Source organism: Lepus europaeus, chromosome 14 (genome assembly GCF_033115175.1).
Source record: "Lepus europaeus isolate LE1 chromosome 14, mLepTim1.pri, whole genome shotgun sequence".
Taxonomy (NCBI): Eukaryota; Metazoa; Chordata; class Mammalia; order Lagomorpha; family Leporidae; genus Lepus; species Lepus europaeus.
The window spans coordinates 48,637,363-48,781,205 of record NC_084840.1 but is presented as its reverse complement, the minus strand read 5'-3'; the positions used below and the strand labels follow the sequence as shown (position 1 = coordinate 48,781,205).

Sequence of the window (143,843 nt, the reverse complement as noted above, 5' to 3'; positions counted from 1 at the left end):
TTAAAAATATTAACTCAAAAATAATAAATAAAATATTAAGTTATAAAAAAAAGAATATAAAACTAAAAACAAACCTATCATGTGACTCAGCTATCTTAGTTCTGGGTATATATCCAAAGAAAATGAAATTGACTTATTAAAGAGAAACTTGCAGTTCTATGCTCATTGCAGAACTATTCACAATATCCAAGAAATAAAATCATCTAGATGTCCATCAGTGGGTGAATGGGTAAAGAAATGTGGTATTTATACACAATGGAATACTATTCAGCCATAAAAATAATGAAATTCTGATATTTGCAGCAAAATGGGTGGAACTAGAGATCATTATATGGAACCTACCAAACATCATAGCTTAGCAACACAGAACACTATAAAATGTCAATCATTTACCCTCATGATTATAGGGCTGGCTGGGAGCTGTGTCTCACTGCTCTGCTTAGTATCACAAGAGCATCGTGCTGTTTATTGCTGGCCTGGGAAAAACTCAAAATTCCAAGTACCGTTTCTACTGAATGTCTACATTGCTATTGCACCATTGAAAATTGAAAAGTTGAGCCACCATAAATCAGGGACTGTCTGTGTAAGACTTGTATGCTGAAAACTACAAAATGCTGATGAAAGAAATCTAAATAAGTGGAGAGATATGTTGTGTTCATCAACACAGTAAAGACTTCAGTTCCCCCCAAATTGATATATAGACTTATAATTCCTATTAATATCTCTACAATATTTTTATAAGCATAGTCAAGGTTATTGTAAACTTTATAAGAAAAGGAAACAAACAGTGAGCACAACTTTGAAAAAGAATAATAAAGGTGAAAGAATCTACCCAATTTAAAGACTCATATTATAAAATATGGCTACACCAATCAAGATTATATAGCTAGCACTGACTTAAAGGTTGATTTATAGATCATCAGAATGGAACACAGAATCCAGAAACAGACCCTGTATACACAGAGCAATGATTTTTGATAAAGTTTTTTCAATAAATAGTGCTAGAGCATGCGGACAGCTATAAGAGAAAAAATGAGCCTATGTCTAAATTTCAATTTTATATAAATTAACTTAAAATGCATCACAGGCTTAAATATATAAAATGATTTTTTTAAAAAATTGGGATTGAGGCCTATGCATAGGATTTTAAACTTGACTCCAAAAATATAATCCATAAAAGAAAAAAATTGATAAATTAGACGTCATCAAAATTAAAAAATGTTTGCTCTGTGAAAAACCCTGTTAAAGGGTCAAAAAGATAAACCACAGGTTGGGAAAAAATATTGGCACACCACTCATCTGACAAATGGCTAGTATCTGGAATGTGTTTTTTAAAAACTCTCAAATTCAGTAGTAAAAAAAATAAACTAGTCAATTAGAAAATGGCCCCCAAAAAACCTCAAAAGATGTGTTTTTAATGATTTATTTACTTACTGAAAAGGCAGAGTGACAGAGAGAGAGAGATTCTTCCCAAATGCCTGTAAACAGCCAGGGCTGCACCAGGCCAAAACCAGGATCCAGGAACTCCATCTGGGTCTCCCACATGGGTGCTAGGGGCCCAAGAACTTGGGCTGTCTTCTACTGCCTTCCCAGACACATTAGCAGGGAACCGGATCAGAAGTGCCGCAGCTGGGACTCAAACCAGCACTCTCATATGGGATGTCAGCATCTAAGCAGTGGCTTAACCCACTGTGCCACAATGAGGTTATATGGAGGGCAAATATAGGAAATGGTGTCAAAACATTGGAGCAACGAGAGAAGTGTAAATTAAAACCACAATGTGAGATTACTCTACATGTATCTGAATGGCTTAAAAAACCAGTGGTAAGTGGCTGGTGCGGTGGCACAGCGGGTTAATGCCCTGGCCTGAAGTGCCAGCATCCCATATGGGTGCTGGTTCGAGATCTGGCTGCTCCACTTCTGATCCAGCTCTCTGCTATGGCCTGGGAGGACAGTAGAAGATGGCCCAAGTCCTTGGGCCCCTGCACCTGCGTGGGAGACCTGGAGGAGGCTCCTGGCTCCTGGCTTCGGATCGGCACAGCTCCGGCCATTGCAGTCAATTGGGGAGTGAACCAGTGGATGGAAGACCTCTCTCTCTCTCTCTCTCTCTCTCTCTCTCTCTCTCTGCCTCTCCTCTCTCTGTGTAACTCTGACTTTCAAATAAATAAATAAATCTTTAAAAAAAAAAAAACAGTGTTAAAACCAACTATCTGTGAGGATGTGCAGAAACTGGATGGATCATGAACTGCTGATGGAAATATAAAAGAGTAAGGCCACTCTGGAAAACAGCCTTAGCGCTTCTCAGTGTCTCCTCAAGAAAGGCTAAGTTGTAATTGGATATTGTTTCAGTCGAGATGAGCTGGGTTATGCCGCAGTAACAAATCGCACCAAAATGCCGGTTGTTTTGTTATGGAGTTTGCTGACAGACGTTCTGTGTCAACGCATGCCTTCCAGTCACCGGGGTGGACCACTGAGAATGTGGCAGGCTACAGTGAAAGGGTCTGCGTCAAAGCAGCCTCTGTCACTTCTGCTCGCATTTCCCTGTGGCTCTCTCCTGCAGGGAGTCACGGAACGTTTGGGATCAGAAAGCCAGTCTACCACAGTGTCATTGTGCGTGATCGACTCAGCTATGTAGAAGAAAGCGGTCTTGAGGCAGACAGCCTAGCACACATGCAGAGCTACGCCTGTGGTTGAGAGCCCGTCCCCATCAGGAAAGTCTCCAGCATTCAGCGTGCTGAGACAAAGAAGAGTGCCTATTCAACCTGGCCCAGCCCCAGCAGTTGTGGCCATTTGAGAGTGAATCAGCAGACAGATCTTTCTCTGTCTCTTCCTCTCCCTCTCTGCAACTCTGCTTTTCAAACAAATATATAGATCTATAGAAAATTGAAAGAATTCCTACTTAGAAAAGGCTGAAGAACTCATTTAGCTAGTACCTGATTATTACTCAAACTTACGCAGAAAATACAAGGCACCTTGGGAACATTATTTTGCCTAATGCCTGTCGTGTACTTCTGAATTTGGTGGGGACCTTGCTTTATGACATGATCAGCAAATTAATTAGGGTTTGGCAAAGGAAAGGGAGTCTCTTCTGGTTACCATTCTTTAGGGCCTCTGCACCCAAACAAATAAAAATACAAAGCTTGATTCTTTGTGTAAAACAACTATCCATCCCAGCACCACATTCGGTCAGATGCTCAGAGAGCCCTTTCCAATGAAGCAGTGATCAGAAAAAAAGGAAAAAGAATGTAGAGGGTGTTACTATTTGGCTCCTAAGAAAACTGGCAGCTTCTTAAGCATTTGAATACGATATAATAGACATGGTTTCAGCGTGGTTGTACACTGAATAATAGTCATAGGGTAGTCCATCCCCTTGAAAGGTATTTTCCCTGCCTGAAACCATGTTATCCAAGGTGTCGCTTCTCAAAGGGCCATTGCTAAGAGGACGAAGTGGGCACCCACCCAGTGACAGCAATTCTTTAGGCTGGCCATTCACCCATGACCTGATGAACAAGCTGATTCCATCCCATCAACATTTCAGGAAACAATTAGCAAAGGAAGTAGATACCAAAAGGTCACAATGGCAGCCATGGAAGACCATAGACAAGCCAAATCTACCAGAGAATAAAACTCAGACTAAGCAGAGGAAGTAGCAGGGCAGAGAGAGGAGTGGAACAGATAGGTACTCAGGGATAGATGCACCAAGGGAAGAGCTTGGATGCCAAAAGAAGAAAGGCCACTTGGGCAGGCCATGAAGCAGCCCAGGGCAGTCCAACTGCCTACTCAGCCTCAGGCAGTCCTTCCAGCCTAGTGGCTTATCCTCACCCTCTTCTGACCAAACAGTTCTCTCCCTAAGAGTTACAGCCCAGCCTAATTTATGCCTCTGTGACTCTCAAAGGAGTGAGAAATCTGCTCCTACAACACCAAATTATATATATATATAAGGTAAATAATCAAGTCAATAGTCAGGGTCAATTCTACTTGATCTCAGCTCCCACAGCCCCCCTGAGATACAGAATGATGGACTTCTGAGATCACAACAAGGTCTCTGTCATGAGTGGCTGTGTGCTGACAACCGGTGTCAGTAGATCATGACAGCATTGCTCCTCTTGGCTCTGTGAGCCCTGTGAGCCCCATCAACTTCAACACCACACAGGCACCACAAGGATAAAACAGGCCTACCAGCAGCCTCTGCTAGGTCATGCCTCCCTGGGCCTCAGTATTCCCATCAGCAACACAAGGGACTTGGACTAGAATAGCTGACTCAAATGAGGCACTGAGAGCCTAAGGAGTACTGTGGAGGTAGCTTGGAAGCCAGCACAGAAGAGACTGAGTAGCTCTGAGCTTGGGCGCACCCCAACCCCCATCTTCAATAGAAGGAGCTTCACTTTGGCCCTTCTTCATACTGAATTCCATGTTCCGACTGCAGTTAAGAAAATCTTCCCACTGTTACAAATGCTAAAGATCCGTGTGCCTAGCTATTCTCTATACTCTCCATCAGCAGCTTCTTTTTATCTACAGCAAAGCATTGGTTCTTTTCAGAGCAACTGTTTCAAACAGTGAGTAGACCTGTAGGATTTCAAGTCTACACTGATTTCCAAGGGGATTCTATGAAGGAGAAAAAGTAGTGTAAAGGGTTTCCAGGCTGTAGGAATATTCCAGGTTCATAGCAGCCTGTGCCCCAGATGGTCTTTCTGCTGAGAGTAGTGTCTAGCCTGTCTTGGGGGAAGTGATGTTGAGTAAGACTGGCCCCTCCACACTGAGAACTATTTGTTCTCCAATGTATATTCTCTTCTTTCTCAGTGACAGAATCCCATATGCAGCTAACACAGAGTAAGACATATCCCAGTCCCCTTGCAGCCCAGTGTGTGTGTGTGTGGGGGGGGGTGGTTAATGGTGGAATCCATGGTATCTTGGAACTCATTCCAGGTCTCCCACATAGTAGGCATGGTGTGAACCTTAACAGGGAACCAGATCAGAAGCAGAGCTGCTGCTTGAGCGAAGGCACTCCAATATGAAATGCAGGTGTCCCAAGTAGGTACCCAACTGCTGTGCCACATGCTCACCCCCAGGGATATCTCCTTCAACAAGGAGTGAATGCTTCTGCCCAGCAGCCATCCGAGACCACAGGGAAGAGCCCAGAACAACAGAACACGACAGGGGCCTGGGTCCCTGCTCAACTTGGAGCCCCCATATCAGCCTTGGACTGCACACTTCCTGATTCTCTGTGAGAGAAAGCTTCACCAATCTTTTTAAAACAACTGTTAGAGTTCCAGGTTTAACCCAATCTAGTAAATAAAGACTGCAGACTCAGAAGTGGCATTCTGTAAGACAGAGATCCGACCATGTGACTGGAGAAGGCGGATGCTACGTGATATGGTGATGACTGCCTTGTTATGCAGTGGTAGCACCGTCGTCACCTATTGCTCCTTGGAAGAGGGACCATGAACTGAGATCTGGGCATAGAAGGCTTGGTGGGGAGACTTAGGTTGGCAGCTGGTGACTGCAGTGGCTTCATAATGTGCCATTTCACCCAGGCTGAGCTACATTTCCCAGAATGCCCTTTTACGGTGAGCTTCACTTAGCATGGACCACAAGAGAGGTTCTTGGGTGGCTTGGAGGTTGGCAGGCGCACACATACACACACATACACACACACCCATGGTCTCTGATCTGCTGACTCACCTCCAGATATGAAGCAGCAGTTTCACCTTCCCCTGGATTCTCCTGCAGATATAATTCTCTGCCTGTACAGAGGCACACGAAACACAGAATAGGGGACCCTGCATCTTCATTTTACACTGGGTCCAAATTAACGCAGGCAGTCCTGCCTACTGGTTCTATGTCTCTGGTTAAACCCTGACACAATCTTCTCTCCCTTTTAACAAAGTTCTGAAAGACAGAAAGAGCGAGATTGATTGAGCTCAGCCCATAGCAATCCAGCCTGGAGCAAAGAGGGAAAGACAGCAAAGCTGGAGGAGGGACTGTCACTGCACGCCCTGCTTCTGTGCCCCTAATAGAAGCATGACAAGCAGTAGATGGCACTGCCCCTCAGAGGGATGAGATAGTGAAGCTGGTGAGCTGTTTCAGATGACCTCAACACAGACACGTCCAGCTGGAGGGCAGCGCACAAAGTGAAAGGCGAGAGACTTCGGGCTTAAACACAATGTACAGAAAAGATCTTTGGTTGCTTATTCACATGCAGAACAGACTGGGAGAAGATACATTAAAAGGCTACCAGGTTTTTCAGGGAAATGTCATTCTAAAGAAATCCCAACTTGATTGGCAGCAGCCTGTGCAAGTTCAAATCCAAAAGCAGAGATTTGAGCCACATAAGATAAGGAAGAACCTCCAGAGGGCACACTGGGATGGCAGGGAGCAGAATGCAGGCTGTCTGAGAAGCTAACAAAGTAAGGCCTGGATCCTCCCCAGTAGGGTGACAATGACCATGAACTTCAGCTGCAAAATAGCTCCTGGCACTGCTGTGTTTCCCATTCTCACCTTTTCTGAATGTTCTTCCTGTTCTTTCTCCACTGTCCATGGGCTGACACAGGCAGATACTCATCTTTTAGTCTATAGGCAATATATCAAGTGCTCAGACTCCCAGAGTGAAGCACTGGGTGTGTCTGTGGGGCTGTGCTCCTCCTGGAAGACCCGTGCACTTGGCATAGAGGAAGAAGCTCAGGGGCATTCCATGACCCAATGATACTAGATGCTTTCAATAGCCAATATCTCTTTCCTTCTTCATAACAAATCCCAGTGTTGGCATAGCATACTGGCTAGCACTATTCTGGGGCCAGTGAAGTATAAGCAGAATGATTATGGGAGGTTTCAGGGAAATCTGAAAAGATACAGGAGATGCACCCTACTTATTCCTCTTTTCTTCTTTCTTGCTACTGGAAGGCAAGTGTGGTATCTTATGCCCAAGCAGCCATTTTGGATCATAAGAATAAGCTAGTGGAACAGACAGTAGCAGACAGGAATGCTAGGAGTCTGGCTCTCTGGGGGCTGTGGAGCCATTTACTAGATCTGGATAGCTAAGCTCCAGATCTCTTTTATATGAGTGAAAAGTATGAAAAGAGCTTCTACCCATTCAGATTCCTCAGAGTCTTCTTTCACATGGAGCTTTGTATAATCCTAGCTAATACAGCCCCAGTGGCCTACAGTTCTAGCTGTTCGGTTGTTCTTGTCTGTCTGAGCACTGAGGCAGATCACACTTCCCACCTTCACAGTTAGAGACAGTGCTGGGTGACAAAACTCTAACCATGGAAATGAGTGGATTTTAGGATGTGGCAGTGACTCCTCCAGTCTGTCATCTTCCTTCGACTGGATAAAGATAATGATAATGCCCTACACGATGGTGGACCCACAAAGTAAAAGGAGCCAGAATCTCGGGATCACTGTAGGGAGCAGAACTCCCTACCAACCAGAAACAACCACTAGGTTACAATTCTGAGGAACAAATACATGCCAAATGTACTTGAACACTTACACATTTGAGTCAATTAATTTAGTGCAACTCAGGTGCAACTAGGCCCAAAGAGAAAAGCCTAGAAGCACAAGATAGGGCATATTGGACTCCAGATGTGATGTCTTCAGTTTTGAGTTCCAGTTGCAGCAGGTGAATCTGAAGAGAAGCACTGATCAGGATATTTGACCCAAAATTCTGTCATGCAAACACAACTCACCTGGTTTTGGGGGGGATGACTATGATTCACTCCATGTTCACTGAGCTGCAGAAGTAACTCCAGACCACACTTACTGATGGGTCTGAGCCCCTGATCAGGGGGCTGCTTGGTCATCAGTGGCCAAGGGACTTAAATAATCTCCTTTTGGAACCCAACATTTCATAGATAGTGTCTAAATCTCATTTGTGCATATATAAGTATATGCAATAATATTTCAGATAAACATGCATGCTGTTACAATTGCTAAAATTCAATTCTACGGTGGACATTGGGCCTAGTGGTTAAGCAGCTGGTATGAATGCCTGAATCTCATATCAGAGTACCCAGGTTCCAGTCTCATCTCCACTCCTAATTCCAGCTTCCTGCTATGCACACCCAAGGAGGCTACAGATAATGGCTCAAGCTGTTTGGTCCCTGGCTCCTACATGGAAGACTTAGACTAAGTATTCAGCTCCTGGCTTTGGCCTGGCTTAGTCCTGACTGTTGTGAGCATTTAGGGAGTTAATCGTCAAATGGGAGCACTCTCTCTGTCTCTCAATAAATAAATTTTTTAAAAATTCAAACTTGATCATTTACAAAGTTTAACTGAGTTTAAAGTCAGTCACTTGGCATATTTATTTTCTCAATCAATATGCATTCACCTTTTCAACAGATATTTGTTCAAGACCTAGTATGTGCTAGTGTTATGGACTGCATTTTGTGTTCCCCCAAAATTCATATGTTGGATCTAATCCCCAATATCATGGTATTAGAAGGTGGTGCCTTTGGCCGATACCTACGTCATAAAAATGAAGCCCTTGTGAATGGCATCAGTGCACTTAAGACTGGCTGTTTTTGCTGTGTTTGGCTACTATAAGAAGTTGGCAGTCTATACCTACAAGGGAGCCCTCCTCAGAACCTGACCATATTGGCACCTTGATCTTGAACTTCGATCATCAAACAAAACTGTGAGACATAAATTTCTATTGTTTACAAGCCACTCAGCCCACAGTACTTTGTTTTGGCAGCCCAGGCTGACCAAGACAGGCAGCAGGTCCTGCTCTGGGGATACAGTGGGCAGAGTCTGAACTGCAGTGGGGGCCCTCAAAGGGTAACTGCTTCTGCTGTGGGAGGTCAGCAACATTTCTCTACAATCTTTTGCAGCTCTCATGGCCTCAAGTGTCAGAATCCCCAGGGTTATGGAACTCCTAAACTTTTTCCCAACTCTGTGGCTCTATTTTACCCCCTAGACACTAAGCAGTAATGGCCACTGGGTTCATTCTTTTTGCTTGGATCTAAACGTGGTTGTCTCCTCCAAGTCCTCGTGAATCCTGTTATGAGGGAAGCTTGCCTCTCAAGCCCCTGTAGGTTCACTTTCACCTGGGAAATACCAGGAAAAGTGGGAAGTAGCTCTTCTTCTGAAAAAGGAGGAAATGGGCTTATCTGGAGGCCTCTCCACGTCTTGTTGGATCCATAGCTGTTGATTTTCCCACATTCTCCTCCTTTCAGACACCCTGACTTTGGGACGCGCCTGAGGTTGTATCAATCACAGGAGCAAATCTTCAGTGGGATAAATAAAACCCCAAGGAAGCAATCAAGCAACATGCGAAAGGACTTCCACCTGTCAGAGCCAGGCAAACTGCAGCAGCTGACCACAGCTGGCGACCACAAAAGCCTTGTTGTGCCCTAAGTGATCAGAACCAGGTCAACAACCTCACCAAAATAGGATGACAATATGCTGGTGGCAGAAGCATGTGAACAGAACTATCCTTTAGCCCCGAGATTCTGGCCTTAGGACTGATAGCTAGCAGGTGCGGAGCAGGTCCCCCAGAAGCCAACCTGAAGAATTCAATTGAGAGAAGTCAAAGGGTTGTGAAGGCTTTGCCGTGGGAAAGTGCAAAGTGCTGACTCCCCAACGGTGAGTGTCCATCTTCAAGTAGAACTCTGCCGTTGGCCTATGACAGAGCCCTCAAGGAAGAGCTCAGCCCCCGGCAGTCTTGCTTTTGCATCTGCTCTTTGCAACCTCTAGGATCAATGTTACCTTCTACTGTGAGGAGTCACAGGTTCTGTGTGTGTGCATGCATGTGTGTCTGAGTGTGCAGAGCAGGTGACAGTGAGAATGCTGTGTGACAGGGTTGGAACGCATGTGAGGGTGTGGCATGTGTGAATAGGAGTGTGTATATGTGTGAGTATGGGAGTGTGTGACGTGTGAGAGAGAATGTGTATGTGAGAGAATGTGTGTATGTGAGAGCATGCACCATGTGCAAATGTGTGTATATGTGTGTGAGTGTGAGAATGTAGTGTGTATGAGAGTCTGGCATGTGTGAATGAGAGTGTGTGAGCATGGTGATGCAAGTATATGAGTATACAGGTGTGTATGAACATGAGTGTGTGTGGTGTGTGTTTGGGAGTGGGTGTGAAGGCATGAGTGTGTGACATAGACTAACCTTTCTCACACACACACACTCATTCTAACCCTGTATCACACATGGTTGCTCTCACATGCACTGTGCGTGGCCCCGAGTCCCTGGGTGACTTGGTGTCTTCACCCACTAGCACGATCCTTTCTGGATCTGCACACAGAGCGCAGTGCTGAGCACTCCGCCGCTGCTGAGGGAGTACAGGGCCTCAGGTGGCCTTACTCTCTGGGTGCATCTCTCCTCTTCCTCCTCTGGCCACCGAGGGAGTCATGAGCATCTTGGTCTGGATAAACACAAACTCCTGAGTGGAGAAAGGGCAGCTGCGAGTGGTTACTTTGCTCTTGGTGAGAGTGGCCCTGGAGCAGAGAACATGCACCCACTGCAAGTAAAGCAAACGCCATGTCCTCTACTGCCACCTTCCACATGATGCAAAGAAAGCAGCTGCTGCTACTAGCCAGGAGAGCTGACAGGTTATGGCTTGGCTGCCCCGGCCAGGGTACTGGGCTTGCAGGCAAGGCATTGAGAGGGTCTGGCAGCTTGCAGGGTCTCCTGACTTGACAGGAGAGGGTCAGCATTTCCAACGGCAGCTGTTGTCTGCAGGTATCGGGGCAGGGGGGCTGAGGCTCCCTCTTCTCCCAGTGAACTGGGTAAGCCAGGGTTCTTGTCAGTGGCAGTCAGGCACCCTCCTGGAACCTGCAGCACCGTAAAACCATCCCAGTTTTTGTGATTCAAACATTACTGTTGTGCCTACATTTAAATTACTGTGCTACAACCCACTCCTCTCATCTTGCAATGACTTACAGCTTACAAACGTCAACTAATTAAAAAGACAATCTGGTGAGCCAAGGGAGAAAGTCTCACCACACGATTAACATCTGTGTGCTGGGCCCACAGTTATGCTTTCTCAGCGATGCCTGCAGACACTCCAAGTCTGTGTTCCCCCGGGGTCCATGGTAGTAGTGACCAGATCTGTTATGTCAACTGTAAGTAGTCACATGTGAAGGAAACAAAGGGCCTGTCCTTATCCCCAAGCATGTCCTCACCTACTCCTGCACAGTGCAGAACAGGGAGGCCCAAGCTCCACGTGGGCCTTTCTTTCTGTGGACTTCCAGTCTAGGTCAAGAGACAAAGCAAATGCACCTGCAGTGACATCAGATCTGAGTTGCAAGGTAATGACAGCAAACGTAGTCAAAGATGAAAAGGGTGGAGACTATTGCTTAATGGAAAGCATGGGAAGTAAGGCCACATCACACCCTTCATAGTGGCAAAGACATAATTTCAACTGACATCTGTTTGGTCAATGGGAAGACTGACATTCAATCCTGAATAAAAGACCACACAGCCACGACTCAAATTCAGGTCTTAGGGCTCTTATAGCTTTGTACCATATTTCACAGACCCCTTACAAAGTTAAATGAAAAACTCTTTACTTTTGTCTAGGAAAAAAAAGTTTCAGCCTCCTTTGGATGGTTGGATTTTTGGAATCCCTGCTTACTGAATTTGCTGTTTGGTGGGCCAGTGTTTTTGTTCACATGCAAATTGTATAGTCCCTGAAACGTTGTCTTCATTTTTCAGCCCTGGGGTCTGTCCTGAGGAGGAAGCCACCATGGAACCTCTCTACGAGTCTCTTCTCCCCAGTGGAAATATTCCATGAACTGAGCAGCTTGGGCTCCGTCTTTTGGGTCCTACTGAGCCGGCAACCATTTTTTGGTCTCTTCCTCAGTTCTGTCCCTGCTCTACCAAGTGATGTTGAGACTGCAAATGTAGGGTCCTAAACCCTCAGCAGGAGAAGGGGAATAGGGGAAAGCTGACTTCTTCATTGAGGTCTGGCTGAAATGGTGCAAAATTATTTTCCGAATCTGGGGTTGCCAGTGTCTTGTTTTTCCCTGACATCTTTCACCTTGTGACAGCTAAAACCTTTCCTTGCACTTGGGGTTTAAATTAAGCCTCTAATCCAAACTGTTCCTTCTGTACAGTCAGCCTTCCAACTGATTAACTTTTGTGAAAGCTTCTATCCAGGGGCAGTTCAAGATGTTATGTTGGCATCAGCTCAGTGTCTGAGGCGCTCTCCTTTTCCCTTATGTGTGCAATAAAAACTTTTACCCTGCACGTTTAGAAGGGGAAAAAATAAATCACCCATCATAGGAAATTAAGAGGAATTGCCATGGAATTGCCATCATAAATAAGATAAGCCATCAGGAAAATATGACGGAATGGGCTGCTATGGAAAAGCTTATTTCTCTGAGCACATTGATTTTTCATGAGGTTTTTTTTATTATTCAGTAGACTTAGATTCAATCAACGTACCTCCATCTGTCATAGGTGGCCAGGATCTTTTCAGGGAAGAAGAGGAGAAGGGGCCCCACACCAACTCTGCCTGATACTATGAAAGGAGCTGTAGAGGAATGTTTAAGGACGCCAAGAGCACCTGTGCCTCCAAGGAGCTGGCACAGACATTTTAACGGACTTTCCAATAGGTCAAGATGAAATTTTGAAACTTTCAGAATTAAACATGCAGCCACCTTGTCAATGCCATAATCTCCTGTTGGACCTTTCACCCTAGATAGTAGAGGTACTTTATATCTCTAGACTAACCACTGCTTTCCCATAGGTTTTTCTGGATTATTTCTCTAGAATATTCCATGTGCTTTTAGAATGTAAACCTCACCACCAAAATGCTATTATACTAGTATTTGAAAAACTCCTGCCACATCAAATGGATGTTCCTGAGTGGACCCTGCTCCCTAGGGCAACCACAGCCTGTTCTCAGAGCCTAGAGGAGGGAGGGGGAAGGACAGTATCTCAGCCTCGGTTAGGTCCATCTTATGCCTTCCTGTCTCTGTGCTGTCCTGGGAGACAGAGCCACTATTGCTGTTCTAAGATCTTACTTCACCTGGAGTGAGGGCCTAAGATAGGATGGCTTCTGCATCCTGTCTTATACAGATCTATCACTGATCCTAGCTCAGGGGGACCAGAAGCAAGAGTTAAAGAAGCAACATGGGCTACAGCATGTCAGCATTGCCTCATGTCTGAATTACTGAGTACAAGGAGGAAGGCTCTTCTCAGCTGACCTAAGACCTTGCTTTTTATAGAATTGGAGAGGTCAGCAGAGCATTGGACTTGGGTTTTTTTAAATTTAAAATCAACAATGTTGACACTGCTTTTTAAGGCCTACCATTTAGAAGGAAGTTTTAGACAAAACTGCAGTGCTTGGTAAGCTAGGCTCTAAACACAAAATACTTCCATTCGCAGTTCACTCCATCTTTCCTCCTTTCTCACTCTTCTCCAACTAGTTCTTGGCCCTGAGGTTAAAGCCTAGAGGAATTATTTGATGACACAAACAGAGCAAAAGAGTGGGAAGAAAGTGGTCCTGGGGAGTGAGGGCCTGGGAACCTAGCTCTAAGTGCAGCCCCCCAGGCTTCCAAGTCCTGAGTGCACTATCCCACAGCCCTGAGCCTGGTGTCGGATGAGCCATCAGGCCTTTGTGTTCCCCACACATAAATGTCAAACCTGTCCTTGTGATGGGCCTGAGTCACAGATTTAACCCTTCATTTGTTCAAGTGTTCCTTAAACATCATTTTCAAAAGAAGAAGGAGAAGAAGAAGGAAGAGGAGGAGAAACAGCGGCAGCTATTATAAGCTTATGAATATAACTTGCCCAGGTTATCAGTCAGGATTCATAGCTGCAACACGTCCCAAATCTTATTCAAAATGAAAGGGATTGCCACTGTGCTTGCAATGCTGACATCCCCTATCAGCGTGTTGGTTCAAGTCCTGCCTGCTCTGATTCCTGTCCAGCTCCCTGTGATGCACCTGAGAAAGCAGCAGAGGATCGCCTGAGTGCATGGGCCCCTGCCAGCCATGTGGGAGACCAGGATGGAGTTCCTGGCTCCTGGCTTCTACCTGGCTGAACCAGGGCTGTTGCAGCTGTTTAGGGAGTGAATCAGCAGATTTAATATCTCTTTCTCCCTCACATTCCCTCTTTGTTGCTCTGCTTTCAAACAAATAAATTAATCTTAAAAAAAAAAAAGAAAAAGAAAGAAAAAGGAGAAGGGGCTGTATTAGCATATGTAAGGGTCTTACAGACCCTCTGCAGGTAGGAATGGGTTCAGCCACCTGGAAGGGCTGCTCCAGAAAAATCCCCCCACTTTCCCCTGGCAGCATCCATTTCACAATCAGCACCAACTCTGCAGCCCAGGCTGCTAGGACAGGGGCTGGGTGCAAGGAGCTGCCTGGAAGAGGCAGACCGTCCACTGACATGCCTCCCACAGTCTCCCACCTGCTCCAGATTCCCTGTCACAGGCTTCGGGCCTGCATACTCACTGCAAAGTAGGCCAGCATGCTGAGTCCTGACATGGAATTTGGAGAGGTAGGATAGTGGGAGATTTGCCCTGAAATAAAATAAAACATAATTAGCAGAATAAGCAAAATAAGCAAACATGACATTTTTATAGAAATGTCTTTAGAGAAACTTCATTTTTACATAAAATTTTTATTAAAAAAATGTAAAACCATATAAAAATTGTACAAATTTGGGCCGGCGCTGTGGCTTAACAGGCTAATCCTCCGCCTTGCAGCGCCGGCACACCGGGTTCTAGTCCTGGTTGGGGCGTCGGATTCTATCCTGGTTGCCCCTCTTCCAGGCCAGCTCTCTGCTATGGCCCAGGAAGGCAGTGGAGGATGGCCCAAGTGCTTGGGCCCTGCACCCGCATGGGAGACCAGGAGGAAGCACCTGGCTCCTGGCTTCGGATCAGTGAGATGCGCCAGCCGCAGCGGCCAATGGCAAAAAGGAAGACCTTTCTCTCTGTCTCTCTCTCTCACTATCCACTCTGCCTGTCAAAAAAAAAAAAAAAATTGTACAAATTTGTAGGGTTCTATGTGATGTTCCATTCCATTTATATATAGTGTTATGTCCAATCAGCATAGATATATTTATCCTTTCAAGCACTGAACATTAATTTACAGTGAAAACATCATTTTTTTAAAAAAATTTTTGCAAGACTATTTCAAGAGATACATGATATCTGAAGCACTCTGCCTCTCTTTCTCTGTAGCTCTCTCTCTGTCTCTCTCTCTCACACACATACACATACTCACACACACATCAGTCACTAACAGCCATTGCCTGATGCCATCTTGAAGTTTTTAAAATTTTTATTTATTTATTTTCTTTTTTTGTTGGAAAGGCAGAGAGAATAACTGAGAGACAGATGTAGAGAGATCTTCCATCTGCTGATTCACTTCCCAGTTGCCCAACAACAGCCAGGGCTGGGCCAGGCTGAAGCCAGGATCCCAGAGTTCTATCTGTGTCTCCCACGTGGGTGGCAGGGACCCAAGTACTTGAGTCATCACTTGCTGCCTTCAAGGGTGCACATCAGCAGAGTAGCTGAGACTTGAATTAGGGACTCAGATATGGGATGCGGGTGTCCCAAGCAGCTAGCTACATAGATGCTGTGCCATATGCCTGACCCCGAGCTCGTTATTTCTTTTTCATTTATCAGTTAAATTTCTTTAAGTGGAAGTTCTTCTTCATTTGCTATCTGGTTACTCTGAGGTACAGATAATGCAAGAAAGCTAAAATAGATTTCTCATTCTTTAGTTTATCTGTTTTTTAAAATAATGAGATGGTTCCTTGAAACCATCCAAAGATGTTCAATCAAGGATTTTTTTCTTTTTAGTATCATTATGAACCTACAGATTTAAACATTGCTGTTGTCATTATGGATGCTGAGATTGTTCCCTTTTTTGTCAATGAGAATTTATTTAGGGTAGCTCTTCAGTCCTTCTTACATCATTCTAGTAGTATTTATAATAGCTTCTTTGCTTTCTGGCATAACAAAATTTCAAGGCTCATCCATGCCCCAAACCTGGAAGCAACCATTTCTCTAAAGAGCTCTGGGTCCTTGTAGTGGCAAGTGACATTTAGAGATCAAAGTCTAGATGGTAGGAGTGACTCACTGTGACTGGGTTTGTCATTGTTGCTGGTCATTTTGGGTGTACAGAGCTAAGATATATGTTTTATTTTGTTGGGAGAAAAAGCATCATGAATTCATACTGATGTTTTCTATATAAATTCAGGGCTAATAGGTTTTGCTAAAACTTCATTGATTTCACATATTTTTGCCCATGCAATAATACCCAAAATCTCAATTCTCAACAACAGCACATAATTACTTTGCTTACTACGATACACAAAATCACTACCATCAACAATATGGTTACAGAAAACAGTTTTATATTTTAGAGTTGTGGGCTTTCTTTTTAGTATTTGCTTTTGGTTTTGTTTACATTTTTTAGAGTGTATCCCCAAAAGGAATATATAGTAATATTATTTTTCTTTTTTTTTTTAAGATTTATTTATTTATTTGAAAGTCAGAGTCACAGAAAGGTAGAGGCGGGGGGTGGGGGTGGTAAAGAGGTCTTCCATCCTTTGTTTACTTCCCAAATGGCCACAACAGCCAGAGCTGGACCGATCCAAAGCCAGGAGCCAGGAGCTTCTTCTGGGTCTCCCACATGGGTGCAAGGGCCCAAGCACTTGGGCCATCTTCCACTGCCTTCCCAGGCCATAGCAGAGAACTGGATCGGAAGTGGAGCAGCCAGGACTTGAACTGGCACCCATATAGGATGCTAGCACTGCAGGAGGCAACTTTACCTGCTATGCCACAGTGCCAGACCCCATATTATTATGTTTTAAAGTTATCTGGAATAGTTCCTTTTTGGAACTGTAATTCACTGAAAAACAGGCTCATTTGTTTCAGTTGATTTTCAATTTGCTGTGATTTCATTTATTTAACTTTGTTTTATAATTATCTATAATATTTACATGATACCAAAGTTAAGCATCCAAAATAATATATATTCAAGATAGTCTAATTTCTATCTGTTCCCTCTACCCTAGGGCCTCCTTCTACAGATAACCATCTTTAATGCCTTATCCTTCTATTTTCTTTTAATATAAGCAGATATGTAATTTTTTGTATTCTCCCTTTTCTTGGTTGGATAGCCTTCTGTGTATGTCACTTTATATTTTCATCCATGTATATTTGGAAAAGATTTCCAAAATAAGGACTGAGGGATTAAGAGAAAATGCAAATGTATTTTTGCTAGGTGTTGCCAATTTCTTCTCTATAAGGGTTGAACTCTTTTGCATTCCCACTGGCAATATATGAGATTCCCTATTTCTGACATACCATGTTCTCAGACTTTTAGGTTTTTCCCAATCTAATAAGTGAGAAACAATTTTTAGTGAAGTTTTTATCCATTTCTATCTTACAGAGACTTATAGACTTCTTTGGACTTAGAGAAGTAGTAACTTAGATACATCCATAGACTTAGGCTTTTATGGACATAGAAATTTCTATTTTGTTGAGACTATTTCTCATTTTTTAAAAGTGTTTTTTAACTTTTAATTTGAGCTATTTTCAGATTTACAAAACATTTAGGAAAATAACACATAAAATTCACATATGCCATTTTCAAAATTCTCTGAATTTTAATATCTTACAGAAGTACACTCACGTACACTGCAATGGTCAAAACATCAAAGCCTTGGCCGTAGCCGTGGCTCAACAGGCTAATCCTCCGCCTTGTGGCGCCGGCACACCAGGTTCTAGTCCTGGTTGGGGCGCCGGATTCTATCCCGGTTGCCCCTCTTCCAGGCCAGCTCTCTGCTATGGCCCAGGAAGGCAGTGGAGGATGGCCCAAGTGCTTGGGCCCTGCACCCGCATGGGAGACCAGGAGAAACACCTGGCTCCTGGCTTCGGATCAGCGAGATGCGCCGACTGCAGCGGCCATTGGAGGGTGAACCAATGGCAAAAAGGAAGACCTTTCTCTCTGTCTCTCTCTCTCACTATCCACTCTGCCTGTCCAAAAGAAAACAACAACAACAACAACATCAAAGCCTTGATATTACACAATACTATTTTCTAATAAATAGGCCTTATTTAAAATTTTCTAATTGCCCCCCTCTTGTTCTGTATCTTGTCCATATCCAATCAGAATCCCATATTGTACTCAGTTATTATGTTTCCTTAGTCTCCTTTAATCTGGAATACTTCCTTAGTCATTTACCCTTGGATCAAAGTACTGAATATCCTGTTATTTTTAATAGTTGTTTTTACTTATAAGAATATTCAATGGATTATTAGAACGATTCATGTTGATGAACATTTGGATAATTTTCTTCTCTCATGCTCTCTCTGCCTTTCTATTAAAGCAATGCTAAAATGAATAAATATGTAAATAAATTCTTTTTTAAAAAGATTAATTTATTTACTTGAGAGTTAGAGAGAGGGAGAGAGAGAGAAACGGATATTCCATCCACTGGTTCATTCCCCTGATGGCCATAATGGTCCATGCTGGGCCAGGCCAAAGTTAGGAGCCAGGAGCTTCTTTCAGGTCTCCCATGTTGGTGGCAGGGGCTCTAACACTGGCCATTCTCCGCTGCTTTTCCCAGGCCATTAGCAGGGAGCAGGATCCGATGTTGAGCACAAACTGGTGCCTATATGGGGTGTTGGTGCCACAGACAGCTGCTTTACCCACTATGCCACAATACCAGCCAGAGGGAAAATTCCTAGAAGGGGAAATCTGTGTAAAAATGCTCTTATTTAAATAAATATTGCCAACAAAATCATCTCCTTAATGCTTTAAATTTACATAGAGTAAAATGTACCTTTTTGGTATAAAATTTTATGAATCTGACTTATACATAGATTTTTATAATTACCACCACTGGCAGGATACAGACGAATTTCAACATCTCCAAAGAAATCCCTTATTCTTTCCTGTGTATTTAGACCCTCTGCCCCGGCAGCTAACTGACCTGTTGTCTGTTCCTATATTTTTGTCTATTCCAGAATTTCATGTAAGTGGAATCATACTACATAAAACTCTGGGGCGTGGATTCTTTCACTTACCATAATTCATTTGAAATAATTCAAATGTTATTTAGTGAATGTGTAGATTACTTTAAGTTTTTGGCAAGTGTAAGTAAACTTGGTACAATCCCTCATGTGCAAGCTTTGTGTCAACATAAGTTTTCATTTTTCATAAATAGTTGAAATACCTTGAAGTAAGTTCACTGGGTGATATAGTATGTTATATGCAATGTTTCAAGAAACCACTAAACTATTTTCCAGAGTGGCAAAAACATTCTGCACTCCCACCATCAGTTACTGAGAATACTTATCATTCTGCATGCCTTCCAACATTTGGCATTATTAGCATTTTTTTATTTTAGCCATCTTTTTTTTATTTGACAGAGTCTAGACAGTGAGTGAGAGACAGAGAGAAAGGTCTTCCTTCTGTTGGTTCACTCCCCAAATGGCTGCTACAGCTGAAGCTAAGCCAATCCCAAGCTAGGAGCCAAGTGCCTCCTCCTGGTCTCCCATGTGGGTGCAGGGGTCCAAGCACTTGGGCCATCCTCCACTGCTTTCCTGGGTCACAGCAGAGAGCTGGACTGGAAGAGGAGCAGCCAGGACTAGAACCCGGCGCCCATGTGGGATGCTGGCATCGCAGGCAGAGGATTAACCAAGTGAGCCACGGTGCCAGCCCCTATTTTAGCCATCTTAATAGATGTGTAAAGGTATCTCATTGTGACAGTCAATCCTCAATATTTCAACCAAGGATCAGTGAACCTAACCATTCTTCTGTTTCTGGTATTTTTCACAAGTGCTCCCAAGCACACTAGTTCTTCAGGATTCCATTTGTAATTACTTTAAAAGGGATTCCATAACCAATTAAGTTTAGGACACAAGAAGTTTTTTTTTTTTAATAAAGTTTAGTAAGTTTCTATACTATGAGATTTCTTGGTATCTTGAAAATACCCTTGGGCACAGAAACTGTCCAGAAGGAAGATAAAGTAGACAGTTTTCCTTAAAATTCGATAACAAATTCTTTATCTTTGGAACATCAAACAGGGTGAACATTGGGCAAAACTCATTTGGGAACTACCACTACAATTCATAGAGAGAGGAAAAATAATCTGTAGATGTACAATATGTATGTAGTAATTGAAAACAGCTTATCTTCTTCATCAAGGGAATGGGTCTGTGTTTTTCAGTTAATAAAGTCTCTTCTCTAGTTTACCAATCTTCTTCAAGAATCAGATTGCTGTGACTTGGGGAGAATATCTCACCAGATTGAATTTTTTTAAAATCCTGCAACATTGAGATTTCCTTTTTAAAAATGAGAGGCAGACAGACACACAGAGAGATGCAGAGACAAAGAAAGAGCCCTCATCCAATGGTTCACTACCAAATGCCCCCGATGACTGGGGCTGGTGCCAGGGCCATAGTCAGGAGCCGGGAATACAACCCAGGTATGAATGGCATGAACCCACTTGAGCCATCACTGTTGCCTCACAGTATCTGCATTCACAGGAAGCTGGAATGAGGAAACAAAGCTGGGAATCAAACTCAGGCTCTCTGGGGTGGGATGGGGAATCTTAACCACTAAGCTAAACACCTGCTTCCAACTTTGAGCTTTCTTGCCTCGCCTCTCAGCAAGTCGGTTCTCCATGGAAACAATATTTTTCTGCAGAGGCTGTTCCCTCTGAACAGGTTCCTTTCAGGCACTGTGAGCTGTCCTCGGTCCCTAAAAGCCACAACATGAGCCAGGAAGACATTTCCCTGTTGTTCTGCCTCTGTTCTCTTCCATGTCATTAATGAACATGGAAGCCCCATGTTCTCTCCTTTCTCAAAGGTCCAAGGGCACTTCCTACTCCAAAGAGGCACGCGGTCAGCCTACTTGTCCATGCAAGTGTCTTCTGTCTCCAGGGGCTCCTCTGGCGTCTGGAGCTCCTTTGAGTGTGGCTGAAAGGATTCTCCTGGTCTCTTCATACTCACAGTGGTTAGTGTACTTCCATAGCACCAGGAAGATTTCACTACTTGCTGGTGACACACCAAGATAGAAATTAATAAAGGATTCTGTGCAGTACGCAGCCGACCTGAACTCCTGAATTCTTGTTGAATTAGGGCTTTTAGAAGCCCTGATGAAGAGATAAACCCTTCTTGCTCCTGTGCTCTCTCTCTCTTTTTCCTCAGGGCCCATCAACACAGCATGCAGGCAGCTTGGCCAATGCAGTAACCCACTACAAATCACTACACAGCTGAAATCGTGTCCATAGAGGGTTCCCTGAGCTACAGATGAAACTTTCATGAAAAAGGCCAAATCTCTGCAGAGGCAAAGGGTTGCTCTAAATCGGTGTTTGTAGTTGCTGGTGTCAGCAGCCAGGGAGGTTTGCATTCTGCTATGACTGCTGCTGTTTTCCTTCAGGCCTGTTTCTGTTCTCATGTCTGAAGCTTTGCCTAACGGAGGGCTCGGCCACCTAGTTCTGAGGTGAACTTTCTGTCTGGACAGTCTATGCAGCTGGCCAAAGGAATGCAATTCTTGGTGCCCAACACCCTATCACCTCCTGCTCACACACTCATTATTCCCCAAACCAGTAGCTGCCCCTAAAGGTCAACTGCTTGCTCTCTGACACCTACCTTGTCACCCCATTCCTGCTCCACTCTCAGTCTTCTACCCATTTAGAGGACTCTATCCATGTGCCTGAGGCAGAACTGTATGGGTTCACACTAGGATTCCCTCATGAGGATCCTTGGCAGGTGTTTCCCCAAGAATAGTCTACGAACCAACTGCATTAGAATCACCTCCAGGTGCCTGTTAAATCACCTCCAGGTGCCTGTTAAAACTACAAGTTATGAGGGCTCCTCCTTGATCTCCTGTAGGAGGTCTACAATCCCTTTTAACAAATACCCAAATGTTTCTCTTTGCATCAGAGTTTAAGAACCACTGGCCCAGGCCTTCCACCCTATAGATCTGCCTGCTGGGTACCAACTCAGCTAATTTCTGCTTCTCTTTATAAGAAAGCCTTGTGTATATTTGCAGCTTAGCTTTGCCCACCTCAAGCTTGTGGACTCATACTATTAAACACATTGGAGGGAGGACAATGCTGTGGTGCAGTGGGGTTAGGCCACCACCTGCACAGCCAACATCTAGTATGAGTGTTGGTTTGAGTGCTGGCTGCTCCATTTCCCATCCAGCTCCCTGCTAATGCACCTAGGAAGGCAGAGGAAGACAGCCCAAGCACTTGGGCCCCTGCCATGCACATGGGAGACCCAAATGGAGTTCCATGTTCCTGGTTTGGGGCCTAGCCTTTTAAGTCATTTGGGGAATCAACCAGCAGATAGATCTTTCTCTCTGCAACTCTGCCTTTCAGATAAATTATATAAATCCTTAAAGAAAAAATAAACACATTGGTAGAACCTTCTTTACTACCACCCCTAAACAAAGTTCTATGGACTTAACATATTATTTATATGTCTACATACCTTTTTAGTTCTCATCAAAAGGAACTTCTACTAAGGGCATGAGAAAAATAGTGCAAACTTGCTTAGAAAACTGCACAACACATGTGGAATCACTGTTTTCCTACAATAGACAACACAGGACCATGATCCCTGAGAGAAGGAGACAAGCAAAGGGTATCTTACAGTCCTCAAGGCAGACAGCGATTTCTGAACTGTAGTTCAGGGAAGCAGAACTCCAAGAGATCCTAGGAGTCTCCAAAGTGAGGTGACAGAGATCACAGTGCGAGGAGATCAAGAGTCTTGGAAATTAGGGCAGGGTATAGATAGGAGGAAGCTACACAGAGAAAGAGCTCCAAAACTTGGAAGGAATCCTTGGGTCTTTAAAAACAAATATGCATGGGCTCAGGATAAAATTCAACAAGGGAGGACAAAAAGCAGCTTCCAAGGAAGAGAACAATTCCCAGAAAGTTTTAAGCCAAAATATTCCTAAAGCTTATACAAAGGTGGGAATTACTAGAGTGTCCATCAGCCAGCGTGGAGTCTTCCCTGAAATACCCAGGGCACTCAGTGTCAGCCCCAGGAGCATCCCACCTTAGAAATGGGACCAAATTAGCCCTAAGGAAAAAGCTATGTTAGACCTACTCTGTAAGAGCTTACACACAAGCTTTAATGGGGTCATACTGACCCCAAGTAACTCAATTGCCTGTCAGAACAAACTCCAACACACACACACACACACACACATATATATATATGGCACTCAGCAATGGACTGTGCTATATATAATAAAAAAAATTACTAGACTTCTGAGAAACGGAAAAATCTGACACATAACCAGTAGAAAAACAAGTCAATAGCAAAGACTGCAAAATAATAAAGATAGGGTCATCAGACAAAAAAAATCAAAATATGAGTATATCATAATTCTGCTTGATATGTACAAAGATGTAAAGGAAAACATGAATAAAGAGAGAAATAGAAGATACATAAAGGAAGCAAAAAAATATACATCTGAAAATAAAATTTCATGCAGTAGAATTTACAGAGTAGACCCTTCAGAAGAAAAGAAAAATGGATTTAAATTCAAAAAGAAGAGGAGGGGTGAGCATTGTGGCACAGCAGATTAAGCCACTGCTTGGGACATCTGCTTCCCACAGTGGAGTGCCAGGAATTGAGTCTCATCTCCACTTCTTTATTTTATTTTATTTTATTTATTTGCTTGAAAGGCAGAGTTACAGAGAGGCAGAGGCAAAGGAAGAGATAGAAAGGTCTTCTATCCACTGGTTCACTCCCCAAATGGCCATAACCACTGGAGTTGGGCCCATCTGAAGCCAGAAGCCAGGAGCTTCTTCCAGGTCTCCCATGTAGCGTACAGGGGCCTAAGGACTTGGGCTATCTTCTACTGCTTACCCAGGCCATAGCTGAGAGCTGGATTGGAAGTGGAACAAGCGAGTTTCGAACCAGTGCCCATATGGGATGCCGGTACTGCAGGTGGTGGCTTTACCCCCTATACCACAGCGCTGGCCCCTCACCTCTACTTCTGATCCAGCTTCTTGCTGATGTGCTTGGGAGGAAGCAAATGATAGCTCAAGTACTTGGGTTCCTGCCGCTCACATGGGAAACCTGAATAAAGTCCCTGGCTCCTTGCTTTGACGTGGCCTGGACTCAGCATTTGGGAAGAGAACCAGTGGATGGAATATCTCTGTCTTTCTCTTCCTCTCTCTGATACTCTTTCAAATAAATATATGAATAAATTATTTTAAAATATCAGATGCATTGTTATACACCAATAATGGATCATCTAAAAAATAAACCAAGAGAGCAATCCCCCTTCCAGTAGCTACAATCAATCAACAAATAAATCGATAAAATTCCTGGTAATAAATTCAACCAAATAAGTGAAAGATCTCTACAAAGAAAGCAGTAAGTCATTAGTGGGAGAAATTGAAGGAGACAGAAAAAAATGGAAAGACACCCTGTGTTCATGGATTGGAAGAATCAATATCATTAAAATGTATGTACTACTCAAAGCAATTTACAGACTCAAATCCCTGTGATAGTTTGTACAGAACTATAAAAAAAATTACTAAAATTTGTATGGAACCACAAAAGATCCAAAAAATCCAAAAAGATCTTGAGCAAAAAAAACAAAGCAGGAGGCATTATATCATCTGACTTTAAAATATATTACAAAGGTACAGTAATGGAAATAGTATTGTACTGGCATAAAAACAGTTCTGTAGACCAACAGAACAGAATAGAGACCCTGAAAGTAAACACACATTTCTAGCTAGCTGATCTTTTGACAAGGGTGCTAAGAACATGCATTAAGGAAAGGATAATCTTTTTTAATAAATGATGCTGGGAAAATTGGATACTCACATGTAGAAGAATGAAATTTGACCCCTATCTTCCACCACGTATAAAAAGAAACTCTAGGGGCCCGTGCAATGGCATTGTAGGTTAAGCCTCGACCTACTACACTGGCATACCATATGGGTGCTGGTTCATGTCCCAGCTGCTCCTCTTCCAATCCAGCTATTTGCTTCTGGCCTAGGAAAGCAGTGGAAGATGGCCCAAGTGCTTGGGGCCCTGCACCTGTGTGGGAGACCTGGAAGAAGCTCCTGGCTCCTGGTTTCAGATTGGATCGTCTCAGCTTCAGCTGTTATGGCCATTTGGGGAGTGAACCAGTAGATGGAAGATCTCTCTCTCTATCTCCCTCTCTGTCTGTAACCCTGCCTCTAAATAATAAATTTTAAAAAGGCTCTTTTTAGGCCAGCGCCATGGCTCAACAGGCTAATCCTCCACCTTGCGGCACCGGCACACCGGGATCTAGTCCCGGTTGGAGCGCTGGATTCTATCCTGGTTGCCCCTCTTCCAGGCCAGCTCTCTGCTATGGCCCGGGAAGGCAGTAGAGGATGGCCCAAGTGCTTGGGCCCTGCACCCGCATGGGAGACCAGGAGAAGCACCTGGCTCCTGCCTTCGGATCAGCGTGATGCGCCGGCCACAGCGGCCATTGGAGGGTGAACCAATGGCAAAAAGGAAGACCTTTCTCTCTGTCTCTCTCTCTCTCTCACTATCCACTCTGCCTGTCCAAAAAAAAAAAAAAAGGCTCTTTTTAAAAAAAATAAAATGAAAATAAACTCGAAATGTATTAAAGACCTGTCAGACCCAAAACTTCGAAACTATTAGGAAAAAAATTAGGGAAAACACTTCAGTACATTGGAATGAGCAAGGATTTCTATATCAGACCCCAAAAGCACAATAAATAAAAGCAAAACTAGACAAAGGAGATTTAATCAAAGAGATTTCAAACAACAAAGGAAACACTCAACAGGATAAAGAAACAGTCTACAGAATGGGAGAAAATGTATACAAGCTCTACATCTGACAAATGGTTAATTCCCTAATATATAATGAATTCAAATTACTCAATAGTAAAAAACAAATAATACAATTTAAGATGGCCAATAGATGTAAATAGACATTTCTCAAGAAAAGAAATGCAAATGGCCAACAAGTACATGAAAAATATTCAATATCATTAATCATCAGAGAAATGCAAGTAAAAACCACAGTGAGCTATCACCCCATTCTAGCAAGCTTGACTGTTATCAAAAGACAAAAGATAACAAGTGTTGGTGAAGATTGTAGAGAAAAAAAAACCCTTACACACTGTTGGTGGGAATGTAAATTAGTACAGCCAATGTGGAAAACAGTATGAAGGTTCCTTAAAAAGCTAAAAATAGAACTCCTATATGATGCAGTATGCAGTATTCCCAGTCCTGGGAATACATTCAAGGGAAATGAAATACACTGTCGAAGAGACATCTGCACTCCCATGTTTATTGCAGCATTACTCACAATAGCCAGAAAATGGAAACAACCTAAGTCTCCATCCACTGATAAATGGATAAAGAAAACATGGTACATACACAGCCTTAAGAAGGATGAAACTGGGGCCAGTGCTGTGATGCAGTAGGTTACGCCTCCACTGTGCCAGCATCCCAGATGAGCCCTGGTTCGTGTTCCAGCTGCTCCTCTTCCAATCCAGCTCCTTGCTAATGCACCTGAGAAAGCAATAGAAGATGCTTGGGTCCATGCATCCACGTGGGAGACCCAGAAGTTCCTGGCTCCCAGCTTTGGATAGGCTCAGCTCTGGCCATTGCAGCCACTGTGGCCATCTGGGGAATAAACCAGCAGATGGAAGACTTTCCTCTCTGTCTCTTCCTCCTTCTGTCTGTAACTCTACTTCTCAAATAAATAAATAAATAAAATTTTTTTTAAAAAAAAAAAGGACAAAATTTTGTCCCTTGCAACATCATAGATGGAATTGGAGGTCATTACTTTAAGTGAAACAAGCCAAGCACAGAAATACCACATGACCTCACTCACATGTGGAGTCTCAAAAATAGGAGATCTCAAAGAAGTTAAAAATATAATGGTGGTTAGCAGAGGCTGGCAGGGATGGGATGGGAAAGGCTGATTGTCAGGTAGTAGGTATAGCTGGATTAGAGTAAGAAATTCTGGGGTTCTACTGCACGGTAGGGTTCTGTAGATCATGTTAATGTACTATATATTTCTCTTTTCAAAAAAAATCCTAGAAGATAGGATTCTGGGTGTTTTTAACTATAAAGAAATGTTAACTGCTTCAAAATACAAATATGTTTTATCTTGATTGGATGTTACACAATGTATATAATGTAACAAAACATCACATGGTACCCTGAAAATATGCACAATTTGTATATGTCTGTTAACATTTTAAAATAAAATACCTGAGGAAAAAAATCATCATACTCACATGCACACATGCACACATGCACACACACACATCACACCCCTTCCTTCTAAGATGCTGCAGTGAGCAGTCAATGAAAGAGCAGCTGCATCTTCCCTCCTGAGTGAGCCTCCTGAGCTCTGCCAGGCTCGGGGGCAGGACGAGCTCGGACTGAAGTCCAATCTGAGCCTGGAGTTTGAATAGGGAAAGTGACTGGAAACCTATGGATCTGCCAAAAATGTCACAAAGGTAAAGAAGGGGGGATTTGACAGAGCCCAGGGATTGGGAAAGCATTAAACTATTTCATACGAATCCCCCACTGTGTGGAGCATGCTTCACAAAACCAGATGGAGTAATGTATCCCAACAGTGCACATATTCCTCATGGCTTTCCACTCTGTGGCATGCATTCCATTATATTCTTAAGCAATAGTGTGCTTAATAATGTACCTATTGTTGAACATTTGGGTTATTTCCAATTATGTTTCTCCTAGGAACAAGGTTGCTATAAATATCTTGATATAAATTGCTCTATTCTTCTCAGCTATTTCCTTAAGTATATGTCTCGGGTCTCAGCTAAACTGGCATTTCCTAATGGAAAACTGTCACTCTCCCCATAAAAGCTGGGTTAGATGCCCTTCCTGTGTGACCCCTTGGCTCCCCTATTCAAGCCCTGTAACCTATGGTGACAGTCTGTCAGTACACCAAAACATGCATGAGTTGGTTTTCCTTCTGTTGTAGGTGACAGTGTGCATTCAGACTGGCTATACACAGAAGGGGGCCACATGGCTCACAGTACTGAATGTCCAAAGGCAGGCTGGCTGCAGGCCTCTCGGTCCTGAGGCTCGGAAGACACTGTCCAGTCATTTCGCTAATCGCTTTGCTCTGCCTTTCTCCAGGGCTGGACTGCATCCTCTGGCTGACACAGCTCAGGGGATCAAGGAGGCTGAGCAGTCGCCAGACTCATAGCTTCACAAGACACAGCAGGAGATGTATCTTTGCCACAGCCCCAGCAAACATCTTTATTCATCTCATTAATTGCAAATGAGTTACGGGCCACCTCTGAAACAATCATAGTGGCCAGGGAGATGAAACACAATGATAGACTTAAAGTAGATGTGGCTGGGTGGGTGGTCAGTCCATTCACGTGGTGGAAAATGAGGAACGGATGTTTCCTACAATTTGGACTATTAACAGAAAGAGGGAACATGGACTGCAGGCACCAAAACCTTGCCCACCATATCCGTGACCGTGTCTCTATCTCCCTTTAGGGTTGTAAACTGTCAGGGCAGGTACACTTCACCACTGTATTCACTCTGAACAGTACCCTGTGCATAGAAAGTAAATGTTTACCACCTGTTAGTTGAATGAATAAACTCCCCAAAGTGGAATAATCAGGTTGGAGGAGATAAGCATTTTCTAAGACCGTATCTCATGCTGCCAGATCCTTCTCCAGAATAAAAAAAGTACAAGTTTATATTAGAATTGTAAAAAAGGATAGTATAATGGTAACACATAATGGGATAGCTATTTCCTCAAAATATTGCCAACACTGAGCTTTATCATTTTGATTCATTTTTGGTAACATAATAGGTTTCTGGCAGATATTTAATCTGCTTCTTAAAATATGCATTTAGTCACTAACAAAGTTGATAATTTGCCAGTGTTGAGAGATTATTTATAAACTTACCCATATATGTTTAAAAGACATTCAGTAAGATTATATGCATCCCCTTCTCAAAGTTAAAACTTCCAATACATGTCCTGTTTTAAAACTGTGATAAAAACATATAATAGGGCCTGCACTGTGGTGTAGTGAGTTAAGCCACTGCCTGCACCACCAGCATCCTATATGGGTATTGGTTTCAGTCTTGGCTGCTCCTCTTCCAATCAGTTCCCTGCTAATGCGCCTGGGAAAGCAGTGGAAGATGGGTTGCTGCACCTACACCTACGTGGAAGACCCAGATGAAGCTCCTGGCTCCTGGCTTCTGCCTAGCTCAGCCCTGGCTGTTGCAGCCATTTGGTGAGTAATCCGGCAGCTGGAAGAATCTCTCTACCTCTGCCTCTCCCTCTTTGTATCTCTGCCTTCCAAATACATAAGTAAATCTTTTAAAAAATACATATAACATGAAGTTGGGCGCCTTAGCCATCGTTATGTGTACATTTCAGCAGGGTTAGGAACATTTACATTGTTGTGCAAAACAATCTTGAGAACTCCTTTCATCTTCCCAAAGTGAAAGTGCATACCCATTAAATAATAACTCTTTGCTGCCCCCATCCCCAACCACCAGTCTTTGAGTGTGACTACTCTAGGTCCCTCAAGTGAGTGACATCACACAGGATCTGTCTTTCTGTGACTGGCTTATTTCACCTGAGCACAATGTATGAGCTCTAGATTCACCCAGCCCCTGATATACAGCAGATTCTCAGCATTTTTCAAGTGAACAAATGAATCCCATAGAGCAGTGGTTCCCCAAACTGTCCAATAATGCATGGTATCAGCGTCTCTGGAGTGCCATGTCAAAGCACAGAGTGCCAGGCCCACAGCTCTGGATGCAGTCAGCCAGGGATGGGCCTGAGAATGGGTATTTCTGACAAGTTTCCAAGGCATGCTGATGTTGCTAATCCAGGGGCCACCCACTGAGAACCACTGCTTTAGACAAAAGAGCAATCTGCAGAGCTGAAGGATCAGGTCCTACTCATGTTTCCAACTAAATATGTAAGACTTGGATGGTTTCAAACAACCTAGGCTACAGTGCCCCAGACCTTTATTGAGATTGAATTGTCTTTCTTTTCTAAGATTTATTTATTTGTCTTAAAGGCAGAGATACAAAGAGAGACAGAGAGAGATCTTCCATCCACGGTTCACTCTCCAAATGCCCAGAAGAGCCAGGGTTGGGCTTGGCTGAAGTCAGGAGCTGGGAACTCCATAAGTCTCTCACACGGGTAGCAGAGGCCCAAGCATTTGGGCCATCTTCTGTTGCCTTCTCCAGCACATTAGCAGGGAGCTGGATCAGAAGTGGAGCAGCTAGGACTTACACAGTACTCATATAAGATACTGATATTGCAAGCTTAACCCTCTGTTCCACAACCCCAGCCCCAAGACTGAATTCCTTATCTTTCTAAGAAGGGGTTGCCCAAAACTGGATTTAATTTAAGAAAAAAACAAAAAATAAAACAAAAAAATCATGGCTTTCCTTCTATGCGTTGTTACAATTTTACACAACAGAACAGGTAAAGAAACCAGTCCCTAAAAGAAAGGTCTCACTGAGCCTGCATATAGTCAGAGCAGAACCAGGTGGAAATTCCAAGTCGGCCATTCCCTTGTTATGTGACTTTGGGTAGGATCCCTACCAGCTCTGGACTGCAAATACCGTATCAGTAAAACAGAGATGACAGTAGCACACCCAGAGTGATACTGAGACAGAGCAGTCAGCCTTTCCATCCACTTGTTCCACAACTACGAATTCAACCAATTGCAGATTGAAAATACTTGGGGGAAAAAAATCATGTCTGCACCAACCCTGTACAGAATTTTTTCTTGTCATTATTTCCTAAACAACATAGCATAACAACTATTTACGTAACATATTGAATTAGATACCTAGAGATGATTTAAAATATGTGTGTGGGGGGATTTGTACAGGTTAGATGCAAATTTTATACCATTTTATAAAAGGGACTTAATCAACCTCAGATTTTGATATTTACAAGGGGATTCTAGGGCCAGTACCCTTAGGACACTGAGGGACAACCATAGGCAAGACATAGGGGAAAGCCTCTTACCCAGTCTCTACTTAGCCAACTTGCCAGGTTGACTATGTCTCTCTTTTCCTGCCTGAGGCCAGCTGTAGACTCATAGCCTGCATGCCTTTGCTGTATCCCTGCCCTCCCCGGCTGAGGTAGAATATTCTATCTGTTACCCAACTTGTTTTCCATACTGTAATTACAATGGGCCATGTGTAACTACATAGTATAATAATGTAGTTTAATTAAACATGACTTAAATCCATGAAATATGAACGCAAAAAGAAGAGCATGGTTGTTTCTATGAAAAATAACTTGAAGGCTTTGGCAAGTCTCTGGAAAGCCAAGCTGTTAAAATAAATTCCTATCAGATTATAGACATGTGCAGCAAGTGTAGAACAGTGGAGAGAAATAGTCAAAATAGAGGCAGACTCTCCTTTCATGCTGCTCACATCGACCTTGAAGTTCTCGCCCATTTTAAAGAATCCTGAATTGGAAATCTTAGGTGATAGATTATAGACATGTTAGAACACCAGCCAGGCAGCCAAGAAGGGGAGCAGAGAAATGTGCAGATTCCTGTTTTACATTAAACTGAAATGGGAAGGTTTGAGTATGTCACTTTGTATGATTCCCTTCTGCAACTGGATTGCTGACTGACCAAGATGCCTCTTTTTTTTTCCAGCAAGGTAAGGTTTATTTAGAAAATGAGAAGAATATACATGCACATGAGGGCTTCATTTAGGGAGAGTGGGCCAGGAAAGGTAAAAAGGGGAATTTCATACCCTGCTCTGCTTGAGTCCACAAGGTGAGGAGAGGGGTGGTGGTGGGGGAACAAAACAAAACAAAAACAAAAACAAAATAGAGCACCCCTCCCCTTCACTGGACTTTTATTAGCTTCAAAAAGGGGAGTGGTTACATAGTACTACCCCCAGGTCCCAGGTAAGGGGAGGTGCACAAGATGCCACTTCTACTCCCTTCGGACAAGAAGTTGTCACACTTCCTAATGTTCAGGTTAGGGCTGGCACTCCCTAAATGTTAGCTCCTCCTCCCACACACACCCATCCCCTGGAAAGTTCAATTCAGTCTTACACCCAAATGCCACTACTGTTCTCTAACATTTCATCAGCAAATACGTGCTGCTGGAGGGTTTTCACGGTGCACCGAACCAGGGCTATTTGCAGAGAACATTTACTTAACCTTAGAGTGTTGAGGCACAGGACATTTTCATTTTCACACATTCCAGAAGCAGCTTCACCTTCAGCAGAACCCAGAGAGGCCTGGGCAAGGTGACGGTGCAGAGAGAGCTCAGGAACAGTCACCCAGCTTGGAATAAAAGAAACAAACGTGCAGGCTTTCCACAGCTCTCTACCCGTGATGTGCCCTCTGACGATGTAGGTTAATCAGCTGGCACCCCACTGAGCCCACTGCTGTTGTTCTTTCCCACTTAGAAGGTTAGGGAATGGAAGGGAGAAAGGTTAATTGACTTGCTTAAATCAGCACAAGTTAATAGGAAAGGCAGAGAGACCCTGGGGTTGCCGCTGTGTGCTCTGGTCTCCAGGCTTGAAGTTTGGCTCCTTTACTAAGAAGATATGTGTGTTTTCCAACCACAACAATACCTTTATGTAAAATGTTTGTGTGTGTGTTTGCACATTTGAATACATGTATTACATATGCATATGCGTGTATGGATCTTTGCTGCTTTATGAGAAAGCTTGGAAAAGACATAGTGTGGGGAGTGTTTCATCACGCTTCATTTTCTCCACTCCCTCTACTTAGACTGAAAAAAGTGCAGCCTTCCCCACCCTTGCTGCATGGACTGATAACTCATTTCTCAAACAAAGAAGGGCCACCTGCACACAACTTTCCTGTCCAGGCTCAGCCATGGGAAAAGCCTCAAGAAACAGCCCTATCTGGCTGAAGGCCCAAGATGTGGAGTCAACTTCTGGCCAGTGCTGGCTGCTCTGGCTCTCAACAAGTCCTCAATGTGACACAGGCAGCCAACCTGCACTTACCACATGCTATCAGGTAAAGAGCAGTCCTTACTCCCAACAAAGGAGCCCCTATGTTTGCTTCCTTCCCACCCACTTTTCCCCATGTTCCTGGCTCTGCCATACTTGGGACACTCAGGGAAGCCAGCCACAAATTGTGACTGTGGTATAGAGTCATTTGCATGGTTTGAGGATTGTCTTGTTTTGTTTTTGAAGGAACAGGTGTGCAAATGTCAGCACAATCTGAGAAGCAAATACAGGTTGACCGCAGTAGAGGAATTTAAACAGGGAAGTTGTATAAGATCCCCTTCTCTCTCCCCGGGCTGGCCAGAGAGCCTCTGGGACTGATATGCCTCCATATACCAAAGCCTACCAGGCAGCTACTATGCACTGAGCACAATCAAAGGCTCAGAGTGATGGCACAAAGGTAGAAACCCCAGCTGACCACAGTAGTAGAGGAAGGGGGCCGAGAGCAAAGGTGTTCCCAGGATAGATACTGAAAACAAATGAGAAGGAGATCAAAGGTGACGCACACTTATTCTTTCTTAAAGGAAGAGCAGATTTATTTCTCTCTCTCTCTCTATTTATTCTAGAAGCAGAGAGACAGAGAGTGAACTCTCATCTGTTTGTTCACTTCCCAAATGCCTGCAACAGCCTGAGCTAGGCCAAGCTGAAATCAGGAGCTGGGAACTCAATCCAGGTCTCCCATGGGGAGACAAGGACCCAACCACCTGAGCCATCATCTACTACCTCCCAGGATACACATCAGTGGAGCCAGGACTCGAACCCAGGCACTCCAATACGGGATGCAGGCATCCCAAACAAGGGTTTAACTGCTTTCACCCGACAGTCATTCTGACACAAAGACTTCATTCATAAAGTTTCTGCTGCTGCCTCCTCTAACTGTAGTCACCATGGAGTGAGAAGGGATTGCGTGCTGCCCCAGGAACTCCACCCAGGCCCAGGGGCACTTCTTCCTGTTCCTGCACCCTGGTTCCCTCTCCACAGAGGCCCCCCAGGGGCAGTTTTTCCTGCCTTACAAGGACCGCAGGGATCTGTGCCATAGCAAACCAGCAGGAACATCAGTAAAGTCCTCATTCTCCAACTGCAGAGCAGGAGATGGAGAATGAGCTTCAATTGTTCGGTGTCTCGTTACCTTTCTGACTTGCCAGCAGTCAGGTGGTCATCTGTATTGGGGGTCATTCTCTACCGGCAGCCTGAGATGGATTCCATGTGAAGCATTGCACAGGAAGGCTAATATTCGCAAATGCATTCTCCTTCTCACTCCCTCTTCAAGAAAAGAACCAGAGCAGGCAAAAAATAACCATGCTGCTTGAGACAACTGCATTCCATGGGGGAGAGCCTGGGTTCAGCACCCAGCTCCGCTTCCAGCTTCCTGCTAATGCACACTTTGGAAGGTGGCAGGGGATGGCTAAAGTAGTTGGGTCCCCTGCTACCCATGTGGGAGAACCAGACTGAATTTAGGCTCTTGACTCTGGCTTGGCCTCGCCTGGGCTGTTGTGGCATTGAGGAATGAATCAGTGGAGGGAAGACATCTCTCCCTCTCTCTTTATGAGTGTCTGTCTCTATCCACATTCTGTCTTTCTGTGTTTCACATAATAAATAAATAAACCAACAATGACAGATAGTAAAGGCAGCACTGGGAAGCTGAAGGAACACTGGCTGTTCTGAAGTTGAAGGTGGCCTGCTGTGGGATCACAGCTCCATCATAACCAGGTCTGGGTAGTTGCTTCACAGCACTCGAACACTCTGGGCATTTGTTTACCTGCCTCCTGAAGTGCGCATTTGGCTTCAGGGCTCCTGACTCCCAGGACTTGCAGGTGGTTCCCTTAGCAGCAACTCCACAGAAAGAGGCTGTTGAGAATGCCCACTCACTGCAGTGAGCTGCCAGAATGCTTTCGACACTGCCCTGGACCGGAAGCTGGCTGTTGGTAAGGGGCTAAGGTAATGGCCCACATTTGCTTCTGTCCTGTTTGTCTAAAAGGTCAGTGGTCCTGTGGTGGAGGCCAGGATGTCCCATGTGTCCCCTTCAAGCAAAGGCCGTCAGGAGATCAATGGCTGAGAGTCCAACTCAAGCCTCTCTCTCAGAAATGCCCTTGGTGGAAGGAAGCACCAAGGTAAATGCCCTTCCCCAGCCATAGCCTCATTCAGAGCTAGCCCATGTCAGATACAAAGGCCCAGCCCCTGGTCGCATTCCTGGACAATTGTTGGGCTGTCCCAGTTGTAGAACAGCATTAAGATCGATGGAGGCATTTGTGGCAACTGCTTCATAATTCAAGGTCCCCTTCTGTTCCCTGCTTCCCTTACAGGTGCTGCCCCTGGAGCAACCTCGGGTACATAAGCTCCATCTCACAGCTGTATCCCAGCAAAAACTCCAAGGCAACTACCCACCCACACCCCACTCAGGCCTGTCTCTAGCCAAGGCTCGATTCAGAGGCTTAGGGTGGCAACACGAGCACTTCCTCCCACATCCTTCAGTGAGAGAATGACTAACCACTTCCTGTGCTCACTGTGCATGCGTGTGTGTGTTTTAATCCACTCCAGAAGAACTGAGAACACACTGGGTGATGCCCTATATGTAGCTGCTTGCGAGATTAGGTCAGGTTGGCTAATTAAGACTGGTTTAGTGCCATCTCCTGAGATGAAAGCTACTGTGCTGGCATATAAAACAATTAACCCTACCTGAGTTCAAAAGCTGATGTGAACTGAGAGAGCTCATTTCCCCTTCTGGAGCCATTAATTAATGATTCCCTTCCTTTTCCCCATCCCTCACTCCCATCTTCCTTCAACGGTAGCGTCAATTGTCATTCCATGCAATCCCCCCACTGACAGCGCAAATGCAAATGCAGGGAGCATATCACAGGGCGAGGGCACACTGTGCCTGAGGATGTTAACATCTGTTTCTGCAGAGAGGCTCCTTGTGCTTGGAAGCATATCACAGCCTGGCTAATGTGAGTAGCGGTCTTGAGAGACACCAGCAAGAAACCCAGAGGCAATGAAAATCCTCCTGATATAAATGAGTGTGGCTTACATCTGACAGAGCGAGCGAATGCGTCTTCTAATGAGAAAACCTGAAGCACTGTAGGTAAAATGAGGGGCCTCTCCTTACAGGTGTGCTTGTGTACCTCACATCTTGGTAATGGATGCTAGAGGCTTGTAATTACCCACGTCAACAGCCCTTTGGAATTGACCTGGCTATTTGCAAACAAACTTACTGGCTGTCATTTTTATTTGCACTGTTTCCAAAGGAGCTGCACTGCCTTCTCTTAGTGCCTTTTATTTTCTTTGTGGTTGTGGCTGTGATGTTGGATTTCCACAATGTTGTAAATGAGAGCAAAAAGAGGGAGGTTGGCAGGCTAGTTTTGCACAGACCATCCCAGAGACAATGTACTTCCCAGATCAGCCTCCAGGGGGAGGAATTCACACCAACCCAGGCCATAGGAAACGGGATCAGAACCAAGATCACTGATGCAGGGCTACAGAGTGAGAGGGAGAGGTGAGAGAAGGCAGGTAGGTACTTATATAGATGAAAACCCCTCGATGCACTGTGCGGGACATCTCCTAACCAGCAAGTTATCTCAGAGTCATTGGGAGACTAAGCAGAGAATCAAAGTCAGGAGTTTCATGAGTTGTTTCCTCCAGTCTAGGGAAGACCATGAAAAATGATCTCAGGGCTACTAAATGAGTAACTGCTGAAGTGATGATAATTTTTGTCGTTTCCAATTCAGTCTTTCTCCTCATTGGACAGTGCTGGATAAACATGCTCAAACCCTTTGCTTCTGAACTCTCCTTTTTCTACTGTCCATGCAAACTCCACCCACAGCTGACTATTAACTACAAAAATGTTGTAATTAAGGCCGGCGCCGCGGCTCAATAGGCTAATCCTCCGCCTTGCAGCGCCGGCACACCAGGTTCTAGTCCCGGTCGGGGCACCGGATCCTGTCCCGGTTGCCCCTCTTCCAGGCCAGCTCTCTGCTATGGCCAGGGAGTGCAGTGGAGGATGGCCCAAGTGCTTGGGCCCTGCACCCCATGGGAGACCAGGAGAAGCACCTGGCTCCTGCCATCGGATCAGCGCGGTGCACCGGTCGCCGCGCGCTGGCCGCGGCGGCCATTGGAGGGTGAACCAATAGCAAAGGAAGACCTTTCTCTCTGTCTCTCTCTCTCTCACTGTCCACTCTGCCTGTCAAAAAAAAAAATGTTGTAATTACAAAGATTACTGTTCATGTCATAATAATTCATAAACTGACTTAGAATGATGGCATTATTTTTCCTTGTTCTCCCATTGTAAGGGTTCATCTGTGCAGTGTTTCTCCATGTACCTACTATACCTAGATTCTATTTCTCCACTGTGGCCTTTAGAATTAGAAAGGACAATTAGAACTCAAGCTGAGAAGCTGCAACACATAAAGAGACAGAATAGTAAACAGTAAGAGGGTGGAGGAGAGGCAAATGAAAAAAATCAGTGGGTACATTGCTGGAAAAAGTCAGCCAGGATTCACACTCACATGGACAGGATATTCCAAGAAATCTTCGTGTAGGGCAGAGAAAGGCAACTTGGTAGTTGTGATTAGTAGGCCCTTGGTCCCAAACCCCAGAATCCACCTCCCTCTCTTGTTTGCTGTCCTTAAGAACTGGGCCGTGAAATCCCCTTTAGCCCCTCTAGATTATGAACTAAATTTCTGGTTTCAGGTCTCTTTTCTCTGACTACACATGGCTTTCCCAAGTGACGAGAAGAAAGGAAGCCCTTCTGAAATGGCAGAATAAGGACCTCTAAAATTCTGCTTTTCATAAAAGTAACTAGAACACTGGCAAAATCTGCTAAAGTCAATGTTTTGGAGCTCAGGAAGGTAAAAGATTACAAAAATCCAAGGAATATTTACTAAAGAAAAACAACTCCATATCCATAAGAACAATGGGATATGTGGCATTTTACCTTGTAATTCTACCCCCCTCCATCCAGCTCTACAAAAGCCTAGAAAAACAACAGCCTCAGCTCAATTCACAGTAACTAAGATACGGAATCAACCCAGATGTCCATCAACTGATGACTGGATAAAGAAAATGTGGTATATATACCCTATGGAGTACTTCTCATCCATAAAAAAAAAATGAGATATTGTCTTTTGCAAGAAAATGGGTGCAACTGGAAACGACTATGCTAGCATCAAATAAGCCAGTACCAAAAAGTTAAATATCATGTTTTCTCTGATATGTACTGGTTAATATAGAATACAAAAAATGCATAGGAATGAAACAGACATCTTGGGATTTGATTGTTGTTTTTAACCCTGTTACTGTGGAACTGTGGTCTTTATTTTTTTTACTTGTCGAATATTGTAGCTAGTGGTGCACTAAGCTTGTGATTATGCAGTGGACTGCAATTTTGTTTTTGCAAAAAATTAGAGAAAAAAGAAAGGCGGGAAGGAGAGGGATTGAGAGAGGGGGAGGTGGGAGGGGACATTACGGTTATTGTACCTATGAACAACATTTTTTTCTTCTTACTATTTGTTAAATTCTTTACTTTAGTTTAGGGTTAATCTTATGAGTATAAAATAAACCGAAAGTAGATCACTGTAAAAATTAAGAGAGGGAATAAGAAAGGAAGGAGGATGAAGGCTGGGTGCATGCGCAGGAGGGAAGCATCACCATGTTCTTAAACCTATATATATATATAAAATACATGAATTTATTTACCTAAAATTTTTTTTAAAAAATTAATTAGGGGCCAGTGCTGTGGTGTAGCAGGCTAAGCCTCCACATGCAGTGCCGGCATCCCATATGGGCACTGGATCATGTCCTGGCTACTCCTCTTCAGATCCAACTTGCTGCTTATGGCCTGGAAAAGCAGTGGAAGATGGCCCAAGTGCTTGGGCCCCTGTACCTATGTAGGAGACCAGGAAGAAGCTCCTGGCTCCTGACTTCCGATCGGCTCAGCTCTGGCTGTTACAGCCATCTGGGGAGTGAGCCAGCAGATGGAAGACCTTTCTTTCTGTTTTTTATGAAGTACATGAAAATGAAATATATTCTCTTTATATTAATAAAAACTTTTTTTAAAGAATTTTAGCCTTTCAAAAAATAAAAAAGTAAAATGCAGGTCTTTGTTGTGACCAAAAAAAAAAAAATAAAGAAGAAAAGAAAAGAAAAGCAACAGTAACAGCCTGGAAAGAGTGGAATGGGTTTGGCACTCCCCCTAAGTCTCACCCCCAGAGAACTGTCACTGTCTAAACAGTCTGCACATTGAAAAGCTCCCTTCAGGAGCCAGAGTTGTGACGCAATTAAGCCACTGCTTGCGACACTGACACCAGCATTCAACAGTCCAGGCTGTTCCACTCCTGATCCAGCTCCCTGCTAATGCACCTGGGAAAGCAGTGGAAGATGGCCCAAGTGCTTGGGCCCTTGCACCCATGTGGGAGAACCTGATGGAACTCCAGGCTCCTGCCTTTGGCCTGGCCCAGCCTGGCTGTTGCAGCCACTTAAATTTATTTAAAAGGCAGAGTTACAGAGAGAGAGTGAGAAAGAGGGAAAGAGGGAGGGAGAGAGAGACAGAAATCTTCCATCTACTGGTTTACTCCTCAAATGGCTATGCCACAACGCTGGCCCATGTTGTAGCCATTTAGAGAGTGAAGTAGCAGATGGAAAATTTCCCCCCACCCCTCTCTCCCTCTCTGTCACTCTGCCATTCAAATAAATAAAATAAATCTTTAAAAATATTTTTTCAAAAAAACACAAATGGCCAATAAACACATGAAAAATACTATCACCAGCCATAAGGGAAATGCAAACTGAAACCACAGTGAGGTATCATCTCACTCCAGTTAGAATGACTGTTATCAAAAAGACTAAAAAAGTAACAAATGCTTGCAAGACAGTGGTGAAAGGGAACTCTTATCCACTATTGGTGGGAATGCTAACTAGTACAGCCATTATGGACAACAGTATGGAGATTCCTCAAAAAGTCAAAAATAGATCGAACATGTGACCCAGCTATCCTGTTTCTGGGAATATATTCAAAAGAAATGAAATTGGCATATTAAAGAGATACCTGCACTCCGATGTTCACTGCAGAACTATTTATAATATGCAAGGTGTGCGATCAGTCTAGATGCCCACTGAAGAGTGAATAAAGCATAGTATATATACACAATGGAATATTATTCAGCCATAGAAAAGAATAAAATTCTGATATCTGCAGCAAAATGGGTAGAACTGGAGATCATGATATTATATGAAATAAGCCAGGCACAGAAAGACAAAAACATAGGTTCCCTCTTACCTGTGAAAGTTTTTTTTTTTAATTGTCTGATCTGAACTTATAAAAATGCTTGCTAGAAGTTTAGAAGGGTGAGGAGAAGGGAGAATTGAGTGAAGTTGGATAATTGGTACCCAAACATAGTCAGACAAGTTTTAGTGTTCCTTAGCACAGTGGGGTGATTATGGTGCACAATAATGCATTTGACAATTTTTTAAAAGCCGAAAGACAGAAGCTTTTTTGTGGTGGGCTCCAAACACAAAGAAAAGAGAGTGGAAAGTCCAGTTGCTTAGTTTAATTAATTTACACTGTGTATTTGTGTTGAAATACTGAGCCATACACCATAAAAATGTATACACATTGTACGTTATAGAAAAAATTTAAGCAAGGTGATTTAAGAAAAAAGAAATTAGAATGTGTACATGCCCTAATATTTCTTAGCAAGGTCGACTGCCTGCCTGTTCTTTGGGAGAGATGGGTCATAGAGTGACATCACTCTCCCAGGATTCCTGAAAATGTCACGGCAGGATCAGTCATTAGCCTGGGAGGTAGGGAATACCACAAGGGGTCATCAGGCCGCCTTTAGTTCAGAACTCTTGTATGGTCTATTTGGTGGAAAAGACATGAAAATTTATTCAAACACCAGTAGAAAAACATTAAAAAAAATTTGTTGCACTTGAAGACATCTATATTTTTGTCCACACATAATTACCTAAGAAAGTCTGTTGCTTTTTCTTCCCTCAAAGATTGTCTGCCTTTTGCTGTCACTGGGCAAGCAATGATAGATTGATCCAAATTCAGCACCTCATTGGGAAATGCATTGTTGCATACATTAAAGTTGAGTTTCTACTACCTTGTAATTTATGAATATTGACTAATTTCTTTAAACAAGTCCATTTAAGAGCTTTAAAAGGATTCTAGTGTAGTTTGGTGACATTTTGCTGGCATCCCTCTAAACAAGAACTTGTTGGAGTTCTTTAAACAACTTCATAATCTTGTTAATTTTCACAATAATACAATGAATTTAGATGGAAATTATTCTGCATTTACAGAAGCCTTAATAGAGTGATTCTCATATGTTGAATGTGCATCAAAATCTTCAAGGTAATTGTTAAAAGTGAAGGTTATTGTGATTCAGTCCCCAGAAAACTTTGACCCAATAGGTCTCACTGAGCCTTAGAACTCTGTACTTTAAACAAGGAGCCCTGCAAATACTGATGCAGACAGTACAGAACCACTATTTTGATCCACACATCTGTAAACAGTCTTTGGCTTTTAAAATATGGCAGACTGTCTACCTTGACTCCAACCCTCTGTAAGATTATTTTCATGTAACATGCCTAAATAGCTTCTATACTAGATAAAAATTTGCCTGTGAAATGCACAATCTGGGGGAAAGAATCTTAATTAAAAAAAAAAAATACAACTATAGAGGTAGATGGGTTGCTAAAACCAGCTTCCATCTTGAAAGCATTTGCTAGATGGGTGAATCTGACTCTCAGTTTTTGCAGCTTTCTGGGTTGTAAGAGAGAGGAGTCAAAGATCGAGACCTGCCTACAGTGAGAAATTGATCAGGATCCTAAAGAGCAGAACTCTCGACACAAGGGTAAAGCAAGGCCGGCGCCGTGGCTCAACAGGCTAATCCTCCGCCTTGCGGCACTGGCACACCAGGTTCTAGTCCCGGTTGGGGCGCCAGAAGTCCTTGGGCCCTGCACCCACATGGGAGACCAGGAGAAGCACCTGGCTCCTGGCTTCGGATCAGCGAGATGCGCCAGCCGCGGCGGCTATTGGAGGGTGAACCAACGGCAAAAAGGAGGACCTTTCTCTCTGTCTCTCTCTCACTGTCCACTCTGCCTGTCAAAAAAAAAAAAAAAAAAAGGGTAAAGCAAAAGCCCATTGGCTCTTACCCAACTATGAGGAAAATTCTGTCTCAAACCTGAACAGGGTGGGATTTATAATCTCATGGTAATTCTCACACAGGTGTGTAACCCAAATTCATATGTTAATGATTAGAAAAACCTTGAACTGAGTCTTTAAAAAAAAAGTAGTGAGTTAACAGTGCTCCAGGAAACTGTAGTATAAAAATTCCTCCTGGAGAAAGCCTCTTTTTTATTTGTAAACTTTTTTTTAAAGATTTTATTTATTTATTTGAGAGGCAGAGTTACAGACGGTGAGAGAGAGAGAGAAAGGTCCTCCTTTCATTGGCTCACTCCCCAAATGGCCGGAACTGCGCCGATCCAAAGCCGGGGGCCAGGAGCCTCCTCCAGCTCTTCCACGCGGGTGCAGGGGCCCAAGCACTTGGGCCATCTTCCACTGAGAAAGCCACTTTTAACAGGATTCTTAAAGAATTCTCACAGATAAAATTCCAAAAAGAATGAAGTCACAAATAAAAATCTCATTTAATACCAAGGAAATGTGTGTCTCCATGAGATAGATAAAAAAAAAAAAATCACAATTAGACCCAAAAAGACTTCTGAAATTTGAATTAAATACAGAATATAAAAATATATAGGGGCTGGTGCTGTGGCACAGCAAGTTAAAGCTCTGGCCTTGCAGTGCTGGCATCCCATATGGATGCAGGTTTGAGTCCTGGCTGCTCCATTTCTGATCCAGCTCCCTGCTAATGCGCCTGGGAAAATAGTGGAAGATGGCCCAAGTCCTTGGGCTCCTGCACTCATGTGGAAAATCCGGCTCCTGGCTTTGGATTGGCCCAGCTCCAGCTGTAGCAGCCATTTGGGAAGTGAACCAACAGATGGAAGACCCCTCTCTGTCATTACCTCGGTCTGTAATTCTTTCAAATAAATAAAAAATAAATCTTTTTTTAAAAAGAATATATAAAATATGTTTACAAAATAAAAATATGCCATCAAAATTTGGAAAATGGAAAGTGTAACAGTTTTTAAAACAGTGTTGAGGGGGGCTGGCATTGCGGCACAGTAGGTTAAGCCACCTTCCCGTGATGCCTACATCTCAGATAAGCACCCATTCAAGTCCTGGCTTCTCACTTCTGATCTGGCTCCCTGTGCATGTGCCTGGGAAAAGCAGCAGAAGATGGCCCAAGAACCTGGGTTCCTGCTAGCCTAAGAGAGACCAAGAAGGATTTCCAGGCTCCTGGATTCAGCCTGACCCAGCCTTGCCTATTGCAGCCATTTGGGGAGTGAGACAGCAGATAGGAGAACTCTATCTCTCTCTCTCTCTCTCTTTCTCTCTGCAATTCTGCCTTTCAACTAAATAAATCTTAAAAAAAAAAAAAGCAAAAATAAACAAACAAAACTTAATGTAGGGTTTAAGAGCAAATGAGGAACCAGTGCTGTGGCTTAGTGGGTAAAGCCACCACCTGCAGTGCTGGCATCCCATATCGGTGCTGGTTCCAGTCCCAGCTGCTCCACTTCCAATTCAGTTCTCTGGGATTGCCTGGGAAAACAGGGGAAGATGACTCAAGTCCTTGGGCCCCTGCATCCATGTAGGAGACCTGGAAGAAGCTCCTGACTCCAGATCAGCTTAGCTCTGGCTGTTGCAGCCATTTGTGGAGTGAACCAACAGATGGAAGACCTCTCTCTCTCTCTCTCTCTCTCTCTGCCTCTGCCTCTCTGTAACTCTGCCTTTCAAATAAAATAAATAGTAAATGAGACATAGATAAAGAGAGAACTGATGAAATGGAAATCTCAAGAAATTATATAGAATAAAGACATAAAGAACAGAGAGAAATTCTGAATTTCAAATATTACTAAAGGATATTACACAGAAGTATAAATATCAGAACGTGGGTACACTGAGGAGCGTCTAGAAGGCCAGCTCACACAATTGTGTTGTTTCAGTGTTAGATATCCTTAACGATTCTTTTTCTCTACTTGTTTTGTCAATTACTGAGAGACAAATATTAACATTTACAGCTCTAATTATAGCTATTTCTCCTTTTAGTTCTTGCTTGCTCTATGTATTTCTATTTTGGAGCCATGTCTTTAGATACCTACACAGTTAATTCTGTAATACCTGCTTAAGGAATTGATTCCTTTGTCATTATAAAAAGTATCGCCTTATCCTTGCTGCTAATTCCTGGCTTGGAAATTGATTTTGATGTTAATAGAACCACTCCTGTTTTATTTCGTTTGCTGTTCTCATCCACCTACTTTGATCCTACATCTGTTCTTATATTTAAAGTAGGGTCACCCACCTGCCTTGGCTTGTGACTCCCTGTCTCTGTTTTCAAAGTCAATGACAGCACAGGGGGTCTTTTCTGTGTTGCCATCTCTCTAGTTCTCTGCAGCCGGGAAATGGTCAGGCTCAGGACTCTTGTGAGCATCCTGAGCCTATCTGCGTAACCCAGGACGATCTTCTCCAACTCAAGACACTTAACTTTGAGGATAGTAATCTCTTCAAGAGCTTTGTGTGCATCAGAATACTCCAACCTTTTGATCTTCTGCGGAATTAACAAAAGCCTGCACAGCCAGACCCTGAGCTTAATGTATTTGGAATCCCATTCCCTGGCTATCTCACAAATTCAGTTTCTTGAAGGTCTCAAAAGAGCTGTAATTTCATATATCAGGTGGAGCCTTTCTTGTTGTCAGGGTAGTAGCAGCCTGTGCTTACAGCTTCGCACATCTGAAGCAGCAGTGGAAACTCTATTTAGTAGTTAATGAAAGTATTTTTAAAAGAAACACGTAAAAAGAAAGGTGAGGTGGAGTAATTGTTAGGTGAGCTGGGGAAATTGCTAGCAACATGACTGAGAAGCAGGTTACAAGACAGCCAAATACATAAGGAAGGGGCAGGCAGTAAGGCTAGTGGTCACATGCAGGTTAAGATGCTCAGGTCCTGTCTCAGAGTACCTGAGTTTGACTCCCAGCTCCAGCTTCCTGCAACTGCAGACCCTAGGAGGCAGCACTGATGGCCCAAGTAATTGGGTTCCTGTCTCCTTCATAGGAGACCTGGGTTGCATTCTTAGCTCCTGGCTCTTGGCTCCTGGCTCTAGCCCTAGACAGCCCTGGCTCAGCCCTAGCTGTTGCAGGCATTTGGAGGAATGAGCCAGTAGATGGGAGCAGGCTTTCTCTCTCCCTCTCTGCCTCTTAAACAAACAAAATGTAAATGAAAACCAGCAATCTCTTTCCTCTTAAAAACAAAACACAGGAAAAGAACAGACCTATGATAGACCTTTGTTTGTTTGTTTTACTTTTTAATTAAAAGCAAAAACAAGCTAACATCCAAAGATAGGATTCCTGGTTACAGCATCCCCGTGTCCTCACAAGGACTGGCGCATTCAACCCCAGCTGGTAGACAAGACAAACGGGCTCTGGAGAGCGCTCGTGGCACAGCTGACCTTCATTACCCGTAATGAGCACAATATGCTCATGGATTGACACCCAGCACAGGCTTCTCCCTCCCGCCCCCATGGACATCACCCAGGCTGGGGACAAGGCGACACCAGCACTTACAGTAAAAGGCAATGTATGTTGGGAGCAAGCCAAAATCTGTCCTAAAGTCTGGGGGGGGGGGGGGGGTTGTGAAAAGACAATTTTCTGGGATTCTGATTCTTAGCCCTAAGTGGAGTGGCCCCCTAAACTGTAAATTGCTAGGCCAGGATTTTAAAAGGTGGGGAGCTTGTCTCTGTCACAGAATGGAAACTTGGAAAGAACCCCAAATGCAGCTACTCACCCAGCCAAATTCAGTGTGGCGTTGTTCTTTGTGGATCCTCCTTAGAGACTGGGAACAGCGCCCTTTATCTCTAGGTAAATGGCAAATTCCTTCCTTCCTTGAGTCTGGGCAGTCTCTAACAACTATGTATTCATTTGTATGGAATCTGTTTCTGTTATTTTTCAAATGTTTAATGGAAATTACTAAATTTTATGTAAAGCACTTTATTCATAACACTACCTCTTTTCTTACAGAATTTCTGAGACACCTGTTGGGTCAAACCAAGGAACAAAGAAACAGCATCAAAAATTAAGAGAGGCCAGAACCGTGGCATAGTGGGTAAAGCCGCCGGTGGCCTGCAGTGCTGGCAATCCTGGGCGCTGGTTCAAGATCGAGCTCCTTCACTTCCAATCCAGCTCTCTGCTATGGCCTGGGAAAGCAGTAGAAGATGACACAAGTCCTTGGGCCCCTGCATCCACATGGGAGACCTGGAAGAAGCTCCTGGCTCCTGGCTTTGGATCAGCCCAGATCCGGCCATTGTGGCCATTTGTGGAGTGAGCCAGAGAATGGAAGTTCTCTCTCTCTCTCTCTCTCTGCCTCTCCCTCTCTGTAACTCTGCTTTTCAAATAAATCTTAAAAAAAAAAAAAAAAAAGTAAAAGACAGGGGCCAATATTGTAGCACAGCAGGTTAAGCCACTGCCTGAAACTGTAACATCTTTCCATATGGGAACGCTGGTTTGAGTCCCAGCTGCTCTGCTACCAATTCAACTTCTTGCTTTTGCACCTGGAAAAGCAGCTGATGATGGCCCAAATGGATGGACACCTGCTACCTATGTGGGAGCCCAGATGGAGTTCCTGGCTCCTGGTTTTGACCTGTCCCAGCCCTGGCTATTGTGAACATGCAAGGGAGTGAATAAGTGGATGGAAGATTTTTCTCTCTCTTCTTGTTTCTCTGTCACTCTACCTTTCAGTATATAACCAAATCTTTTTTTAAAACTTAAAAAAGGAAGTTTAGTCTCTGCCAAGCACACTCCTGTCCTGCAATCAGGGCAGCTCAGCTGGCCTGGAACCAGCAAGTGCTTCTCTCTCATTGGTGTGGAAATTCCCTTGCTTCCTCAGCATGTGTGTGTCTGGGGAGACACCTAGACTGGCGCTCCTGGGAGTCCCGAGGGATGAGTGGTCTTGTGCAGTGTGAGTTTACAGAATTGAGGCCAGCCAAGGATGAGATATTTGAAGGCACTAGGGTCTGTGCATAGCAATTATCTGAAGGAAGTGTCTCTTCTTCCATCGTTGTGCCTGTCTAAGTCTGGCCTTGCTTGAGAGTCCCAGAAAAACAAGTGAAGCAGAAAGAAGATACAAAAGAGAGCATCACTTCCCTGTGATATCACCAAGAGTCCTCCGGTTGCTGTACAGACTATGTTGGTTTTGTTGTTCAGGTTCCTCTGAAGCCCTGTGTGGTCCACTGCCTGTAGGAAGGACAATCCCATATGGATAAGAGGGGGCTGGACTGCCTGCTGTCTGCCAAGGCCCAAAAGCATGTGAGATATTACTTGTTTTTTTCAGACACCAGGGGTCAAACCTTGAAACTTCCTGGCCTCGGGGCCAGAGTTGTGGCACAGTTATTTAAGCCACTGCCTGTGACCCTGGCGTCCTTTTTCAGAGCAGAGATTCAAATCCTTGCTGCTCTGCTTCTGATCCTGCTGATGCACCTAGGAAGGCAGCAGAAGATGACTCAAGTACTTGCGCCCCTACTACCCACGTGGGAGACTCAGATGGAATGCCAGGCTCCTGGCTTCAGACTGGCCCAGCCCCTGCCATAGTAGCCATTTGGAGTGTGAAACAGCAGATGGAAGATCTCTCTCTCTCTCTCTCTCTCTCTCTCTCTCTCTCTCCCTCTCTCCCTCCATTCCTCCATTCCTCCATTCCTCCCTTCCTCCCTTCCTCCCTCCTGTATCTCTGTAACTGTGCTTTTCCAACAAATATTTTATAAATAAATATTTTAAAAAATGAAGTCAATACTAATTTAAAACAAGAAACCACCTGGCCTGCCTTTGGCTTCAATGGAAATACCCAGAGCACTCTGTCTCTGCAGAACTAGATGTTCATCAAGTTCAATTGCCTCTCCAGCTGTACTGCTCGCCAGGAGGCAGGGCTCTGTTGGGGACAAAGGGAGGCAGAGAATGACAGCCCTTAGGTCCCCTTCCCATGACAAATTAGGCCAGGCATCACCGTGCTGACTCACCACCTGGCTGCCACAGCCACAGCAGCTGCAGCCTGTTAGCCCCACGTCAGTCTCTCACCTCCTTGTTTCCACTAACCAGCAAGGGGCAGGATGAACATCTGTCTGCGTTCAGCTGAGCACTCTGGCTCCTGCTGCTTCTTCATTCAGCTCTGACCTCATAGGGGGAGAGGGGAACCTCACTGCACCTGGAGCCAGCACAGACCTGGCTCCCAGAGTTCTCCTAGAGCAGGTTCTCGGCCCTGGCCTCCCAACTTTGCTCTTGGAGCTTCTGATTCAGAGGGACTGGGGAGCCAAAACCCCTGGTCTGTAAAGCACCACCGTGATTCCGAGGCACAGCCAGGGCTGCCATCTCCCCACCCCTTGGCCGGTCTCTGTATTCCCTTTCTGCTGTCCTGCCCATGGATCTTTGCCAGATACATGAGAAAGATGTTAGCTCTCAATAGTCAGAGTTCTACACATGTCTCAAGACAAGGAACTCCGTGCTTATTCAAAGCGCTTCTGTGTGCTTTGGTTCATGTGGCGCTGTGGAGGAGAGAGGGAGGACACTGAAGCCTCATGCTGTACTTACAGGCTCTGAGGCCTTGAGTCACACAGCCAATTAGAGGCAGAGCTGGAACTGGGCATCTTGTCTCCCTGGCTCTGCGTCTGGTACCTTTCCAGGCCTATTGTACAGCCAGATGCAGATGCAACTAGTACAGTTACACTTTCGGTGGATAAACATCTCAGCATAGCAGTTCAATGGCTAATTTGCTGCTTAGGTGCAATAGCCATGAGGGGGCATCATCAACTCCCTCACAGATGCTCCTTCACCCCCACAGGCCCTCCCTCCAAGCCCTGGTCAAGGTAAACTACCTTTGTAACATTTGCAAAAAGAAAATCACCAATGCTGGCAGAATTGCCTTCACTCTCATAGACCAGCTAACAAAAGGAGAAGAAATAACATCAGCCAAAAGGCCTGGGGAGAAAGCACTTCGGCACTGCTGGAATCAGGGCAGCCTTTGTTGAGGGATCAGAAACCCACACAAAGTGACTCAAGCAATAGGTTTATTGTGCAAAACACAGAGCTACTAACAGAACCCAACTATGGGAGTACAGCTGGTCCTTAGGGGAACAGGAAAATGAATGGCAATCATTTCTCAAGCCATGTCATCGCTCGTCTGGGTTTCTCTTTATGCACCTGTTCCCATATCTTCCTCGGTGCTGGCTTCCGCTAATTGCTTGGGATTTCTGCTCTGCCATCACTTCAGTTTAGCTCTTTGCTTTGTCTTTCTGAGCCTCACCAGGCAACTTGATTCAGTATAACTGTACTGAGAACGTGCAACTCACCACAATCAGTGCATGGACTTGGAAGTGTTTACATTCCAGATTTGGGGGAGAGGATCTGACAGCTCAGTTAGGCTGGCAGGGCCCACTCCTGCTCCATGCATCTGACTCCAGGATGGATTGTGCCACACGGGCTCTACTCCTTCAATAAGGACAAGAGAGAAAGAGACCAGTCCATCTCAGGGAGAAAGGTGAGGCCTCAGTTCTGGAAGCCACTGGACAGTCAGGTATCACTGTGTATTGGAACATGGGATGGAATGACGAATAGTGACACAGAGGCAGTGACTGCCCAGAGCACGGACTATGCACTCCCTTTTAATGGATGAATGATTAAAGAAGATCACGTTCTTTGTTTCTCACAATCCTTAAAAGAAAAAAAAATCCTCCCAGATTCAATGAATCTCTTTTAAAGACTTATTTTATTTATTTGAAAGGTAAAGTTATTAAATAGAGAGAGAAGAGAGAAGGGGGAGGGGGGAGAGAGGGAGAGAGAGAGAGAAAGAAAGAGAAAGAGAGAGAGATATCTTCCATCTGCTGGTTCACTCCCCAAATGGCCACAACAGCCAGTGCTGGTCCAGGTCAAAGCCAGGAGTCAGGAGCTCCCCCCATTTGGGAGACCAGGGACCCTAGTACCTGAGCCATCTTTCACTGCTTTCCCAAGTGTATTTATCAGGGAACTGGATCTGAAGCAGAGTAGCCATGATTTAGCACTCCAATATGGGATGCCGGCATTGCAGGCAGTGACCTAACCTGCTGTACCACCACACAGGCCCCAGGATGAGTCTCTTTCAGATGAGACTGTGAAAGCCTTGTCTGGTCTGGGACCCAAAAAACCCTGGGTTTGGATTCTGGTCTATCTATGAATGTTCCATCCAGTGGCCTTCATCTATATGTCTAACCAATGTTCAAGTCTCAGTTCAGGAAGTCCCTGCTCTGTGCTCCCAGGGGACCCTCTGTACATCTCCACTGCAGCAACTGCCCCTTGTCCTTGAGCTTGTCTGCCATCTGTCTCCCTCACCAGAGGACAGTTCCTCCAGCACCGAGCCGCTGTTTCATCCCCAGGAATACCCCAGTGCCTTCCACAGGACTCGACATGCAGTAAGCACTAAATAAATGTCTTAAAAATGAAGCTTACTGTGACAACATGCTCATCTGTGCTGTGAACAGAGGTCCAAACATTGTTATCTGACTGCAAATCCCAAAAGTCCTGTAATAGGAGCCTGGGCACCACTTGACAGACAGGGCAGAGACCACAGGGACAGCCAGCACATTACAGCACAGCAAGCTCCACATGGGACACTGATGTGTAACATTAGGAAGAAAATGTGCACATTCTGAACTGGAAGCCAAGAATATAACCCTACCATACAACCCAGCCATCCCACTCCTTGGAATTTACCCAAAGGAAATTAAATAGGCAAACAAAAAAAGCTGTCTGCACCTTAATGTTTATTGCAGCTCAATTCAAAATAGCTAAGACCTGGAATCAACCTAAATGCCCATCAACAGTAGACTGGATAAAGAAGTTACGGGACATGCACTCTATAGAATATTATACAGCAGTAAAAAACGAAATCCAGTCATCTGCAACAAAATGGAGGAATCTGGAACACATCATGCTGAGTGAAATAAGCCAGTTCCAAAGGGACAAATATCATATGTTCTCCCTGATTGGTGACAACTAACCGAGCACCAAAAAGGAAACCTGTTGAAGTAAAATGGACAGTATGAGAAACAGTGACTTGATCAGCCCTTGTCCTGACTTGATGAACAACCTAATACTTTATCCCTTTTAGTATTTTTTTTGTTCTACTTAATACTATTGGTTGAACTCTTTAATTAACACACAATTATTCTTAGGTGTTTAAATTTAACTGAAAAGTGATCTCTGTTAAATATAAGAGTGGGAATAAGGGAGGGAGAGCTGTACAATTTGGGACATGCTCAATCTGACTTGCCCCAAATGGTAGAGTTAGAAATGTGCTAGGGGATTCCAATTCAATCCCATCAAGGTGGCACGTACCAATGCCATCTCACTAGTCCAAGTGATCGATTTCAGTTCACAATTGATCACACTGATAGGTCTAATAGTCAAAGAGATCACATAAACAAGACTAGTGCCTGCTAATACTATCTGATAGAATTAAGAAGGAAAGAATGATCCAATATGGGAAGCGGGATACCCAGCAGACTCATAGAATGGCAGATGCCCTAAACAGCACTCTGGCCTCAGAATTAGCCCTTAAGGCATTCAGATCTGGCTGAAGAGCCCATGAGAGGATTTTAGGCATGGAAAGCCAAGACACTCTGGAAAAAAAAAAAGAAAAGAAAAAGAAAAAACCTCAAACAGTACTTTATACTTTGTGTTTCTGTGTGGGTGCAAACTATTAAAATCTTTACTTAATATATGCTAAATTGATCTTCTGTATACAAAGATAATTGAAAATGAATCTTGATGTGAATGGAAGGGGAGAGGGAGCAGGAGATGGGAGGATTGCGGGTGGGAGGGAAGTTGTGGGGGGGGGAAACCACTGTAATCCATAAACTGTACTTTGGAAATTTATATTTATTAAATAAAAGTTAAAAAAAAAGAAATTTTATAAGAACTTTCTCCAAACATGTTCACCTTCTGAGATACAAGGGGACAGAAATTCAACATATGACATTGGAGGAGGACATAATTCAGCCCATAACTAGAAAGAAACTCAGAGCTATAAGAAAAAATAAAGAGTCCTGATAAAGGTAACTATAGTTAGATACAAAAGACCTGTAAATAGGACAGCCCGTATTATAAGAGTTTTGTGTGGTTTGTCTCTTTCCTATATGCAACTGTATTAAACAATAACTATAAATCCATGCCAATGGCAATAAAAAATATAAAGATCTAATCTGTGACAATAACAACATAGAGGGGACTGGGGCTGTAGTGTAGTGGGTAAAGCTGCTGCCAACAATGCCAGTATCCCATATAGATGCCTACTGCTCCACTTCTGATCCAGCTCTCTGCTATGGTCTGGGAAAGCAGTCGAAGATGGCCCAAGTCCTTGGGCCCCTGAACCCACGTGGGAGACCCAGAAGAAGCTCCTGGCTCCTGGCTTCAGATCAGCCCAGCTCCAGCCATTGCAGTCATTTGGGGGAGTGAACCAGCAGATGGAAGATCTCTCTCTCTCTCTCTCTCTGCCTCTGCCTCTCTGTAACTCTGCCTTTCAAATACATAAATTAAAAATATATTTAAAAAAATAACAATATAGAGTAGAGATGGAGACATAAAGAAGCAGAGTATTTGTATACTATTGAGAATAACTTGCTGTTATTCAAACCAGGTCTTTATGAGTTTAATGTATTAATAAGAATCCCTAAAGAAACTACTAAAAAAAACAACTTAAAATATACAGTAACGTGGCACACATGTTGTGGCACAGCAGATCAAGCCATTGCTTGGACTGTCCACATCCCGTGCTGGCGTCCCGGCTATTCCCCTTCCCACCCAGCTCCCTGTGAATGCACCTGGGAAGCAGTGAATGCTGGTTCAGGTACCTGAGTTCCTGCTTCCCAGGTGCGAGACACAGATGGAGTTCCGGGATCCTGGCTTCAGCCTGGCCCAGCCCCAGCTGTTGTAGCCATTTGATGAAAAATCTATTACTCTTTCAAATAAACAAATTTTTAAAGAACATATATATACAGAAACATAAAGAAGATAAGAATTAAAGTAGTGGCCAGCGCCGTGGCTCAACAGGCTAATCCTCTGCCTAGCAGCGCCGGCACACCGGATTCTAGTACCGGTTGGGACACCGGATTCTGTCCCGGTTGCCCCTCTTCCAGGCCAGCTCTCTGCTATGGCCCAGGAGTGCAGTGGAGGATGACCCAAGTGCTTGGGCCCTGCACCCCATGGGAGACCAGGATAAGCACCTGGCTCCTGCCTTTGGATCAGCGCGGTGCGCCAGCCACAGCGTGCCGGCCGTGGCGGCCATTGGAGGGTGAACCAACGGCAAAAGGAAGACCTTTCTCTCTGTCTCTCTCTCTCTCTCACTGTCCACTCTGCCTGTCAAAAAAAAAAAAAAAAGAATTAAAATAGTACATTACAAAATTAGCTAAATGCAAATAAGGTAGTAATGGAGAAACTGAAGAGCAAAAAAATTCAACATATAGAAAACAGGAAGATAAGTTGCAGAAGTAAATTATCCTTTATCACTAATCATATTAAGTGTAAATGGATTAAATGTAGTTACTAAAAGATAGAAAGTAGAAAATGGACTTGAAACAAAACAAAATCCCTCTATATTCTGCCTATAAGAGATTCATTTTAGGACAGAACGATATTAAAAGTATATAAAATTATATTCCATACAGATTATACTGAAAACATCACTGAGATGGTTATATTATTGTCATATAAATTATAATCTAAATTTTAAAACTGAACATGGGGTAGGTATTTGATGTAGCAGTTAAGATGTTACTCCGGGAAGTGGGTGTTTGGAATCGGGGCAGGCACTGGCACAGTGTTTAAGTCACCACTTGAAACTCCCATATCTCATATTGGAGTGCCTGGGTTCAAGACCCAGCTCCACTCTCCATCTCAGCTTCCTGCTAATGTGCAATCAGGGAGGCAGCAGGTAACTGCTCACATTCTTGGGTCCCTGCCACCCAGATTGTGTTCCAGGTGCCTATCTTCAGGCTGGTCCATTCCTGGCTGTTGCAGGCATTTGGGGAACAGATCAGTGGATGGGTGACAGATCTTTTTCTGTCTCTTTGTTGCTCTGCTTTTCAAATAAAATAACAAAAAATTTTAAAAATCACACACACACACACACACACACCATCACTTGGAATGCCCACATCCCACATCAGAGTATCTAGATTTGGGTCCTCACTCCACTTCCAATCCCAGCTTCCTTAGGATGCACACTCTGGGAGGAAGCAGGTGATGGCTCAAGCACTTGAACACCTGCCACCTACATGGGAGGTCCAGACTGTTTTTGAAGCTCCTGGCTTCAGACTGGCCCAGCCCCAGATGTTGCAGGCATTTGGGTCACAAACCAGCAGAGGGAAGATACCTCTCTTCCCCTCCCCCCACACTTTCAGATAAAATAAAAAGACTTAATTTAAACAAATGATTATAAGATATAAAGAAAAATATTATATATTGATAAGGGGTTGGATTAAATGGCTGATATAACAACTAAAAACCTAACAAAAAAACCCAAAATATTTGAGGCAAAAAACACGTAACTGAAGAGAGAAATAGACATTTCTACAATAGTAACTGGAGACTTCAATACTCTACTTTCAATTGCAGAAAAACATGACAGAAGATCAAGAAGGAAAGAGAATATTTGAACAACACAATAAACTAACTAGACCAAAAACAACACTCCATGCAACATCAGCAGAATATACTATTATTAAGTGCCCATGAAACATTCTGCAGGATAGGAGCAACAAAAAAAGTCTTAATAAATTTCAAAAAATTGAAATCATACAAAATATTTTTCCCACCATAATGTAGTGAAACTCAAATCCAAACCAAATTCAGCAGCATATTAAAAGGACTACACGGGGCCGACACCGTGGCTCACTTGGTTAATCCTCTGCCTGCGGTGCCGGCATCCCATATGGGGCCGGGTTCTAGTCCCGGTTGTTCCTCTTCCAGTCCAGCTCTCTGCTGTGGCCCAGGAAAGCAGTAGAGGATGGCCCAAGTGCTTGGGCCCCTGCACCTGCATTGGAGACCAGGAAGAAGCACCTGGCTCCTGGCTTCGGATCGGCACAGTGCCAGCTGTAGTGGCCATTTGGGGAGTGAACCAACAGAAGGAAGACCTGTCTCTCTCTCTCACTGTCTATAACTCTACCAGTCAAATAAAAAAAATAAATAAAAAAAGGACTACACATCATGACCAAGTGGAACATACTCCTGGAATGCAAAGTTAGTTCAATATATGAAAATCAATCACACACAATTTATATAAGTATGAAGGAGAGAAAGCTTCAGGATTATCTCACTTGCTACGGAAAAAAATGTTCAAAAATTCAACACTTTTTCATATTAAAAACATGCAATAAATTAGAGAAGAAGGAAATTTCCTCAACATAAAAAGATCATATATGAACAGCTAACATCAGGATCAAGGCAAGAATGTCTATTTTAACTATTTAAAGATGGTAGTAGAAATTTTAGCCAAAGAAATGAGGCCAAAAACAAAATAAGAAAAATTAAATGTACAGGAAAAGTAAAATGATCTGTTCACACGCACACACAAAAAAAACTAAGACTTATATGTAGAATACTCTCTAACTATTCTGCATCCAAAGAAAAACTGTGAGAGCTAATACATTAATTTAGGAAATCATCAAAAATCATAAAAAATTCATTGCATTTCTATACAATCATAATGAACAACCTCAAAAGGAAACTAAGAAAACATTTCTGTTTGCAATGTCATAAAAAAGAACAAAGTACTTGGGATTAAATTTAACCAAGGAAGTGAAGACTTTGTATTCTGAAAACTACAAAATATTGCCAAGGGAAATGAATTAAAATGTAAGTAGATGGAGACATTCTGCATTCATAGGCTAGAATACATAATAATTTTTAGATTACTATAATACTTAAAACAATCTACAGATTGAATACAATCCTTATAAAAGTTGAACAGTATTTGTGTTGTTACAGAAATAGAAAAACCATATGAAATCTCAAAGGAACTTGAATAGCCAAAATAATCTTGAGAAAGAAAAAGAAAGCTGGAAGCCTCAAATTTCCTGATTTCAATTTATATTACAAAGCTACAGTAATCAAAACAGTAAAGTACTGGCATAAAGACAAACACGTGAACCAATGTAACAGAATAGAAAGCCAAGAATTAAACCCTATGTACATGGTGAAATGATCTTTAAAAGATGCCAATGATACACAATAGGAAAAGGATAGTCTCTTCAACAAATGGTATTGGGAAAACTAGATATCCACATAAAAAAATGAGCAGGACTTATATCTTATATAACATTAAATTTAATTCAAATGAATTAAATATCTAAATTGAAGAGCTAAAATTTAAAAATTTTACAAGAAGCTGGTAACACTGATTTAGCAATGATTTCTTGGATTGGACACCAAACACCCAATTAACAACAAAAAACACAAATTGGACAGCAAAATTTAAAACTTTTGTTCTTCAAAAGATATCAAGAGAGTGAAGAAACAGCACACATAATGGGAGAACATATTTCCAAATCATATATCTGGTAACAGTTCAGTACTTAAAATATATAAAGGACTGTAACAACTCAATAATAACAAAAAACAAACAGCCCAATTAAAAATGGGCAAAGGATTTGAATAGACATTTCTCCAAAGAAAGTACACAAATGGCCACAAAGCATATGAAAAGATTATCAACATCACTAATCATCAAGTGAAATGAAAACCAAAACTGCAATGAGCTACCACCTCATACACCTTAGGATGGCTGTCATAAGAAAAAGCAGGAAGTAACAAGTGTTGGTGAGGAAGCATTAGAACTCAGGTGTCGATGGCGGGGGTGTGGCTATTATGGAGAATAGCTGCTTTCTTCCCTTCCTCAGCAGATAGGCTTCCGCTGCTCTTCCCAGCCATACGGTAGAAAAGATGGCCAGTAATATATGCATATTAGTGGTCTAGATCTCTCTCTCTCATTTCAATTTCTAGGAGGGACATTACAGGACAACTATCCACCCGTAAATTCCTAAACTATGGCCTAAGTAGGGACAATAATTGATCTGTATTAGTTGTCTTCTCCTGGTCTGTGAGTGGAAGATAGGGTCACTGGAGAGAGACATCATACTGAATACAGCACCCACACACAAGATTAAGATATATTTTTGTTGGCTTGCTTTTTTTTTTTTTTTTTAAGCTAAAAGTCAAAAATAAGACAGCTCTAACAAGGTAAAGATGAGCACTCCAGGACCTGGGTCAGTCACAGGGAGCCAAAAGATCCCAAATATACACAGGTAGTAACTCACAAAGAGAGCACTGATACCAAATCTATTCAATTCCATGCTCTTTCCTCTCTCACCCTTACAACTCTTAGCGTAGAAAAATATTTTGCCAGTCTTAGCAAGTGTGAGAGAAGGAAATCCTACAAAGTTATTCATTTGTTTGCTGATAACAACAAATATAACCTTTTTATGAGGTTTCTGAGTTTATAAAATTATGATTTACAAAAATTATTTACTAAGCATTTACTATGGGGTAGACATTTGCTAGTGCTTTTTACCTATATCAACTTCATTTAATCTCCCACAACCTTCTGAGTAGGCAACATTATTATCTGCATTTTCCAGATGAAAATTAGGAATTACAGAGGCTGTAAGTAACTTGCACAATGTGATACAGACAGCAGGTGGCCACATTAGACATCAGGTCTGAGTGCAGAGCTTTCAGTTTTTAATGGTTAGGATAACAGAAGTCAAGGTAAAGAACAAATATGTCTAAGAAATTACAGCTTGATTATCCACTAACAAATCCCAGAGTGTCCTGTCTGGAAGCTAAGAACGAACCACAGAAACCAACTAAAGATTCCTGATGGCCAAGGCAAAAGAGGAATAAAATCATAAGAATTATAATATCCTGGGCCGGCACTGTGGAGCAGCGGGTTAAAGGCCTAGCCTGAAGCGCCAGAATCCCATATGGGCGCTGGTTCTAGTCCCGGCTGCTCCTCTTCTGATCCAGCTCTCTGCTAAAATCAGTAAAAGATGGCTCGGGTCCTTGGGCCCTTGCACCCGTGTGGGAGACCTGGAGGAAGCTCCTGGTTCCTGGCTTTGGATCGGCGCGGCTCTGGCCATTGTGGCCATCTGGGGAGTGAACCAGCAGATGGAAGACCTCTCTCTCTGTCTCTACCTCTCTCTGTAACTCTGTCTTTCAAATAAATAAAATAAATCTTAAAAAAAAAAAAAAAAAGAATTACAGGCCGGCACCATGGCTCACTAGGCTAATCCTCTGCCTGCGGCGCTGGCACACAGGGTTTTAATCCCAGTTGGGGCGCCAGGTACTGGTCCTGGTTGCTCCTCTTCCAGTCCAGCTCTCTGCTGTGGCTTGGAAGGCAGTGGAGGATGGCCCAGGTCCTTGGGCCCTGCACCCACATGGGAGACCAGGAGGAAGCACCTGGCTCCTGGCTTCGGATCGGTGCAGCGCACTGGCCACAACATGCCAACCATAGCGGCCACTTGGGGGGTGAACCAACAGAAAAAGGAAGACCTTTCTCTCTGTCTCTCTCTCACTGTCTAACTCTGCCTGTCAAAAAAAAAATAATATCCTTAAGTAAAAAATAAATTTAGGATATCCCTAATTTTCCCAATACCTCTCAGTATCCCTTGGGTCTGTGTAGAGAACACCATGAGGCTGGCACTGTGGCTCATTTGGCTAATCCTCCACCTGTGGCACCAGCACCCCAGGTTCTAGTCCCGGTTGGGGCGCCGGATTCTGTCCCAGTTGCTCCTCTTCCAGTCCAGCTCTCTGCTGTGGCCCGGGAGGGCAGAGGAGGATGGCCCAAGTGCTTGGGCCCTGCACCCGCATGGGAGACAGGGAGGAAGTACCCGGCTCCTGGCTTCAGATCCGCATAGCACCGGCCCTAGTGGCCATTAGGGGAGTGACCATTAGGGGAGTGAACCAACGGGAGGAAGACCTTTCTCTCTGTCTCTCTCAGTGTCTATAACTCTCTCTCTCTCTCTCTCTAACTCTGCCTGGCCAAAAAAAAAAAAAGAGAGAGAGAGAGAGAGAGAGAGAGAGAGAGAACACCACAATATCTGATGTCCTTGGCAACATCTTTACAACACATACTCTCCCTATGAACTGGTCTGAACAAAAATGTGTGTGTGTGTGTATAATGAATGGATTGCATTTTTTCAAGGAATCCACCATATATAGTTTAATATGAATCATGTAGAATCCTAATTTGCATTTTTTTAGCTGAACCTGAGATACAGGCAGTCTGTGTTGCTGATACAAAAGACCCCAGAGACAGAGATAGAGGTTAAAGTTAAGGACCTACAAAGGATTGTCTGGTGGCCACCTTTCTGAAATGGAACAATTTGGTTTTGATCAAAATGAATCAATATCATATCATAAATATTATTTTAGAGGTCAATAAGCAAAAATCTGAACTATGCTAACCTATTTTAATAAAATATACAAAATGAAATTTCTAGGTCATTATTATTTTATGTTCGTTTTATTGTTCTAAATATAAAAACAGGAGCAGGCATTTGGCTTAGAGGTTAAGACGCCAGTTGACTCGCCTGCGTCCCATATTGGAGTGCTTGGGTTCAATGTCCAGCTCTGCTACAGACTCCAGGTTCCTGCTAATGCAGACCCTGGGAAGCAGTGGTGAAAACTCATGGCTCCTGCCCTCCATGCGGGAGACCCAGACTGCACTGCTGACTCCCAGCTTCCAACCCACAGTTACAAGCATTTGGGTAGTGAACCAGCAGATGAGTGCTTTTTTATTGTCTTTCTCTATCTCTTTCTGTATCTCATTTAAAAAAAAAAACACTAAAATAAAAATAGTGACTCTTACTATTTAATCATAAATAGAAAAAGGTTTTAATCTAATAATGACCAGGGTTGTTTTTTTTTTTAAGATTTATTTATTTATTTGAAAGAGTTACACAGAAAGAAGGAGATGCAGAGAGAGAGAGAGAGAGAGAGAGAGAGCGAGCGAGAGAAAGGTCTTACATCTGCTGGTTCGCTCCCCAACTGGCTGCAACGGCCGGAGCTGCGCTGATCCGAAGCCAGAAGCCAGGAGCTTCTTCTGGGTCTCCCACTTGGGTGTAGAGGCCCAAGGACTTGGGCCATCCTCTAGTGCTATCCCAGGCCACAGCAGAGAGCCGGATTGGAAGAGGGGCAGCTGGGACTAGAACCATATGGGATTCCGGCGCCTCATAGCAGAGAGCTGGATCGGAAGTGGAGCAGTCAGGACTTGAACCGGCACCCCTTTGGGATGCTGGCACTGCAGGTGGCAGCTTTACCCACTACGCCACAGCACCGGCCCCATGACCAGGGTTTACAACCAGATTATAGATAGAAGCACATGAGGCAAAGCTCTTTACAGTATAGTTCTGATCACTCAATCCAGCATTATAGTTTGAAAGCATTTCTTCACTTCTTTATAATGGAAATAAAATGCCTCATAAGTGAAGATTTTTATTAGTTTCAAAAAAAGCAATGAGAATAAAAAGAATTTGGAAAGAGCTGAGATTGATGAGGAAGAAATATTAGTAGAGTCTACATCAAGATACATGAATATATCAAATAAAATATTACTTGGAATGTCAGTCAGGTAGTAGTCATCATGTAGGTTAAAATACAGAACACAATGTTCAGATGTTTTTTTTTAAGTCAGAAATTAAATGAAAGATGAGTGTGCCTACTGCCATAAAATGGAGACTTTACAATCTGGCTCATCAAAAAGTGTTCCTGGTTTCAACATAAAAGGAAAACTATTAAATCCATTTGAAAATCATCTACGATCATTTTTGCTCATGAAATGGTTTTCATAATACAGCTTGAAGTTAGTGGTGGCTCCGATCCAAAGGCTCTGCAAAAGTGGAATGTATTGAGTGAAAATGGGGGGCCGGTGCTGTGGCACAGCGGTTAATGCCCTGGCCTGAAGTGCTGGCATCCCACATGGGTGCCGGTTCGAGCTCGAGACCTGGATGCTCCACGTCTGATCCAGCTCTCTGCTATGGCGAGGGAGGGCAGTAGAAGATGGCCCAAGTCCTTGGGCCCCTGCACCTGCGTGGGAGACCCAAAGGAGGCTCCTGGCTCCTGGCTTTGGATCAGCGCAGCTCTGGCCGTTGTGGCCAACTGGGGAGTGAACCAGCGGATGGAAGACCTCTCTCTCTCTCTGCCTTTCCTCTCTCTGTGTAACTCTGACTTTCAAATAAATAAATCAATCTTAAAAAAAAAAAAGAAAAATAGGATGATGATTAGTGAGAATGGGCTGTTATCTTATAACACTAATTATATAAAGCAGAAAAAGTTCATTGAAGAAAAATATGGCTTGGTGTCAACATTTTAAGTTCCATTTATACTGCTGTGATATATAGGAGAAAAATTATATGTTGATATTTAAATTATTATGCTGATTTCAGGCAAATTCCTGAATTTCCGCTGCAACGAGAATTAAAAGAATTTGGTCAATCGGGCATTTAGCCTAGAGGTTAAGACATCAGCGAAGACCTCTGCATCAGACCTCGGAGTACCTGGGTCTGGTTCCTGGCTCTGGCTCCTAACTCGGAGCTTCTGCTAAGACAAACTCTGGGATGCAGTGGTGATGGCTAAGGTAATCGGGTTCCCGACACTTACATGGGAGGCCAGGATTGCATTCTTGGCTCCCGGTTTCCACCCCAACTTGAGATTTGATGCAGGCTTTCGAGGCATGAATCAGTGGATGGGATCTGTCTCTCTTTCTCTATGTCTCTCAAATAAATGTATTTTTAATTTTAAGTAATTTTTAATTAAAAATAATAATTTGGTCAAATCACTCTTTCTCTTACAACTTCATTTATTGTGATGATAGCTGAATGGCACCTTAATCCCCATTGCATCATTAGAATGTAAACTTCATAAGGGCAGACTTGTCTATTTACTGCTCTCCTGTGTCCGCAGCACCTAGAACAATATGGTACCTAACTGCTGCTCAGGGAGTATTTGTTAACAAAGAATGCACATATTTTGTACACAAGATGTCATTCAGACTTAGAAGTAAAATGCCCTCAAAAACTTGGAAGTAAGGTTATCCTGTGGGAATGAAACTAATAGTAAGGCATACTAAAAGACTGTGGTTCTCTATAAAAATAGTCCAAAAGATTGCCTGTATATATGTGAGAATGAGGAGAGCTGGGATTCTTCACCATAATGAGATTTGGGGGCAGGGTGGTATCTGGGAGCATGACTGCAACCAAGAAAACAGAAACCCAATTTTTTACATGTCACTAACAAAACAAATCACTTAACCAAGTGGGACCGGGGAAGTAGGAAACATGAGAAGGAATTTTTTAATCTTTCTGGTTTCTTACTAGTAAAAGAGTAAGCTCCATAAAGTCAGGCAGAGATTTTTTTTTCTGTTTGGATGGTTATGGGTGGATGGGTAGAGAATGGATGGATAGATGGATAATGAGTGACTGGAGGGAGAGAGGGAGGGAGGAAGAATGAAAGAAAGAGTAGAGGGATAGAGGAATGAGGGGATCACTAAAAGATTAATCCACTCATTCTTCAGTTATTAAAGAATTTGTCCATTTAATCCAAGAGAATCACTGACTGGGAGACAGCTTCTGGCCACCAGAATCCTAGACTCTACTCATATTTTAAGGCTGGAATGGGTCACCTGGTTTTACCACATCTTGTTCAATTAGCAGACATGAGATGTCAGGATTTTCGAATGTTTGTTAGGATGTGGGACCAGGAAGCTTTGATAAAAACCAGAAATAACAGTGTCCTGCACAGGCTAGAACTGTGTTTCTCTCCTGTATCTACACTGCTCTGGGGACTCTGCTCCATGAAGTCACTTATGAGGGGTGAGTGTGCTCTTGGGGCCTGCATTGTGGTATGGCAGGTAAAGCTGCTGCTTCCAACACCAGCATTCCATATGGGCGCTGGTTCCAGTCCCCACTGCCTCCTTCCCATCTAGCTCCCTGCTAATGCTCCTGGGAAAGCTCCTCCTCCTGGCTTTGTCCTGGCTCAGCCCTGGCCGTTGCAGCCATCTCAGGAGGAACTGGTGGATGGAAGCTCACTTTCTCTCGCCTCTGCATTTCTCTCCATGGCTCTGATTTTCAAATAAATTAATTAATTAAAGAAAAAAGTGAGTGTGCTCTTGGGGCTGAGTTAAGCTATGTTTCAGGCAAAAGAGCCCTGAAGTCTCAGAGGCTTAGTGATGCTGCATTTTCTGGTACCTTCCCTGCTCATGTAACGATTGCTGAGGTTCTGACTGCTTCCCAGAGGTTTGTTCAATGGTGGCAAAAGGAGCCACATTGATTCTCTCCTTCTATGAAGCAAAAGGCCGAGGCAAGAACCAAGGTCTAACAAATTCAGTCAGTGAAGCGGCAAGAAGCCCTCTGTTTACTTAAACAGTTTGCTACAAACACAGAGAAAAGAAGTGGAGCCAAAGGTGTCCACTCCCAAAGTCCACCAAAAAGATGACCTGAAACAAAGGGTGCCGAGTGATGTCGGCCTTGAGGCTCCCAGCTGCTGAGGAGCTAGCTCCAGACATCGACCGTGAGGTTTCAAGGTCTTCAGCTTTATCCTAGGGAAGGGTTATTGTGTAGCAGAAAGACCCACATCTCTTGGGAACCCAGGAGGGAATGGGAAACCCTACATCATCCAGGGGATCTTGGATGAAGGACTCCCAGCAGCTCCACAGGGGCTGTCATCCTCTCATGTTCTGAGGCATATGAGGCATCTTGGCAAGAATCAGATTTGCTGCACAGCAAGCCTTTGCCTAGGAGGTCAGTGGAGATAATGTAATGTCACCAAGTGCCCCGTGGAGCTGTTCCCTACACCTCTGTCTCCACCATCTCCACCCGTACCAGAGAGGAACAGAGGCTGGAAGGTTGTGCATGCTCTAGCCAGGAAGTATCAAATGTCACAACTGAGCAGGGCTCTGCCTGATGCAGGGGAGGAGCTCAAAGGTGTCTTGTGACCTGGGATCAATGTCTGTGGCCCTGGCAGCTACTGCACTCGAGGCACAGGACACAAGCTCGTTTTCCCTGGTCACTGACCACTCCCAAGGTATTGCTCCATCTGCATGGTCCAAGGTGGCTGCATTCCAGGAGCAAAAAGGGCAACACCTGTTTCTTTAGAGGAAATGCCTGTTGAGGATATAGGCATCACTGTGGCTGTACCCCACTGGCCACTACACCTTCAGGTAGGCTAGGAAACATAATCTTGAGGTTCATCAGCCTTCTGTCTTCTAAAACTGTTATTGTGAAAGAAGGGGAGGACAGACACTGGATACAGGACACAGAATTGGCCATAGGTGTTTTGAGATGATTTGTAAGGTGTTTTCCAGGTAATCTGGCATCAATAAAAGTTAAAACATTGTAGGCTGTGATTTTTTTTGTTGCAATTTTCAATTGATACATCTCTCATTTGTGTGCTTCCTTCATGTAACACAGCTGGGGAAATGAACATGACCTTGGTAGAAAGGTTTATGTGAAATACCCTTTGGACCCTCCAGTTACCTTTACATAACATCATCCTCATCAAGCAAAGCCCAGGTGATGAATCCAACTTGCAAAGGACTCTGTCCCTGAGTGAAGCTGAAGTTAGTGAAGAGCTCAAATGTGGTAACACATGAATCTTATCCATGAGAACCCTTTTACATTTGGTGACCATGAAATTTATGGGCCAGTACAGTGAGTTAAGTGGCTGCCTATGACACCAGCATCCCATATGAGTGCTGGTTCAGGTCCCAGATGCTCCACTTCCAATCCAGCTCCCAGCTAATGTGCCTAGAAAAGCAGTAGAAGATAGCCCAAGGACTTGGGGCCCCTGCCACTCATAGGGGTGACCTACATGGAGTTTTGAGATACTGGCTTCAGCCTGGCCCAGCCCTAGCTGTTGCAGCCATTTGGGGAGTGAACCAGTGGATGGAAGATATCTTTCTCTGTGTTTCTCCTTCTGTCTCTCTCTCTGTAGTTCTGCTTTGCAAATAAATAAATACATCTTTGTGTGTGTGTGTGTGTTTTAAAGAAATTGTGAGTTAGTGGTAAGAACCTGATCAATCCTGGAGTTACTGATACTGTGAAGTTTCTGAAACTCCCTTGCTGCGTCGAGTCCCCAAAGCACAGGGACTCTTGTGTTTGGGGCCTATGACACTGGGAGCCCTGCCTGTGCAGGTGACCAGCTAGCAGGTGCCCTCTCAGAGGCTTCTATCATGGGTGTGTCTCACAGTTGTGGAGGGGTATTCTCACACTGTGCAACCTCATCACCTGAATACATGTGCTTGTCCCTAAGTGACTCTCAACCAGAAGGTGCCTGGTGATGGCAGAGTATGTTCCGTCAGCTCTCTTCAGAGCAGGAAGTTCTAGTGAATCACCAAGAATCATAGAAACTCTTCGGGCAACTAAGCATCGGAGTTTCCAAATGCCTGTACTCTAGCATTAAGAAAATTGCAGATTTTGATCTCTGATCTGAGATTCATTTTGTCAAGGGTGAGGAGGAGGAGGAGGGAAGGGAAAATCTCTTCCCAACACAGTACAATGGAAATAAAATAATGAAACTTTACAAAAACCCCCAATCAGAAATACATTGCAAATACAATCCAAGGTGCAGAGCATCCTGCCTATCAATTTTCTTAAATGGTCTTTTCGTGTTCTATGGAAATTATAGACATAGCTGTTCTCGATAAATGTGTAATTTGGATGGAGAAAAACCCAGAGCTGGCATAAAATGCATCTCTTATCAGCTGATTTTCAGGTGTTTTTAAGATGAAATAGAGCAGAAACTATTTCAAATCTGTGAAAGCAAGCTGTTTCGAAGAGGTAGCAAATAAAAATGAAGCAACAGCAGCCCTGCAGCGATGCATGTGGCATACTCAGCCTCCAGCTTTCAGGCACGTTGTGGGAACTGTGATTCCAGTAGGGCTGCATCCACATTAGGAATCCAAAGTGTCTCCTTCCTGTGTGTGTGTGGGCATGCACTCCAAAACACCCTGCCAAAATATCCTACGGGTTAAGCCACCGCCTGTGACACGGCCTCCCTTATCAGGGTACTAGTTCAAGTCCTGGCTGCTCCACTATCTGATCCAGCTCCCTGCCGATGCACCTGGGAAGGCAGCAGAAGATGGCCCAAATGCTTGGGCCCCTGTCACTCACCTGGCTCCTGGCTTTGGCTTGGCCCAGCTCTGGGGTTAGCAATTCAAGTTTAATGACTAAAAGATAAAGACCACAGAGAGGGTAACAGCTAAGAAGGTAAAGTTTTTCTGAAATTTCACTATGTGTTTTATCAGCACTGATTCTATTATAAGCCCCTGCTCTGTGGAGATGGGGTTTGGTGGGTTGTCTCTGTGAATACTGCAGTTGCTCTCAAAAGTCAGAAATTGGAGCTTATAACAGAAATCAGTGCTAATAGCAAACTCCTCTTCAGCTCCCTGGATTGTCCTGATCAAAGCACACATTGTATTCTTCCACTTCTGGTTCTTGCTTATCTTCCACAATAACATCTTCTGAGATTGTTTCTGATGGCTTTGGATTTAGTGATGGAAGGAGGAGTTGATTACTTTAAAAAATTATTTTAGAAACAAAGACACAGAAACAAAGAACGCACTCCCATTCACTGGTTCACTCCTCCAAATGTCTGCCATGGTTAAAGCCAGGAGCCAGGAACTCAATCCAGGCCTCCCACGTGGGTGGCAGGAACCCAATTACTTGAGCCATTACCACTGCTTCCCAGGTGCACATTAAAAGAAAGCTGGAGACCAGTGCCGTGGCTCAGTAGGCTAATCCTCTGCCTGCGGTGCCGGCACCCCAGGGTCTAGTCCCGATCGGGGTGCCGGATTCTGTCCCAGTTGCCCGTCTTCCAGTCCAGCTCTCTGATCTGGCCTGGGAAGGCAGTGGAGGATGGCCCAAGTCCTTGGGCCCTGCACCTGCATGGGAGACCAGAAGAAGCTCCTGGCTCCTGGCTTTGGATCAGCACAGTGCGCCAGCCGCAGCGGCCATTGGAGGGTGAACCAATGGTAAAGGAAGACCTTTCTCTCTGTCTCTCTCACTGTCCACTCTGTCAAAAAAAAAAAAAAAAAAAAAAAGCAAGCTGGAGTCAGGAACCAAAGGAGGGTATCAAACCCACACTTTCTGATACGGGACTTATAAATCTTTTCCAGTGTCTCCACTGCCAGGCCAAATACCTACCCTGCTTGATGGCTTTTGGTTTAGGATCTAATCCAGGTACAAATACTGCTAATCTTACCCCCATAGTCTCTTGAGGTAGAACAATCCCTTTAGCTTTTTCTTTCTTTCACAACATTGACTTTTTTCATGGAATTTCTCAAACTTCTGGTTTCATCTGATTGCTTCCTTGTGATATTACTTGTCTGGTTCCTCAGTCTCCTGACTTTCGGACAGGTAGGTCAAACACGCTAGGAGCCTCAGGTCTCATTTTAACTTTTTTAATAGCCTCATTTAAAAAAATTAATACAGATGAAACCAATTTTAATAACTACTGATATTCTATTCGACTCACTAAATACTATGCTTTCAACACTAAATGGAATATTATGATTCCAACACTGACTCAGTATTTTAAAATTATCAATGACATATTTTACATTATTTTTTCAAACTGCATCTTCCAAAACTTGGTGCATATTTTACACTTATAGTGCATCTCCACTTGGAGCAGCAGTATTTCACAGGCTTGAATGCCACATAGAACCACCACGTCAAACAGTGAACACTGCGGCTTGACTGGATTTACATGAGAATTTTGGCCATGATCCCTGCAGGTGGCAGTGTGTGTTTCACAGTGCACTGCAGCAGGCCACCACTTCACATAGCTGGTTCGCTGTTAACTTTCTTTAATGCCCAATCTTTCTATAATAAGATATCTTCCTTTATTTTCATACTCAGTATGTGATCCTTGAGGTGATTTTTGGGTACTCTACAAATATCCTTCTCAGGACAACTGGAAAAATTTGAATGTAGATGGGACATTGAAGAGTTTTATGGAATTACTTATGTTTTCCTGGTTTGAGAAGGGCATTGTGGCTATGTAGAATATCATTATTACCAGGGGCAGGATGAAGTTTTCAGGAATGAAACGTGTTTTCAGCAACTTCTGTTCACACTGCATTAGCAAAAGTTTTCTAAAATTTATATATACAAGGGGCCAGTGCTGTGGCATAGCAGGTAAAGCCGCTGCCTGCTGTGTTGGCATTCCATACGGACGCTGGTTTGAGTCCCATCTGCTGCACTTCTGATCCTGCTCTCTGCTATGGCCTGGGAAGCTACTGGAGGATGGCCCAAGTCCTTGGGTCCCTGCACCTGTGCGGGAGATCCAGAAGCTCCTGGCTCTGCTTTGGATCAGTGCAGCTCTGGCCGTTTGTGGCCAGCTGGGGAGTGAACCAGCGGACGGAAGACCTCTCTCTCTGTCTCTCCTTCTCTCTCTATGTAACTCTGACTTTCAAATAAATAAATTCTTAAAAAATTTGTATATATTAGATATACAAAATATATCTGTACACACACACACAGAGGGAGAGAAGAGTGAATCAAATACTTAAAATCTTAACTAGTTTTGAATCCAGATATATAATACATGGATGTTTATTTGCTATTTTCTCAATATGTGTAATTTTGAAATTTTTTACAATGAAAAGTTGAGAATAGGGTGTTTCATGCAGTGGTTATGATACCTCTTGGGATACCAGCATCCCATGTTAGAGTACCTGGATTTCAGTCCCAGCTGACTATGATTCTAGCTTCCTGCTAATGCAAACTCTGGGAGGCAACAGATAATGGCTCAAGTAGTTGGGTCCCTTCTACCCATGTGAAAGACCTGGATTGAGTTCCTAGCTTCTGCTTCAACCTGGCCCAGCCCCAGCTGTGGCAGGCATTTGGGAAATCTCTATCTCTATCTACCTGCCTTTCAGAAGAAGAAAGAATTTTTTATAGTCGGGAACACAATTTTTAAAGTCGTAATAACATAATAATAGCAATTATTCTTTTCTGGGAACATGAAACTCAGGAAATTAAATAATTTATCCAGAGTCTCACAATCAGCAAGTGGCTACAAAGTTAATAAATGTTGGTTAAGTTAAAGTATGAATATATACACACATACAAAATAGAAACAGAAGCTGTCAAATGTTCTACAAACAGATTTTTTTCCTCCACGGCCCAGTTCCCAAGGATCCTATGTTGACAGAGGTAGCCCTGAGGCTGGGTATGCTGGGGTACCTGGGTACACAGAGGGAGGAAGCAAGGAAGCTAAGGAATGGAAGTGACCTAGGGCCAACTCCTCACATCTAAGCAGGCACAAGAAACCCAAGGCACAACTGATTCCAGGAATAAGGGTCTGGAAGCAAAACAGAGGCAGGTGAGGAGAGGAGGAGCCCCATGAGCAGGGATTCTGTGCATGAGGTTTGTGGGCTGTAGTTCAAGGTGCCTAGTTTGGGTCACAGGCCATGGGGGTGCTGGTAGAGCCTAGAATATGAAGGAGGCTATGGAAGAGGAGGCTGGAGGGGGCAACCTGGCACTAACTGGTCACTATGGACAAGCAAGTGAACAGAGCTGTTTCAAGCTAATTAGAAAAAAGTGCCTGTTCTGGATGGGTCCTTGGGTACAAGGCTTGCAAACAGCTCAGGTCAATTACAGCTGCCATTTGTCCTCTCAGCCAGAAGCCTCTGGGGAGTGCACAAACTGCAGAACTGTACACAGCTGGCCTGAAGTTTGGCAGGTGGCTGGAGAACTGTTATCAGCCATTTGGTTGCCCTAGTGCAGAGCCTTGGATTTGCCTGGCTCTTGTTCTAGCTCTGTGTGGATTTTGACCTTGTGCAGAGACAGTCTGACTGTATGGAGCCTCCTGCTCCAGGGCTTTCTTCGATGGAACACTTTCTCCTTCCCATTCCCTCACCTGATGCCCAAATGCAGGTGCAGCCCAGAGGGCAGGGGTGAAGACATCGTCCTGTAAGTTTTCTCTCCTTGTTCCCCCTCTGTCTCCTTCACAGTCCACGCCCTCCTTCCCTCCTGCGGAGACTGGACTCCACAAGTTTCAACTGTGTTCTCCTCAGGGGAAGGAGGATGATTGGAAGCTGAAGCTCCCCCCACCACCCCAAAAAAAGTGCACCTACAGACTTGGCATGGACTCACAGTAGGTTTGTGGCTCCCCTAAAGGCTGGTTTAAAAAACCTGTCTGTAGGTGTACCGCATCAGGTTAAGCCACCACTTGGGACATGCTAGACTGCCTGGATCAAGTCCTAGCTATTCTAAGCTTCCCATACTGCTTCTTACTGATGTTCCTGGGAAGCAACGGATGATGGCCCAAGTACTTGGTTCCTGCCACCCACAAAGGAGATGGGGTTTCTGGCTCCTGGCTTCAACCTGGCCCAGCTCCAGCAGTTGCAAGCATTTAGAGAGTGAACCAATAGATGGAAGACCTTTCTGTCTCTCCCTCTCTGCCTTTCAAATAAATAAATCAATAAATAAATCTTTAAAAAAGGACAAAATATTGAGAATTCACTTTTAAAAAGATAAAAATAAATACAAAGCTCAGCCTCAAGGAGAAAGGTAGAAGTCATGGTTTCTAATCAAAAGCACATTTTCTTTTTTATTATGGGACACACCCCAGCACTTCTGATTCTGGGGTGTTCAAGAATTGGGCATGGAGGGGAGCTCCACAGAGTGCTGAGAAGCCCCAAAACATTCAACAGAAACTAAAACTGGAGTGAGGCAGCTGTCAAAGGCGACAGAAATGCTGAAAGAGCATTTCAAGTGCATTTAAGGACGGGAGGGGGTTTTTCTCCCCACTGCTCGGCCCTTGACCAGCCTTATGCCAATCTCTGCTTCTACAGTCTTTTCACAGGAACGCCTTTGCACCTTGGCAAGAAGCATCGAAATTGCTCATCAAGATAAACAAAAGGTTAATTACAAAACTTTGCACACTCCAGAAGACCACAGGCAAGCACAACTATTTATCCAGCTGACACTCCTACTGGTCGTGCTGCAGGAGCCTGTCCTACGCACATGGCAGTCTGAGTCATTACACCTGCTCCCACCACCAACAGCCTGGGCAGGTTTCCGTCAAGAACTCAAGATCAGATGCCCTAAAGGGAGAAACATTTGTCCTTCTGGAGACATCGTGAGGAACTTATCTTTTAAGGTGGGAAGGGGGTTGGAGGTTCCTAGGCAATGTCCCCATCTGTGATGAATACGTATCCAAGCAGCTGGAAGGAGTCATTAGCAATTGCTGAATGCATAAAGCAGCAGCTGTGGACATCATGGTATCCTTTTGACAACCTGTCAATGGACAAACTACAGAGGCATCCAAATGACAGCCAGACAATTCCAGACACAGGCATTTAAAGCCTGCCCACTGTCCCTGCTCTGCAGAGGCCCTACAGACTGACGGACAGGCTGGCAGCTTGTCACTTGCCCAGCCTCTCTGAAACTTCCTCCTCTGCTCAGGGCTCCACTGCAAAGGGAGCCACTGGCACCTGCATTTCCAGCACCATGAAACAGGGCCAGTAGCAGGATGCCAAATCTGATGACATTCTCTTCTACCTATTCTCCAGTCCTGGTGATGACCAGAACTAGGCACCTGGCAAATGAGTTACTGACATCCGCTGGCTGAACCTGGAAATTGTGTCATCAATCAGGAAGCTTTAAAAATACAATGCTAGTGTCACACTTCCAGGTTTCATGGAAATGTAGACTGTGGGTGCTAAGTGGAACAATAATGTGCTACAATCTCAAGCAGTAAGTTGGCTGCAGTAAACAGTCTCTGCAACAGGCCACTGGGCTACAAGCAGTAGACAGAAGACTTCACTCCCAAACTCACTTGTCCCTCTGGTATTTATTCTACAAAGAGTGTATTCATTACCATTTATGGAAGCAAGAGAGGAGCTCAGCCTGGAAGTCCCAGCATTCCGAGCACGGGGTGGGGGTGGTGTCTTCATTCAATAAGCATTAGTTAAGCACCTACTGTGTGTAGACAATATTTCAGATGCTGAGAAACAGCTGTGAGTAGCACTCACAGATCACTGTATATATGTGTGGAGTTGAACTTCTACTGGGAGAGAGGGCAAAGTGTGTACATAATATACTACTATGGTTTGAATGTATCCCAAACCCATCTGTTAGACACTTCATCCTCAAAGCAACACCTTAAAGGTGGAACCTTTAAGAGGTGATTAGCTGGGAGGGCTCGGCCACTACCATGGAAGCAGGAGTCTCACCCCCTTCCCTCTTGCTTTCCCATGCTCTGCCCTTCCACCTTCCACCATGGAAAGAGGCAGCAAGAAGGCCCTCGCTCAATGCCAGCACTTGACATTGGACCTCCCAGCCTCCAGAACTGTAAGAAACAAATTCCCTTTCTTTACATATTACCCAATCTGTGTTGTTCTGAGATGGCAAAACAAAACAGACCAAGACAAATGCATTGTAAGTAAAAGAGCACTAAAAACTGAGGGAAAATTAACGAGGATGGGCTACAGAGCAAGGAGACTGGGAAGAACAAAGAGATGTTCAAGCAAAGCTCCCAAAGATAAAGGAGGTTCCTGAGTTGGGAAGTGGAATGGGTAGGCAGGTGAGGAGCGGAGAGAGCTGGAAGGGTGGGGGACAGAGCAGGAAGCCAGGGGAGACCTGGGGGCAAGGGGAGCACTGAGCAGGCTGCCAGGTGGCAAGGCTCCCTGGCTCCTGTCTGCTTCAACTATGGCAATCTTTACCTGTTGAACATATTGACACTCTTGATCAGACTTTGCTATATACAAATGACTCACTGCAGAAAAGAAAAAGTTTGCAAACAACCCACATGGTTTCAAGAGCCAAGCTTTTGGAGGAAGACAGTGCTGGGTTCCACTTCCAGGGGGTTCAGCCATGGCCTGGGTTACCTGCAGCTCCCACTTACCTGGGACTCCACTTGAGGCAAACAGCACTGGGTACCATGTTTGGAAACTGCCATTGTCTCTGTCCTGTGGAGGCTGTTTGAGGGAAGCAGAGGTGGCACCTGCCTTTCAGAAACTCAACAAACCAGGATGCAAGGTGAGGCAGGCATACACAGAAGCAGAGGGAAAGGCAGCATGGGGCTGTGGCCCCGGTGGAAAGGAAGTTGGATTGGGGGAGTGTCCCTGCTGAGCAGATGCAGTGGACAGGACAGCTGCAAAGGTGGCACACAGGTGCAGTCAGTCACAGAGCCTCCAGGGAAGGGAGAGCCCTAGAGGTCAGGAAGGAAGATGGCAGTCCAATCAGTACAGGGGATGGAAGACCACAGGCAGTAAGGATGCGAGCTGGCAGGGAAGGACAGACAACACCAGGAGTCAGTTATGACCTCCAGGTTTTCAGAGGCGATTCAATGAGCAGAAGTTGTGTTTTGAGAGGTGATTAGTGACCCCCAGGAGGTAGAGGAGGTGGAGGGAAAAGACTGAGAATGTCAAGGAGTGACCTTCAGGGACACAAACATCTTAGGGGAACATGACAGAAAGGGCCAGTGGAAGGTGAAAAAGAAGGGTGGAGACACCAGGACCCAGACAGGAGACGGGAAAGCTTGTGGCAGGCCCAAGCAGCACAGGGAGTCTGAGATGGCCATGTACTACCAAGCAGCCAGAAACAGCCAGGTCAACAAGGGTCTGATTTTGCTTCATCGAGCAGTTTTGTCGGAGATGATAACCCAGGGACAGAGTGGTGGCAATGAGCAAACAGCAAAGACACTGCCTTGGCTCTGGTTGGTGGTCAAGAAGAGGCAAGTGGGAGGTGTGGGGGAGAGCAAAATCAGCACTCACTCTTTTACATTAAGGATGTTGTCTGTGTGTCTGTAAAAAGAAGAGAGTGATAGCAGAGACAGAGGGATAGGATTCGATTGGAAAAGAGCTTGTTTGACTGATTGAATCTGCGATAAAAGCGCAAAAGCTTAGAGAAAAGGCCAGCGCAGGCTGCAAGCCAAGTCAGAGAATACCGAACAATGGTTGTCACAGACACCGCTATCTGTCCGCACAAGGTCAATCAGTCTGTCTTTGAGATGGCCACAGTGGGTACAACTGATCTACCACACCCTTCAAGACAACCATATGGCACGGCAGTGCCTGTCTGCATGCTTAGGTGTGCTCTGGCTGCCTCTTTCATCGTGGCATCAGGCCAGGCATTCACCACTAGAATTTTCCCATCAGGGGCCACATTGCTCCAAAGGCGTTTTCTTATACCAGATGCCGTCACAAGTTCACATTCAGTAAGTCTGGTCCTGCTGCTGGTAAGGCATGGGCCATGACATTTCTACCAAGTTCCACCCCTTATGTCCTCCTTGGTAATGGAACTCCTTTCTCTCTCACACCAGGTGCATTTACAAGGCGGATTGAGATCTTGACACTGTGAACAGCCATGGGAGGGAGGCACTGGGATGCTAGGGAAGGCATAGGAGATGGAAGGGCAACGGGGCAGACCAGAGGTGGGGCATCAGGAACAGGATCCTTGGTGCAGAAAGCTGTGAAGACTCAAATAAGGAGGCTCAAGTGTAAGGCCTTGTGTCACTGGCTGATGGCGGAGCAGAGGTGGTGACCCTCGACATGTGTCAGCAGGGTCCTAAAGATGTCCATGGGCTATGAGGGCCAGCTGGAAAGAAGTGGGGAGACTGGGACAGGAGTGATGTCATCAGCAAGCAGGAGTGGCTAGGAGCTGGAGCCCAGACGCAGCTAGGGAAGTGGGGGAGATGGTGATTGAGGGCAGGACCAGGATGGCACTGGGGCAACTCAGGGACAAGCTGGCCCAGTGAGACAGAAGTTAGCGTTCACTGGAGATGCAGGCTGCAGACTAAAGGAAGGGCTGGAAAGGGGAAATGATGGAATGGGGAATGAAGATGAGAAAGAGTGATCAGAAGATGCACAAGGGAATCAGAAATTACAAAACAAAAACAGAGCTGCTGCCTCTACTGTTGCTTTTATGAGACCCAACGCAGAAATGTAAACTTATGAGACAAAAGGAGACGGGGCTATAGCCTGGTATGCCAGCAATAAATCAAAGGAGTCCCTGACTTTAAAGTTAAAATGAGAAACTAGGAAAACTGCAGACTCCACGCAGATCCCTTCCAGGCACCACATGCTCTCTTGCTCGCTCTTCCTCAGCCCTGGGTAGTGTTCAGTTAAGAAACAGGGAGGGTATGGAGAAGGGAGGTGCAGGCCCATGGCGAGGCTGAATCTGGGGAGCTGCAGAGGACAGCCTGTGCAGGGGACCTTCCACTGCGGTCCACAGGGAGCGGGCAAGGAAAAGGTCAGGCACAGGGCAGTTTGCTACCTGTGGCCCTCTCAGAGGCACCTGGCACACTAAGACACCCTGAGCCTTATCTTCTACAACTCCCCTCATTTCAAGTTGTCCACTCCCAGCCCAAAGTAGGCTGGCAAGGGCACTGGGTGTAGGCAATAAGGACTAGCAGCCTCGACCGTCCCAGGGTCCAGCTCCTGCCCATCCAGGCAGATCTTGGCTTGAGCACCACCTTGCCCCCAGCCCAGCAACCAGCCTATGGCATGATCATGCTCATTTGTTTACCAGCTCGTTGCTAATGTGCCCTGGTAGAAAGCAAGCTCCTTGAAGCCCAGGGCTGTGTCCCCCTGCCTGGTATAGAGCTGAGATGACCAATGCACAACAGTTGGATGAGAAGTCTGGAACCGTGGCAGGTCTGCCAGGGACGGTTCTCTGAAGCCCAGGCGTCCGCCGTGCTCCCCATGCCCCCAACTCTGCCATGTGGTGGGCTGGCCCAGGCTGTCTTCACCATGAGGTCTATTCTAAAAAAATAAGAGTGAGGACAACACAGCCTCCATTATTACTACCAAGAAAAATGTTCCTTCTTCTCTAAGAATCAGCAAACAGAGCTGGAAACAATGCTTTCCAGAGAAAGCTTGAAGTCCAAATGGAAAGGGTTGTGAAGAACTGAGGAGCGCCTCTTTGGGAAAGGGAACACTGCAGGGAGCCACTTGACCACTGCGTGGGGAGGACAGGGAGTCTCCGCCTTCTTTTCTCCTTCCCCTTTCTCCGTGGTGGAGTCTGTCATTTCCACATCTCAGAGCACCCTTTCAAGGCCCTGCAGTGCCACCGTCAGGAAACCTGAAGAACCGCTCCATGGCTGTCAGCACCCAACACTCTCAAAGCAGAGTGAAAACAGGTTATTGGTAATGTCTGGTCTTGGTGAACTTCCAGGAGAAAACCCTAGGCACGACTCCATGAGGGGTTCCCACACAGTGACTCTCCTGTCTGAGCACTGGACCCCAAGGACACACCCAAGAACTCGGTTTTGGCTCCTGGCTTAAGCTCCCATTTTGTTTGGAGCTCATGTCCTTGAAAGGTCACCTGCTCACTCCAAACTCCAGGTGTACAAGAGAGATGTCCCCGGCCTCCCTCAGAGGCTCCTGCAGATAACTTAGCAAACAAAACTCAGTTAATGCAGAGCATTAAGCCAATGGATGACAACCACCTGAATCCATTAGCACCACTTACACCACAAGCCCATATCAAAGTGCTGGTTTGAGTCCTGGCCTCTGCTTCTGATCCAGTTCCCTGATGATGCATGGGAAGGCAGCAGAAGATGGCCCAAATAATTGGACCCTTGGCACCCATGTGGGAGATCAGGATGGAGTTCTTGGCTCTTGACTTTGGTCTGGCCTAGCCCAGTCCTGGCAGTTGCAAACACTTGGAGGAGTGAACCAATGGATGGAACATCTCTCTGTCTCCCTTTCTTGCTGCTCTTTCAAATAAATACATCTTTAAAAAAATAAAATAAGGGGCCGGCACTGTGGCACAGTAGGTTAATCCTCCGCCTGTAGGGCCGGTATCCCATATGGGCACCGGTTCTAGTCCCGGCTGCTCCTCTTTCAATCCAGCTCTCTACTATGGCCTGGGAAAGCAGTAGAAGATGCTTGGGTCCCTGCACCTGCATGGGAGACCCGGAAGAAGCTCCTGGCTCCTGGCTTTGGATAGGCACAGCTCCGGCTGTTGTGGCCACCTGGGGAGTGAACCAACGGAAGGAAGAACTTTCTCTCTGGCTTTCCCTCTCACTATAACTCTACTTCTCAAATAAATAAATAAAATCTTTAAAAATAAAATAAAATAAAAAGGCTTACCTTAAGGATGATGCTTTAAATAATTTAAAAAGTCTACCTTCTGAGGAACTAAAATGGGGTACCAGGAGAATTCTAAGAATTTCACAAAGATAGCAAATAAGGGAAATAGAAAATCCTCAACTGAGAAACAATTACACAAAGTACATAATCTTTTAGTGATTAAATCCAAACAAAATAACTTATCTGTGTTATCACATAGGCCTAAAACAAACAAAACTCAGGTGTGGGAAATTAGCCGAGCAGTAAAATGCCTGCATCTCTATCAGAATGCCTGATTCTCTCATCCTGCTAATGCAGACCCATCAATGCAGGAGATGACAGCTCAAGTAATTGGGTCTCTGCCACCCACACAGGACACCTGGATTGTGTTCCCCACTCCTGGCTTTGGCTCCAGTCCAGCCACAACTGTTGTGGGCATTTTTGGTGAGTAAACCAGAGAGTGGGAACACTATGTCTTTCAAATAAATAAATAAATAAAAATTTTTTTTAGAAAAAGCAATAATACTAAAGTTGATTCACTAATAGGAAAATAGATTAATGTTAAGTTTTTATTTTCCCTTTTATTTTTATTTTCTGAGATTGCCATATTGAAAACATATTAGGTAATAAAAATAAATTTTTTTTTCCTGCTATTCAGTGTAAGAATAAAACTCTAAAATGAACTTCAGAGAACAGAAGCAAGAAGAGTGGGCCAGGAGCCCTTGCGCCTTTGCTAAAAGATGCTCAGTCCCGTCCAGCAGGCACACTGGCTGTACAGATCCCGATCACTCAGTTTCCCCAGCTCCAGCCGAAGGTAGACTCAGATGGAGAGCACGAAGTGGCATTTCCAGAAAACTTCCCATTTAAATAGGTTGTAATTAAATATCCATGTACCTCAAGTAAAAATATCAAGTTACCCAAAGTTTCTAGCGGGGAGAGGAGACAGTAAACCACTGAAAAGAACCACACATGGAGAGGTCATGGGAGGTGATCATTCCTCTGTTGAGTTTATCTCCTTTTAGGATTCTTTCTGCAGAAAAAGACATTTTAAAAAAACAGTCCGTGTCAGGCATTTGGCCTAGCAGTTAAGGTGCTGGTGTCCCCTGTCACAGCGCTGGGGTGCAATGCCTTGCTCTGTTCCTAACTCCAGTTTCCTGTAATGCAGCCCCTGGGAGGCAGTGGTCATAGCTCAAGTGGCTGGGTTCCTACCAACCATGTGGGAGATCTCAATTGAGTTTCCAGTTTCCAGCTTTCGCAGACATCTGGAGAGTGACCCAGCAGATGACAGCTCTCTCTCTCCCTCTCCAAAACAAAACAAAAAACCCTAAAAAGATACAGCATAAAAATATACTGCACAAACCCTAAAGGATTCTCCATGTACAGCAACACTGCATATTAGATTATCTACAGTCTTCCTATCTTCAATTCTTCAGAGCGCGAGGCAGGCCCCTGTGCAGTCACTGGCTGCACTCCCATAGCAGAGCCTCAGACGGTGTATCTCTTCTCTCCTTTGAGTTTAGTCTTGTGGTACTTGATGTAGTCGCTGTGCAGCTCCTTGAAGACATCTCGGACTCCTGGCTGCAGCGAGGCCCGCAGGAACAGGATGTCAGGCTCACTGCAGAGGTCCAGGATGAGGTAAATACCCTCCTGCAGCAGGCCTTTCACGGCTGGATACAAGGTCACCTGGGAAGGCAGACCTGCATGAGGACAAACTGGGGACGCAAAGCAAGCAGCACAACCTGCCAACCATATCCTCAGGACTCACATAAGCTCAATTTGTGCCTCCAAGTGCAGAAAAGATCTGGCTTTTCAATCATAAATTTGCACAAAACTCAAATAATTGAGTACTCATACTTTTAAGGTTTCTCTTTTGAGGAAACAGAAGCTAACCCAAGTGAAAAAAGCTTGGACTAAATCTCCACAAAGTTGCAGAGGTAGCTTTGCTAGTTAGTAAATCATGCATCCATGTTTAGCCGGGCACTTAAAAAACTATAATCTGTAACTCTGCCTTTCAAATAAATAAAATAAATCTCAAAAAAAAATTTTAAGCTCTTACAATCACAGCTACTTGCATATTATGTCATATTCTACACTGTCAATCACCATTCACAATGAGACTCTGACACACATCTTCCCAGAGCCTGGTGGGAAAGGCAGGCTCTAATGCTACCTAAACAGATCATCAATAGGCTTTTTGGATCACCTGCAGAAGGGATGTACAAGCACCATTTAATGGATATTTTCCTGTCAGCAACAGCTCAGTAGGACCTAAGTCTCTAACTGCCCCAGGGTGGCTGATGTGGTTCTTGTGAAGGATGCACGTCTTCCCTGCAGTTCTGGGGTAACTAAATCTGGGCTCAGCAGCAGGAGTGGCAGGCCAGTTCCAGCTTTGCTACACCTGATGCTTCAGCCAGCCGTGGTAGATACTCAGGTATCATCTAACCAAAAAGGTCAAGAGTGCTGGCTCGGCTTATATTCATATCTCTGGGTTTCAGCTTGAATGCTTCAGGAGCTGGAACCAAAAAGAAGTAGGACTGATGGGTTTGAAGGATGGGTAGTGGTGACAACTACCTAACATTACGAGTGTATTTAACACCATGGAGCTGTACTCTGAAAAATGGTTAGGAGGGTAGAATTCATGTTATACTGACTTTGTCAAAATAATTATAAATAGTAGGAAATCCCAGTATGCTTGGGATCTGGTAGATTCCTTATGAATCTGGATGACTTGAAAAGAGTCACTGCTCTGCAAACACAAAGCCTCTGATGAGGACATGTTTTATTAACCAGGAGAACTCTGACTCACAAAGGCACGTTCCCAAATAGGCAATTCATTTCTGTCATTAAGATAACATCAAGATGACACTACTCTTCAAAGTTCTAGTCCTTTTCATATGACAGTTCAAATAAACATTTTTGACAATCGCCTTAAATTTTACCACTGTAAAAATGACGAGAGCCTTCAAGGATTGAAGGCAGAATGGCATGTCTATGGTTTCACAGCAAGGCAATGGGAGGGAAGCAAAATAAAATGAACAAACAAAAACACAGGAGTCCTGGAGCATACTAACACACGGAGTGCTGTGGACTACTCGCACATTTGTTTAATCATCACTGGTAAGCAAATGATTCTACTTCCAAAGGCGGAAAAAGAGGCTCTATGACTTCCCCAGGGCCACACAGATTCCTTCCCACAGCCCCTCACTGTTTGCTTCTCTTGGTGGCCCTTGGTGAAGTGACACTACTTTGTCTCATCTTATTCTTCATTAAAATAGAAAATAAAGCCAGTTTCTCTTTCATCAAAAACTTAAATATTAATGACATGAGTGCTTTGGAAATAAGAGGATTCCATAAAAATGCCAAATAATTGCAAAGAAAGCCAACCACAAGCCCATACCTCACAGAAGGACCATTTGCAAAGGTCTTCTCCTGGGCAGTGGCTCTTGCAGGCACACCACTGGATGCGGCTGAGCACTTATGGGGTGGGTGACCTGGGCATCCGCCACCCTGGATGAGCAGGGCAGTGGGGTGGGAAGTTATTTAGCAGTTACAGACCCCCCAGAACTGGGAGTGGAGAGGAAAGCCCATTCAGCCTAACCTCCCTTGAGAAACAGTGACTTTTCTACCCTAACAAGCTGACAGGTGATCTTACTCATGATCTTCTAAAATTGATAACATAATGTGTAATGTATACACACACAAGTAGATGAGACACAAATACACTGTACTTTGCTTCAGCTTGTGACATTTGACTATAAAAAATACACTTATATACCCTAGATTTACAAAGTCCAACGGTGAACTTACCTTGGGTCACACAGGGTCTCAGGGAATTTTGAAAAGGAGCACACTGACATTCCAAAGTGAGACACCAATTGCAAAATGCATTCATTACTTTGAATGCTGAGTCAAAAATATTAATTTTGACTAAAGTATTTTTTCCTTACCTACACAAATACACCTGCATCTACACCTTCCCACCTCCTTTGGGGGCCTCAGAGCAGCTGAGTCTCCCGAGCGACAGACCCCAGGATACAGATCCCTGGCCTCCCACTACTGAGGGGAACCCTGGACCTTAGGCCTAGAACTCTCTCTGCAGCCTCTGTTGAGTTTGCTCCTGCTCTTGGGTCTTCACCCCGCTATAACATCACACAAGAGTCAGCACTACCAATGCCAAGGCTTGTGCTGGAGCAAGAACTGATGATTACTAAGCACCTTCCAGGTCCCAGGCACTGCTGAGGCCACTGTGTGTCATTTCATTCAGTCCTTAAAATAAACAGCCTTGCAGGGGCGCCACGGCCCTTCACAACTGAGAACGAGCAGCCCAGAGTATCACTTGCCATTCTACACATGAAGCTCTGCTTAAGGACCATATAGGAAAGCACTTGGTTACCTTCTGCATTTCTGTCATGTACTGGGCCACCATAAAAGGGGAAAACACAGCGACCTCTTCAGCTCGAGCAGCGATGTGGCTGTACATCCGTTCTACCAGGCGCGCACACTCCAGCACCACAGGCAGGTCCTCTGTGCTTCCTGCAGACAGCAAGGCATTTCCCAACCAATCAGCTCAGCAACAGTGCACATTCACGCTTTTAATTTTAGACTTTTTATATACACAGAAATGATCTCAAGCCCTCCAATTTTTTTTTTTTGTACTCTCTAATTGGCTTATTTTCCAGAAAGTATAAAGAAGAAAAGACACATGCAAATATTTATCTACATAACAAAGGAAAGAACACTTAAAGTACACAACAACCCCTAAGTGTAAGGTCTTTTTAGGATGAATTCCAAGATTACTGTTGTATTTTAAAAGAAGATGGATTTCTATAAGGAAGACTGAAGATGGAAAGCCATCTTATAGAAAAACAATGGTTTATTGACATCACATGATTTGAAAGATAAGACGTCCTGATTATGTCTCTACCTTCTAAAGTTTCAGGAAGTGTTTGTGTAGGACTTTCCTTTCATGGGCAGATACAAGCAAGACCCAATCATTACTAGCTCCCTTCTTCCTCTTTGGTTTTCATTCTGATGCCCACCTCTTCTCCCCAGATGGTGACAAGACTACCCAGGCCCTCTCGGCAAACTGCTCCCAAGAACTCTTAGAGCCTAACTTGTCCCCATGGCCCAGGTTAGAGCTGGTGGGGGAAGTTTCAGCACAGGCCAGAGCACCTCCCCTGTTTCTTTTGGCATATTAGCAGCCCAGGTTTTATAAAAACCTAGAAAATGTGGATTAGTCCCCAACAACAAAAAGCAGATCAGCCATGGCTGGGGCTAGGGTCAGAGGTGGGAATGCACCCAAAAGAGACAACACAGTCTTTCCGGGGCTGATAGAAATGTTTACTATTTTGACTTTGGTCATGGCTTCATACATGTGTAATTTATTACACATATATCATACCTCAATAAAGTCAGTTTTGAGACTGTCAATACCATTTAAGACCCTGAATAAGCATATATTTTTCATATAATAAGCATATAAAAATTTTCCAAGTCAATGTATTTTCATGAAATTATGTAAATTGTTGGTATTCATGAGGCAGTTTCACAGGCAACATACTTTACTAATACGCCTCACTATGCAGCACAGAGCCCTGGACAGGGCACGTGCTCCTGTGCTTCCCCAGAGGCTTGACAAAGGACACGCCCAGGCCGCAGTCCACCAATGCTCAGCAAGGCCTAGGCTGGGCTGCCCATGTCCTGTTCCGGCAGACATCACTATCGAACAGGGACTCTTCCCTGCTGAGCTCTGACATGACCTTGAAGGCCTTAACACATCACACAGTCACCACCAACCAGCTGAGGCTGATGCGGGAGATGGAACTTGATCCCCAATCAAGTCCCTAGATTCACAGTGTTGAGCTGACACATGCTCTGCACCAAGCATGGGAGAAAGAGAAAAGACCTAATTGTGCCACTCCCCGATCCCATGTCCCGGCAGGATAATTTCATAATGAACTAGGCCGTTTTTCTTTACTCAAAATTACACTGGTGGGGTCAGCGCCGTGGTGTAGTGGGTAAATCTGCCACCTGCAGTGCTGGCATTCCATTTGGGGGCCAGTTCTAAGTCCTGGCTGTTCCACGTCCCATCTAGCTCTCTGCTATGGCCTGGGAAAGCAGCAGAAAATGGTCCAAGTCCTTAGGCCCCTGTACCACTTCTTGTTCCTGGCTTTGGATCGGCCCAGCTCTGGCCATTGTGGTCATTTGGGGAGTGAACCAGCAGATGGAAGACCCCTCTTTCTGCCTCTGTAACTCCACCTTTCAGATAAATAATCAAAAAAATCTACATTGGCAGGGGAGAAGTTGAGCACCACACATAGATCTCTCATCAGACCAGAATCACTGTCTCAGAGGCTTTTTGACATCCTCAAGGGAGTCATAAATCTCTTCTGTGGCCCCAGAGCATCCTACGAGACACCTGTCCCGGCGTTAATCATTACCACACTGCACGGTGTGGGGCTGGAACAAGCTATGTCATTTCACGGTAAGTGCAATATAAAATATAATGTCTCCATTTATTATTTTAAAATAACGAGAACCTCTCGAAAATTAGAAATTCATCAAGAATCAACATAATTGAAAGCTTAAAGGTGAATTTTACACATAATATATGCCATTGCCATATGGCAATTTGCTTTTCATGGTAAACAAACACAACCTTGCCAAGATCTGGCTGGAATGGTGAGGTGTGGGAATTCATCCTTTCTATAAAATAAGAAAGCTCTATACTCACCTGTTCCTTTTTGTTTTCTTGTTAAACTATAAACTCCTTAAGGGCAGAAATAGCATCGTAGCCATTTTTATAACATACATGCCAATAAATACTTCCTAAATCTAGATACTTTGTTCCCAGAAAAAGTTATATTTCAGTTAGGGGATGCCAGATGCATCCAATGTTTTGGACACTGTAAACTGCGATACCTTGAAAATTTTTTAAAAATTATTTTGAATCTTCATGTAACGATGTGAACATTTAAACTCAGTTTCATTTTCAATAACATATGTGCCGAGAGACATCCCATGTAAATATATTTACTATTGTGCATCTGACACTGCTACTCTAAATTACCTTTGTCTTTCTGTCGCCCTTCATGCATAACTGAAAACACCAGCCTATTAAAAGAGTTCAAGAAAGAAGGGATGGCTTTCAGCATCACCTGTAATGACAGACAACACAACACAGAGGTGTGTAAGTGATCAAGTTGTTCTATTTCAAAGGAGCTTATACTCGTTTCCTTAGCTTTACCTATCTGCATGCTCAAAATGGCTGTGTGTGCCCAGTTTTAGGCCTTTAGGAATTCTGGTTTAGAACTTCTTGATTCTGTGCCTTTTACTCTTAGCTGGTTGTAATCCATTCTAGAAATGGGTTGAAATAAATAATAAAAGGAACAATGGTGACCAAGTTATTTAAATATAATTGGTACCAGAAAAAAAGACTACACACAGCAAATTCACTTAAAATGGGGACCAAAAATTCTCAATTAATAATGAACAGGTCTGCTCTTAACTTAACCTTGAAAAATAACACTAAGAAGACAAGGCATACTTCTTCTATACTCAACCATCCTTAGATCAGGATCACAACTACACATTGTCCAATAAAGAGCCATGAATCCCATGGGACTACCTTTATTTATATTCAGTTCCTAGTTATACTGGCCACATTTCAAATAGTGGAGACACCTGAAGTGGCAGCCAGTGGTCACCAGATGGGTCATGTCCATCACCAGTGAATACCCTATGAGGTAGTGTTGCTCCAATCTTCGGAATGATCAAACAGAAAATCAAGTGCTGAGATTATTCTTTTTTTGTAAAATGTAATCAGCAAAATTCTTGAGAATGCAACACTGTATCTTTCAAGTCAAATTATTGACTTTTTGTAGCATGCTCAGAAAGATCATTTTTGCAAAAGTATTCCAGAGTTTATGCTGTCCACAGACCTCTCTCAATCCACTGTTATCCTATTGATGGAAAACACACAAATCTGGGGTCAGATTATCTGGGTTCACACCCTGGCTCCTTATGTGATCCTGAACAAAATATCTGGTCGTGCTTGTGTACATGTGTACGTGTGTGTGTACGTGTGTGTGTGTGCCTCAGCTTCCTCATCTGCAAAATGGTGACAATAACATGTTGTCACAAGGACGAAATGATTTGAAAAAGGCTTAGAATGGCATCAGCTGCTGATCTTTCTGCTGGGTATTGTGACTGTGCCAACTTCTTGTTACACCCTTCAGATGTACCTAGGAGGATCCTAGCTGGGTATTTATATCAACACAGACCTACTATGCATACTGTCAACATTGTGATTGCACACCAGCTTCCCTCACTGAACTGTACATGAAATAGATGCATGTGAGCAACAGTGATTAGTCATGTTATTCTTTACTGTAATACCAAGGCATTATTCTTGTCAATTTTTTCCATTTATTAAATGATCTAATTCCATTAGATGGTCATTTGGTGAACAGTTTTGCAGCAGAGTTAACCAGCTTTTCAATTTTACCTTGATCATCCTCATAAAATCTTGCATCCTTTACAAGATCTACAGTTTCAGCTAGTAACTGATTTGCATCACATTTATATTACACAAGCACATAAAAATCTAACAATCAGCAGAGAGATTTAATAAAAAAAAGAAGCTGACTAGATAGGCAGGGCCAAAGGCAACTGTTAGCTGGGAAAAGCTTTGGAATAGGTCCAATTTCATGAATGTTTGGTTTGTAAGAGATTATTTTTCTTAAAAACTGCATTGCTGGCAGACTCTATCCATAAAACATCACAACACTTCAAATTACCTACATGTGCACATGTCTATGTAAGTCACGTTTCTGAGTTCTATCTTGTCAGCTGCATGCATAGTGGCAGCACCATAAGAACATTGGTCAGGGACCGACAATCTTCAGTCTAAGATTCAGACTCGGTTAAAGGGACATTGGTCAAATCACGTAGCAATAACGAATTTCATCTTCTTTAGTAAAATGGTATTACTACTTCCTTCAGTCTTGCCAAAGGGGTGATTCTCAAAAATACTAGCTGAATTCCAATCCGAGCTCTGCCATGGGACATTTATTGCTCGTTTCAGTTGAACTTGAAAGGCAGAATCCTATACAACTGGGACCTAGGGTGCTTCACTCCACACACATATTTGAGTTACAAACCCAACAAGGGATCTGAGCAAGTGCGTGGTCAAATACATGATCTGCACAGACAGCAATGTTCCTTAAAGAATGGTAAGCTAACACAATGCAAAGTGTCAGATCCAACAAAGATAAACTCACTCAATTAGCCCAGTATGAAGTTCAAGCAGTTTTGTGCTGGAGAAACCACCCCGGCCCTGAAAATCACCGGAACAACAAAGTTTGCTCAGCACATCAACTTTTCTGTTGTCCGGCAACAGTTTCCCTGCTGCTTTTCTGGAAGCTGAAACCACCCCGCTCACAAAGGACACGCTGCCTGATGTGTGTTCCCGCCCTCTCACCTTTGGGTGACACTGAAGGATTGAGAAGAGCACGTTGTGCAACTTCAGGAAGGTGCTTCCATAGTCCGGCGGCTTCAGGTGGTCCAAAGGCACTGTCAGCAGGATGCTGAAGGCCAGGCTGACGTGGTGGGGGTTGCTGATGGCCTCCTCCCCCTGCCGTAGCAGAGCAGCCAGGACGTCTAAAATAGGCCCCACCACCGTCAGACGCACAGGTTGCTCCTGACAAGCCTCGCGGTTTTGCAGCTACAGGGCAAGATGGGATAAAGGAAAGAAAAGGAAAGTGACTCTCCAAAGCAAACACACAAAAATGGAAGTACCAAGTAGCAGAGGTAAGAACGTCCAAGCTTCAGAATGAGTTGATGTGTACAGTGGACAGTCTGAAGAGACAAGGAGACCAACATTCAAGCCCCCTGGGTGACCTGATGGCCATAGCCATTTCAGCCTGCACTTTTTTGATAGATTCACCTACCGTGAAGACAAGCCATTTCTTGTAAAGAAGCTGGTTCATCCAATTGTTCACAAGAAAAAAGCACATTAGACAAGTTATTTTTCCAACAAAGACCATTAGTTCTACTTGTCTATGGTTAAGTATGGTTTGTTAAATTTGTGTTGTGGCTGTGCGGACTGCGTGTTCCAGCCTTCAGATGTAGCTGAGAGGATTCTGCAGGTCCGCCACGCCCACAATCAATGCTGTGACCACGCATGTGCATGCCTCCGCCCCACTCAGCCCAAGCGCTTTTCCTGCTGCCCACTGTTCATACCAGGTGGCAATAATTGCTTTAGCCACTACTGACTGTTCTCAGGGAAACGACATAGCCAAAAGGTGAAGACGGGAGATGACAGCAAGTCTATTCATGAGACCCTTTGGTCCTGGAAGCATGCTACTCTAGGGTTCTGCCTGACAGCAAAGGCTGGAGTCGGGGCGAGGCAGACAGTGAAACAGCCTGCTGCGCTGGCCAGGTGTGACTCCTCAGGCCAGCCTCGCTGGCAGGCAGAAGCACTGAGACAGTCTCAGTTTGAACAGGCTTTTGTCCCTGGGATACCAAAAGCTGAGTGATTACTGAAAACGTGAAACTTAACACTCGGGTAAGATTCTATCAACACCCTGCTGTCTGCAACGTCACTGTCCCATTCTAGAAAGTGTCTCTACCTAACATACCATTTGCCTGAGACACCCACATGCACACCCCCACAAATACACTGACCACAAGATTTCCTGAGTGCAAAGAAAGCTCTGTGTGATCCAACAGGCCTCCAGGGAGGCCCCACCTTGTTGCCACATTTCTTTTACCCAAGCAGCTCCTGTCTGACACCAGTGTGTGCACACAGAACCCTGCTCATGCCCTCTTCAAGGTGCTGCCCCTCAGCATCGGCACAGCAGGACCCCACACACAGGCTGACAGCAACTTTACAGCAAGAGGTGGTGAGCAGCTGGAGGGTGCCCCCACAGAGCGTACTCACCGCGAGCGCCGTGACTATCTGGGGACACGCCCGCCACAACAACCGTGCCTTCTCTCCACTGAGTGGGCAGGTCAGGAGCAGCTCGAGCAACGTGACAGCTGACAACACAGCCTGCGGCAAAAGGGGACAAGCTCAGCACAACCCCAGCCAACTCTGAGAGCGCCACAGGGGAAGACGCCTCTTGTGGGGCTAAAGTGACCAACCGTGTCCCCGAGAGTCCTGGGCTCGGGGGCACGGGCCAGTTCTGAAGAAGCTGAACAGAGGTGTCTCACACAACCAGCAGGGAAATGGGCCAGGACAGTGAACTCAAAGAGGGACACAAAGTACAACGTAACTATAGAGACTGTCTTTTCAAGATACTGTCCACGCTGAGGACTCTGGCTGTATCTTAACTGAGCAGGAACCAGACAGGCTTTCAGCTACAAGAAAACATGGCGGGCCGGCACCGTGGCTTAACAGGCTAATCCTCCGCCTTGCGGCGCCGGCACACCAGGTTCTAGTCCCGGTTGGGGCGCCGGATTCTATCCCGGTTGTCCCTCTTCCAGGCCAGCTCTCTGCTATGGCCCGGGAAGGCAGTGGAGGATGGCCCAAGTGCTTGGGCCCTGCACCCTCATGGGAGACCAGGAGAAGCACCTGGCTCCTGGCTTCGGATCAGCGAGATGCGCCAGCCGCAGCGGCCATTGGAGGGTGAACCAACGGCAAAAAGGAAGACCTTTCTCTCTGTCTCTCTCTCACTATTCACTCTGCCTGTCAAAAAAAAAAAAAAAAAACATGGCACAAAGCCAACACCTGAATGGGGTGCTGTGACCACGGTAAAGGTTCAGAGCACAAGAGTGCCAGAGGGCCACATAAACAAGTGCCTGCCCCGGTCCAGCCTTGTGCTAGCCATTTCATCCTCCCCTCCTGCCATATGGCCCTACAAGCTAGGCTTTTTTTTTTTTTTTTAAGATTTTATTTATTTATTTGAAAGGCAGAGTTTTACAGAGGCAGAGGCAGAGGCAGAGAGAGAGAGAGGTCATCAATCTGCTGGTTCACTCCCTAAATGGCCACAACAGCAGGAGCTGGGCCAATTTGAAGCCAGGAACGAGGAGCTTCTATCAACTCTCCCACACAGGTGCCAGGGCCCAAGCACTTGGGCCATCTTCTACTGCTTCCCCAGACCATAGCAGAGAGCTGGATTGGGAGAGGAGCAGCCAGGACTCAAACCCACACCCATATAGGATGCCAGCACCAGTGTCAGTCCCCAACCCTGGTTTTTCTGCTTTGCTCTCCTCCCTCTGACCATGCACCCACACCCCAAAGACCACCAAGACCAACTCTGCTCCTACCCTCTGCCCACCTGCGAGGCACTGCTATGCACCAAGGGTCTGTACCACCCATGCCCATCTCTGTTCTCATATTCACATATCTTGGGCTCCCAAGGAACCTACATGCTGCCTGCACTGTGCTCACTTACCCATGCTCCAACCCTGCTACCCCATCCAAGTGCTCTGCACTCCAACACTCCATTGAACTGCACCTCCTCCATGACTAACTGGTCTGAACAGAAATTTGTTTTTCCTTGGCTTGCTGAGGGGAAGGCAGGGGCCCAGAGTGCTTCCAGAGCTGGGGTTCAATTGTGCTGCAGAGATACACAAGAAAAAGTTCCTGAGACAGGCAACTGCTGTAGGTGGCAGAGCAGTGGTGCAGCGCAGCTGGTCCCCACCATGCTCTGGCTCTAATGTTACACACAAGAGACTGAATTCTCCCCGCTGTCCCCTCTAACTCATCCTGCCCACTTCCGGAAGCTCTGAAACTACCCTCTCTAGCTCTCCTCCCACCCAAATCAAAATCCAATCCCAGGGTACTGCTCGTGACGAGGACTCAAGAAGCCACTTGTGAAGCAGCAAGCTTGAACCTCCAGCCGCTGGCTCTGGGGCTTTCTCCTTCACGCAAGGGTGGGAAGTCTGGCCAGTCCTGTGCCCAGGCCACTTGGAAGAGTGAATCTCAGCAGGTGAGCTCTGTGCAGTGGCACTGCAGTGTATTCAGTGAGGCCGCTAAGCCAAGTGCTTCTCAAGTGCTGGCATGCAGGTGTGCAACCACATCAAGCCAAAACCTTTCAAGGACAGACATCTGGCTGAGCAGTTAAAATGCTGGGTGGCAGGGATGCTTGTGTGCCACAGCAGAGCGCCTGGGTTTGAGTCCTGGTGCCACTTCCAGTTCCAGATTCCTGCTCAGGCAACTGGGCTTCCACCATCTCCATGGGACACCTGAACTGAGTTGGTGACTTCTGGCTTTGGCCTTGCCCAGCTCCATTTGTTGTGGGCTTTCGGGAGAAATGAACAGCAAATGCAAGCAAGAGAGCTCACTCTAATAATACAAATCTAAAAATTTCTTTTTCAAAAAGTACAGCTGGAAAGATCTTAAGTAAAGGATGAGCAAAATGTACCTCACCTGTCAGCATTTTGGATATTACTCCTTAGGATTGCACATGTAATAAGAGCACACATCAGGAATATGAGGACGTTCCCCTCTGCAAAACAAGGCCTCCTCACACAGAGAGCCACACTGTCCCCCAGGGCAGGGCTCCCTTCCACAGGCTCTCCCCTTGCCTAGCTGCTGACAGTTTGAATTTCTGTATAGTGTACTCCCAGGGGAGACCACATCTCCAGCAAGTCTTCCCAATTCAGCCAACATCTCTGGGCCAGCAATCCAAGAGGCAGAACAGCCACCCACCTGCGGCTCTGCTTTCCACATGTTCCTGACGTCTAATCCTTGGAGAACAAATCGCATCACCAGACGAAAGTCCTCTGTTGTCCCCATCTCTAACATCTTAGCAAACAAGGCTTCCAAGTAAGGCTTAATCTCCGGAGTTACCTGAACAGGCATATCAGGATCTATACAGAAAAGAAACCAGACGTTAAGATGGGACAGACAAAGGACACAGCAGCATGTGATGAAATGGTGTGCAGTCACGCAGCCCCCAAAGCCACGATTCTAAGGGCATGGGAATAGTCACAAGTACTGGTGAAAAAAGCAGAGTTCGTATACATGTACAGCATGATGCCACTATACACACACCCCATGTAAGTGCACACCCAGACAGGGACAACCACACTCAGGAACAACTAACTGGGAACCAGGAAGACGGTGACTTACTTTGTTTACACTTCTCCCAGCTCACAGTTTTATCACAAAGCCCAATGTCAGGGCATTCATGGCCTGACCCCAGCATATCTTTCTAGCAGTGGCCCCATTGAACCATTCCATGTTGTCAGTCTTACTACTTACAGCACTGGGGGCAGAGAACAAAAAGGTCTGGGAGATCAAGGCCTGTGTCTCAGTCTACTCCAAGCTATAAGATCCTAGACTCATGACCTCTCTGAGCCTCAATTCCCTCACCAATGAAATGGGCATGATAGCACCAACTCCTATGATTGGGAAATGAGGAATATGGAACTCATGACAAGGGAGCCGTCATATGAAGGCTCCTTCCATCGCCACCTGCCCTAGCTACCCTTCTAGGTCCACTCATGTGTGGCCTGCAGGCAACCTTTCAACCCACAGGCCCACAGTTCTAGTTGGCTCCCATCCTTCACCCAAGGATCTATGTGAATATCTGCTACTTAACTAGTACAAAAAAAATCAACATCTCACTCATCTCTGATAGATGGGCATTTTTAACACAACCTTTTTAAAAAATATATTATTCACTAGACAGAGAGAGAACTCCTATTCACATGTTCACTTTCTAAATGCTTGCAGTAGCCAGAAGCTGGGAACCCAACCCAGATCTCCCATGTGGACAGCAGGGAGTAAGAGGTGGCCTAAGGGTTGAGATGCTGGCTGAGATATAACAGTGACATTTTAAGTTTTGCGGTGTTTCTTGCCCTATATTTTATGCAGTTGTAACCATGGCATACTTAACATTTTATATTGGGGATTGTTTTGCTTAACATTTCATATTTTTTAGACATTTTAGAAGCATTTCACAGTCATTGTTTTCATGGCTGCATGGTAATCCACACTAACCCTGCAGAAGTCAACTCTCTGGGCATGAAGACATCACCTCTCTCCCCACCAGGCTATGTCTCAGGTCCCAGAGAGCTGGCTTGGAAGAGTGGTGACATCTGCGAGCAGCCACTGCACTGTCCACAGCTGGATATTACACACCTGGGAGAGCAGGACGAAGGAAGGCAGGGTTCTGCACTCTAACAATTAGCTTTGTCTCCCCAGAAATTAAGTCATTCACATTTATTTTTAACAGATAGCAGATTTTACATCTTTTTAAATTTAATGTATGTCACTAAAAATCCAGTAAAGAGCCTTTTAATAAGGATGAAATTAGCTATGGGAATTCTGAGATCAGAACAAGTTAAAGGCTAAACAGAAACAGAAAAGGAGTCAGTTTCAAAACAATAAACTTAGAGGAGTGGACTTTTAGCCCAGTGAGTTAGATGCTCATAGGCCATGCTGGAGACCCTGGGCTCAAAACCCAACTCCAGCTCCTGACTCCAGCTTCCTGCCAGTGCAGACTCTGGGAGGCAGCATGGAGAACTGGATTGAGTTGCTGGTTCCTGGCTCTGGTCCCAGTCATTGTGGGCATTTGGAGAGTGAACCAGTGAATGGTGCTGTTTCTCAAGTAAATAAAAATTTTAAAAAGAGAAAAAACAAAGCTATAAACTTCATATGGAACAATGTCCCAAATAAGTGAGTACCCGAGGTATTGACCAACATGCCTCAAAGGCTGCCAATGCCTAAAACATGGGGACATGGTTTTAAGGGTAACTGCTTACACGTGCCTACAATGTGAACATGGCAGCGAAGTCCTGGGTCCCAGGCAGGGAGGGAGGGAGATCTCTTTGTCCCTGTGTACTCTGTGAACACACACGCTTTCACATCTCCCCTGTTCCAAAGAAGACCAGGCAGCCACCCGGCATGCCATCCTGAGCTCCTTTTTACATCAACCTCTAGCACAGAAGTAACTCAAGAGAAAATATCTTACCTGCCAGAACTTTTCTCATAGAATGAAACAGAGAGATAAAAACAGAATCCTTTTGGGGATGGATTTCTGGGGCTGAAAAGAACAGAGTTAGAAACTGCAAGGCTGCCTGGAAAGATTGAGCATTTCTTGTGAGGACTGGCAGCTCCAACAGTATCTGAGAGTAAACATCCTGGTAGAGGGCAGTGTGGAAGAGCACCGTTCTACCCGTCTCTTGGGTAATCTCGGCCCCTCCACTGCTGCGGTGCTGGCTCAGGTCTGCTTCCAGGAGCGTGCTGACAGCCGGGAGGAGGGCTGAGGGCAGATGCCAGCCCCCTGGTCCTGGTGCTGAGCACAGCTGGAGCACAGTGCCCATCTGAAGCGTGGTCTGCTGCAGCAGCTCGGGCAGTGCTGCTGAGGCCTCCTGGGGCTGCTTGCGCTCTTTGACGAAAGCCCCCAGGACTTGGCACACCTTGCTTAAAGACACCAGAAGCAGCTGCCTGCCCAGAGGGTTTTGATTTTCCAACTCTCTGCTGGAAGCTGCCTCTGTGTATGGTGTACACCTTGAGAGGAATGCAGTAATTTTTCCAAAATTGAGCACCAGGCTTAGCTTTATCTGAATGAGCATTTGCAGGAGCTGCTCCAAGAATGTTCCTATCACCTGAAGGAATTCCAGCCATGAGGGGTCGTCCATCTCAATAAGGAGTGTACTGCTGGCTTTCAACAATGAGGTCAGCGTGATCTCAAAAATGTCACTAACGTATACAACCTTGAGCACTGAGCGGGCACTTCTTCCCCTCTGCAGGTAACCAAGAAGCCGGTAGCAAGTCATCCAGAACTTGAGAGCCAGTGAGGAGCAAGTGCGCTCGACTTTGGTGACGGCCATCAACAGTAACAGGAGGAAATAAGACACATGGTAGGGTGGCAAGACACTGTCCAGCTGTAGAGTGGAAAGGACTTCCAATGGTCCCAGGAGGCTTTCTAACTGCTCTCCCTCCAGCCTGATGGGGAAGTCGCTCTTGACCAACGAGAGTAAGTTCTGGGCAACTTCTCCTCTGCATTCTATATTTTCAGTTTCAACTTTCGCAAATCTCTTCTCCCAGTGAGCCACAACCATGTGGTCCTTTTCGAAAAGCCAAGGTAGTTGCTGACTAAGAAGAGTCGGGTCACCCTGGACACCAGAACACAGAATGCTCGAGCATCTCTCAATCAGGCAGAGTAAGAAAGCAGAATGAAGGGACTGCATTTCTGGAAAGAGAGGGCTATGAAGGACACCCTTGGATATTTTCCCAAGTGTGATATATGGCTCTGCATCTGCTGAGGCTTCCTGGGCTTTGCTCATGGGCAACGTCCTTAACAGGACGCTTGCCAGGTGGCGCACATCATCTGGAGAAAGGTAAGACGTTAAAATCGTGAGATTTGACACCATCAAGTGCCAGTGTGCCACAGGGTATGTGAGTGCATTCACTGTCTCTACCTGGCCATCCCAGGAAGCCACTGTCATTTGATCCAAGCTTTCTCTGCCAGAATCCACAATGTAGGCAGCATCAGACCTCAAAGTTTGGAGGGCTTCTTGAGACTTGAAACTGGTTAGCAATAAAGTCCTTTTCATTCTCTGAAGGTAGAGCTGTTCCAAACAGTACCTCCCAAGAGAGTTGAATTGAGCTGTCAGCTTCTCTATCTCTTTCCATAGCTGTGTTTCTACACCAGGGAGCAAGGGAGGGAGGCTCGAGATCTCCAAAGCAACCCCTGTTGGGGCCCCAGACACAGAGTGATACTGGCTACAATTCAAACTGAGCATGGTATCCACCTGAACCCAGGTGTATGAGAGCAGAAGTGCAGAGTCACTGACCTTCTGCAGCCACAGCTCCGGCTCTGGGTCTGGAGGGTCCAGGAGAAGGGTCAGCAGGGGCTTCACAAGCTCTCCCAGCATCCTCTCCATCGTACACTGTGTCCGTCTGATGACAGGCAGGGGTGTGCTGCTGTCCAGACTCCTCATGTTGAACATGATGCAGTGCAGCAGCGAGCTCAGGGACAGTGACTTCAGGGCCATGTCGGCATCACTCCGCAAAGAGGGCAAGACTAATGACTGGAACTTCTCCAGCACAAGCGACCATGTGTCCAGGATCTGACTCGGAGACAGTTCCAGCAGGCACTCACGGAGCACTGTGGTGGGGCCCAAGGTCAGCACGGGCTGCCGTAGTGCCTCAGCAGCTGGACGACAGATCACCCCCAAAACCTCTTCAAACAACAGTGGCACCTGTCGCAGTTTGGCATATGTCTGGAAGAGTGTGTGGATAAGTGCCTCCTGTGCTTTTCTGGTTCGAAACTCTGTTACTTCTGCATCGATCCAAGCTGATGCCAATAGGTCATCCAGGTCTGGCTCCAAAATCAAATGATTCAGAGATATCAGAATCTTGAGACAGCGGAACCAGGCCGGCACAGGTGCTTGTGAATGGTTTATCAGTAGCTCAGCCAAACGGCGGTAAAAGCAGAACTGAACCTCTCCGTGCCGGATCCTGTCAGCAGCAATGTTGTAGATATTGTTGTTGGCCACTGAGTTTAGCAGCTGTTCCACAACCAAAAGTTCTGTGGTCCAATCTGATGCAGACAGAGTTGTTATCTGCTCCTCCTGCAGGTGTGAAATTCTCAAGCAGCCAAACAGCCTGGGGAGAACCTGAAAGCAGAGAAGTTGGTTTCCCTCCTTGAAGTAGGAATCCAGGAAGAGCTTATACAGCAAGGCCACAGAGTTGGCCACAACCGTGGCATGAAGGTTTGGTTCACAGTAACCAGCCTCTACTAGCCTGGTAATCACAGTGTCCATGGGAGCAAGAAGACTCTTTAGAGCCCCCATCTTTGTGTCACCTTCCTGGTGGTCCAAGAGCTCCCCTTTGTAGGATGAGAGCAGCTCAGGTTGAAAAACTCCACCTCGAAGCATGGCCTCAATCTGATTCCTGATGTCCCGGCTCAGGGCCTGCCGCAGCTGGCCCTGGCCAGCCTGTGTCCATGTACCCTCGGAGAGTAAGTGCCTCAGGACCAGGTAGGGCTGTAGCAGGTGCCCGGTCACATCGCCAAAGGCACGTCGTGGGTTGACCTGCTGTTGCTGGATTAAGAGGTAATGGCCAAGGGCCAGGTGAATGACCTCGAACAACTGGGCTACCACAGCTCCCTCGGGCTGCCTACAGGCAGACCGGCAAAGCTGGCTGAGCAAGGCCACCATCAGCTCCTGTCTGGCTGTGTAGATGACAGCAAGGGCAGGTGTGGAGAGGATGCCCTGGCAACAGCTCAGGACAGCACAGATGTTCCTCTGGGATCCCCAGTCAGAGAACTCAGCTATCCTCTCATTGATGACCTGTGCATTAAGAAAGAAAGAAAACTTATTACTGACCATAAACCCACACCTATACCAAAAGGTACCAACAAACTCATCTTTGAGAAAGAAATCTCCAGTTCTTAATGAACCTGATATTTGCTTTGTATGCCAAAAGGGAGAAAAGTGCCTGTTTTAATTCCTACACACACCCACCTCCTCCTAATCTTAATCTGGAAGAGCAGTGCCTTTGTAAATTTACTGTTCCTTTTTGTAAAGCTGAGTTGTGCGAGCCTAAGGTGTCAGTGATCACTTCTTATACCCTAACCCTGCAATTCGGCTTAGATGTTCGCATGTACATAGACAGTGGCATTTGGGCTGTGATCCAGGGTGCAAAATACATCTTTACACCCGGTTACGCACTGCCTATTAGAAAAGGCAAAGAAAAAGGTACCCTTAAGAAAGAAAGGCAAGGGGCCAGCTCTGTGGCATAGCAGGCAAAGCCTCTGCTTGTGGCACCGGCACCCCATGTGGATGCTGGTTTGTGTCCTGGCTGCTCCACTTCTGATGTGGCTCTCTGCTTCTGGCCTGGGAAGGCAGTGGAGGACGGCTCAGGTACTTGGGCCCCTGTACCAATGTAGGAGACCTGGAAGAAGCTCCTGACTTCTGGCTTCAGATCAGCCCAGCTCCAGCCATTGCGGCATTTGTGGGGTGGACCAGTGGAAGACCTTTCTCTCTGTCTCTCCTCTTTTTGTCTGTAACTGCCTCTTAAATAAACAATAAATAAATAAATCTTTAAAAAAAAGGAAAGTAAATATTGTCAGTTACCATTTACTACACACAGCTGATCCACTGTCCACCTCTCTTAAACTTCCTAAATTCATAAATACCAGAAATCATGAGGACCAGGCAGATTCCCAAATTCACTCATATGTCAAGTGACTTGTACTTATGGCCATGTGAGAAATCAAGTGTACCCTGGGTGCTAAGTTACCAGTAGCCCAGTGACATAAGCATTATCTCCATTCAAGTAACTGCTGGCTATAGGCCTTTAGAAATCACTCTGGACTTTTAAAAATCACTCTTAGAAATCACTCTAGCATTGCAGATAAAGCCACCAGCATACCATTTGGGTGCTGGTGAGTCCTAGCTGCCCCACTTCTAATCCAGCTCCAATCCAATGTGCATGGGAAAGCAGGAGAGGATGATCCAGGAGCCTGGGCCCCTGCACCCAGGAGGAAGACCAGGAGGAAGCTCCTGGATTCTGGCTTCAGCCTGGCCCATCCTGGCTGTTGTGGCCATTTGGGGAGTAGACCAGCAAATGGAGGATCTCTGTCACTCCCTCTCTCTATAACTCTGCCTTTCAAATGAATAAAATAAATCTTTAAGCTATGGCCTGTGACACCAGCATCCCATACTGGAGCACTAGTTTGAGTCCCAGCTGCTAATGCTCCTAGGAACACAGCAGAAGATGGCTGGGTCCCTGCTACTATGTAGGAGACCTGGATGGAGTTCCAGGCTCCTGGGTTCAGCCTGGCCCACTTGGCGAGTGAACCAGCAGACAGATCTCTCTCTGTTACTCTGCCTTTCAAATAAATAAAACAAATCTTAAGAAGAAGAAAAAAAAAGCCAAGGCCTTAAATGTCAATGTATCACTATTGACCTCTAAATTTTTGGCTACACGTAAAGTTTTTCCACATTTACACCCAGTAAGTGTAATTTATTTATAATTTACATCATATATATATACCACAGTACCAAAACTATATAATTATAAAATGTGCATAAAATCAATTAATTATGGTTATTGCAAACCATAAAAATAGATTTTCTTCCCATATTCCAAAGGATCATTCGGAGTAATTCATTTTGGTGACCACTGGTCTATTTTAAAAAGCGTCACAACTTAGAACATGATTTCAAGAACCATGAAAAGCCTATGAACCATTTCCTTCTTCTCTGTTACAAGCCTCTACTGGTTGCTTCTTTTTTTTCCTATCTGTACACTCATGTGGATGAGGCATGGCAATTTAGCTGTACAAGCTCTGTAATCAGGCAGATCTATGTTCAAATCCCAGCTCTGCCACTTATAACATATAACTTAAGGCAAGTTACTTGACATCACCAAATGCTCATTCATGGTGATTTTCATTGTAACTAGTTATTGTCATGGAATTTCAAAATGATCAGTTTTTACAATGAGGTTTATAGTTCTGAACTGAGACTTCAAAATCACTTTTAGTCAAAAACATTTGAGAAAATTTCTATCCAGATTTTGACCTTTGATCTCCCTCCAGGACAACACAAAGGTGAAAGGGGGGGGGGGGGGACAGAGTAGCGTAATTTACTGGCTAGCTTTTCCAACTAAAAAGGTAATTAAGTGGCAGGCGTTGTTTGGCCTAGCAGTTAGCTTCCATCCCATAGCAGAGTGTCTAGGTTCAATTCCTAGCTCCAGCCTAATTCCAGTTTCCTGTCAATGTGGACCCCTGGAGGCAGCTGTGATGGCTCAAGGAACTGGGTTCCTGCCACCCACATAGAAGAACTAAATTGAGTTCTCAGCTCCCAACTTTAACCCAGCCCAGCCCTAACTGTTGCAGACATTCAAGGAGTGAACCAGTGGATGGGAACACATATACATGCACACTTTCTGCCTCTCAAATAAATCTAAAAAAAATTTTTAAAGGTAATCAAAAATCTGTTATAGAAGTTCTAAGATTTTCTTGATATTAAATCACAAAGTGCTTAGCACAGTTTAGAACATACAATACACAATAATTCCTACAATTCTAATATTATTTCCTTCTCCTCTCTCTACCTTGCTAGTTCCTTACCTCCAGATAACTGACCCTAAAATAAACAAGCCTCAGCACTAAGAGTGAATCAACAGAGGTGAGTGTACTACAGAGAGGACAAAGGAAGGAGCTATTACCTTGATCAGGGAAATTTGAAGGTTAATTGTCTTGCCATTCTTCAGAAGATTCTGCAATTTTCTGCTATGTAGAATGTTGTCTATATAGATCCAGAGCCTCTCAACAACATCTTCCTTCAATTCAAGTTTCTTCTTATAGAATGCAACCAATGACTGTCTTGCCCAATCAAGTAACACCTGAATTTGGAGAACACACAGTCTGCAAACCAACTTTTTTCACAGGAGAGAAAGTGGTGATCATTACTGGGACATTCTAGCCACAACCAAATCCAACCGCCAGAAAAAAAATTCCTTAAAACTTGCCTCAGGGCCGGCGCCGTGGCTTAACAGGCTAATCCTCCGCCTTGCGGCGCCGGCACACCGGGTTCTAGTCCCGGTTGGGGCCGGATTCTATCCCGGTTGCCCCTCTTCCAGGCCAGCTCTCTGCTATGGCCCGGGAAGGCAGTGGAGGATGGCCCAAGTCCTTGGGCCCTGCACCCGCGTGGGAGACCAGGAGAAGCACCTGGCTCCTGGCTTCGGATCAGTGAGATGCGCCGGCCGCAGCGGCCATTGGAGGGTGAACCAACGGCAAAAAGGAAGAGCTTTCTCTCTGTCTCTCTCTCTCTCTCACTATCCACTCTGCCTGTCAAAAAAAACAAAACAAACAAAAAAAAAACAAAAAAAAAAAACTTGTTTTGGTAACTTACAATGTTTATTACTAAGGAATAAAAGGGGGAAAACAACTAATTTCATCTTCATCTGAGGCCACCAAAAAGTCTCAGGTGAGATTAATATGTCTTATTCTCTTTTCTGAAGTTACAGCACATTTTTCAAGTCAAAAGCATGGGGCTGGCACTGTGGAATAGCAAGTATAGAGGATGCCTGCAACGCCAGCATCCCATATGGGCACTGGTTCATGTCCCAGCTGTTCCACTTTTGATCTAGCTCCCTGCTAATAGCCTGGGAAAAGCAGCAGAGGGTGGCCCCTGCCACCCATGTGAGAGAGCTGGATGAACCTCTTGCCTTCTGGCTTCAGCCTTGGCCAGCACTTGCTGTTGTGGTGATCTGGGGAGTGAACCAGTGAATGAAAGATCCCTTCCCACCCCATCTCCCGCCTCTCTATCTCCCTATCCCTCAGTAACTCTTTCAAAAAAAATAAATAAAAGTCCTTAAAAAACAGTCAGAAGCATAACAAACTCTCAGAATGATCACAGAATGAATTACACACATCAAAAAAGCAAGTATGAGTCAGAATGTAGGAATTCGTGTCCTGGCTTCTCCATGTTACCCGAAACTTAATCTCTAACCCTGTGTACCTCTCCTGGGAAACAGACAGCTGATGTAAAATAACATAAAAGTGCTATATGAAAAGGAGGGCTGTACATATATAGAGTTCTCATGTTTGTGACATGCTGGCTCCTTCACAAAACATTGAGGAAAGGTATTAAGGCCTCAGCTCATGATGCGAGGACTGCCAGTACGTATGTATAATTGTTAAAAAAAGAAAAAATCTCTCAGGACCAGGACAGCAGAAACTGCTCAAATTGCCTGCCAGGCCTCCTCTGCCTCGCCCTGCATGGCACTTGCCAGGTGACCAGCAAGATGCCAGGGTGCTGCTCCTGTGCAGCCAAGTGTAGACATTACTAGACAGGAGAGTTGCTCTATACACTACATTGTGTCTCTTACCGGGGACACATTCTGTGTTGCCTTCTTAAATACCAGCATCAGGATGTATGCTGCGTAGTCTGTGAGCTTGTCATCCTAGTGTGTACCTAGTCAGTACTTTTAGCCAGATGAGCCTCAGAAACATCAACAAAGTGCACTGTCCTTCTTGGTACCTAGCCTATTTCTAGAACGGCTTAACACAAACACACTTCTCTTCTTCTCAACCTTCAGTTTATCAAATTCTGAAGACTTCTTACAAAGCACCGCCAGAACTTAATTCCCAAAATGGTCACTAAGGCGTACATGTAATTCAACATGGTTCCAAACAAAAGACACGCTAAAAAGGTTTTTGACACAAAAACTTAATTAATGATATAACTGACTCTAGACTTTTGTCACTGGTGTTAGTTTTAATTTCTAACAAAGTTTCCTCCTCAATCTTTTCTTTTTTTTAAACTATCAATATGCAATTAATACAGGTGATAATTATTTTAGATTGTAAAAATACAAATTTCACATTTAACTTACTTGTTCTTTATTTGGAAGAAAGCACTGGTGGGAAATCCAAGCAAAGTGAGCTAGTTTTAGTTTATCTTCCCACGAAGTTGTCTTGCTCTTCAGCTTAAGGGAAATGCCAGAATACACAGCAGCCATTGCAACACTCTATCTATAATTAAAAGCAATGGAAATAATATCAGGTCAAACTGAACAGCACCAGAAAAAGAACTGCATTACATTATTATAACTTTAGTATTATCTTATAGTTTATGCATTTTTTACTATATATTTTAGTGAATTAAAACACATCCACAAAACTGTCAAGAGAGGTCTATGCATAAGATGCTTGATTTCATGAATTTTCTGAGGGAAATTCAGACAAAAGCAGGCAGAAGATGGATCACACACACAAAAGATGGATTACAAGTAATCCTGCTCTGATCAAACATCACATCCACGGAGAGTGCATGCGCAGGACTTCAATGAGGTAAAAATCAGTGCTCAGATTACTTGTACAATCACTCACACGTTGTATGCAATCAAAAGTCTCTGTCCCTATTTTCTAAAATATACATAAAAATAAGCAATATGAGAAATAGTGTATTATCCCAATCCCCAAATTTCATCTCCAACAGCAACTTCCCACTACAACTTTGTTCATGAATGTATTTACAAACACACACCCAGTGCTTTCAAAAAGACTAGAGAAAAGATACTACACAATTAAAAAACTAAAAATCATTTATAATCGAAGAAATCAAACACAACAATAGTTACTATAAAACTGGGGTAAACATAATTTGGAGTTTCCTAAAAATCATAGTAAAGAGGAAACTTTTCAAGTTGAGTCATCTTCATTATAAAAGCTAACAAGTCAGTTCCTCAAGAGACAAATGTTCTTGACATAAAATTAGCACGGATAAAACAAGGTAAATGTTTAAAAGCTATTACAGTCCCAGGATTCTAGGTTACAGTCTGTCAAATCAAAGAAATTTGCTGTACTGACAGCTGCATCATTTGCACTTTACCTAAATCCTAAAGACCTCAGAACTTACTTAAACCTGGATAGAATTCCTGGCTCCTGGCTTGGCCCAGCCCCAGCAGTTGCAGGCACTGGGGAGTGAACCAGCAGATGGAAGACCTATCTCTCTGTCTCTCTCTGCCTTTAGAATAAATAACTTAAAAAAAAAAAAAAGCTTTTAAATTCAGTCCGACGGCCCGCCATCGGAGTGGCTACGAAGTGCCTAATCAGTGTCTGCAGAACGGGCTACAACGACGCCCAAGACCCTCTTAGATCCTACCAGCCGCCTGCCGCCCTCCAGCCGCCGACGCAGAGACCGGTCCGGGGCGGGCAGCACAGCCCTGCTGGCACTCACGCTAAGGCCACCCTGAGCATCCTGCCGAGCACTGAAGAGACCAAGTCACGAGAACCGGGAGAGAGCAAACGGGAGCCAGGTGCGCGCCCAGTCAGCTCTCGCCTAGAGCCCCTGGGTGGCGGGGGACTTCACCGTGGGACTGGACCGGGCAGCGGATTCCCTCTGGACTTGGTCCAAGCAGGGGCCTGCGCCTCAGGATCCGGCTCTGGGTGGCAGGCTCACGTCGGCACCCGGCTCGGGCGGAGGGGTCTGGCCTACAGACCGAGCTTAAGGGGGCGGAGGGTGGTCCCCAGGTCAGCAGCTCACCTCGAGGCCCACCCCAGCTAGTGGCAGCAGCGGAGGCCGGCTCCGGCTCCCACAACCCCACCACGTGGGCTCGGCCCCCACACTCCTTCCGCCCGACGCCGTCGGCGCGGCTGGGCGGGGCGGCACGCACGCCAGGCATCGCCAGCCGAGCGCCGAGGCGCCTCGCCCATTGGCGGAGACGGTTGCGCGTCGGAGACCCGAGCGGCCCAGCCCGCGGCCCGCTCCGTGTCAGTCAGTCATGGAGCGGCTGCTCAGAGCCGCCGCCGCGGGGGCGGCGGGGCGCGGGGCGCGAGGGCCCGGCTGAGCCGACAGCCGTCGGAGCGAGACCCTGCGGCAGAGACGACGGAGGCGGAAGCAACTCGATCCCACAGGCGGCGGCGGCGGCGGCGGGGGGAGCCGGAGCCGCCTGGGATGTTCAGTGAGTGCAGGGTGCACGAGTGGGGAGGGCCGATGAGGGGATCGCGAGGCGCGCGCGCGCGCGGGCGGGCGGAGGCGAAGGGGCCCTGCGGGGCGCGGCGCGGCTCCCGCCGGCGGGCGGTGGGGGTGGGGCGCGGGTGGGGGCGGGGCGGGGCGGCGGCGGCGGCGGCGGCTCTGCGCGGGCGCGGCGGCCGCGCCTCCACCCTCGGCCTCCCGAGTCCCAGGCGGCGCCGGCGGCGTGGCCTGCAGTCGGCAGCCGCACCTGGAGGGGCTGCGCGTTTCTGCTCTGGGTGGGTCCTGGCGTTGGGCTGGCGGAGTCGGGGAGGAGGTGGGGCGGGGGGCGGGTGCCCTCGGGGAAGGGGTCCTGAGCGCGCGGCAGCCGGGCGTGGAGCGCAGCTCGGGGTGTCTTCTCCCCACGCAAGGGGAAAGGCAACCAGCGTCTCTGGGCGAAGTCGAGATGAAACTTCGCACATGGTGAGCGTGCGTGGGTGGGTACGGAGCCGACCTCTGTGAGTGACGCGCGGGAGCCGGAGCCCGGCTGATGCCCGCCTGCAAGGTGGCCTTTTGGGCTCCGTACCTCGTGACAGCGGCGTGGGGTTGGTGCGCGTCGGGCGTGTTACCGGTTTTCCCACCTCGGGAAGCCCCCCCGGCTCTTAATGCATCCGGCAGGCTAGCTAGGCGTTGGTCCGAAGCGAGTGGATGGTTAGGAACGGCGGTGTCATTTTAGACTCGGCCGAAGTGGAGTGCGGGCACTGCTTTTTGCTGGTCGCGCATCGGTTGTGAAAGTCGTTATAGTTACAGTGCGGATCCCGCAGGCCGGAGGGTTCTGGGATCCAAAGGTGAGGCTGCCAACCGTGCGCGGCGTTCGTCTTACATCCTCTAAACTCTGACCTTGCAGATGGGAATCTGGGACCGGTAACTCCCGCTCTCGGCGGTTGCGTGCCCTGAGGTGAGGCGCAGTGAGGGCGGAGTGTGTCTCCTGTTGGGGAGGTACAGGTGTTCCGATACACCTGAGGTTGGGGGAGCGGGGCGTGGGGGCCGTTCCCCAGCGTTGGTCACGGCCCTAGCTGAAAGCGGGGCTCATGAGCAGAGTTTGTACTTATGGGAGAAGCTTGATAGAGTTTTTGGAGCTTGCCGACGACCTAGCCCTAGGGTTGAAACTGTGTAGCTATGTGTAGTTTCTGAGCCTCCATTTCCTCATCTGTAAAATGGGATGATGCTTGGTAACAGTGCACCTTTTTAAAGGTACCCAGAAACAAGAATCTTGTCTATGAAAATGGCTGAGAAATAAAAAAGCACTCTGTAAGTACTAGCTATTGTAATTTCCTTCTTCGCGGAATAGTATCCTTCTAGGCCTTAAATGTAATGTATATTAGCTTTGGCTTTATGCATTGAAAACCGTTCCTGTCTTGAAATTAAGTGTTAAACTAGAAAACCAAGAGTTGGGCTTGCCCTGGCCGTTTTTCTTTGTCATCAGCAAGAAACTAGAGTATCTTGGAATAGTTCTGTTTTTCCTGTCTCTAAATGTGAGGTTTATGTTTCTATCACTGTGAGATTAGGTAAAGGCCTCACTTAACTGCCTAGTCATTTTTGTTTGTTTTTTCAAATTATTGTTTTAGCACCTATGACAGACGTGTCTGGGGAAACGGAGGGGATTTTGCCTTTGCTCATTTGTTTTAGCTGGAAGGGGACTCTAGGGATCATCTGTTAAGCCAGCATTATTCTGCGGACAGCACCAGAAGTCTGGCTTGCATCCTCTCTACTGTGTGACGGTTGCTTTCTCGGGTAGTAACTGTTCTGATCATTCTCCCAGCAAGCATCTGATCTGCATTCACCGGAAGCCACCCGTCAGCTGTAGAATCCATGAAGCATCAGGGTACTATAAAGGGCCAGAGCTCGGACCCTGGGCCCAGATAGCTTGAGTCTCCATCTTGCCACCTACATAGCTTTGGGAAGTTTCCTGACTTCTCTGGGCCTCGGCTTTCCTGCTGGAGGGGTTACCTACTTCAGAGAGTTGTTGGGAGCTCAAGAGCATAATCTGTGAAGCACTTAACACAGTGTCTTACCAGTGGTGTATTTGCACTAAGTGTTAGGTATCAGCAGCGGCAGGTAGGAAACAGACCCCAGTGTGGCGAACGCTGATAGAGGTTTGCTGCTGGGCTTGGTGGGTGAAGGCCCCGTGATGAAGGAGGCTTTGGGAGGAGAGATGGCTGAGAAGCCAGAGTAGGTTTTAGCCAACCCAGGCTGGAAAGCCAGGGTTTGGGTGCCTCCACCAAATAGACAAGCCTTGTCCAAAGATTGATTTATTTCATTTGAAAATCAGAGTTGCAGAGAGAAGGAGAGAGGTAGAGAGAGATGTTCCTTCCACTGGTTCACTCCCCGGATGGCCTCAATGGTCAGGTGGAAGCCAGGAACAACTTCTAGGTGTCTCTCCCACGTGGGTGGCAGGGGCCCAGACACTTAAACCATCTTCCGCTGCTTTTCCCAGGCCTTCATCATGGAGCTGGCTTGGAAGTAGAGCAGTCAGGACAGGAACCGGGGCCCATATGGGATGCCAGCATCACAGGGTGTGGCAGCCCCAGTGGAAAGTTTTAAAGCTGAGGGTGGATGGCATCAGATCAGCTTTTGGGGACGATTGGGCCACAATCCTTTGGTACTGGGTTGAAAGCAGGGGAAGCCCCTCTACCTGCCCTAACCGCATGTGACTCCAAAAGGGAAGTGACAACTTGGCAGGGACTGGCTATTTATCCAAATGGAAGCTTAGGGAGAACTTAGAGAAGACAAGAAGAGCCCTTAGATGATTCCAGGCAGCCTTCTTCAAAGGTCTATTCAAAGTGTATGTTGTATATGCCTGCTCGTAAGGGGGAGTTTCCCCCAGAGGTCTCCCTCTGAAAAGAGGATGTTGCCTCGTGTTGAGGACTCCATATTACAGGGCACTCAGTTGCTCTGATTTGAACAACCAGGTGCTGTTTAGGAAGAACAGATTGGGCTGAAACTACCTCGGCTGATGCTAGTTTGGGACATTTAGTCAGTCAGTCTTACAAAAAGAGTTATACAAAGCCAGAGTCAATAATTATTCCCCAGGGGGTATATCTCACAAACTGCCAAGTCTTAGATGCCTTGGAAACAGCATTTGCAAATCACAGAAAAAAAATCAATACAGTAAGTGATAAATGATAGCCACCTGGGTAAGTGCTGCTCATTAGAAATGAGATTTCCAGCAAGAGCATCCTGTGTGGATTCAAGAAGTGCTCTGTTGAAACCGACTTGGTAGAGAGGGAGGAAAGTGGAATTTTATGGTTCCTAGCTAATTGATCCACAGTCCCTGTTGTTTAAGATATGTGTGAATAATGGAGTGGAATTGTTTCTAATGTATCACGTTATATATTTTTGAATATGCAAATGCGTTAAATATTATAACTAGATATTTTACTTTCATCTTCAATCGTAAACTTTTTTTAAAAAACTTAAGATGACCTCAAATTTTTTTTAAAAATTTCATTACAAGGGAAATATTATCTTAGATTTGAGCTTGCCTTAATCTGATGTTGTATGGAAATTAACTGCTGTGTTTCTCTGTTGAAGCAGATTCTCTTTTCCTTTCTGATTTTTTAACATTAAGGTTTAAAGAGTGTTGTGTACTGGTAAGGTTTAGAAGGTTATAAAAAATATCCATTCATAATTCTTTGTTTAGCAAAAAAGATGTCCTTCTGGTAAGAAGCATTGAAGTGTGTTTGTATCTTAAAACTTTACAGTGTTGAGCAATAATAAAAAGTAGCTTTGCGTTTTTACAAAAAAGTACTTTTGGAGATTTTGTAATCAGTAAGCAAAAATGTTTTGCAGCACTTTGTAAATTAAAATTTTAAGGTAATATGCTGATGCATTAGTTTCACAAGGTAATATCCCCCTCTGGAAGTGTGCTGTCCAATGACAGTAACCACTGTTTGCATGGCCACTGTGCTGCTTAAGTTAACGATTCAGTTCCTCAGTTACACTGTCCACATTGTGATTGCTCAGTAGTCCTATGTGGCTAATGCAGACTTAGGACATTTTCATCATTGCCCAAAGATCTCTTGAACAGTAACGCTCTAGGATGAAAAATTGAAGCTCATAGCACTCTGACACGCACCATTCTCCCCCAACACACCGTTGTTTCACTGTCATTAAAGCAGCTCTGAAACCCCATTTACTGCATTAAAATTTGAGAAGATTTATTTTCATTTTACTTAAAAGGCAGAGAGAAAAAGAGAGAGAGGACCTCTATCCACTGGTTCACTCCCCAAATGGCGGCAACAGTCGGGGCTGAGCCAGGCTGAAATCAGGAGCCTGGAACTCCATCTAGGTCTCCCAAGTGAATGCAGGTACCCAAGCACTTGAGCCATTAGCTGCTGCCTCCGCAGGGTTTGCATTAGCAGCAAAGTGGATCAGAAGCGAGTAGCCAGTACTTAAACCAGGCATTCTGCTGTGGGGCTGTGGGCATCCCAGCACACAACTGAACTGCTGGACCAAAGGCTGCCCCATTTGCTGCATTTGAATTCAGTTTCAGGAGCAGTGGTAAGCATAGGAAACACATTCCCTATCATTCCCTGAGAGAACACCCAATTTTTTTCTGTCTGTAGTGATGTTTGCAGATAGAGATACATGAAAATTTTATGTGGTCAAACATAGTGAATAGTATAACTGTCCAGTTCTGTAAATTGTGCCATACTCCTCCATGTTCCAGGCTTTATATAAAAGCAATTTTTCTGTGGTATATAAACAGCATTGAAGTAGGAATCAAATATTTGTTGAGCTCGAGGTTCACAGAAATCCAGAAAGAACATGAACGTAAATCATCAGGAATTCCAAGCAGAAATGAGATAGCACTCATTTTAATGTGAGTTTTAGAGCTAAGGAAAGCCTTTGCTCAGGAATCTCTCCGTCTGTTTGAGGGCACTGAGGAACAGGGACGGCAAGGGTGGACAGGCGGCACGGAGGCGGTGGGGTTAGGTCTGGGAGTAACACCAGGTTTGTCATTTGTGCTGGCTGCATTCTAAAGCTTGGTCAGAGTGGGAAGATATTGGAATAACCCAGTGGAGAAGTCCAGTATCAGCAGTGAGGACAGGGAGCAGGGATGATCCAGGTGTACTAGCCAACCACTCTGTAAGCTGAGAGCAAAGTCTCATTCAGAATAGGAAGTCGATGAGCTCTTAGAGTAGGAGAGAAAAAAAAAACTGTTATGATGATAACTGAGTTTTTTAACAGTGTAAAATGGCACCATCAACCTGGCAGGAAAATATGAGACATTCTGGGAAAATAAGTTCTGTTGTGAGCATGTTGAATGCCAGGTGTTCACTGTGAAAACATCTTGCTAATCTGTTGAGCTCAGGGAAGTAGTCTGACCAGAGACCACCTAAGTGTGACTTTGGAGGGAAGGTAACTAATGAGAAGCAGAGTGGAGGGAGGAGAGTGGGAAGACAGGCCTGAAGGGGAGCGACCCAGGAGGAGCGCAGTCCGAGGCAGGAGATGTGCTCAACATGGTCCAGTCCAGCTGGCTGACCCGGAAGGTGCTGAAAAGTGGCTTCCACTGGACAAGAGTGGAAGAATCACAAGTCTCAGTTGGTCGCCCCCTGAGGTCAGAAGCAGGGTGAGCTGGCTGGGTTAGGAGACATGTAAGAGTTTGGATTGGCTAGAGCAGGAAGCTGTAGGGAAAGTAGTTGAGAGAGACTTCTGGAATGTTGAGGCAGTCCCATCTAATGGAGAAAAGCATTTTCTCCAGGGATCTGTCTGTCAGGTTTTGTGATTTCCACACAGTCCCTACCACCACAACTCCAGGTTTTACATTGCATCCTGAGCCCTGCTATGGACCATTTTATTTATAGGACACCATGGGGAAGAGCAGAGCTTCTAGTTCAAGTGTTATAACTATCAGTCTGAGCAAATACTACGTGAGAAAGGCTATCATAATTTTAAAATTACATGAGGTGTAACTAAAACTGCAAATATGGCTTATTTATTTTTCAACTGTTAGTTGAACATACTTTCTCATGATGATTAGTACAAATGCTAATTTTTAGGTCCTACTTAATTAAAATGACTTTTTGATACATACTACAACCATTTATACTGTACTTTACATGGCATCTCTTATAAAGTACAAAATAATTTTTTATCTGTCTTTAGCCCAGATTTGCAAGAAAAATACATTTGCTTAAAAAAATAACCAACTCTCAGAAGGCAATTGGGGAGCTGATTGGAAAATTGTGTGGTGCGTTTTTGTGGGCTCATCTTGAATTCACCCCTACTCAAAGCTGCCACCTTATAGGAAAAGGGAACAGTGTAACTTGTGTATCCCTTAGCTGAAGTGCTTGGGACCAGAAGTGTTTTAGATTTCAATCTTTTTCATATTAGAATATTTGAATACTCTTTATCAGTTCAGCATCCTTAATCCAAAAACCTGAAATCCAAAATGCTCCAGAAGTTAAAACAGTTTTGAGCATCACTGCTGTTCTTGTCGTTCAACAGAACTTTGTAGTACTATGATGAGATGAGCCAGAACTGTGTAGTACTATGATGAGATGAGCCAGAACTGTGTAGTACTATGATGTGATGAGCCGGTGGTATCTGCGCGTGCACCTCTCTTCCAGCCGTATCTTAGTAGTTGTCAAAAAGTTCATGGAAATGTGCATTGTGAAACAATGCATACATTTCATTTTATACCAAAATGAACTATACCTTTTAATTCTGTGTCTTCACAAATTTTCTGAAGTATCCTGGTACATTTGGACATTAGTAGTGGGGTTAGCATGCTGAGTGTAATAGTTGAAGAGATTTGCTAGTCTGGCTTGAGTGTGCGTGGTTCTGGGTAACTTTATATCCCTATATTTCTGTAGCTGGATGTTAATAGTGGGGTTGTGGTTTTCCTGCACAATTATATACCCACTTTATTGAATTATTAGTGAAACAGTAGTCAGCTGTCTATATGTGATAATAGATACACATTGTGTCAGAGCCCTCATTTTAATTTCCAAAAATTCTATTATGTGATAGAAGGATATTTGACATCTGTTCTGTTTTTTTTTTTTTTTTTTTTAAGATTTACTTATTTATTTGAAAGTTACACAGAGAGAGGAGAGGCGGAGAGAGAGATCTTCCATCCGCTGGTTCACTCTCCAATTGGCCACAACTGCTGGAGTTGCACTGATCCAAAGCCAGGAGCCAGGAGCTTCTTCCGGGTCTCCCACACAGGTGTAGTGGGCCCAAGGACTTGGGGCATCTTCTACTGCTTTCCTAGGCCATAGCAGAGAGCTGGATTGGAAGTGGAGCATCCGGGTCTCGAACCAACGCCCATATGGGATGCCAGTGCTTCAGGCCAGGGTGTTAACCCACTGCGCCACATGCTGGCCCCATCTGTTCCTATCTTTAAATTGAAAATTATCAGAAGTTTTGAAAATTTTGCAAATTATAATTATATCCAAACCCAATTTAAATTTTTCAGATTTTATAATTTTAGGGAAAGCAGGGCAAATAGTGTGAAATTGCCATGTTAGTGTCATGTCTGAGTATCTCAAGAGAGTTAAGTCTATTTTAAGGAATTTTTTTTCTCTTCCTGTGTCCATTAGTGGATATTAGTGCCCTGAAACTCATGCTGGCGGTGCAGGGGAAGGGGGACCAATCTGTCTGAGAAACCCTTCATGAATGTGTTGTTTCACTAGGCATATGTGTACCTGGGGATAAAATCCAGCTAGGTTGATTGGATCATATCTCTGGTGTTTAAGGCAGTGTGGTTATGGAAGAGAGTTACGGCCAGAATCCCTGTGCTTATGCTCTTTGGTCTTAGAGTTGGCTCCTCCCATCCTCAGGGAGGGTGTGAGGAGGTCCCTCGCATACATGATGGTTTGGATTCAGAGAAGCTGCCATTTAGGGCAGTGAATTTGGGCACACTCGTTAGAATCAGGAGCTGCCAATCAGTCTCTAGCAATCTCGAGCATGGCCAGGTTTTATTATTCATTCTTCCTCCTTGAATTATTATGAAAAAATAGAATTTACCCCCATTCAGCTCATTTCCTACCACTTTCCGGAATTTATGAGACATATTCTAACATGTAAACATAGCTTCTTACTGTTTTGATGTTTTTCTGTACCTTTGCTTCAAGTGAATTGCAAGAGAGATAAATAATTTACTAAAGTGAAAACATGTGGTTCGTATTCTTAACTTAGAGCTGGTAGCCTTTTCCTGACTATCAAGAAAAAATACATCCCTCTTCCCCATTATTATCTTCTCACTCGATCAACATTATTTATCAGTTTCAGCCTTGCTCAGTTCTCTGATTTTTGTACTGCCTTCTGCCTGGTTGCCCCCTTCCCTTTTCCTGGTTCACTGCTAATTAACACCTCTCACAGAGCAGGCTGAAGAGATAAAAGGCTCTGAAATTCACACTGGCCCTGTTTGCTCTTTGTTAGCATCCCTAATGAAAGTTCCGTGGGGCTGGTATTAAATGGAGTCTGGGGTGATCTATGGGGTCTGTTATCTGTGCTCTTCCTATTTGCTGTAATTGAACATGGCTGTATTGTCATTGGGAAAATAAATGAAATGGAAGAGAGTACTGAGTTTGTCTCTTAACAAGGCCCCTTAACTGGCCACATGGCTAGTGGTCTTCTACTGATGTTACCATCTGTGGATCTCACTGGATTGGGTGATCTCCCAGACTCCTTAAAACCTTGCATCTTGTGGTTTCCTCCAACAAAGGTCATGAAACGAGTGCGCACCGAACAGATTCAGATGGCAGTGTCCTGCTACCTCAAACGCCGGCAATACGTGGACTCAGACGGTCCCCTGAAGCAAGGACTGCGGCTGTCCCAGACTGCCGAGGAGATGGCGGCCAATCTCACAGGTAATGGGGGCTCTCCTGTGCCGTAGGGGGACTCACGGCAGTGTCCATGTGGAATTACTTCTCTTCTCAAGACAGCACTAGAGAGAGCAGACTATCCAGAAGGCTCAGTAAGCGGCATCAGGTAGATGGTGCTGGCCTCAGAGCCCTTGTCTAACTGCCCAGTCTGTAGGCCTCTGGGGCTCCCCTGTCCAAAGCCCTGTTTCCTGTTCACAGTGTCTAGATCATGTTATCTGTACCTGATGGCATGTGCTACTCTTTGTTTCTGTGAAGTCTTGTCCCGTGAGACCCTTATGTCCCTTCTCACACAGGTTCCCCTTTAGCTTGGAGCCTCACACACAGAAGTCACATTTGTTAGGTAAATGAGTACTTTGGGATCAGTAGTTGGAAATACTGATACTGTAGATGTAGTCTAAGGCTTTTAAAATTCGTTTTGTGATTAGAATATGAGAAGGTCTCCATAAAGTTCCTGGAAAACATGTATTCTGAGAAAGTCTGTATGGATTTAAAATTTTTGGCACCAAAATAAACTTATCTTTTAATTCTATTTTTCCATGAGCTTTTTTAACTAACCTCTTATTTGAGAAAAACTTGTCTTGACTCTGTCTGGAAAAAAATATAATTGTTGTGTAGCTATTTTGTGAGGTCAGCTTTTTGATGATATGATTTTCTTACATGGAATTTGTATACAGTACTGGAGATTCTGGGAAAACATCACGGTGTTGCTTTGGGATGTGAACTACTGTAACTGCTATGTGGCAGTGGTACTGCAGCTGGCTCATTCCCCGTCTTAATACACTCAGCCTGGGTCCTTTTCTCCTCCTTGTTCCTGGGCTTCCTCTATTCTTCCATGTATCTGTCACCAACTTTTCCATGCCTTAATGGTTTCAGGATCCACATTAGTCACAACGGTTACCACAGCTCCCTCATTTCATACCACTGTCAAAGTCAAGGGCCCAGCCTTTTTTGCTAAAGGGTTTATCGCCTTTGCTATAGAAGAAGAGCAGCAGAACAGTACAGACCTGAAGATGTCCTCAAGAAGTGGTTCCTGACTCTCTCTGTAGTTTTAGACTGTGGGTGGGAGCAGTAATTGTGTGCTGTGGTTGATAGAAAGTAGGAATGACCACTGGTAAAGGGTCGTTACTCTTCTTGGTCATCCTCATTTAGATACAGTGGTTTATGAGACGAGTCTGTATTGCTCCTGGAGGACTGTCGGAAAAGTGAGAAACATGGGATCTGGTTGTCATAAGTAATTCTGTCTTCATTCAGATGTTCCTTGACTATCATCTAGACCAAGTGCTGGGAAGTTCTAGAGACAGCTATTTGCTCCTGTCTCCTGAGAAGCTAAATTTTCTAATCAGGAAGTGAGGCAGGTACATCAGTGGCTCTAGGAGAGTGTGATGTAGTAAGCTCTGTGAAGATGGGGTGCTTTGGGTTCAGAAGGCACAGAGAACATGATTGTGGGGATTGTATAGGCAGGTCAAGGAGAGCTTCCCCAGAGGTCACCTGGCTCTTGGCAGTTGGACAGAGGGCAGTAAGCAATAGAAGGATTGAGCTGGTTTTCAAAGAACCATTCAGAGTATATAAGCAAATTGGAGGAAGGCATCCAAGTTATTGAATCTAAATTTTAGTAAAGTTAGTCTGATGGCAGTATTGATTGAGGAGGACCCGCATCAGAGACAGGGACTCTAAAACAGAAGTGAGAGCAGCCCAAGTTAAGAAAGTGGTAATGGGAATGCAGAGGAGAGGATAGAATATCGGACCCTCTGGAACTTAGTGACTGATTAGCTAAAGGTGGGGCACTGTGAAGGTGAGGGAGGAGTCCCACTCTCCCATGCGAGCTGTCTAGCAGATCCTCTTGCTTCCAGCTGCTGAGTTCTGGTAGGGTCTTCCAACTTTCTTCTCATCTGTATCTCCCTTCTTGTGCATTTTATTTAGTGGCTTCTTCAGTTCTGCAGCATGAATTACCATTCTGCTGTTCATTTTCCATTGTAGAAATGTGTTACTGTTTTCATTTTGATTACTCCTGTTAAAGATCCAGACTCTAACCATGTTATCCCAGTTTCTTCTCTCCCGCAGTAGAAAGCGGCAGAGAACTGGGGTTTTAGTTTCAAATTTTTTTGAAAATTTATTTTCATTTACTTGAAAGGCAGAGAGACAGACATCTCTTCTATCTGCTGCTTCACTTTCCAGATGCCTGCAACAGCCTGGGTTAGGCCAGGCCATAGCCAGTAGTCTAGACTCCATCCAGGTCTCACACGGGTGGGTGGCAGGAATCCAAGCACTTGAGCCATCATCTGCTGCCTCCCAGGATATATTAATAGGAAGCTGGGCCAGAAGTGGAAGAATAGAGACTGAAACTGGCACTGGAATATGGTACGTGGGTGCCCCAAGTAGAGGCTTAACCCATGGTACCACAATGTCTACCCCAAGGAGTTTTCTTTTGAGAAAGCATAGACTTCATAGAATGGGGATTAAGTCCATGTTTAACATATTTAATAGAGACTCCAGCCTGCTTCCCCTATTTAGCCGCCTAGAATGATAGAGCCAGGCACATCTACAAGGAAAAGATTGTCCCAACATAAAAGAGTGAAAGATATTGATTTGGGGACATGGCATCTCCAGTGTGGCCTGGAAGATGAGTCCCACCAACTGCAGAATTGTCATCAGCGCTGGAACCACGAGACTGCTAGGGACAATCAGACTCTAAAAGAATGTGTCTCGTATGAGAGACCAATGGAAAGAAGCAGAAGAAAACTTTAACCACCATAATAGCTTTGGAACAAGAAAATAATGCTTTTGGAGGAAGAAAAAACTTCCAAAGAACAAAAAAGATTTGTCAAATATATATATTTTTTTAATTAAAAAAAAAAAAAACGCAAGTAGAGTTGAAAGTTGAGGAAACTTCCCAGAAAGTAGAGCCAAAAGACAAAAATGTAGACTATGGGAGAGAAAATTCATGGGTTAATTTAGGACATCCAGCCTTGAAATAGGTGTCTTGGGGCTGGTGCTGTGGTGTAGCAGGTTAAAGCCCCAGCCTGCAGTGCCAGCATCCCATATGAGTACCAGTATCCCATATGGGTACCAGTTCGAGTCCCAGCTGCTCCACTTCTGATCCAGCTCCCTGCTAATGCTCCTGGGAAAGCAGTGGAGGATTGGGCTCCTGCAACCACATGAGAGACCCAGAAGAAGCTCCTGGCTTCTGCCTGGCTATTGCTGCCATTTGGGGAGTGAACCAGCAGATGGAAGACCTCTATCTCTCTGTCTCTGCCTCTCTCCGTAACTCTACCTTTCAAATAAATAAAATATATCTTAAGAAAAAAAAACTCAGGTGTCTTAGCAATAGGAGAGAATTTCAAAATGATTGAAGAAAATGAAGTCATTGTTGGAACTGGGAAGGATGCATTTCCAGATTGAAAGGGCCCACTAGGTAATACAGCCTGTATTTGACAGTGTCTCCACACCAAGGCATATTATTATAAAGTGTCAGAACTTGGGTCTCATACTTCCAGCTACAGCTCAGCTTTTCTTCTCTCACTCAACTTACTTATCCTATACTTTGAACTGTTTCATTTCTCATTTGATTAGGTGTCATGAGGGAGGGGGACAAACAGGTGTCATCAATGTCACATTTAACCAGGACCCTCAAGATACCTTGCAAATGTGCTGAAATGGCAGTTGCTGTTAATGTACGCCTGGTACCCTCCTCGATCTGTCGTGCCACATAATGGGTTAATAATTGGCTTTTTACCCTTGTCATGTATCTCTTTTCCTCTTTAGTTCAATCCGAATCTGGTTGTGCCAATATAGTGTCTGCAACCCCTTGCCAGGCAGAACCCCAGCAATATGAAGTACAGTTTGGGCGACTGAGGAATTTTCTCACTGGTAAGTACTCAGCACCAGGAACTCTATTCTTAGAGTGCTGCAATTTCCCTTTGGCCCCTACTACATACCAGGCATTATACTTGGTAGTAGAGATCACAGGTACTTCAGCACTGTCCTCGCATGGTCTCCAAAACTTACGGCCTATTGGAAGTCTGGAGAGAGTGAAATTGTAAGATTAAAGTTAACAAGGGTGAGGATTCTGCCTGTTTTATCTGTGGCCTTCAGTACAGTGACTTGTGACTATGTTAAATAAGCAAAAGCTAAACCAGCTAGTCATGATTCTTTGCCTGGTGGGATCACCCAAACCTGTATTGGTATTCCTACCTGGCTGTAGTTTTTCATTGACTACAGTCACAAGACATGGTAATACTAAGTGATGCACAGGAATTTCCTTATGCCAGGCATCCTCTTCCTCACTGCCCCTATAAAGTGCCGGTCTATGCTTCCCTTGGTCATTGGGCCAGTTGCCCCAGGCAGTGCAGTGGCTCCCTGCTTTCCCTGTTGATCCAGAAGTGTGAAGAGCCCATGCTACCTGGACTGCAGTCTTAGCTTCCAGGTCACTAAAAACACTGTTGTAGTTTAAGTTCTTCTAATATGTATTTGAGTAGGGATACTTTTATTCTAAAATGCATGTATTATACAGATTAATTCACCTTGCCATAAATAGGGAAAGGGAATGTTAATCAGAAAGAGAATGTTGTTGGTTTCTGTTAACCAAATAAGAGAGCCAGGATTCTCTAACAGAGTTCCTTAGTTTTGAACCCTGTGTAGATTCCTTTTCATAATTAAAGTGATGGCAGAATGTAAGTGCTGACTTAAAACATTTTTAATTTATTTACATATTAGCAACAACATGCTAGATACAAAATCTTTGTGCTTTTTATATTTCTGAAAAAACCCAAACTCATAAATAAATACAAATAAAGTACCAACCAAAATGTAAAAGAAAGCAGCAAATGTACCAGGTGAATTTTGCCAGAACTGCCTCGCTCCTGCAAACAAAGATCCGGACAGCACAGGTAGCAATGATGCAGGCTAATCTTGGCTCAGCCACCCTGGGGGGTTTGTGCCCTGAGGTAGTTCTGCTCCCCTCACCACTGTGAATAACCTAGCTCTCTTATGGCACTCTCTTGGCCCTCATTTACCACAAACACTTTACTTAGGTGTCAGTTACCTCTCTCTTCTCATTAGCCCATAACAAGTAAAGCTGTACACTCTTTGAACACTTTGTTATATGGTTTCATGGTATAAAAATATCAAATTAATAAGTAATGTAGGGTTGTTTTTTTTTTTTTTTAAGATTTAGTTTATTTATTGAAAGAGTTACAGAGAGAGATAGTGACAAAGAGAGGGAGGTCTTCCATCTGTTGGTTTACTCCTCAAATGGCTGCAAAGGCCAGAGCTGAGCCAATCTGAAGCCAGGAGCTTCCTCCAAGTCCCCCACATGGGTGCAGGGCCTCAATGACTTGGGCTATCCTCTGCTGCTGTCCCAGGCACACTAGCAGGGAGCTGGATCAGAAGCAGAGCACTCAGGATGCAAACTCATGCCCATTAGAGGCCAGGGCTTTAACCCACTGCACCACAGTGCTTGCTCTAGTAGTGTAGTTTTGTTTTGTTTTGTTTTTCCAGGCAGAGTTAGATAGTGAGAGAGAGAGAGACAGAGAGAGAGTTATAGACAGAGAGAGACAGAGAGAAAGCTCTTCCTTTTCCATTGGTTCATTCCCCTAATGGCCACTATGGCCAGTGCTACACCAATCCAAAGCCAGGAGCTGGGTACTTCCTCCTGGTCTCCCATGTGGGTGCAGGGCCCAAGCACTTAGGCCATCCTCTGCTGCCCTCCCGGGCCACAGCAGAGAGCTGGACTGGAAGAGGAGCAACCGGGACTAGTACCCGTCGCCCCAACTGGGACTAGAACCCGGGATGCCAGCGCCACAGGTGGAGGATTAGCCAAGTGAGCCATGGTGTCGGCTAGTGTAGTCTTAATGAAATGAAGATGTCTCTGCAAAAGACAATCTTTACTACTTTAACAAGATCAAAATCAGTACACTGATGGGGAGTGTTGTCATCTTAATGTTAGAACATGCTAGCATGAATAGCCAGACTTGTTAACAAACCAACTAAAAATAAATGCTTTGATTTTACTGTAGGCAGTAGGCGCCAGAATTAACTAGAAAAACAAACACAAGCACCAGAATTGCTTGTCATTGTTTACTTGCTATGTGATCATCCAGATAATTTTGAATATGCTTGCGTTCCTTGTTTTTTCGATTATCACCTCAAGTTTAAAAGACTTTTTTTAAGAACTCAGTCTCCCAAGGATACGTCTAAGGACTCACAAAGGTCTGAGGTCCCAATTTGAGAAGCATTAATATATAAGAAAAAAAAGTAAGCCTTGAGGCCTGAGTATAAGCCACTAAATTTTGTAAGAACTTGAAATTTGTGTTGATGTATATTTCTATCAGTAGTGTGAAAAAAATCAGATCCTGACAAGGAAGTGGTATGTGATAATGGGATGTCCAGGAGGGGTAACAACACTGTATGAGGTCATCCTGATTATAAAGCCCTCACTTTTTTTTATTATAGATTCTGATTCCCAGCATAGCCATGAAGTGATGCCTCTCCTCTATCCTCTCTTTGTCTACCTCCATCTCAACCTGGTCCAGAACAGTCCGAAGAGCACAGTGGAAAGTTTTTACAGCCGCTTCCATGGAATGTTTCTGCAGAATGCTAGCCAGAAGGATGTCATTGAGCAGCTACAGACCACTCAAACCATCCAGGACATCCATTCTAACTTAAAGCTTCGAGCATTCCTAGATAACAAGTACGTGGTCCGTCTCCAAGAAGACAGCTACAACTACCTTATCCGCTACCTCCAAAGTGACAACAATACTGCCCTGTGCAAAGTCCTCACCTTACATATTCATCTTGATGTGCAGCCTGCCAAGAGAACAGACTACCAGCTCTACACCAGTGGTAGCTCTTCCCGCAGCGAGAGCAACGGCTTAGAGCCCCCTGACATGCCCAGTCCTATTCTGCAGAATGAGGCCGCCCTGGAGGTCTTGCAGGAGAGCATTAAGCGTGTCAAGGATGGGCCTCCCTCCCTCACTACCATCTGCTTCTATGCCTTCTACAACACAGAGCAACTGTTGAACACTGCAGAAATCTCCCCTGATAGCAAACTGCTTGCTGCTGGGTTTGACAACTCCTGTATAAAACTTTGGAGTTTACGATCCAAGAAGTTAAAATCAGAGCCCCATCAAGTAGACGTGTCCCGCATCCACTTGGCTTGTGATATCCTGGAGGAAGAGGTATGAATACCATTTTTCTCTTTTTAAAGACTTACTTATTTGTTTGAAAGAGTTAGAGGAGAGGCAGAGAGAGGTGGGTGGGGGTCTCCCATCCACTGGTTCACTCCCCAGTTGGCCGCAATAACTGCAGCTGAGCTATTCCGAAGCCAGGAGCTTCTCCCACATGGGTGCAGGAGCCCAAGGGCTTGGGCCATCTTCTACATCTCTTCCAGGCCATAGTAGAGAGCTGGATTGGAAGTGGAGCATGTGGGACTCAAACTAGTGTCCATATGGGATGCCAGCTCTGCAGGCGACGTCTTTACCCGCTGCGCCACAGCGCCGGCTCCAAATACCATTTTTCTTCCCTGCACCTGCCTTCCTAATTTCCCTAGAATATTCTTAGGAAACATGACAGATCATACAGAGAATGGACTTCCTTATTTCCCTCATGACATAGCTAAAACCAAACTAATGCCTTTACCCTGTGCCATTGAGTTTCTGCTCATGGCTAACTTAAGAGGAAGAAAATATTTTTAAAAGCACTAACATTAATGAGTGGTCAATGGTTATTACTATCTGAAATGTGGATGACCTCACTAAGCCTAATTCAAGATCTTTAGCTAATCAACTTTAGTTGAGATTCATAGTAGCTATCCATTTGTGTGTATGTATGTTTATGCAAGTCTAAGTAATTAGAAGTCGGATAGGTGGGTCACATGGTCTACATTTTAAACTAATGGATAGAATCATTTTCCCACAGAAGTTGGTACCGTTTCATAGTCTCAGCAGCAGTGAGCACACTGGCCACCTGCACCCTCACTGTGCTGAATAGTTAACAGCCTCTGAGGCCAGCACAGGTTGTCTGGCTCCGTGTGCCTCAGGGTGTGTCTATACTCCATTTTAGGAAATAAGGCTGCCCAGTTGTCTAATGATCTGTTGTCAGATGGTTTTGGTTTGTTTTAGATTAATTGTTGAAAAGTGCAGGCCCAGCAGCCTGAGTGTCAAGTCTGAGAATTGCTATCTTAGAAGAATAGGGACTGTGACATTTTTGTCCTTTCACCAATGAAATGCAGGAGACTCTGCCTAAGGTTACTTTGGATGGGAAATTCTTTGCACAGGGCTATAATATGAAAGAGTAAAAAACACACTGATTAAATTCTGCTCGCTGCTAAGTTTATCTGGAATATTAGGGGGCTCAATTAAGCCTTTTCCCAAGTTCCTCTTTTGTGAGTCACTGTCCAGTTAGTATAGCCTTTAGATTTTTTTTAAAGATTTATTTATTTATTTGAAAGTCAGAGTTACACAGAGGAGAGGCAAAGAGAGGTCTTCTATCCGATGGTTCACTTCCCAATTGGCTGCAATAACTGGAGCTGCGCCGATCCAGAGCCAGGAGCTTCTTCCGGGTCTCCCACGTGGTGGGTGCAGGGGCCCAAGGACGTGAGCCATCTTCTGCTGCTTTCCCAGGCCATAGCAGAGAGCTGGATCAGAAGTGTAGCAGCCAAGTCTCATGCCGGCGTTTCAGGCCAAGGTGTTAACCCACTGCGCTGGCCCTAGCCTTTAGATTTTTAAAGAAAGGGATTGATTTATTTATTTGAAAAGCAGAGTGAGATAAAGAGAGATCTTCTATCCACTGGTTTATTTTCCAAATGGCTGCAATGCTGGGTCTGGTCCTGGCTATAGCAGGAATCCAGAGCTCCCCAGGTCTCCCACATGGGTGGCAGCGGCCTTGCCTTCCAGGGCACTTTTAACAGAGAGCTGAAGTGGAAGTGGAGCAGCTGCAACTTGAACTGGTCCTCTGATGGAATGCCGATATTTCAGGTGGTAGCTGAGGTCATTGCATCACATTCCGGCCCCAGCATTTTTGATGGTTGCAACTGAGACAATATAATTAGAAGATTTTGTTATGAGTAAAGAGCCTGGATTCCTCGACTCCAGACATTGATTTTTAGAATTCTAAAGTACCCTCCAAAATATTTTTTGTTGCACTTGTATTTAAATTTTCAAGCTTCTCTTTTTTCCTTGGAGGTAGGTCTTGCTGCTTGGGAGTTCTTCACCCAAAACTGGGAGATACTGCCTTCATTTTACTTTCAGTTTTCTATAAATACAAAAAAAAAAAAAAAAAAAAATCCTGATTGCTTTATTGGCTTCAATAATACAGAGTTTAGAGATTATTCTAGGCATAAAAAAATAGTATGAATGAAGAAAGCATGATGATCGAACAGTAGACTAAAGTAAAAATGTTGGGGATGGTGTGTAGCTCTACTGCCTGTGGTGCCAGCATCCCATATGGGTGCTGGTTCATGTACCAGCTGATCTACTTTTGATCCAGCTCTGTGCTAATGGCCTAGGAAAAGCAGCAGAAAATGGCCCATGTGTTTGGGCCCCTGTTACCCAGAGCTGCTTCTGGCTTCGGCCTGGCGCCACCCTGGCCATTGTAGCCATCTGGGGAGTGAAACAGCAGATGGGAGAGCTCTCTCTCTGCCTCTCTGTGTCTGAATTTCAAAATAAATAAATCAAAAAATCTTAAAAAGATTAATAAATAAGGTGAAAAATGTTAAGACTCTGTTCTGGCCACCACTGAAAATTAGCTCTGTAACTCAAACTGTGTAAGTTTCCAGACATTGGGAGAAGTGTGTCTAAAGACCCAGAAGTAAGGAACAGCATGAAGGATTCCCAGTGCAGAAAGAAATATAATGTGGCTGTAGTTGGAAAGGGGCAGGACAGGCTGGGACGTGCTTGTGAGCAATTAGAGGACAGGCAACCAGAGGAGGGTGACAGAGGAGACGGGGACAGTGAGTGGGCTGCAGAAGAGCTCAGCCTTTGGCTGAATGGAGGGGAGGATGGTGAGGAAGCACTGGGTCTTAGGCTTGAATAGCTGGGTGGACAGTGGGAGGTGCTGTCCCCTGAGAAAAGAACAAAGAATGTCGTAGGGACAGTTATTACGCGTATCTTTCTGTTTGCCATTATCCATATTGGAAGTACTGTAGGTTCTACCCTGTGCTTCTTTAAGTGCAGGCTTTTTTGTTTTTTAACATTAGGACTAATGTTGAGATCCTCCTATTCTGTTATTGAGAGCTTTCCTGTTTGGGGTTTCTATACCCCCATCCAATTTGTCAAAGCAGTTTGCGGAAGTTTGCTTTTTGTTTTTTGTTATTGTGGTGGTTGTTACAAAGAGTAGAGGGGAGGAAAAAGCTAAGTATAAATTAGTTCTGGTAGTTGGGATTTTTGTTTCTCTTTTAATTTCTAATTTTGAGAGACAGAGAAGAGCTCCTGTCAGCTGGTTCACCTCCCCTGCCCCTCCCCACCCTGGCACCCAATGCTTGCACTAGCAGACTGAGCTGGCTCAAAGCCAGGAGCTGGGAACTCAGTCCACGTGTGCCACATGGGTAGCAAGAACCCAATTATTTGAGGCTATCTGCTATCTCTGTCTCCCAGGTTCTGCATTAACAGGAAACTAGAGCCGGGAGCCAGACCTGGGTATTGAACCCAGATACTCCAGTATGAGACGGGTATCTTAACTGAATCTTAACTGCTAGAGTGAAGGCCTGCCCCTTGTGCACCCTGGTTAACAACAGATAATGACGCAAGTACATGGGTCCTCGCCAACCATGTGGGAGACCTAGATGGAGTTCCAGGCCCCTGGCTTTGGTCTGGCCAAACCCTGGCTGTTGCAGGCCCTTGGGAGTGAGCCAGCATGTGGAAGATCTGTCTGTGTCTCTCTGCCTTTCAGCTAAAATGAAATTAAATGCTGACATCTGAGAGTTTTTATTTTTTATTCAATGACAATTTGGACTTTGTTTTTACCTGTTCGCATTTTCAGTTAAAATGAAGATTAATGTAAGGGTTACAGATTCATATGCCTGTAGAAAACAAGTAGGTAAAAGTAAAGGTGAAGTTGCCTGGATTAAAGAGATGATAAGAAAGAACCACATAAACCAAATTAAAAAGTTTACAAAGGCAACCTGAATCTCTTATTTTATTTTTAAGATTTATTTTATTTATTTGAGAGGCAGATTGACAGGGAGAGACAGAGAGATCTTCCATCTGCTGGTTCACTCCCCAAATGGCCACAACAGCTAGGCTGTTCCATGCTGAAGTCAGGAGTCCAGAATTCCATCCAGCCTCCCACATGAGTGGCAGGGGCCCAGGTCCTTGGGTCATCTACCAATGTTTTCCCAGGCACATTAGCAGGGAGCTAGATTAGAAGCAAAGCAGAAACTAATGCTCTTATATGGGATGCTGGCATCATTGGTGGCAGCTTAACCTTCTGTGTCACAACATGGCCCCTGCTTTAATCTTTCAGAAGCAACATTTTCTGCATAAATTAGTGATAGAGAATTTTAATAGGTATTTAAAGCAATGTTCAGCCCCAGCAGTTCCTTATCTAGGTGTACATTGAAAAATACATCCACACAAGAACTCATACATTAAAGTTCATTTCAGCATTGTTCACAATAGCCAAAAAGTTGAAATAGCCCAAATGTCTGACAGTAGATGAACAGATCGATAAAATCTGTTATATCCATACAGTAGAATATTATTCAGATACGAAAAGGAATTGTTCATTGATACATGCTGTAACATGGATAAATCTTGAAAACTTGATGAGAGAAGCCAAGTCATAAGAGGTCACATATTATATGATTCCATTTATAGAACTATCTAGGATGGGCACTTCCATGGAGACAGCAGGTGGATTAGTGATTGCCAGGGGCTGGATACAAGAGACTAAGAGTAACTGCTAACAGGCAAATGGTGAGGTGAGGTGTTGGAAGTTTTCTGTATTAGATAGTGATGATGGTTGTACAATACTATATGACTTTTATAGTATATGAATGCCGCTGCGGCCGGCACACTGCGGCCAGCGCACCGTGCTAATCCAAAGGCAGGAGCCAGGTGCTTCTCCTGGTCTCCCATGGGGTGCAGGGCCCAAGCACTTGGGCCATCCTCCACTGCACTCCCTGGCCACAGCAGAGAGCTGGCCTGGAAGAGGGGCAACCGGTCGGGGACTAGAACCCGGTCGGGGACTAGAACCCGGTGTGCTGGCACCACAAGGTGGAGGACTAGCCTGTTGAGCCGCGGCACCGGCCCAGTTCTTTTTTTAAAGACTTATTTATTTGAGAGAGAGAGAGGTCTTCCATTCATTGGTGTACTCTGCAAATGGCCACATTGGCTGGGGCTGGGCCAGGCTGAAGCCAGGAGCTTTTTTCGAGTCTCCTACATGGGTTCTGGGGCCATCTTGCTTTTCCCAGGCAATTAGCAGGGAGCTGGATCAGAAGTGGAGCAGCCGGGACTCATACTGGTACCCATATGGAATGCCAGATTGCAAATGGCGGCTTAACCTGTTAGGCCACAGAGCTGGCCCTGCATATCTCAGTTTTTAAAAAACAATAACAGAATCCTCCCATTACTCTATTAATTAATGCCGAATAAAACTGGATTTATCATACTGTCCCATAGCTTCTGTTACCTCCTACTCAAGACAGATTGGCCGGTGCCGCAGCTCACTTGGCTAATCCTTCACCTATGGCGCCGGCACCCCGAGTTCTAGTCCCGGTTGGGGCACCGGATTCTGCCCCGGTGGCTCCTCTTCCAGTCCAGCTCTCTGCTGTGGCCAGGGAGTGCAGTGGAGGATGGCCCAAGTGCTTGGGCCCTGCACCCCATGGGAGACCAGGAGAAGCACCTGGCTCCTGGCTTCAGATCAATGCAGTAGGCCGGCTGTAGCGGCCATTTGGGGGGTGAACCAACTGAAAAGGAAGACCTTTCTCTTTCTCACTGTCTAACTCTGCCTGTCAAAAAAAAAAAAAAAAAAGACAGATTGACCTGACTCTGTGTGAATTGGCCTAGCAGTCATTTGCTGCCAGCAACCCCTCCTCCTATTACATGAAGAGTGAGACTTCCCTCTGCATCCTTTGTTCCGTATGAAGTGGAGTTAGAAATGACATCCAGTTTTTGCCCTTGTTGGTTTCTAAATGTGTGTGTGTGTGTGTGTTTTAAAGGTTATTTATTTGAAAGAGTTACAGAGATGTAGAACGGGGGGGGGGGGGGGGGATCTTCCATTCCTCTGGTTCACTCCCCAAATGACCCCAATAGCCAGAGCTGAGCTGATCCAAAGCCAGGAACCAGGAGCTTCTTCTGGGTCTCCAGTGGGGCTCAAGGACTTGGGCCATCTTCTATTGCTTTCCCAGGCCATAGCAGAGAGCTGGATTGGAGGAAGAGGAGCAGCTGGGACTTGAGCCAGTGCTCATATGGGATGCCAGCACTGTAGGCTGAGGCTTTAACCTTGCTGCACCACAGCACTGGCCCCTAACTATGTATTTTTAATATTTGAGCAACAGGGCAAAACTGCCAGTACCAAATCAAGGTTTTCTCTTTACATGTATATCTACGTGCTCACTCTCATGCCTACCAGCAACCCACCTTTTTCTTTTCTTTTTTTTTAAGATTTATTTATTTTACTTGAAAGGCAGAGCTAGAGAGAGGGAGAGGCAGAGGCAGAGAGAGAGGTCTTCATCCAGGAGCTTCTTCTGGGTCTCCCATGTGAGTACAGGAGCCCAAGGTCTTGGGCCGTCTTCCACTGCTTTCCCAGGCATATAGGCAGGGATCTGGATCAGAAGTGGAGCAGCCGGGACCTGAACTGGTGCCCATATGGGATGCGGGCACCATAGGTGGTGGCTTAATCCACTACACCACAAAGCCAGCCCAGCAACCCACCTTTTTAACCCAAGAATGAAACAACTATATTCAGTTCATGTAATGTCTGATGATTGCTCCCCTAACCTGGTCACTTTGAGAAATAAAGAAAGTAGCATTGTCAGCAGTATTCAGTTCCTGTAACTTGTATCTATAACTGTCATTTAGGTCAGTGCTGTCCAATGGGAAGATGACAGGGGTCATATATGTAATTTATATTTTTCAGTACCACGTTAAAAATGCTTTAAAAATTTATCTAATTTTAATTATTTTATTCAGTCCAATGTGGACAAAATATCATCTCAAATATATACAATATTTAAAGTATTACTAAAATTTGTTTTATATAATCTCACTCTTTTTTTTGTCCAAGTCTTATAAAACTTGAGTCCAGGAGTTCTGGGTGTGGTGCTTATGCTAATCGGGTGTCTGCACTGAGTTTGGCATCCGTGTGGTGACCTCCCCGGAGCCGAGGACCACCAGGTAGCCTTAGGAGGGGTGAACGCCCCAGGTCAGGAACGCAGCAGGAAACTCATGTCTGTTTTCCATGTTCATCAGTTGGCACTTGTCAGTAACCACTTTTTCTGTTGTCCTTCAGGCTGCTGCCATCTCTCACATAGGCAGCAGCCTTTAAACTTATATTTTATGCATGTTTTATAATGTATGTAATATAGTTTATTACATGAATATACTTTACAAATTGAAATTTACATTTGAGATGCATAATACCTGCTTACTGTGGGATGTTTGGTCAAAATTATAGGAGTCTCGGGTGTTAATCCTGTTGGCAGGAGAGAAGGACGGGATGAGACTGCAGGGCTGTGTCCCACCAGAAAACGTAGCTAGGTTACTTTAAGCTGTGGTCCTAGCAGAGAGCTGATAGTGATAACCAGCAGGAGCATTCTGGTTTCTCCATTTCTGGGTCTTCAGAGCCAACTGGGACTTTTCCGTAGGCCCAGGACAATCATTAAGGTCCCTAGGGAGCACAGTGCCTAATTCCCCACTAGAGTGAAGACCCACTTACATAGCTTCTGTTCCAAATGAGGACCGCAGCTGACTTTTCAAAGGATCTTTGTAATTCATCCAGGGTCACTTGCTTCCATAGTCCTTATATAAACTTCCTAGTGTACAGCAGTGAGTCATTCTTGAAATTTTAAAGTGTTGTTATAACTTCTTTGGAAAAAAAAATTGTTAATATTCTTGGTAGCACTTAGTAGAACCATGAGCTCCCAAATGCTTAATGTGTTTTTAATGTTGAGTGTCTGGAATAGCTATTTTGAATAGTCGTGGATGTCAGTATTTGTTTTCCCTTAACTTTTTCTCAAATAGGTACATTGGAGGCATTCATTTTGTTTTGAATTTAATAATAGAGCCTTCAGAAATTTCATAGAAAATGTGTATTGTATAAAAACCTATTTGTGGATTTCCAAAATGTTTGCACCGTGCTCACTTGAGCAGCACGTATACTAAAACTGAACCATACAGAGAAGATTAGCATGGTCCCCTGCACAAAGCTGACATGTAAATCCATGAAGCGTTCCATATTTTAAAAAAAAATGTTTGCACCAAGATAAATTTATCTTTTAATCCCATTTTCCACACACTTTTTAAAGTACCCCCTAGTTTCCAAGTAGAAAAGAGTCTTTTCCTAAGCACCTAAGGTTGATACAATGCAAGCAGAGAACTGGTCCAAGGATTTATATCTTACTCCTTCCCTTTAGAGTTTGGTTAAAATTCATTGTAATTTATGCATTCCAGGGTAGAGAAAGCTGTAGTTTTAAGGAGTTTGTGAGGGAATGAAGGGAAAATAGGTTGTGAAATCAGCATGCTTGGGAGAAGGCAGCTTTTTCTTCCCAAATGCCATGATGGCTCTTTTCTGTCTTCACACACAGGAGATTATTTCCAGGAATCACATGAGTTGCTTGGCTTTGTTTAAAGCAGTTCTGGATCCATGTCTTGTTTTGGGACTTTGGGGGAAATGTTTGAGACTCTTCACAAGTTGCTGGCAACCTGGGGCTGGTCACAGTGTGGGGGAGGATGTAATTTACTGATAACTGCGTGCTTCCAGCTTACTGTTAATTCTTATACATCCGGGTTTTGGTTTTGGCTACACCCCAATAGCTGTATATCAATTTTGAAATGAGACCACGTCTGCCTTCATCATTAACCTCCACCATGGAAGTAATGAACATGTCAGAACTTTTAAAAATAGAATAGACACAGGGAGCAACATGGCTTATAAAGCAGCCAAAACTGACAAATAAAGGAGAGGCCCATAGAGTAAAAGAATCAAAGAATTCAACATAAATTCCAAAGTAAATCTTTTAAATGGCATATATTAGAATTCACATTGAAAGTTACCGGAAGCTACTTTTTGATCAGACTTTGAAATGTATTATCCTTCACTTAAAAGATCCACAGTCATTACTGTGTAATAATAACCTTGCAGTTCTCCTTTTATGTGATATAGACTTAACTGCAAGACGAATTGATAAAACAATTTGAAAATTGTAAGACACTTCATATTCAGCTGTGCAGTTGTAAGTTTTCCTGAGTGACCTTTAAGAGCAAGGCCATTGTTGCTTACTGGGTAGATGCTGTTTCCCTTTTTCCCTCTCGGATTTGTTTTCCGTGTCAGACCACTAACCCCTTTCTCCCTGTGTGTCTTTCCTTTCCGACCCCCACTCCAATGGGCCAAGGAGGATGAGGATGATAATGCAGGCACAGAGATGAAGATACTGCGGGGACACTGCGGACCAGTGTACAGCACGAGGTTCCTCGCAGACAGCTCAGGGTTGCTCTCTTGTTCTGAAGACATGACCATCAGATACTGGGACCTGGGGAGTTTCACTAACACTGTGCTGTATCAAGGACATGCCTATCCTGTGTGGGACCTGGACATCAGCCCCTATAGCCTGTACTTCGCCAGCGGGTCCCACGACCGCACCGCCAGGCTGTGGTCATTTGATCGGACGTACCCGCTGAGGATATATGCAGGACACCTGGCCGATGTGGACTGTGTCAAATTCCACCCCAATTCAAACTACTTAGCTACAGGCTCTACCGACAAGACTGTCCGACTGTGGAGCGCTCAGCAGGGGAACTCGGTGAGGCTCTTCACGGGCCACCGCGGCCCCGTGCTTTCTCTTGCCTTCTCTCCCAACGGTAAGTACTTGGCATCTGCTGGCGAGGACCAGCGGTTGAAGCTGTGGGACTTGGCCTCTGGGACCCTTTTTAAGGAACTGAGAGGCCACACAGACAATATCACCAGCCTCACCTTCAGTCCGGACAGTGGCTTGATCGCCTCTGCCTCCATGGACAACTCTGTGCGCGTCTGGGACATCAGGAACACTTACTGCAGCACGCCTGCCGACGGCTCCTCCAGCGAGCTCGTGGGCGTGTACACTGGGCAGATGAGCAACGTCCTGAGCGTGCAGTTCATGGCCTGTAACCTCCTCCTGGTGACTGGAATCACACAAGAAAATCAGGAACATTAATTTTTAATTTCGTTGGAGTGGGCTGGGGCAGTGGTGGAAGGCCTCCAATTGCAGTCCTGCGACAAGCTGAGATTGAATCACTGGGTGACTGTGAAAGAGCCCCCTCTCCCCTTTCCCCTTTCTTCTGGACACTCATCCCAGGCAGGCCCCCTCCACTCAGGCCCCCAGTGTTGAAGGACTGCAGGGAGACAGAGAGCGGGGGGAAGGTGGTGATGGCTGGACACGAGAGCAAGAATGAGGTGCTGTGGGGGTCATTCCCAAGCTTTCACAGAGATCCCACTGGGACCTGGCACATGCGCACCTGCCTGCCTTGCCTCATTTTCCTCACCTGCCTGGGGCTGGGTTTGGTTGGAGGACAGTTGCAGAGCACTCAGGAGAAGCTGTGCGACGAGCATCACGTGTGGCCCATCCCCGGGTGGAAGGGAGGTCCTTACAGGTGGAGGGATGCTGGGGCGGGAACCAGGAAAGGGGAGGGAATGGTCCTGGCAAAAAGTCTTTTCCTTTTCCATAATTACAGAGAACCAGGATTTTTTTTTTATTATTATTATAATTATAATTATTATTATTATTGAGAAGAAGAAACCTAGCACTGGCAGAGGGAACCTTCTCTGCTTTTACCTTTCAGGTTTGACTCCTGGCACTGGCTGTGATACTTAGAATTTTGAGGTTCAGGGAATTCAGAGAATTTGGTAGCACAGTGTATTGGGAGAAAGGGAAATTTCGGGTTGACATGTTCCTGAAAGCGGGTGGGTGGGTTTGACTGCGAACATTTTGGGCTCTTGCAGTGATGGTGGGAAAGAGGGATTCTTTCCATGGCTGCACTTCAATTAATAATTTTCTCCCCTGAAAAGAAAGATTATGATAAAGAATAATTTGGAATGATGCCGCAAAATTAAATTAGAAAAATGGTGAATTTCCGAGTAACCGTTTCTACAGGGGTGTAGCTCTTTCAACATCTTTTTGTCCTGTGATGATCTGCTCCCACCTCCTGCACTGCAATATCAGTTTAATGAACACTTTGTGAATCGTAAGTACATACGCACGCATATCAAACTATGCTCTGAGGATAAAGCAAGTTCTAATTGTGGAAAAAGGATTAAATATTTCTGTTTTCTGAAAAGAGTTATTTTGTATTTTGTTTTCTATTAAAATGTATTTAGTTTCAAAGAAAAAAAGGTGTTGGCCTTTCATTTAAACCCTGAAGACAGATGGGTATGTCCATCTTGGGGTACTGTTCACAGTGATACTGAGCTTCAGAGGCCAGACCGGGCCCCAGGAAGGTGCATTCTTACCTGCCCTTGTGTTCTGTTTGGCTTCCTTTGAATCTTGATTTCACCTGGCATTCACTGGATTATTGATGGCCTTTAATACTGTTTATATATCCAGGGTTGCCATGGGCTGACTGGAGACAACCAGTCTTTCACCATCTGATTATTTGGTAAGGTCTTATTTTCAGCTTCCTTTAAAGACCCTGCCATAAAATCTGAAAGGGGCAGAAGAACTGAGTTTTTTAGTAAATTCAAACTATGTTTTAAGCAATTGCAAATGCTAATTCAGTGCTTAAATGATATTAAAATTGGGGACCACCATTGTGGCATAACAGTTTGTAAAGCTGCCGCCTGTTATGCCAGCATCCCATATGGGTGCCAATTCGAGTCCTGGCTGCTCTACTTCTGATTCAGTTCCACTTCTGCTAATGGCCTGGGAAAGCAGTGGAAGATGGCCCGAGTGTTTGGGCCCCTGCCACCCATGTGGGAGACCTAGAAGAAGCTTTGGCGTGGCTGTTGCAGCCAGCTGGAGAGAGAACCAGCAGATGAAAGATCTCTGTGTCCCTTCCACCCTCCCTGTAACTGACTTTCAAAATTAAATAAAATATTTTTAAATGGTATTAAAATTAATTGACTTTAATATGTTATAGATAGAATGGATTCCCTTTGATCAGAAATTGGAGGTCACATTTGCTAGAGTTAATATCCTTTAAACTAGCCCTCACTTGGTAGAAAAATAGTGTTTGTATGCCATGTGACATAGCACAGATGAATAAAATTGGATAGCTAGATTTTTATTTTCAATTATTAAAAAAAAAAAAGTACAAGTGGGCATTGTGGCATAGCAGGTTTAACCACTGTTTTCAATGCCTGCATTTGTATTGGAGTGTAGATTCAAGCCCTAGCTACTCCACACTTCAGTCCAACTTCTTGCTAATCCACCTGGGAGGCAGTGGAAGATGGCCTGTGTACTTGGGTTCAATTAAGTGCACTTCAAAACAGAATTTCTGACAGGAACCCCCAAGAGTTATCAGGAACACTCTAAAATTATGTGCTAATTTTTTTTTTTACTAGAACCTGTGATGTTAATCAGAAATGTTTCTTATTCATAGAATCCATATATTTCAGACTGTGTAAAAACAATCCTTTGGTAACTTAGTCTGACAGTATACCCTCTCCATGTTCTGCACATAAAACCTGGAACCCAAAGCCTTCTTACCTGTAGTAAGTGAGCTCTTAGGCCGAATTCTCTAGGATATTACTGGAAATAATGAAATCCCTAACCTGTAGCAAACTGGTCTCAGAAGTGCAAGTATCAGCTGACTTAGGATGATTTGGAAGGACATGTGTGTGTTTTGATGCAGACTTTCTCCTTAATTAAAAACAGAAATGTTTAGGTTAGTCCGATCACAGTACCAGGCCTGTCCATCTGTGCTCTATGATTTCAGTTGTTGACCTGCATGGTTGGCCTTGTTTTTTTCTTTTTGGAAACTAATTTATATTAAAATTAGTAAGTTGGGGGTAATTTGGCTTAGTAGACTACCCTTCCCGAGTTCTGAAACTCTTAGAAGTATTGAAAGGGCTGTGTGCACATAGCAGGTGCCAGCACGCGCATGGTGCTCTGGAGAGGGCTGTCATCCCCACTGGTCCTGCCAGCCTGGCAACAGCAGCTTGATAAATGAGACACCAAAAGCCCAGCCAAGCTGCCTTAGCCACCCTCACCCTCATTGGAACAGCCACATGTCTTGAATGTTCCATCAATTCAATATCCTCATGTTCTAGCAAAAACATATAGCCCTGAAGATTTAAAAAAAAAAAAAAAACTTTAAAAAGCCTCCAAAAAGAATATGAGTCTGAGGCAACAGCGGATCAAGCCACTGCTTGTGACACCAGCATCCCGAATCAGTGCTGAGTCAGGTCCTGGCTACTTCTCCCCTGATCCAGCATTCCTGCTAACGAGCCTGGGGAGGCAGCAGGTGATGACCTGAGTACTTGGGCCCCTGCCACCCATGTGGGAGACCCAGATCGAGTTTCTGTGTTCTATCTTTGGCCTGGCCCAGTCCTGCCCATTGTGGCCATTTGGGGAGTGAACCAGCAGATGAAAGATCTCCCCCAACCCCTTCTCTGTCACTCCACATGAAGTAGATAAATCTTAAAGAAAATCTGACTCTAAATAAATCATTTAGTAAGCATGTAGATAATGCTTACCATGGGCCAGAAACCAAGAGCTTTAGGGAAATCATTCTATCTCCTTAAGCTCCCTCTGAGGTAAGTGTTTTTATCCCCATTTTACAAATGAGGAATCAGTTACTGGTGGATTAAGTCGCTCATCAAGGGTCACACAGCTGGCACTCGGAAGCCAGATTTGAATGAAACATTCTGGCTTCAGGGTCTGTGCTCTTAACCTCACTTATTTCAGTCCTACAGCACGGGCGGAGGCGGGAGTGGGGAAGACTTGCTTTCCTCAGCCAAATCAATAAACAGCACCAAACAGTGCTGGGAGCTGACAGGACAAACCTAAGCAACATATGACTGAAAGAAACTTTATCCCATTGTTGTCAATCTGCAGTGGGTAGTGTCCCAAGAAGTAGCCGCAGTTTCCGGTTAGCAGGAGACCAAAAGGAAGCAGGCATATAAAGATAAAGGAACCTAATGATGAATATAGAAGAAACAGGAAACAATTTCAAGTTTTTATGTTCGAGATCTTCTAAGACTATGATTTTTATTCCCATGTTTAAAACGTCCTAGTTGCATAAAAGAATCTTGTGTAAACAGGCTTCTAATTGTGCTGTTGCTCAGCCTGGTATTTAATACATGGATTAGAAGATCAGTCTGTACTTCAACTTGTCTTTCAGTTGCATGTATTAGAAAAGTATTTATTGTCTATGCTCAGCCCACACCAAAGATTTCTTATTGATGCCTCCCCAGTAGCCAAGTGACTCTGAAACCGTTCGTGATCAACAGAAAACCTCCCTTATAGACGTCAAGGAATGCAGATGTCCCTGTAGAAGCCACTCATCGAAGGCCAGTTTGGTTACTTCTCTAAGACTGACTGAAATTCCTAAAAGCAATGTTTTTATATTACTAAAGTGAGTTTCTACCATGGGCAGACATTGTGTTGGTGAAAATCCAGTGATAAGCAAAACTGACATAGTCCCTGGCTTGAGTTTATAGTTCAGGGAGGGAGGGAGAGATTAATCCAAAACTACCATAAATAAGGATAGAACTTCACACTGTAGTCACCGCAATACAGGGTGCTACAGAAAAAGATTTGGGGGAGGGGAAGGTCTAACTTGGAGTGAGCATTCAAGAAAGGCCTCTAGAGGAAGCAGTAAGCTGAGGATTTAGAGAATAAGTGGGAATTAGGAAAGAATGGTCCAAGTACCCACATGGGGAGGAGACGGGTGTACCTGAGTCCAGCGGGACTGAGGCAGTGAATAAGGAGTGGAGATGTATTGCGTGAGGTGGGAGAGCTGGCAGACCTTAGACACAGGCAGGTGTTCGGCTTCTGTCCTAGGTGGGATGAAAGCCACTGAAGGATGTGGAACAGGGAAGGATGTGGTCCAGTCTGCACCCTAACGTTGCCAATGGCCGGAGGACAGAGAGACCGCAGCACATTTACATCCTGGGATTCACTTCAACATCGGGATAACACAGCAGCAGGCAGTCAGCCTGGTCTGTGCCAAGCCCTGCAGGGCACGGCTGAAGATGGATGTCTGCTGTGAAGTGGCTTGTCATGGAGCAGTGAACTGAGGATGGTCTCCTCCAGCCTGGGCACACAAGTGAGCAGGCATGCAGATCCTGCCATGCTTGAGCCGTCAGCAAAGGCCAAAGCCTGAGGTCTTGAGGCACAGGCACCCAGCTAAGGCATACCCAGGATCCTGGACCACCGAGCTGTGAAATGTTTTAAGCCATTAACGTTTGGTGTCATTCGTTGTACAGCAATAAGATGACTTTCCCTCTGTGCCTGCTCCATGGAGCCATCCTTTTAAATGCTTACACTATAGAAAATAATACTGAAAAAAAAATTTTTTAAGTCACTGTTAGCTGTCCAAGGAGTGTGGATTAGAGGGTGTGAGAGTGAGAAGTAGGAAGGCAGTTGAGATCGTCATCCAGTGGGGAGACGAGGGTGATGTGGACTGGAGGGAACAAGGCACAGTGGAAATGAAGGGAATGGACAGACCTGCTGCACACTGAAGAGGATTGGCTGGACTTTGTATGGGGCCGTGTGAGGGGGCAGGGAGAAGAAAGGAGGGCTGGTGGGCAGCCTGCATATTTGTGGCATGAGTGGCTTGGACAGGGTGGCCATTTATTGTGATGAAGACAGTAGAGGAAAATGGTCAGGGGGAAGGATCAAGAGTTCAGTTTGGAACATTACACGTTTCAGATGCTTGTGAGAGAGTCAAGTGAGGATACCAGGTGGGCACCGGGTGGCCGCGCCTGGGCTTGTGCTAAAGCAAAGTTGTATCCACAAGAGTGCCTTCCCCACAAGGGGCAGAAACCTGACTCCAAGTGGTTTTTAAAATAAACACTGGCTTGGGAATTTGGCACAGCAGTTGAGTCTCTGCTTGGGATGCCCACATTTCTTTTCAGAGTCCCTGGGTTTCAGTCCCAGGTCTGTTTTCAATTCCAGCTTCCTGCTCATGTGCAGGCAGGAAGTGATGGCTCAAAGTTTAGGTCCCTGCCACCCACATCTGAGAACTGGACAGAGTTCTGGGCTCCTGGCTTCCACATGGCCCAGCCCAAGCTGTTGTAGCTTTACTCCCATCTGGGAAGTAAAGCAGTGGATGGAAGTTAAAAATTTTTTATATTTTTTAAATAAAGAATTTTGTAGATATAATGGAAAGTACAATTCAAGTGCAACTTCCTAAGGTCTCACCTCTGTTATGTCATGCAGCTCTGCCCCCTTTGACAGCAGGCTTCTCTCAGGCTGCCTTGTCCCCTCGTTGTGAGGGGGCTACCCACAGCAACTAGGACCAGGTGCCCCTCGATCATTTCTAGTGGGAATATGAGCTCACTTCCCAGTCCTTAAAGGCAAAGAAGATTTTCTAGAAGCCCCCTCCAGCCTGTTCCACTTGGATTGGGCCTCAATCATCGAAACAGTCCCTGGCAAGAGGTAGTCTTACTGTCCTGAGGTCAGCAGCCCACGTTGGACCTAACTGCTGTGTAAGAGGGAAAAGTGAGTGTTGGAGTCAAGCACATGTCTTCTACAAGAGCCTGGCGTGCAGTTGGAATTTGAAGCCTTGCTGCAAAGAAGTGTGCTGAACAAGGATAAGGGCACAGAGGGATGAGGAATTAGGCCCTGCCTTGAAGGTCACAAAGGAGGGTCAGGGGTAGGCTCTTGGCTCCGTGGTTCAGATGCCCCTTGGGAAGCCTGCATCCTACGTCTGAGTGCCAGCTCAGCACCCTATCCAGTTTCCTGCCCGTGCTAATCCTGGGAGGCAGTGGTATGGCTCATGCAGCCGAGTCCCCGGCACCCATGTTTGAGACCCAGGACTGAGTTCTTGGTTCCTGGCTTCGGTTCGGCCCAGCCTTACAGGCATTTAGGAAGTAAACCAATGGATGGACGATTTCTGTCTCTCTCTTTGTCTCTCTGTCTTTCCAAGTAAATAATTTTTAAAGACAAAGGAGGAGCAGTCAACAAAGGAAGAAAAATGAAAGCAGACAGTGTTCTAGAGGCCAAAGGAAGAAAATATGTCAAAATAGGAGTTGACAGCTGCATGATGATAAGGACTGGAGCGTGTCCATTAGATTTGGTGGGGAGGGTGTGGGCAATGTTAGCACCGGCAGTTTTGCTTCAACAATGGAAACAGAAAGAGGACTGACATGGACTGAGGAGTAGAAAGGTAACAAAACTGCAAGTACAGACACTTCATTTATGACACAGGGAGACAAGTAGCCAGCAAGCATTAACTCAGCCTCTTATCACTCAAGGAAATGCACATTTTAAACAATGAGATAACACTGTATGCCCATCAAATTAACAAAACATGAAGAACTGATGGTGCCAAGGGTTGATAAGGTCAGGAAGCATCAGGAACTTTCAAATACTGTTGGTGAGAATGTTAATTTATGATAATTTGGGAAAATACTGTGGTGTTTTATAGCAAGATTGACAAAAAGCATAGTCTGTGCACCTTCCAGTGTTGAGTAAAAAAAAAATTAAACTACAACTCAACTGTGACTACTGTTTGGATGTGTACAAAGACGATGTGTACAAAGACGACCGAACCACTGAAAAACAGAAGGGCGCGGCCGAGTGGCCTGCAGGGCACCAGCGAGGTTCTATTTCTTGCCCTTGTTGGCAGCAGTGCCAGGTGTGCACTTGAGTTATTTGGTGCAAAGAAGTTTATTTCATTGTGTTAAAAATGTTTTTCAAAGGACAGGAGGAAGTGGAGAGTGGAGTTGGGCTGCAGACAATTTGAGACGCCTGTAGGGGAGCAGAGGCGGAGGTGTTATTGAAAAGTGTTGTGGAAGCAAGAATTAAGCTCTCTGCTTGCTGTTTTGTTTCAACCCAAGTCCCTAGGGCGAGAACCCAGGTGTGGGTGAAATAGGTCACACCGTGCTCAGGGATACACCTGCTCGATGCTTTACCGAATCTGGGCGTCCTGGATCAGATGATGCACCACAGATGCACACCAGGGTCTCCAGCGTTTTCTAGATTTGCTGGCGAGTCTGCCTGATGCTGGTTATTTTGTCTGGGTAACTTCAGAGTAATTCTGACCCATTTAACCTGCATTTCATGTTCTCACATCCCAGAAGCCTTTGCTCTCCATCTGGCTTCCAAGAAAAGCAGTGAATCCACACTTCTTCCCTGTGGCTATGCAGGTATTAGGAAATGTGCATGCCTGGAAGGAAGAAATCTGGGCTTTTGGGGGGAAGTAGAGAATATTTTATTTGGCTAGCTTAGTTGAGCTAGTGCAGGGAGAAGAGCCAGCTCTCTATTTGCAAAGTAAGGAACTCCGAGGCCTGGAGAGAGGAGGTGTGAATTCCAGCTCCTGCAGCTCCAGCGATGGGTGCCGGGTGCCGGGACTCCTGTGTGAATGTGGATATAGGGTTGCCTACCAGGCTGGTAAGATTAAATGGTGTGAAGAAGTTGAAGTACCCAGCCCATAGAAGGGTCTCGACGTTTTCCTACTTCATAGTAACTCAGGCTTGGGGGTGGAGGTGGGGACTGTTTGAAAATGCAAACATAGATTGGCACCAGAATTGGGGAGGGGGGGGGCACAAAGCAGGCCTACAGCCTGGAACCAGCCCTTTGGGGGGGGGGGTGCTGTTGTTTCTGACTTTCCATCCTCCTGCCTGAGATCACTGCTGCTTTAATACATGTATTCACCCAGCATTGGAGCGCCCTCAGTGTCAGGGGTGCTGCAAGGCAGTGGGGCCCCACCCTGTCTGTAGGCCAGGGCCCCTTTCTTGAGGCACTGTTTCCTTCTGACTGTGTGAGGTGTTCAGTCAGAACTGACCATGCATTGTGGGAAGGGCGAAGAATTGTAGCTTAAGAAATCAAGTGGATGGGGCTGGCGCTGTGGCATAGCAGGTCAAGCCACCGCCCGTGGTGCCAGCATCCCATATGGGCACCAGCATCCCATATGGATGTTGCTCCACTTCCAATCTAGCGCCCTACTAATGCACCTGGGAAAGCAGTAGTAGATGGCCCAGGTTCTTAGGCCCCTGCACCCATGGGAGACCCGGATGAAGCTTCTGGCTCCTGGCTTCTGCCTGGCCCAGACTTGGCCTTTGCAACCATCTGGGGAGTGAACCAGTGGATGGAAGACCTTTCTCTCTCTCTCTCTCTCTCTCTCTCTCTCTCTCTCTCTCTCTCTCTCCTTCTGCCTCTCCCTCTCTGTAAATCTGATTTTCAAATAAATAAATAAATCTTTAAGAAAGAAAGAAATTGAGTGGAAAAAAAATGAAAAAAGATAACATGTTTAAAGAAAAACTGGTTAAAATTTATATAAAAAATTAACTTAAAAAAGGGATAAAGCACCCTTCATATGATTGTGTGAAGTTATTAATTAAAACTCTGCTTCCTTAGCTCAAATAAGAAAATTAAATTCAGGTCGGAGATGGGGAACAGAATTAAAGTAGCATTTAGGAGGGTTAATTTTAATGGACAAGTGGTGCCTTCATTTGATCAGCAATATTAAGTGAAAAGTATAGACTATTTCCTACTAAAAATACTGCAAAGCCAACAAATTTGCCTAGAAAAAACAACTTTAAAATCAGGTCTACTGAAATAACAATTGTGTGATATTCACATTTATTAAAAATGTATTAAAAAATCTTGAGAGAGAGAGGCATTTAGCCCAGGAGTTAAGAGGCTGGCATTCCATATTGAGTACCTTGGTGCAATACCTGGTTCTGGCTCCTCACTTCCCACTAATGCAGACACTGGGACACAGCCGGGGGTGGCTCAAGTAATTGGGTTCCTGCCACGCACATGACCTGGATTGAATAACCAGCTCCTGGCTTCAGCCCAGCCCAGCCCTGGCCATTGCAGGCATTTTGGGAAGTAAATCAGCAAATAGGAGCATTCTTGCATGCGTTTCTCTCTCTCTCTCTCTCTCTCTCTCTCTCTCTCTCTCTCTCTCTCTCTCTCTCCTGTCTCTCTCTCTCTTCTCTCTTTCCCTCACCCTCTCTGCCTTCCCCTCCACCCCCAAATAATTTTTGAAAAAAAAATTTGCTTTAAACCATTCAGTTGTACACCCTAGAGGAGGGAATTTTATGGCATGTAAGTTAGAACTCAATAAAGTAGTTCCTAAAAGAAAAAACTGAAAAGGTTAAGATACTGCCTGCAGGGGCTGGCATTATAGTGCAGCAGGTTAAGCCACTGCCTGCAATGCAAACATCCCAGTCCAGTCCCAGCTGCTCCACATCTTTTCTGTTGGTGGTGGTGGTGTTAAAGATTTATTGATTTATTTGAAAGGCAGAGTTAGAGAGAAAGAGAGGGAGAGATCCTCCTTCTGCTGGCTCACTTCTCAAACAGCTGGGCAGGCTGGAGCCAGGAGCCTGGAATTCCATCTGAGTCTCCCACATGGGTGGCAAGGACCCAAACACTTAGGCCATCCTCCGCTGCTTTCCTTGGCACACTAGCAGGGAGCTGAATAAGAAGCAAAACAGGCAAACGGGCACTTTAATATGAGATGCCAGTGTCACAGTTGGTGGCTTATCTGTTATGCCACAACATGGGGTCTGGGGGAATGGGGTTGGGCTCTCTCCCCAGTCCCCATCCTGCTGCCCCATTTCTGATCCACCCACCTGCTAATATGCCTGGAAAGCAGCAGAAGATGGCTCAACTGCTTGAATTTCTGCCACCCACATGGAAGACCCAGATGGAGTTTCTGGCTCTTGGCTTTGGCCTGGCCCAGCCCTGGCCATTGCAGCCATTTGGGGAGTGAACCAGCAGATGGAAGACTGACTCTCTCTCTCTCTCTCTCTCTCTCTCTCTCTCCCTGACCCCCATGTTACTCTGCCTGTCAAAAAAGGATACTGTTTTTAAAAAAGGATACTGCCTCTCAATGATCACTGGCCTATGGTTTGCACACAAATGCTTATTGAGTACATGAGCAAAAAAATGCACAGTTATACTTGTGTGGGACAAAGCAGCAGTCTAGGTTCCTTCTGGCATTGAGGAGACTTCAACTCAACTACTTTAAACTACTTTTAAGGCTAATGCCAGAGGATGCTCACAAACACACATTGAGGCATCAAGTTTGGCATTTTGGGTTTTTTTGTTTGTTTGTTTGTTTGTTTGTTTTTTGACAGGCAGAGTGGATAGTGAGAGAGAGAGAGACAGAGAGCAAGGTCTTCCTTTTTGCCGTTGGTTCACCCTCCAATGGCCGCCGCGGCCGGCGCATCGCGCTGATCCGAAGCCAGGAGCCAGGCGCTTCTCCTGGTCTCCCATGCGGGTGCAGGGCCCAAGGACTTGGGCCATCCTCCACTGCCCTCCCTGGCCACAGCAGAGAGCTGGCCTGGAAGAGGGGCAACCGGGACAGAATCCGATGCCCCAACCAGGACTAGAACCCGTGTGCCGGCGCCGCAAGGTGGAGGATTAGCCTGTTGAGCCACGGCGCTGGCCTGTTGGTATTTTTTAAAACAAGATTTATGCTTCCAAAAAGTGTCTCTGTGCTATTTCTTGGTTGGGCCAATATTCCTGAGTTCATCAGTGTTTCCAAGATTGTGCCTCTCCATACATTTCAGAGTTGAATCAATCTGCAGGTTGTTCTGATTGCTCTTGAGTTTGTGTTGGAAAAGACTTTGGCTTCTCCACATCAAACCATAGGTAAGTATACCAAGGGACAAGATAACACAATTCCTGCTTGAGCCAAGAAGAGTATGTGGTTTGGGGAGGTATCAAACTATAAATAAATACCCAGAAATGCACTGCGGTGTGCCGCACACTTAATCTACTTTACTTCACCATCATGATCCTTGTTAAGGGCTAGGTTATGTAAAGGCATGGTAGAGACGTCAGAAAACTCTTACAGGACCTAAACCTTTCTCCTTAAGGAGAAGCATCTTAAGTATACACTTTTTGGAATCCTCGGAAAATAAGAAGGTCCCTGGGTCTAGCTGTATCAAGAATCTGTCATTATCAGGGTTCAGCTCCCCTTTGGAGAGCCCTCTTTATTTCTTATCTTCCTAAGTCCTTTCCCAGCCACTTCCCAAATGGCTTCTAAGCTTCATGTCTTCTCTCCTTACATAGAACTCCCAAATCATGAGCACCGCTTAGTCTCTGACTTTAGACTTGGTTAAAAAAAAAGGCTCCCTCACCGGAAGCCCAGAGCCGAGGCTCGGGCTGGGGCGTGCAGTTCGCAGCTCTCACGCAGTGTGCTGCCGTGGCCGAGTGCTCCCCGGATCCCGTGAATGGCTGTCTTGTGAACAATGTGAGGACAGAAGGGAGCTGCCGCGGGCTTCCTTCCAGCTGCAGGCACCAAAGCGCACAGAGTGCCGCTGACTGCAGCTGGGAGTCCTGAAATGGCCCTCTGTTTCACGGCGTGCCCATCCGAGCCACCATCCAAAACAGGGCCATTAGAAGGACACCTGAGAGTCTGTCACTAGCTGCAGTGCAGCCTCCTGCCAGTGTCTCTCCTCCCGCTCTGCTGAGCTCTAAGCAATATTTAAATGAATTGGAGGCAGGCCAGGCATTCACTGTCCTTCCCCTTTTCACTGTTTTCTGACTTATTCTCCCAGGGCTTTCTGTTCCTAGGATGTAGTTCTTAGAGCTGGCGGTCAGTCCTGTCTGATTGGAAGGCCCTGGAGGTCCTCCTTTGCTCCCCTGTCCTTTCCCCTTCTTGTGAAGCATGAAGAAGGTGACATGGGGCAGGTGAACCCCTGGAGGAGGAGGAGGTAGCAGAGCTTCCCCCTGCCTCTCCAGACATTTCTTTCTTGTGGGATTCCACGGTATAGCCACAGGACTGGCCATTAGGTAGCTCAGATTAAGTCTTGAGCCTAAAACATGCTATACTAAAAATACTAGCAGACTCTTAGGTTCTGAAACATATTCAGAGCAGGAGGGAGTGGATGTACGTAGGAAGCAGGGGCGGGTATAAAGGCTGCTGGGTGCCAGGCATTGTGCTGGGTCCAGAGATTCAGTGATGAATTAGGTAGCAGTGGCGTGTAGCTGGTACCTCCATTTTTCAGTTAACAGATGCCCTGCTGGCATTAGGGACCTCACTTCACTGAACTGAAACACACACTTGTAGATTGAACATCAGCCATGTTTGCTCAAGATCTGCCTGTTTTCCTGTGTGTGCAACAGTTCGAGAAACTCCTAGAATAGTAACACCGTGGCTCTAGCCTGCTCAATAGGCTAATCCTCCACCTGCGGCGCCGGCACACCGGGTTCTAGTCCCTGTTGGGGTGCCGGATTCTGTCCCGGTTGCCCCTCTTCCAGGCCAGCTCTCTGCTGTGGCCCAGGAGTGCAGTGGAGGATGGCCCAAGTGCTTGGGCCCTGCACCCCATGGGAGACCAGGAGAAGCACCTGGCTCCTGCCTTCGGATCAGCTCGGTGCGCCGGCCGCAGCACGCCTGCCGCGGCGGCCATTGGAGGGTGAACCAACGGCAAAGGAAGACCTTTCTCTCTGTCTCTCTCTCTCTCACTGTCCACTCTGCCTGTCAAAAAAGAGAGAGAGAGAGAGAGAGAGAGAGAGAGAGAGAAAAGCAAATTACCTAAAAGACTCCTGGCAGGTGGACTGGTGATCGGCCTGGGTGGTGCAGCATAGTAGCCTTTCCCAGTCATGGTGTCTGCAAATCCAAAGAGGAGAACGTGCAGGAATGGCTCAGAGGCGGATACTCATACGTCATGACACTTGGCATGTCCTCGGCTAAGCCCTGTTTGATGGAGGGTGAGTATTTCAGGCATCCAGATTTGTTCAAGTTGCACTTCATTTTCTAGTTAATAGAGAAGCCAAGCTTGCACAGAACAGGTACTCAGAAGACATATGTGCTAATCCTGGCTGACACATTGTTTTGGTTTTACTTCTTAATAAATATGCCCAACAATTCAAGAGATTCCTGTGAACATTAATAGCCTGGATGTAAACTATTCAGGAAAAGCAAATTTCTCCTGTCTTAAATGCATTTTGTTTAAAACATCTCTCAAGATCAAGTTTTATAGCAAATTTCAACACTTGGTTTAAAACTGAATGCTTATGGCCGGCGCCGTGGCTTAACAGGCTAATCCTCCGCCTTGCGGCGCCGGCACACCGCGTTCTAGTCCCGGTCAGGGCGCCGGATTCTGTCCCGGTTGCCCCTCTTCTAGTCCAGCTCTCTGCTGTGGCCCGGGAGGGCAGTGGAGGATGGCCCAAGTGCTTGGGCCCTGC

The 143,843-nt window shown here is 45.0% G+C and overlaps 2 protein-coding genes and 1 non-coding gene across 9 annotated transcripts; 2 read left to right on the top strand and 1 right to left on the bottom strand.

Annotated features, from left to right (window-relative positions):
- Positions 1 to 77,716: 77,716 nt before the first annotated feature.
- URB2 (URB2 ribosome biogenesis homolog) lies at positions 77,717 to 103,188 on the bottom strand. Of its 4 annotated transcripts, none has more exons than XM_062210584.1 (10): positions 103,101 to 103,188; positions 101,449 to 101,587; positions 99,277 to 99,453; positions 93,062 to 96,389; positions 90,793 to 90,953; positions 88,078 to 88,188; positions 86,617 to 86,859; positions 84,205 to 84,292; positions 81,529 to 81,668; positions 77,717 to 78,818 (listed from the first exon to the last, which is right to left on the bottom strand). In XM_062210584.1, the coding sequence occupies exons 2-10, from the start codon at positions 101,572 to 101,574 to the stop codon at positions 78,621 to 78,623; spliced, it is 4,572 nt and encodes a 1,523-aa protein (XP_062066568.1). In that variant the 5' UTR covers positions 101,575 to 101,587; positions 103,101 to 103,188; the 3' UTR covers positions 77,717 to 78,620. The 4 variants fall into 4 exon arrangements, with proteins under 4 accessions (XP_062066568.1, XP_062066571.1, XP_062066570.1 ...); XM_062210587.1 differs by lacking the exon at positions 103,101 to 103,188 and adding an exon at positions 102,927 to 103,090; XM_062210586.1 differs by lacking the exon at positions 103,101 to 103,188 and adding an exon at positions 102,720 to 102,913.
- A 187-nt stretch (positions 103,189 to 103,375) lies between these two features.
- On the top strand, positions 103,376 to 130,889 carry TAF5L (TATA-box binding protein associated factor 5 like). Of its 4 annotated transcripts, none has more exons than XM_062210582.1 (5): positions 103,376 to 103,518; positions 112,246 to 112,390; positions 116,168 to 116,272; positions 118,856 to 119,580; positions 128,955 to 130,889. In XM_062210582.1, exons 2-5 carry the CDS (start codon positions 112,249 to 112,251, stop codon positions 129,747 to 129,749), a joined length of 1,767 nt encoding a protein of 588 aa, XP_062066566.1. In that variant the 5' UTR covers positions 103,376 to 103,518; positions 112,246 to 112,248; the 3' UTR covers positions 129,750 to 130,889. The 4 variants fall into 4 exon arrangements, with proteins under 4 accessions (XP_062066566.1, XP_062066567.1, XP_062066563.1 ...); XM_062210579.1 differs by having other exon boundaries at positions 103,378 to 103,518; positions 128,952 to 130,888; XM_062210580.1 differs by lacking the exon at positions 103,376 to 103,518 and adding an exon at positions 103,737 to 103,807 and having other exon boundaries at positions 128,952 to 130,888.
- LOC133774031 (U6 spliceosomal RNA) lies at positions 127,695 to 127,801 on the top strand. The gene has a single exon (XR_009868012.1). It is a non-coding gene; the product is annotated as a U6 spliceosomal RNA (small nuclear RNA).
- Positions 130,890 to 143,843: the final 12,954 nt, after the last annotated feature.

Excerpts from the sequence above, each read along its gene's own strand:
- URB2 (XM_062210584.1), bottom strand. The coding sequence starts at position 101,574 with ATGGCTGCTGTGTATTCTGGCATTTCCCTTAAGCTGAAGAGCAAGACA. Across the intron at positions 99,454-101,448 it reads TTCTTCCAAATAAAGAACAA|GTGTTACTTGATTGGGCAAG; the intron begins GTAAGTTAAATG and ends CTCCAAATTCAG. Across the intron at positions 90,954-93,061 it reads TATGAGAAAAGTTCTGGCAG|ATCCTGATATGCCTGTTCAG; the intron begins GTAAGATATTTT and ends TTTTCTGTATAG.
- TAF5L (XM_062210579.1), top strand. The coding sequence starts at position 112,249 with ATGAAACGAGTGCGCACCGAACAGATTCAGATGGCAGTGTCCTGCTAC. Across the intron at positions 112,391-116,167 it reads GATGGCGGCCAATCTCACAG|TTCAATCCGAATCTGGTTGT; the intron begins GTAATGGGGGCT and ends TTTCCTCTTTAG. Across the intron at positions 116,273-118,855 it reads ACTGAGGAATTTTCTCACTG|ATTCTGATTCCCAGCATAGC; the intron begins GTAAGTACTCAG and ends TTTTTATTATAG.